A 139,448-nucleotide genomic window follows, 5' to 3' on the forward strand; every position below is an offset into this window, starting at 1 on the left:
CAGCCACATTACAGACTGCACAGCAGCTAAAGATTATGGAAGCAAAAACCAATGCACACAACTTGTCTCGCTTTCTGCCACACACAGACTGTGCCTTTGCCTGTCTGTGCTGCACTGGAGATGTCTTCTGCCTCACTCACCCTCCTCCCCTTGTTCTGCTCATCAAGTAAGCATAGGAGTCTCTGAAGTTAGCCACTTCCTGGTGTTCCAGTCAGGAAGCAAAACTTGAAAATGGCTTTTTTTAGGCAGAGTATCAAAAGTAAAATTGAAGACTTTCAAGTGTTATTTGCTCATGGTAGCAATCCCATTTTAAAGAGCAAACCAAGTAACACCTGAGTTTTAAACAGCATTATTTCATGCTGAATTTATCCATGAAAGGAACCACTTTGCATTGAAGAGTCACAGAACTAAATAAAACAAAAAGCAAAACAAAAAACATGATTACACACACACTTTCTTTTTCAATTTTAACTAAATTTACAGAGATTTCGTACACCAATGTAACCAACCCTTTATTTCCTCCTAGCTTGAAAATTACTAATGTGACATGCTGTGTATTTTAAACTCTGAAGAACCAGAACTGAATATTTACACATTTATTCCATGCTTGACACTTTACTTTTCATTTCAAATTCCCTGATGGAAGCCAAATGATTTATATCCCTGCTAGTTTCAAACAGTAAAATTTCTAAAAAAATAAAACCACCTTAAACACATGGTATAAAGGAGTGAGTCAGCTTTAAAAATATTTATGCAGTGCTCCTTAAAAAAATAGCATTAACAACAGTAATGCCTGTGAAAGATCCACCCATTTTAGTCATTATAATTATTAGTAAAATTACATCTCCCCGTTACTTTACCATTCTGAAAATTGTTTGGCTTCCAATCCAAATCTGTCCATGTTATTTTAAATAAGGTTAAATCCTTTATGAACTGTTATTGTCCCCTGTAGGTGCACCCAATCAATTCATGGATGTTTTCCACTTTCACAGGTTATTCAATCACCTCCCAAGCAGTGGGACAGTCTCAAGAGTCTCCACGCAGAAAAAATACAGCTAATAGGGGCCTTTTGAGTATCAAATGAAAAATCTATTTAATTTAGTCAGGCTACTACAAAGGTAAAATAATTTCAATTTAGTGTATTACCACACTTTAGGAACACTTAAAATAGGGTGTTAAAGTTCATGAGTCTAGACAGACACGCTCTCCAAAGTCAAAATCATGTAAAACAAGAACTGGGCTGTATTTAAGTAGAGTAAGACCTCTCTATTGCACTTCTGTATTGTCAATAGATCATGTGTAAGTGTAAATCAAACTAAGTCTGACAGTGGAGCTCATTTGCAAAGACTGCATGTGTCCTTTAGGCTACCACACCCCACCCTGTCCAAAAATGCAATGCCTACTGAAAATCTGTTAATACTATGAAACCCATGGAGTCCAAAGGAATACAAACACATAAAACCTTATTTCACTGAATTAATATGAAAATAAATTCAGAATTTAATCAAGTAGTGACACTTCTTTATGAATTCCTACTCCTCTAAGTTTTTCTTTTTGCACTGCATCTCAGTATAAGTGCAAGAACAAAATTCCAACTCTTTATACATCACTACCTCACTACATGGTTGTTCAGTTATACACCTGTGTCTCTGCCCTCCCCTCAACCACGTCAGACAGAGGAGGGGCAGGGAACAAATTAACTCCAGGTATTCTAAAGGTATGAGTATCTTGATTTTTAACAGAAAGTATAAGCTGCTTTCCAATGAAATAACTCCTGTGCTCCTAATGCATAAGCTGGAGTTGCAAGATACGTGACGGAATGTTGACTTATTCTCCCTGAAGTTAGTGACAGATTTTATTCAACTTTTAACTGGTGTGGTACTTAGAAGTTTCTAATCTCATTACCCAAGTACAACAAAACCTACATCAATTACATTTACATTTGTATACTTTAACATTCTTCTATCAGCGGCTACTTCACCTGCCGGCAGATATACCTCATTCATTAATAACCCAGACTGGCTAACAGAAAAACAAAGGAATAAAAAGGGCTAATGGCTCTAAACCTGAGAGAAAAAAACAAAATTGCCTTACATACACATTTTTTAATTTTCTTGCAGCAATAAGTCACACACAAAACACTTGCACCTTTCTTATGGCACAATGAATATTTAAGAAGTCCTTCAAGTCTTAACTCAAAGAGGTGCTTTACTGAATATTGTCTATTGAAATCCACAAAAAAAAAGAAACATTCTTTCAAAAGGAACAAAAAAATTTACAATTGTACACAAAAAGTCTTGAATTTTATTGAAATTTCAAGTCTTGTATCAAACAAAAGCTTTTTCTTCAGACAAAAATATTCTCTTGGTGTCCTCCAGATACCAGAAACTCTGAATTGGTCCATTAGTGACGCTGCTTTCTTTGTCATCTTCACAGAAGTCCACAAGGTTGAGCTCTTCCACCATTAGGTCTTATTTTATCGTGTGAAGGAACGTACATGACGACCTCTTCCACTGCCTCCACTAACAAATTTCCCTCTTGAGCCACCACTGCTACTACTATTAGCACTTGTCCAAGACGGTCCAATTCCTCCACGGCCTCTGGAAGCACGATCGCGAGGACTCGGTCGGTAGCCTTAAAGCAAAGAAAAGTATACTCAGTTGGAAAAAAAAAAAAAAAAAAAAAGCCCTAGGCGGAGTAGCTGCTGCCAAAGCGTAAGAAACAAAACCAGGATGAGATACAAACAGCGTCTGTTTCCTCCTTTTAATTTTCACTTTTCTTTTACGCAAGCATTGCTGCTTTAATTGCGCTATGATTACCATGGAGGTACGAAGACAATCGAATGACAAAAGTCTGAGTGCAAAATTAAGATTCTGCGATCAAGTGTTCAATTCAGCAAGTTTTATGGGTTACAGGGCAGTTCGTACGAAAGCACGTGTTTGACACAGTCTCAGTGACAACTGTTCATATATGCTTAAAACATTTGCTGAATTTCAAGGTGTCTGCAGCATCCTTGCATGGTTTCATTTGTAAAGCAAAAATGAAATTCAAGGAATTCTCTATAGTTCGATGCCCATATGAATACCATGTACCTGCTGAACTTAATGGTCTCAGTGGTGGCAGCGGACCCCTGTTAAAATTGCTTTGACCACCTCTACTGTCATTGTAGGTTCCCCTGGGCGTACTCTGTGCACTCCAACTTGAGCCGCGAGCACCTTCGCGACGACTGTAATTTCCTAGACAGGGAGAGAAAAACCAACACACTGTTGAGCAAACATCACTGCATTTGGGTTTCTTCCCATTTTGATCTTCACAATAGTCAAAGCGGTAACATAATATTTACACAATTCAAATAGATAAAGACACTCTGTATCAACATACCTGCAGTATTCCAACTTGACGTCTACAAATTATTCTGCACAGAATCAGGGGAACAGAGCTCTTTATCAGGCAAGGACTCAAGTTTAAAAGAATTCACATTATCTAAAGTATTAAGACAGACTCTTATACTATCTATATATATATAGATTATACTATAGATTTTGTGGTGAAATAAATTCTAGTATTTTTAACTTTATAAATAGAAGTATTTTCTGTTTCTACTTTGGAAGGACTTGCTGTAATTATGGGATGGAAGGAAAATGAATGCAATCTTGTCTATGTATTAAAGAAATTTAACACTTTGTAGGCTATAATCTCCAGGTTCGCTGAAAACTGCATCTTATTCTTGTCATGATCTTCCATTCTTTTATTCCAAAGCCTCTTTTAAACCCAGAGATGTACTGTGGTGCTTGATTTCAGGAACTACAATGTCACAAAGGGCATGGAAGCACTCCAAGCTGCTAAAACAGCTGACTCCTTTTGTAAAAGAAAGGCAGAAAGGCAGCATGAGAAGTCAGAGCCTTGTTTCAATTGTACAGCTTTGGAGGTTCTCACCTTCAAGAGAATCTTTCCTGCTGCTAAACAACTCATTGCAACAACACTGCTTCAGGAAGATCTCACACTGGGATGATGAACTGCTAGGAAATTGGGTTAGTATTACTGAAGCAATTTTAGCATGCCTTTACTCCAGTTCTAATACAGGAACCAACATACCTTTTGAAGCAGGTGGTGTAAAAAACCTGTTCTGACTGTGAAAAGCTCCTCGTCCTCCACGATTCCCTGAGAACCCACCACGCGAAGAAATCTTCTGTGACACTTTTGGTGGCCTTTTGGCTGGTGGTATCCCATCTGGAGCAACCACTTCTTTGCTCTCTGCAGCAACAAAATCGTCCACATGCATGGAGGGTGGCCTGCTTGTGTTCTGCTTCCTCTGACGGAAGATATCATGCGGTCGAATTCCTTGTCCAAATCCTCCCCTTCCTCTTCCTCTGGGTGGTGGCACAACATGAGCTCTCTTTGCAGGCTCTATGTACTCAGATTTCCCACTGTCACAACAAACCATGATTTAGTTAGCTAATGTAACACTGTACTTCTGATGGTCAGGCATTCTCCATATTTGAGACAGAATTTGAAAGGTATTTGACAATTTGACAACATACAAAACAATGCTGAAGATAGCCTTAACTCATTAAACACATTTTACCTTGAAGTTATGAAGGTCTCATGCTTGTGCTTGCCAAGCTTGAAGCCCTTTGTGGTTTTTGTGCGTCCAGGAGATGATGGTTCTGACAAAAATGACCTCTCCAATTCAGCTTGCAAGTCAAAGTCACTGCAGCCCTTCTCTGACAGTTCAATTAAGTCAACTTTTACCTTCAAAGAGAGTTTAATCAAAATGGTCATTACTAGCACTTCCAAAAAAAAAAAAAAAAAAAAAGAAAAAAAAAAGAGCAGTAACAAAGTAAAAAATACAGCAGAGCTGCAGCAAAATTATCTTGCTAGATCTGAACACAAAAGCAGTGAGGGGCATAGCTCTCCAATATGAACATCTGTCTTGTCACTCAATGACCTACAATGGGACAATTCTCTTGCTTAAGCTATAGCCCTATTAATTTATTAATGGCACTTTTATACAGTTTTGGTTTTACTTGAGAAAAAAATCTACATTTTTTTTAAACTATAGTAAAAACAAAACTATATTTGCATGTAAATTAAAGTAAAACTAAAAAAGAATTAAAGCAATGAAGTAAACAGAAACTGATTACTTCTCACACAAGAAATTAAAACACTGACAATTCCTTAGTTCTAAAAATCTAGGAATGCTATTGTGTTTTTCACTATTAGATTTAAAGTGTAGATTATAATAAAGTTTCAACAAGTATGAAAAGCTTTTGTGCACATAGTTTCATTTCCTACTGCCATGTTTCCCAGTTTTGTCAGATCAGAGCAAATATTTAAATAAAAAAAGCAAAGCTATCAGGATTGTGGATCTTACTGCAATGACAGAGGACAAGCAAGGAGAAGAAACGAAATCACATTCTTTCCTACATTTAATACAAACAGATGAAAAGCCTCAGCAGCAGTGCAAAAGCAGTTTGGGACCGACACAGCAACTGTTCTCCTAGGGTACTGCAAAAGATCCCAGTTTTGTAGCGGCTTCCAAGTCAATCCAAAGGCATTTGATAACCCATTTAACAAATTCCAACCTCTCTATCTGGGTCAAGTTAGAAAGGTGAACTCAGGAAAACAACCATTTGGCCATATGAATTTCTGATGCTACTAGTTCAGATTAACCCTCATTTTTAAATCCACTTCAGATACGTTAATGAAGCCTTTTACCATATCCAGGTCAGTGTCTATTTCTTCAGACTGAAAGGGTGAGAACCACATGGACTTCAGCTGGTCATCCATCACATCTGCCAACACGTATGTAGTCCTACAACAGAACAATGCCAAAGGCCTGTTTGGTTATGAACCACAGCCAACTGCAAGTGTACACAGCACCACAGAACCTGGGGTGAACACCACTGCCTTATTTGTGATACTCACAATGATGTTAAATACATTGGACTAGTGGGTAGTAGTGACAACAGTGCTCTTTACATTCTGTTTTTAATATACTTAATTTATATATGCATAAATTACTCCATTTTCTCAAATAAATCACAGGCAGACTGCTGACACACTCAACCATTTTACCTGTTGTTAAACAAATTCTGAAGAGAGTCTGGTGCAGAAAGAGTAGGCTCAATATCTTGGTCACTCAGTGGACAAGAATCACCTGCTGACTCCAACATCTGTCTTACTCCAACAATGTTGTCCAGCAAGGATTCAAGGCCATCATCTTCCTTAGAACGATCCTATGACAACACAGAACAAGTCAGATGTTTTTCCCCTCCTCAGAGAAGGAGTAATGTTTTGCTTATTTCTTAAAAAAGGGGGAGGTACTATACAACATTCTATCTAGCCACAAATAGTGAAGCTAAAACACCTGAGTACACAAACAACAGCAGAAGGCTCCTCAGTGTGGCATTAAACAAACCATGTCACCACATGCACGTTCTAAGTTTCATTCCCAGCTGATGCAGTAGCCTTTGTAACATCCCAAGGAAGACACTGCCCCAGGTTTTATTTAAGGAGCTCTCTGTTAAAGCATTCCAATGTCCTGTGTCTGCCATTCCTTATTCAGAACAACTGTGGCTTTTCATCCCTTAACTAATAGATGTAGGCAGCCAGAGAAGGGACAGGAGGGAATATAGCACTTGAAAGTGTGAAAATTAAGTCAAAGTGAAATGAAGTGTGATCAACAGGCTGTGGAGAAGCTGTTTCATGGGCTCTCTTACATTAGTCATCTACTGCATGGCTGCCATCAGTTACACAAAATCAGATTTGAATATCAGAGTTAAGTTCGCAATTATATTATAATTGCAAATAATATTAATAATAATATAATTAATCATAGAAAAGTTGGATGCACTGAATTCTGCATGGCCTCTAGTCCAGTCCCCACCATCACTGCTTGAAGCAGCTATCAAACAAAGGCAGATCAGGTCAGCCATTACTTCATCCAGTCATGTCTAAAAAAAGTTCCAGTGACAGAGAGCCCACAGCCCAACTGACCTGTTCAGTTCTTCACTTTTCTCTCAGTGATTTTTCCCACCACCCCCCCCCCCCACTAACGTCAACCTGAACCTCTGAAGCCACAATTTGGGGCATTACCCTTTATCATCTGGAATTATCAAAAGAAGTTTGATTCCACCATCTTTGTTACTATCTCCACAAACAGCTGTGGCAAACTCTGAAATAGCTCCTGAGCCCTCTACACCAGAGGGCTGAACAAGCCCAGCTTCTTCCTCCTCTCTCTCTAGCACACGTGCTGTAGGTGCCTGACCACCTCGGTAGAACCCTCTTCAGCTTCCCCAGGTGTCTCTAGAACTGGTAAGAGGGCAAAGCTGGTCAAAGGTGAACACAACACCCGACGTGAGAGCTCAGCAGCATCCCGTGGAGGGAGACAAGGCCCCTGGATGTGCTGACCATGCTCCTTCCAGGATGGATCAGAACACACCCTCACCTGTTTCTAGTGACCGTGCACTGTCAGCCCACATTTAACCTATCAACCAACATAACCACCTGGCCCTTTTCAGCCCAGCCTGCAACAAGGCATGGGATTATCCTGCTTTCACTACAGACCTTTGCATTTTTCCTAATGAACTACAGAAACTTTCTGCTAAATCAATCCTAAAGCATTTATTGACGTCTCTCTGGATTGAGGCTTTGCTATGTGTCAGATTAGTCACTCTCCCTCCTACTGGCATCCACAGATTCACTGAAAATGTATCCACTGTTCAGGCCTCTGATGAAAACATCCAACAATATCCAGCCCCCAGAATTAATTCCACTTGTTACCAGTCATCAGTAACATTAAGCCACTGCTAAGATGGGGTTGTTCTTCCTGTTGTTTATTACATTAATAATCTGCTTCACCACTACCCTACACCCTCTGCTTGTAGGCATGTGCTGCCTTCCGTGACAGCTTTAAATGCCTGGGCTCTCAGGATGTGCTAATAGAAAACTGCAACATCAACGTGATTATTTGAATTCTTTTACCATAACATGTTTCTCCAGATCAAGAAGCAGGTTTTCTGGGGTCTCTTCTTTGTTCTGCAGTAGATGTTTTAACTCTGCAGTGGTAAGACCCAGTGTTCTGCCTGAATGGGATCCATCTGTTTCCATAAGGCTTCCATCATCTCCACAACATCCCTGAAATATTTAACAGGGAATAAGTTGGGGGATAAGTACTCATAAATGTTCAGTATTTCTGGACTCCCAACCCCTTTGAATTCAAGCACACATGAGAGCAACTCTAGCAAAATTAGTTATCTCTTGATGTAAAAACAGTACACATCAATACAGCAGCTTTCTAACAGTATACTGTCAAGCTAAAACTGGGACACCACGCCATACTATTCACTTAGGAAATCAGTATGAACCAATATGCCTTTCTTCCTACTGAAAAACCCTCTTACTGACCATACATCCTGCCTAGCTTTCACAGATTTCATTAAAAACTAAAGACAGCACTAACACACTACTGATGGAAAAGCCTTACCCAGCAATCTGCAGAACCAACTGCTTTCTGAAATAATTGTTCCTGAACAAGCCACACACTGCAGATTTCAGAGAAATGCAGCTGAGTTTAAGCATTCAATACATATTCACTTACCAGCGTATCAGAGTTTAGAATCTGTCGCATAAAATCCAAAAATGAAGAAGCCAGTTCACCTGTGTCTTTGCTGAAACTAGTTATTACTCTCTTTAATACAGTGTATAGAGCATTGTTGTGTTTTCTTAGAGAGCTATTTTAAAAATAAAAAGAGAAATAATTTATTAGTACACACATTGTGACTGTTCCACCATAACTGATTATGAGAAAATGACATATATGCAAAATAAACTTGGCAAATTTTACAATTATCAAGTTCAGCCATGATTACAAAGCCAGAGCTTCATTATTTTCTCTGTACTAGACTCCTGTTTTCACCAGCACTGTCTGCAGATATTTCAGACTGCACATATACAGCTATATATACTACCTCCAAAACATTCAAGAAATTACAATTTCATCTTTGGCAGAAAAGAGACTGAAGTACAGAAATATGTGTTTGCACAAGGACCTTATGTATGAAGCAGGGTCATGCTTGCAGCTACAATTTCACTCCATCCCATGATGTCCAACTGGAGAAAACAAACTGTAAAGGCTACACAAACTGAAATAGCAAGGCTGTGCACTGAAGCTGACAGCTGGACACATGGGATCACAGAAAGAACAGCATCTGTAAGTTGCTCATTTTTCACTGGTGATTGTAGGGCTTCTTGCATCCAACAGCATGACTTTGAAGTGTTTTGAACAACCTTGTATTGATACTGCTCCTTTTTCTCTCTGCAAATATCACTTTTTTGCCTCTGCACTTCAACTTCAGCGAACAAAACAAGGCCAAATATAGGACAAAGAATCAAGTCAAAACAACACAATATTGTCCAATACATGTATATATTTTGTTCACAGTGAGTGGAGTTAACAAAAATAGTTTGTAAAAAAAAAAAACTCTTTTCTAAAGCCGGAATTGCCGGGAGGTCGAAACACTCAGGGAAGTGTAAACTGAATCCCCTAAAAATAGAGGAATTAGAAACAGTTCTCCAATGTTCCAGATGAGAGCTCTTTGAGTGTCTCAAAAGAGAAAGAACAAGAGCACTATAACTCATTCTAATCCTCCCACCTTGGAGTGGGGAAACAGAGTGTACAAACCCGTTTTCAATGTTTTGTCTCTTTCTTGAAACTAAAGTGCTTCTGTATGCATACTGCAAAAGTTATTCAGAAGGTGAAGAAAGACCAAAATACTGAATAAAACACTGAAGCCCCAAAGAGAAACAAAAGTTTAGTTTTGTTTTTACACAAAAGTTTTAGTTTTGCCTTATCCTCAACATTTTCTACTAAGCATGTTTTTAAAGAATTTTACAATTGTTTTAAAACATGCTTAGTAGAAAATTAAAATTTAATTACAATTAAAATTTCACTATTTTCAGCTGTCAGTGATATCATAAAAAAACCATACCTCTTCAAGTGGTAGAAGCCATAATCATGCTCTGTAAGGAACATCATTGTTCGGATGCATGTCAGCAGACAACTGTAACTGCTCTCAGAATTTGTTAATGTTTCCATCAGACAGTCACAAATTAAGGGCATCAGCTCTTTGCTTGGTAAGGAGTTGGAAAGCTGCTCTAATTCAGACACAGAGCCTTCTGTTGAACTTGGTAAAATAAGTGCAATATCCTAAAAGAATGATCATTATACATATAGTAAAAATGCATTCTGTATGCCTGCAGTAAATATAAATCTTACATGAAGTCAGAAGCGCTGGGCTCTTTCACTATCATAATTTTATTCCAGTATTTCAGTTATTACTGACCAGCAAAATACTAATCTAGAGTATTCTTTTTGTTCAGTTCTGTTAAGTGTTACAGACCATTATTTATTTCTAAAACATGAAAGCTTCAAATTCTGAAATATTGCAGCAGAGCTGAAATTAAAGCCAAATAGTCACTGGGTAACATACACAGTTTCCTACCTAGATACAGCCAATGTGTCTCTCAATATCAAAACACTGGCCAAAGAGGCTGAAGTTCCTTGGCTGGTTCAGCCTGGAGAAGAGAAGGCTGAGGGGTGACCTCACAGCAATCTACAAGTGCCTTAAGGGGAGCAGCAGAGGGGCAGGTGCTCTCCTCCCTCTAGTGACCAGCGACATGACACAAGGAAATGGAATGAAGCTGCATCAAGGGACATTCAGGTTGGACATTAGGAAAAGGTTTTTCACTGATAGATTGGTCACTGGAACAGGGTCCTCAGGGAAGTGATTAGGCATCAAGCCTGTCAGAGTTTGGAGAGCATCTAGATGACACTATTAGTCATGGTTTAGTTTTAGGTATTCCTGTGAAGGGCAGGGAGTTGGACTTGACGATCCTTATGGGTCCCTTCCAATTTGCAGTAGTCTTTGATTCCATGGTTCTGTGAAAATTAAGTGGCTGCAGACACTACCAAAGAAGTTTAGGACTTTCTGTCACTTGCATATTTTACATAAAATAAAACAAGATTAATTTTCCCAACAAGTTTGTATGGAGAGATCGTGTTTATATGCATATGGATGATTACCTCTACTGACCAACAACAACCAAATGTCTTTTGTGTAACTGGGTAAGCACTAGATCAAATGAATATATGCACTAGTAAGACAAATAATGACATGCAAATCTGTGCACACATTACTGAGAAACTACAAGGCCAGTCTATGAATCAATTTTCAACTAACATTTCTTACCTTGCTCTAGTAACTTCTGATTTTTTTTAATGGAGGAGTTTTACAGTACCAGCACAGCATACATACATTTGGAATATATTTTCAAGAGGTATCAGTTAGTCTACTTAGAGATACATATTTATTTAACTAGGTAGGAAGTGAACAGTGACAAGTTTTGTCAGTGGCCCACATGGAGAAATGGCATCCCTCTGTCAGCTGATGGGACAGGAAATCTTTGTGCCATTCAGTTTCTGGTCTCTATGAGCTACCAGAACAGTGCACACAATGCAGAAGACATGTCACAAAGTGCAAAGTATTTACATTCAAGAACAAGAAGGCAGCACGTCTGCCAAAGTAGTAAACCATGCTACTTGTAAATGATGTAAATGAGGTAAAAAATGTTGAAAAAAAAGGGGTACTTAAGAAACAACCTCATTTAATTTGCCTCCTACAACAATCAACATACATTAGGCAATATTATATATATATATATATATATATATATATATAAAATGCATTAAATATAGGAAATACCTGATCACAGAGGGACTGCAAAAGGGAAGTTATATATTCAGCACACTGTTGATGAGTGACATTGTCCCCAGCTGATCGCATCAAAGCCAAGAGCTCCTGGAAAACCTCTGCATATTTTTCATCTCCTTTAGTAGTTCCACTGATAAGATGCAAAATAGCCAATTTACATGCTTTATGTGAAGCCAGGGCATCCAGTAAAGCAAGCAGTCGAGTGGTCTGTCCAGTGTACTGCTTCTCTTTATCTTCTGTGTTGCTGAAAGAGTATCAGTGCACTGTTAAAAAGCTGTTTTAAAGTGATCTAAGAAACTATAAAAACAACCATCACAGGAATAAAAATATAAATCTGCATTTTAGAAAAAAAATCACCTAGTTTGCATACTTAAATTTACAGTTCCATTTACTTTTTGAAAACTGCTCAGCTTTCACTAAAGAACTTCTGGTCACATCATTAATTAATCTACTATGTATTTAACATACTGTATTGTATCTAATTGTGTAAGATAAATATGCTGTTACATAAACAGTATCTAAGTGTACAATTATGCTTTAAAGAAAAAGTACTCATAGTTTCAAAACCCTTTGAACCTGTATCATTAAACTTCCTCCAGTTTACAAACAACTACACACATATGTAATCCCAGTACAGCAACCTTTACTGGCCTACTCTTCTTATTTATGTCATACAGGTCCTTAAAAGCACTTTCAGGTGAGATGAGGCTTTGCAAGGACAGCCTCAAGAAAATCTTCCTAAAACACTTACCATAAAAATGCAACATGAAACTGTCTACATCAAAACTTAGAGGTATGAGCTGGTTCTCTGGCAACATTAAGCATTATCAGGACACAGCATATAGCATTGGAATAAGAATTCATTGATCCCATGATGAATAAGATTTCCAAAATTATTTTCGTCCTGCTAAATCTACTGCCCAGAAGCAAGGTGAATTTAACAGTTCATTAATGGAATCTTAGCAAGATAAACAAAAATACCTTTGGAGGTCCTCTACAATTAGATCCAATACTGTCCTCATGATGAGAAGAGCAGTAGGTGAAGCCAAGTCACACAGCTGAACACAAATCCGCCTCAACATATGCTGAATGGGCTGGCAAGACGAACCGGAGAAAGATCGAACGATCTCTTGTATCAGCTTGGCCTGCACGTGGAGGTGCATACTCCACAGCTTCCTGGTGTTGAGTGCCACTGCAATATCATGGGCTTCAATTACCTGCAGGAACCAAAGGGCAGGAGGGTTTTTCCTGTCAATTTTTATGGTAAGACCTGAATTCTATCACAATGTATAAACAAAGATGAAGTACAAGTACTGCCCTCATTAAAAATAGGGAATGCCATTTTCATTGTCACCAAATGACAGGGCATGAGCCAGCAAATTAGGTATTCCTTCAGAAGCATGGATTATCACACATCTTTTATGCTTACTTATTAAAGATCACAAATTCTAGATCCACGACAAAAGAAAAAACAACCTTAATATACCAGCATTCAGAGTTAAATAAAAAGCTTCAGAATCAGTCATTTAAGTAACAGAACAGGAGTCTAGATAATCTCACAAGGCACAAAAGAACAACATATGAATGCTAACTTAAGAAAAATGCTCCAAATAACACCAATTTTGTTTCTGCTGAAAAAGACTTATCTATAAAGAATCTGTATGAGCACAAATGTTTTACAACAACTTTAATTCATCCTGCATCATCATACATGTATCTGGTTTTTTCCACCACTACAAAAATGGTCAAAGGGTTATATATAAATAGTAAAAATTCTTTAAATACATCCAAGTTATACCTGAGTAGTCTGCATGGGCAGTGGAAGAGGCAACAATTCGGAAAGCAATATAAGTCCAGAGAAAAAGCCTTCAGGAATTCTCAAAATTGATGAGAGAACCTCCTTCAGCATTAAAGACCAAGTATTGTTCGCCAAAGTTTCCTCAGAAATGGTAAGTTTTTCATTAACACCTTGTGTAAAAGTCAGTAAGATGTCAACAATGTCATTCTGGATTTTTTGTTCATCGCTATCTAAGCGGCCTGAGAGAGGAATAGAGCAGAGGAGCATGTGTAAGGAAACGAGTGCTGCAGGAACACGCATGTCCTTGAATTCAAAGGATCCACCCCGCAGCAGTTCTGTTAGCATTGTCTTAAGGAGAGTGAGTGTACAGCGGGCCATGGAAATGGTAGTAACTCTGTGCAGCGTGGTGCCCATGTTGACGTGGAGTCGCCAAGGCTGAATAAGGATGCTGTTCAGCTTCTGTAACACCCGGATGAAAGTGTCCATTCCCTCAGAAGAGAAGAGCTGAATAACTGCAAGATTCCATTTAAGGTCCTTCTGTTGGCCTGTACAGAAAAGAAGTAACATTTCTGTATTTCTAATTTCTCCTGGGCAATCACACTTACACTTTAGCCAGGTTTAAGTAGAAGACTGAGAAAACTAAGATTTGTACTTCAACCTGATGTACAAATACATCAGCCATACCTTCTACCAGAGGTGGTGGGCATGCAATATGACAAAGAACACGAAGTGCAGTGGGAAGACCAACTCCATCTGGGGTCATCAAACTGTCAATATTCTTTTAGAGGAAAAGAAAAAGAAAAAAGGAATGAGTCTGTATTACAAGGAAGGCTTTAATGAGTATATTGCTTGCTTAGTATCCAAATTCTGTATTTCTGTAAGTACGTCACAAAATTTAAGTTCAGCTATTTCACCTTTTGGTTAGCAGTCAAATAAGGCAGAAACAAAAAAAAAAAGAGCATTAACATTTGCATTGTGATTTACAAGAAGATAAGAGATTTAAATAACTAGATCTTTGCATCATATATTTACTTTAGATTTTGTTTCAATAAATATAACAACACAAGACCCAGCCTAGCTCAACAGCTTTAACAGAAGCATATATTTTGGATAACAGTATCTATTTTTAAATATCATATATTAGTACATATCTAAGACAAAACATCAGACTACAAAAGGTCTGAGCTTTTGAACATAAATAAAAGATAGCATCTACCTATATTTTACTGACCTGCTTGATATATTCAATAAGATTTGGAATACAATTTATTTCAAATCTAAGATTTTTCAAAGGTTCAAGCCACTTGCTGAGCTCTGGGAAAAAAAAACAAACCTTAAGTCAGTGAATCTATGATCATAAAACCTTTGTCAATCAAAATGTCCTTAATTTACAAAATAGGTACTAAAGCCAAGTGTGAAATTTGTGGAGCGCATAGTGCAGCTGTACCCAGCTAAAAAGCACCAACAAAAATGAAACTTCAGGACAACAATGTGTTATGCACACTCACAATATTTGGCTCAAGTCAATCGGAAGACAATTAATTTTCATCTCATTTATCTGCATTATCTGTAATTAAACATTTTTTACAAAAGACACTAAGGGGCACTGTCAGCTAAAGTAAAGAACATAAACACATTCCCCTTAATGTACAGAATAGGTTATTACAAACTGAGTACAAAACTTTTATTAAGTTCCTAAACAGAGCCAATCTCTGCCCTGCACTCTACTCATGCTAGAAGTCCTTACAGATTATCAATCCCTCCTAGTCTAGAATAACCTGAAAGTCCCTGGTTCCTGGGATAAGAGATTTAAAGATTTAAAGCTGTTGTTCCTGAAAATATTTATAAGAACATGAAGATCAAGTGGATATGAACTGATGACTCAGACTGATTTCATGATTTAATAAACTAGCCCTGCTTCTCATGAAGCGGTCTGATGATCAAGTAAGGAGTAAAAATAAGAGCATAACAATAACATGACATAACATTTTGAAACAAAAACTTTGAAGAATTCTGTCTTCTTTCACTGCATTTAAGTTATGGAAGAAATTATTGGCATGTCTACATGAAATGATTAATCAGTGCAGAGCACAACTTTGGACATGAGAGTTTCAATGTTCAGGTGTCAGAATAGTCCCCAGCAGGGTTTTTCTGAGTGTCCCAGGCCTGATCTGTAACTCAACACGAGCTGGGAACATACCAAGACACAGTTTGGACATCAAAAGATGTAGTAACAGGGTAACATGGACTATTCCATGCCAACTGGCCTAGATGCCTTAAAGCAGTCCCAGGATTATTTATTAGTAAAGATCCTGTCAGAGTAAATCACTGTCCTGGTTCCAGCTGGGATAAATAGAGCTTATTTCCCTCCTAGTAGCTGGTACAGTGCTGTGGTTTGGATTTAGCATGAGAACAATGTTGATAACACAGTGATATTTTGGTTGTTGCTAAGCAGTGCTTTACCCTAAGTCAAGGACTTTCCAGTCTCATGCTCTGTGAATGAGGAGCTGCAGAAGAAGCTGGGAGGGAGCACAGCCAGGAGAGCAGACCCAAACTGTCCAAAGGGATATTCCATACCATAAGATGTCATGTTCAGTATGAAAACTGGGAGAGTTGCCTGGAAAGGGCTGATCACTTCTTGGGGAGGGGCTGGGCATTGATCAGCAGGTGGGCAACTGCACAATGCATCACTTGTTTTCTGGGGTTTTATCTCTTCTCTCCTTTTTATTACAATTATTATTGTTGTTATCATTAGCATTAGGTATTATTATATGTTACTTTTTCTCAATTATTTATTTTCTTATCTCAATCCACGAGCTTCACTTGTTTTTCCCTGATTCTCCTCCTCATCTCACTGAGGGGTGGATGGCAGAGTGAGTAACAGTGGTGTAGTGTTTAATGTCCAGTGGGGGCTAAACCAGAACAATTGCAATAGCAAACAAAAGCAAGATTCAGCTCTGACAAGTTAGTCCACCTTTACAGAAATTTGCTCTTCTGTTATCAACACAGTTTCAAACTTCCTGTAATTATCCAAAATTCACGGTAGCTATTTTACTTGAAAAATAATTTAACTATAAATAATTTCCTATTTAAGTCTCATTAACAGAAAAAAATTGCATATTATCTCAGTGACTCAACTAATCAGATCCAATTGGAAAAGTAATTTCATTATCCAAGCCAGACAACTATGAAGCACCGACTATTCACATAAAAAAAGATTTCTTCTATACATTCAAACAATTCAGTTGATAATTACACATACTGTACCTTGCAACTTGGTGTTATTTTCATCTGCTTTACAAAGCTTCAGCAAAGGTGCTGAATGCTGTTCCAGCATTTGGACATCACTGGAAGATTGCACCACCAGCAAAACAAGGATGCAGGCATAGTTATAAGCAACTGACTTCTTAGACTTTGAATCTCTGAAACAACAAGGATTTTCTTTAGATCTCAGCTAATACAACTGGGTATCTGTTAGATTTTCATTATCTCACCCCTAAAAATCTACCTAGAGAACTTTTACATTCACCAAGGATTGCCCCATATAATTATCAATGAAAGAAACCCATTTTCCTCCTATGCTTTTTGAACACACTCTGCTGCATTATACACATTATACACATTCATATTTGCTTCAGCATCAACAAACTATGAGATCCAGTCAAGTGGTATGCAAATATTTCTATGTAAATTCATCTGTTTCACAAATCATTTTAAAATCACTGCTACCTAAAGTAGTACAACTGCCTGTCCAGAAAAAACAATGACAGTATTTAACATCTCCAAGAACTTGAAGAATTGAGAGATTCCCACCCCAGAGTAGTGTGCAGTACTCTCTCTGTACCCAGTCAAACCTTTTGCTTGTTTCACAGGCAACATTTTATGCTTGAATGAAAACTGCCTACTTACTGATTTCTTGCCACATAACCAAAAGTTTGCCCTACATATATTACAAGAACTTTGTTGATGACCTACACAGATTTGGGGTATTAAGTACCTGACTACAAAAGACAGGCCTGATTTTGTATTACATGCTTCTACTTAAAAGTTCTCTTGGTTTTAAATAAAAACATCAGGATTTAAAAGAAAAATATTTTAGATTTACTGAATAAGAGATAGATACTTTTAAAATGAAAAAAACTAAAGGAAATAAATAAATGCATACATTACCCTAAAGCTTCTTTGGAATAGTACTCCATTAAAGTAATAAGACTTTGGAGATTTTTTTCCAGACTGAATACATGAGCCACAGCAGATCTTCCCACAGGGTTAAAGGTGATCAAGTAAAGGTTGTGAAGTGTTCCCAGCAGATCTGAGTGGTCAGTCTCCTCGCTGGCTGTGCACCGCTGGAAGTGGCAGAACAATTCTGAAATGCACTGTAATGTCTGTGTTGAATGGAGGAGCCACAGGGCAAAAGTGTCCTCGTTGGCACCGTCTGACTGCAGACCTTCCTCTTGTTCTGGATCAGAAAACTGACAAAGTGCTCTAACCAACAAGTTTGTTGCTTCGTGCTCAGAAATAAAGAAAAGAAGACCCTTCTGTGACTGTGCCAGGAAACGCAATATATCTCGGATAGCCTGAAGCACACCTGGATGTGCACCTGTCACTGGAAGAGACAGTAGCAGAGTAATGCATTCCAAGAAATGGTGACTATGAAGATATCTGAAAAAAAAAAAAATAAATCCAAAACCAGGAAAACAATCAGCAATGCTACAAATATTTGTCAACACTGCACAATAACATTATATAAAACTACGTATCTCCTAACTTCAGTACTTACTGCTCTGTGGACTACAAGAAATAATAACTAATTATGAAGTACTACAAAATTTAAGCCTTGCAAAATGTAACTGCTATGCTATTTACAAGAAAAATGTCCTAAAATTCTGATCTCCATTAAAAACCACCCCCCCAAAAAGAAAACCCTTAACCATATCTACACACAGAACAGGACACTGTATTTTATTAAATTGGCTGCATCTGAAAAACCATCAATGCCAGATTCAATGTTTAAAATGTGCTAGGAAATCAATCATTATAGCACATCTAGCAGGCAATTTTTGAATACTCTTTGCATGTAGATGTTTATATTCAGCCATGAGATACACCACTGCTAATCAGTCAGCATTTAGAGAAACACTTCCTAGACAGAAACTTGCTAAGAGAGTAAGAACCCATGGGACGTTTTAACTGGCTGAAGGCAGGAAAGTCTCAGCTGCTCTGCCTGTGCTGTGAAAGTGAGCTACAGTGATAAACTGCATGACCTTTACATGAATCTGAGGCTGGTTTGCATCTTGCCACATGCAGACTGAAGAATTACAGATCTATTTTATCCATACACAAAGACATGTTCCAAGATGTCAAACGAAATAGTCTAGATTTACAACCATAACCATTTTAAAACAGGACAGCACCTAGCATAACCTGTCAGCATCTACAAATGCAACTGAAGGACAAGCACATTACCAGTAATAAGGAGATGTTAACTTCTGGCTAAGTGCATTCTAGGTCGATTGAAAGCCAAGAAAATAACAGGTACATAAACTTACCAAACTCTCTCAGACCTTATATGAACAATCTAGAATCTTCCAATAAAGAATTAAGTGAAATACCTAGCAAAGTGATATTCAAAAAAGTCACCCTTGAAATATACCTCTATCAACTGGAGGAAATAGACTCTAGAAACTGAATTTGCAACTACCATACCTAAACAGGACAGGGTAAGGATCATCCCTTTCTGGAGGGCCTGTAATGCGTGCCATGGTTGGGAAAGATTTCACAGGTGGCTGAATCATTGTATGAGGAGCAGTTTCCATCAAATGGAAGATCTCTTCAAGAAGACTAACAAGTTTTTCCATGTCTCCTTCGCTTATATTAGAAGATTCCAAAAGATGATCCATGTCCATAGGAGCTTCCACATCATTTTCATATTCTTGGTTGGTTCTTTCAAGTCCTGACAAGTCCTGGTCCTGCTCTGGCTCTGTGTGATTAGGAAGAGGAGGAGTGTTCTCTGCTAACTGATCTACCACCTTTTTAATGTCTGACAGAATCTCATAGAAGTGACATTTCTGGAGAATTGCAGAACCAGCTGTAACAACTCGCACAGTCTGATCCAACAGTATGAGTTCCAGGAGTTTCTGATAACCACTTTTTTCATGTGCATCTGTGCCACCTCTCAGAAACATTTCCATTCCCTCAGTCATACTAATGACACTATCCAAAGCTTTAAAAGCATTAAGTTTAAGGGAGGATGATACATGATCTGCAAACAACAGTTCAAACAACACATTAATAACTCCTGCCTGCAAGAGTGCTGTTATTCCTTGAGTCCCACATTCTGCTAAAGAAGATACCAACTTTGTCCCAGCTTTCAGCTGCCGAACGTTCAAAGCAATGGGCTGTTTGAGAGCCACCTGAAGGTTTAAAGCTTGCAGGGTCCAGTCTACTAGCTGGGTAATATAGTCTTGCTTTGTGTCTTTCACCAGCAGGTAGCTCAACTCTTTTACTATTAAACTTGGAATTTCTTCTAATGCAGTGACCCACTTTGCACCCCTTTCCTCCTGATATAATTCCAACAGTTCAGTTAATTTAAATGAGCCTTCCACTGCCCCTGAACCTTCTTTTTCTTGATCTTGGTCCTTAATTTTAGCAACTTCATTTTCAAATACAGTCTTGTAAGGGCAGCTGAAGTGTAAAAGAGGTCCAAGCTCCTTTTCAAAAGGTTCATATGTCACAGGAGGCACAGATGCCAGATCCTCAGGAGTATATTCAATATCAAAGCTTGGATACTTAAATGTTTCACGTTCCAGATCAGCAATTACATCTTCATCACTTGAAATCTGCTCATAGCCATCATCTCCTATAAACAGAAAGATTAAGTTACCAAATCAGTTATGAGTAAACCAGTTCATAACTGCAGAAAATATCATCCTAATACAAAGTAGTGACTCATTTTACACAAATATTACTAGCTAGAGAACAATCACACACTGACACATACAAAAAGCCTTCTCTTTCAAGACACAAGTAGAAAGTCACATCCAACTGGTTTTTTTTATGTAATAATGGAGTCATTTAAAAGAATATATAAAGCAGAAAGTTTAACTAGAGTACACATTACTACAAGTACACTGTCCAATTTTCTTCCAATGATTGCATCTATCATATAACTTATAGCCTGAAATTTTTGCAAAGACACGGGTGTGATCTTTAAGTAATACAAGATGACAACTAACTTTATTACATGAACAACTTCATTTGGTTTTTACTTCATCTTCCACCACTTTCCTACATTTTTACATAAAACACAAGATTGAATGTTCATTCTCACCTATAAAACTGTATCTATTTTTCTCTATTTATAGAAAATTTAGCTATAAAGGAATAAATATTCCACAGGAAAATATTGTTCTTGAGAGATGTCACAGCCACAAATAAGAACGATGCAATAACCAGGGGGAAAATATTCAGTTCCCTTTGCACATACTCTTCATGAAGGAGCTGCCATCAAAATTTCATAAACCTCAATTTTTTTTCTAAACTCTTTACGACTTACCATCACCTTCTTCCTCCTCTTCACCCTCTTCTTCATCTTCATCATCTTCTTCCTCCTCTTCTTCCTCCTCATCGGCAATGCTCTCTACTGTACGACCATCATCATCATCATCATCGTCATCGTCCTCATCCTCATCCTCCTCAACATCCACATCATCATCATCTTCCCCTTCTTCTGGTTGATCTTCCTCTACTTCTCCATCATCAGAATACTGGCTTTCTTGATGAATGGATGTTCGATCAGGAGAAATCGGCTCAAAGTAATCCTCCCTATGGTCCACATCATCTTCTTTTTCCCCAACCACTAAAAACAAATACAAAGTTTCAGAAATAAGAGCATTTTTCTGAAATCCAAAGATATTAAACAGGACTGGCCCTATGAGTGGATCCCATCTGGCCCCATATACCAGGATGAGCATTCCCTCCTTGATTACAGAGGGTTCATTCTGCCCGATGTCTGTCTTCCAGCCCAGAGTACCTGGAAAGTAACTGATGATCGTTTTAAAGACTGAGGCAAAGAAGTCATTAACTACCTCAGCCTTTTCCACATCCTTTGTCACCATGTATCCCCCTGCACCCAGTAAAGGAGATTCTCCTCAGCTCTCCTTTTTTTTTTGCTTATGTATTTATAGAAATATTTGTATTGTCTTTAATGGTAGTATATATGCTTTAGATGTCTACATCACATATAATAGAGATGCAAAAAATAGCATTTTGCAAATCTTCACGTGATTTGATGGAAAACAATCACATAGTTCAGCAAGACTAAGAATATGTAGAGTTCTTGGCACTTCTAACCAATACAGAGACTGGGTAACTTGGCAGATGCTGCAGAATAATGGAAAAGGACAATGGATACCAGAGCAAACAGAAAACTTACATAAAACATGAGCAGCATGTTCAACAGTGTATTGGTTAACAACCAATATTCTCAATCTACTATCTTTAAAAATTATGTAAATGAACAAACCCCAAACTTTTTTTTTTCCCAAATCCATTTCCTAAAACTGAATCTGTCCAGCAGAAGTAACTGCAGACAAGAAATTTCACACTGGGCAGGAACACAGAATTCTGCCTCCTCTAAGCAGTGATGTGCAGCAAATAAAATACAGTCTCTTCTCATTCTACCTGACACTGGCATAGGTTCATCCTCATCATCATCAGGAGGAGGAGGGCCTGGAGGTGTCCTTGGTCCCCTGGGTTGTGGTCTTGGAGGACTGCCATTGAACTGGTCTTCTTTCTCTCCATCAACTGTATTTATTTGAAAAATAAAAACTTTCATTTTATGAAACCACAGGAATAAAAGCAGAAAATTTGGGGGTTTCAGTGCAACTTTTCACTGGGGAACACCATTGCCCAGCTTTTATCTATATTCTGCACTACATGAGGCAAGTTTCTAAAGTCACTTTTGATGAAGTAATTTTTGATGTAAACAAGAAATACATTAATAAACAAGCTTATTAACACTACTCATTATTTTATGTAAAACTTACTTAAAACTTATATAAGTAATTGCCAATTTTGGTTTTGACACTGCTCATATTGTAACTCTATCAATAATATCTGAATTGCTTAAAAAAAGTAAGTTTACATTTTACTCAACTGGTTTTTACGGTTTACAATTGTTTTTTACTGTACATAGTATTTAAATTTAGCAGTCTTTTAGCCATACTTTGAATAATAGTTCTAATTTTAAATCTAAAATCAAAATTGAAGCAAAAACTTGACCATAGATTCTATTAATGGCTGCTCTAAAACCAGTGCCAAGCACTCTTCTGAAATATATTTTACTCATCACATAAGCAAAGTTAACTATGACTGTAAAATTTTCTTGTTATGATTTTAATACTATTCTAATAACCTTTTTTTAATATTCCAATCATCTACATTATAATGAATTCACACAAGTTAAACTGCATTTTGACCATTCAAAGTAACTACCAACATATCAAATAAACCACTCTCATAAAAATACTGGATGAGACCTTAAAACCGTTCAATATAAATCTAGAAGAAAATATGAAACAAAGGATATAATAAAGAAAAAAGAAAGCCACTGTAATCTAAAATGTGGAAGGACTGGGGATTTGTTCTTCCGATGGGACACTGTAACACTGACTTGTAAAAGAAAAAAAATCTCTGTCTTCTCCCAAGACTCACCATGTTTTGGATTCCTTTTCAATCCAGGCTGTTGCTGGGGAGGTGGAGGAGGAGGGGGTGGTGGAGGAGGTGACTCTCTCTCATGAGTTATTACCCTGTCAACTGAGCCATATATTGCCAAAGTCAGACAGTTGTACCACCCTCTGAGAACCAATCCATCTGTGTTGACCTGTAGGTTTTAAAAAAAAAAAAAAAAATTTAAAAAATAGCCCTTAAAGACAACTTCTGAACAGTTATTCTAGTATCACTGTATCAGCATCAGCATAAAATCCAAAAGAAAAATCCAACATTAAAATACCTCTTTATCCCACATTTTGAAAACCGAGAAAATGTTAAACGCATCAATCATTGCCACAAATAATCTTTGTCTAAAAGCATTCAGTTCCCTGCAGTATATACATTGACTAGATAAATTCCTCAGCCTATTAATGAAAAAAAAAACCTGACAAAAAAACAAACCAAAGACAAAACAAAAAAACACAAAACTCTAAAGTAAAAAGTATCTAAACTACAGGCAGGTTTTAGGATAAGGTTTAAAATAATCAACATTTTACACAGTGCTAACACACCACATGAAACCATATTTACACCTAAATGACAGATATGCAGGGAAAGAAGAGGTTTAAATCACATTGCATTACCTTTGCATTTGGCCTAAAAATAATTGAAGTGTTTTCATCATATTCAAGGCTGTAAAGATACAAAGTCATTTTTCATTAATATAAAACAAGTTCACAGAAATAAAACACAGCAGTACTAATCACACAAGCCAACAATAAAACACTGAACAAATACATACAATAGTGAAAAACCACTTCTTTGTACAAAATTCTTTGCATTAATATATATGGGCTCTGTAAACTTGAAAATAACAGAAACTTTTCTTACTTTAAGCATAAACCTCTGTCCTTCCACACAGATCAGAGGAAAAGAATAAGAACATCACTGGCAAAATCCAAACCAAACACGAAGATCATGGAAGATTCAGGATTTTCTATTGTGCATTCTCTGCACTATAAAAATTTTCAGGAAGAAAATATTAGTAATGAAGTCACACACTAATCTTGAAAGAACTTACCTTCCCAGCCGGTCAAAAACAGGGGCACTTGGTTTGCTAACATTGTTGAAAAACAAGTCCAGTTGAAATGAATGGGGCGATGTCTCCCTAGGAACAGAATAAAAGTAAAATTAAATTGGATGAGTCCCTTATCAGAGTATGCAGGACTACCAATGGAAAAAACCCTACAAAATGATACTGTTTAAGTAATGCCCCAAAATAATTACAAGTTCACAAACACATGAATGCGTTTTACATTTTTACATAGGAAGGTCTATTGAGATACGAAAGTTCAACAAAAAAATAAGAGGAAAGTTTTCCTGAATCTGATACCTGGTATCTTTCACTTACCCATAAGCTCTGTTGTCAGGCAAACTTGTATGAGCTCTCACTCCTGGAGGAATGACTCGGACTTCGTTTATGTAAACCACACATGGAAAACGGACCACATCAATATTGGTACTTTGCTACAAAACAAAGAACAACAAAGTCTAGGAAACATAAAATGCAAACAAAAATAATGTACTCGTATTCTCTACTAAAGGAACATGTTGCAAGTTCAGTAATAAAATTCAATTCTGTAAAAGGCTAAACACTGATAAATGGTGTTACAGAGAAAAATAGCGTTTTTAATATAATCTTGGCACTTTTCATATCTTTAACACTATTTTTTCATAGAAAGTGTTACTGGTTTAATTACTTAATTTATTACCTTTATTTGCAATAATCTCTTAAACAGTAACAGGTTGTTGTTTTCCAGACAGAAGATATGTGTGGTTTAATTCTAAACATTAGCAAATTTCATATTTCAAGTATAATATTAAAAATTATAACAATACTTTGTCAGTTTTGCTAGATCTGTATAAGAAGTCCACAGGATATTTATTTTTTTCAGTTTTGCAACACCTGAAAACCTTTAGCAAATATCATTCCTGTTTACCACACAGAAACAGCAAGTATAAAGAACTCTTACACCCTCCAAAAAGATGTTTGAGCAAACTAGGAAGTTATCAAACTTACAGTGATTTTCCATGTAGCAGCTACTAAATAATTAATGCTGGACATCTTCTCTCACTAAATTCACTGCATTAGATCCTATTACATTTAACCATTTTTAGCATATATATGCTCATAAAACAGTACACACATATAACTTTATGTTCAATTGTAAAAATATAAAGACTTTCTTAACAGCTCAGAATCATGTTTCCAATTAGCAAGCTGAATTAGCATAGATAGGGAAAAAAAACCCAAACCACTGATCTGTCTGTTAACACAACTAAATAATGAATATTGATCTGTAGTCAAAATGTATCTCTCTCACCGCAATCAGAAAGCAAATGAAACCAGCAAAAAGCAACTACTACAATTTTTAGAAAGCTAGTAAGCAATGAAACAGACAAAACAGAGTTTTAAAAACAGCTTTTACGATACGGTTTGGGGCATGTGTCTTCTAAAAAAATCTACACAGACGTTTTTTAACACACAATACAACACCTTGGCCTGTGGGCTGACATGTTAGAAGCTGGATGGTGGAACCAAGGGAATCCTGCTAGGACAGAGAGCCCAGATGCACAAAGAGGAACAGGGCGAGTGCAGCCTGCACTGGAGTGAGGGCTGAGGGAGCTCATCTGTGCCTCTAAAAAAGATCTGAGTCATGCAGGAGACAGATTTCTGGAGGAAGGGCTGCTCTGGGGAGCTTCATCCGCAGCAGCACCACCCAAATAAAGACAAATTCCTCTTTAAATGATACAGGATTATGCACTGCAAGTCATGCATCAACATCACCAACACACCAAGTGAATTCAACCCACTTTTGCTACCAAGCATTAAAAAAGACCCTACATCAGAACTGCTCAACAGCAGTTAAACTGCACAGCTAAGCCAAGTAAGTAATATTATTCAAAAACATAGCAGTACTTTTCAAGAACTCTAAGTTCCAGTGCAACACTCATAATCCACAAAGTGGAAGAATTGGTGTAACATAAAGAAGGCTTTCAAGAAACACATAAAATACATAAGGTTCAAGTTTGGACAATGACTGATAAAAATGAAAGTGACAGAAAATTATTTTAAAAGAACACAATGAAAAATGTTCAACAAGAGAATATGGGGTCCTGGAGAGGAATAGGAGTGGCTACTGTTTCTACCCAGGGAAACAGCACTGGGCAGCATTCCCCACCTAACATTGTCTTAAATAGTGGAATTAAAAATACATTTGGGCCAAGCTGATCCAGACAGCCAGAAGACTCCTGAATAATTTTCCAATTGCATTTGAGTTCAACATACTCCATTTTCTTTCCCTAATGCCTATCCATGAACATAGTCTAGTTACTCTATGACTCTGAAACGTCTTTCTCAAGTTATAGTACACAATCACTTTTCCTCCCCTATTCTTCCTCCCTGAACAGCACATCGAGCTCAGCCCCGAACAAACCTGCTGCAAGACCAGCAGTTTCAAAGATGCTCATGATCCCAACAGCCTCAAAGTGGAAGATTTACACGACTGCCAAAAAAGCTTGAAATACCCATATTGTGCAAAGTAAATAAGTGTAACGGAGTATCTCACAAACACACAAATATTCCTCCTCATCATCAGCTACACAAGAGCATCAGTAATCTCACAAGCGGCAGGGCATGGCCTTCTAGTCGACTTCTTCCATTATCGCCTTCTCGAAGCACGTTTATCTTCTTTGTTCTCCGTTCGCCTCCACTCCCCGACACCTCCAAATCTCCACTCCTTTCCCACCACCCTCCGCCCTTTGCCAGCAGCACCTGGGGCTGCCAGGACAGCGTCTCGAGCAAGGTTTTGTGTCAGGCGAGGCGGAAAGGAGACGGCAGCCCGCCCTTGACAGCACCTGCCTCGGTGCTGCTCCTGCCCGACCGCCGCCAGGGCCCGCCTCAGCGGGGCTTCCGCACGCCCGGGAGGCCCCGGAGCGAGCAAGGAGGCGCCGGCAGTAGCCCAGGAGAAGGGAGAGGAGGAGAAGGGAGGTGAGAGGAGACGCAGACCAGAACCCCGTTTTACCTCCGCGCTCTGGTGCTTGAACGTGTCCAGGAACAGCAGCTCGGTGGCGGCATCCGCCGCCATCTTGGCCGGGCCGCGGGGGATGCGCTTCCGGCGCGCGCGCGAGCGCTTCCGGGACGCGCGGGGCGGGTCCCGGCCGCCCTCAGTGCCGTGAGGAGAGACAGAGCCAGCGTCAGCTCAGCACTCACGGAGTCACAGAATGAATTCAGAGGTTGGAAAAACCTCTGAGCTCGTCGGCTCCGACCTTTCACCTACTAAAACTCGCGCAGCAGTCGCGGTTGTGAGCAGCGGGGCGGTGTCCGCAGACCCAGCCCCCGCAGTCCGCGCCGAGCCTTTGGCTCCGCTCTCTTTCCCAAGCTCGCTGCTTGTTAATTTCAGCCCCGCCTGAAAAATTTCCTTTGCAGGTTTTGCCGTGCTTAAAACAAACTCTTTTCAGGCGAAGAACTTGTTACTTCCCTCAAGTTCCTGTAGCACAATTCCTATCAACATTTCCGCAGTGCCAGATGTACCTGTTTAGCATCCGTTGTCCTGCAACAGCAATCAAGGAATAAAGAAGGAAGGAGAAAGAAGGAAGCTTCAGGAAAATGGAGGAAATAAGTAAGAGGGCACATGAGTCTCTTGAAGTGTTGGGGGCGGAGGGCTGTGAGCTCCTTGGCAAGAAGAGTGGTGTGAGTTGTTTCAGAACTGCTTTGTTACAGTAAATGAAACAAAAGGACACGTGGTGGGAAATCACCAGAACTAATACAAAAATGACAGAAAAGCAGTTACATTGAGATTAGCAAAAGGGCTGGGCAGATAGACAGCAAGAGGAAACAAAATGATTGCCAGAGAGGAGATGAGTACAGCGGCTGTGTGCTGGGAGGAGCCTTGAGAGGTCGCTTTGCTCCAAAGCACGCCAGTACCTTCCTAGAGATAACAGCACCGATGTCATCTGGAACGTGACACTTCGTGAAAAGACTATGCTTAACCAGTCCCAGGACAACGGAATGGCCAGGGACAAGTAACTGGAATGGGAGTACACAAATGCCAAGAGCCTGGGCAACAACACAGGAACCTGACCAACTGGTGCATGTTGCCAAACCAGATGCTGCAAGTAGGCAGGAGAAAGGGTGGAATGGGAACTGTGACTGGAAAACAGGTGGTTTAGGGAATGTATTAGCCAAGAAAGAGAAAAATAAAAGGTAATGGCTCTACAGTAGTAATTAGTGACAAACAACCTCATAAATAAATGAATAAATAAAACAAGAGTTAGCCAGTAACCCAAAAGATATAATGGGAATTAAAAATACTTCCAGGGTATAGTTTCACCTTTGAAAGGGATTACTATACATAATGGAGCCGCTGTAGCAATAATTTGGGGAGTCTCATGCTCCTAGATAGGCAGAGACATAAGATGAGACAATAAAGTGGAAGAGAGAGGAAAAAAATGCATAAGCCAGAACACAATAAATCACAAGTGAAGGAACAGGTGCCCATCCAAAAATCATTCTCACCAAGATAAGGGCTGCGTCTCAAAAGCCAAGCTGGCACTCAGAAAGAAACTGCCTAGGACAGATGATTAAGCTTCACTGAAAGACGAGCAGCTAGCCAAGCCAGAACTCTCTCTCTGGTGTGCTCCACTGTGAAGTTATTTCAGAAACATTCTGGATTTTTGTACTAAAGTATAATGTTTTTCTAAGAAGTTGCAGTAAACTAAGACCTGAAAAGGAAACTTGCACAAAGAAATCCTATGCCATTGAATCCTTCTGCTCCAGACTAAGCAGAGTTTACAAAGCAAACATCTTGTGTTAGGACCAACCTCACTCCTCAGATGCTGAGTACAGATCACCTGCAGCCACTACTGAGGACAAACACCCCAGACCTCTACTTCACAAATGTTTTACTCAATGCATCAAAAGTCGGAAGAGAAACGCACAAAGAAAATCAGGTATTATGGATGCTAACTCTGAAGCAGGGAGCACAGTGCCTGTGGAATAGCAGGCCACATAACTTTCTCAGTCTCGCCTCAGAAAGTGGCCTGGGAAATCATAAGGAAGAATTAAAACAATCCTCAGAGATAGAAAACAGCCTTGCAGGTGCTGTTTGTCAGTTCCTTGTTTTCTTGCAAGAGAAGGTCGAGGGGTGGTGATCCCCACTGACCAATGATGGTGATGTGTTAGTGTACTAACCAATAAGAGTTTTACTTTTCTGTACTTTCATGTATCAGTCTATAAAAGAAGATCTGTGGTAATAAACCTCAAGGGAGATAGAGCTCTCCTGTTCAACTCATGAGAGAGTCTGTGTCGTTCTTCTTGCCGTTCCCAGTACAGTGACAAGGTACTCTAAAAATCTCTGACAAATAGGGCACAATTATCTTAGTTTTTTGCTGATACCAGATTCACATGGCAAATTTCAGCTACTGCTGTGAAAGACTGGAAGGATTAATTTGACATTTTAAACCCTTAAATTGAAGTCTCTGCTACCAGTGAATGTTAATTTTGAAATCTAGGACCAGAGAGAGTGAAAATTACTCCAGCCATCGTGTATCATGCTGGAATTTGGTGGCAGTCCCCACAAGAAGAACCAGGCTGTATCAAACCACAGTAGGGCAGGAAGAAGATGCCAGGCATCCTCTTCCTATGGGGACAAGTCAGTGGCTGACAGGGTCCCCAGCAGTGGTGAGACACACTTCTTGCCTTCCTGCCAAACAAATGTGTATGTGTTAATAAAAGGTGGTGCAAGCTGTGAACCTGCACCAGCATAAGGAATGGTGATGAAGAAACAAGGCGCACCTTCATGGAAATGTTCAGCACACAGCTGAAGAACCAGGTGACATGATGGGTGAGCAGCTGGCTCACAGGTCAGGTGTAAAGACTTACAGTGAATGGGGTGACATCAGGGTGGCACCCGTGTGTCACTAGTGGGGTTCCACAAGGCTCCATCCTTGGCCCAATTTTTTTCAATGTCTTCATTAAAGACTTGGACTCAAAGACATACTAAGTAAATTTACTGGTAACACCTTGTACTTGCTCCTTGTGAGGATGTTGAGGACAGTCATGAGGTCTCATCTCAGTCTCCTCCTTTCTTCTCAGCTGCTCCTAATAAAGTTTCCCCTCAAGGTCTTTCACCATTCACATGGCACTCCTTTGGACATTCTCTAAGAAGTTTCTATCTTTTTTGTATTGCGGTGACTAAAATATCAGACAGTACTTGAGGTGAGGCCACCCCAGTGCAGAGCAGAGCAGGACGATCCCTTCCCTTGCCCGGCTGGCAACGCGGTGCCCCCCAGGCCACGGCTGGCCCTCCTGGCTGCCAGGACGGAGCTGCCCGGAGCAGGGCAGAGCTGCCCTCTGCGACATGTCCCAGCAGGACCGGGCGATCCCGCCCCGTCGCTGAGGAGTTGCACCATCCCGGTGCACCGCACCTCGCCGGCGGAAGCCGCAGCCCGGCGGAGTCCGGGCCGCCGTCGGTGCACGCTAAGGCTCCTCAGGGGCCCGGGGCTGCTCCTCCACCGCCGTGCCCCCGCAACCCGTCCGCAACCCTGGCCCCGCGCTCGGCGTCCCGCCCGCAATCCCGGCCCCGCGCTCCGGCTGCCGCCCCCGCCGCGCTGCCACGTCCCCGCCCGGCGGGGCCAATGGGCGGCGGCGCCAGGTGTGTGTTACCTGCACCACGTGGGCCGGGGGTGGGCAGGTGGTGCCGCGGCCCCGCACAGAAAAGCTCGCAGCCATTGCGCCTTTCCCAGGGGTGCAGTTGATGTGGGAGCGGCTACCACCCACCTCGGGGAAAAGGGGGTGGGGAAGGCGGGGGAGCTGTGCGCCTCTCCCACGCCAGGTCCTTGGGCAGCGAGGGGGTTCTGCCGCTTGGGTCTTGCTTGGAAGCGCCTGGGGCAAGGAAAGTTTCCGGCTTCTTCTCTTTCCCCCCTTCTTCCTTTCCTCCTTTTTATCCTGTCTGCTGGCCCGGTGGCACCATGACGGCGTCTCCCGACTACCTGGTGATTCTCTTCGTGACCACGGCGGGCACCAACGGGGCAAGGTTGGGCTCAGACGAGCGAGAGCTGCTCCAGCTCCTGTGGAAAGTGGTCGACCTGAGGAGTAAGGAGGTATTTTCACCCGACGGGGGAGCACCCCGACCTGCTGCTCCCCTTGGCGCCTGCCATGCTGGACGTGGGCAGGGCGGTCTTGGTGCTGGGCTGGTAACGGGTGTCCCAGGCTGGAGCAAGCTCTGGTGGAGGGTAGGGGCTGGTGCTGCAGATAGGGACCTCCAGCCCGGAGAGCTGACTCACCCCCTCCTCTGCTTTCTCTGGAGCTGGGGCACCTGCATGACGTGCTGGTCCGGCCTGACCGCACAGAACTGACGGCTGAGTGCCAGGAGATCACCCAAGTGGATGTGGAGAGCCTGGCACTGGCTCCACCGCTGGAGCAGGCATTGAGACAGGTGACATCCCATAACTGGCTGCTAAGTGCTGGTCTCCTTTGGGAGCTCCCCTGTGGGGTAGAGGTGGTATCATCATCTGTTAATCCCCACTATCAGAGCAGTGGAGACTGCTACGGGAGCACCACAGGCATATGTGGGCCAGGAAGCTTTTATGTGTAGGGTTTTGTGGGCCTGCCTTTATTTGGCTTGGGAGACACTGAACCCCAAGAGAGGAAGTTTAGGGTCAACTATTTCCCTGCCCTGTGCTCCTGCAGTGCTGGACCCTGAGTGAATCTCAGCTGAGCGTGAGCCCTAATCAGTGTTGGAAGAGGCCAGCTTTAGGTGTCCCCTATTAAGGCTTGTGCTCATCAGTCCTGGGAAGGTGATGGTACTACTGGAAGCTCTAGGTTAACAAGGAAGTGTGTGTGATTCCAGTACTGCCTCAGCTGTCTGCAACCAGCTTTCTCATTGCAATGCTCTTGCCAGTATTGAAAAGGATTTTCTTCTGTCATATGGGCTGTCTGTGTAGCCATATCTCATTAGAAGGGGGGTAAAATGGATGGTTTCCTTGTGAAGAGATTTATTATGGAAGTTAGCATGTGCTTAGCTAGTAAGAAACAAATTTACAGAAGTGAAGGAGTAGGCTTATATGAAAAGGAATTCCAGCTCCATGTTCCTGCTGCCCAGGAATAACGTGTTGCCAGCTGATGACACTGCCTAGTGGAGTCACTCTGATCTCTGTAACGTGTATGTCTTTTCTTGTTCCTGCCAACAGTTTAATCAGTCCGTGAGCAATGAGCTGAACATTGGTGTAGGTACTTCTTTCTGTTTCTGTACTGATGGACAGTTGCACATTAGGCAGGTTCTACACCCTGAAGCTTCCAAAAAGGTATGTAGCTTAAATTTGACTCTTAATGTGCTTTTTGTGATTTCTTGTAAAACAAATAAACTTCCCTCTAGTATGAGGGTTCCACACAACCATAGCACAAACATTGCTCCTGTGTAATATGCGTACTAGGCTAAAGAGCCTGTCTGTGTGGAAGTAAAGTAAAAATGGAAATATACAGTGCCTTGTCCTTATGTGGTCTTGAGATGCCTTTTTAAATCAGAAGGAAGATACTCTTAAACATTTGAGAAAGGAGCAATGTATTGACACTACTTGTAGCTTCTACAGGGTTAACAGGTGAGATTTGGGATTGTTGCTAAATAGTTAACTGTCTTAACCATAAACTGCTTTTTAAAATTTTACAGTCATGCCTAGTTATAGCAACTTTCAATCTTTGGATATTCAGTTGACATTCCAAGGGCAATGTTTGTATTTGTAAGGAGTGGAACAGTAGTTTGAGGCAGGCTGTGAGTTATGATTAGTCCCATGGTCTGGAGTTTTCCATAACTTCAGAGTTGCCAAATCGCTAACAGTGCTATGAAGCCCTGCCTGCTTTTCGTTAGTGATAGGGTTGCAGCAATATGTGAGTCTCTCTGGTTCTGAAATAACTGCCTCAATATTAATAACACCTCATTTTGTGGTTTGGTATGAGTGTGTATTGCTCTGTAACTGAGCTGTTTTGCTCCTGTCATTGTACCTGACTTCTGTGCCCTTCAATTTTCTGCCCCATCTTTGAAGGGACACTGCTGCAAGTCTGTGCTGTTACAAAAGTGATACTGAATGAGCTTGGTTGTAATACTTGTTTGTGCTTTAAGTAGTAATAGCTTTAAAGGCTTAGAAGAGAAACAGTGAGCATTATTCATAGTGAAGGGACAGTTCTTATACATGTACCTTGTCATCTATGACATAACATAAGAAAATGTGGAAACAGGTTTTTAAAAGACTTTCTTCTTGGCTAATAAAGTAAAACTTGTCATCCATTTAAATTATGTGGATAAAAGAAGGGACACATCCTACAATTATTTAAGTTGGTCTGATGTCAGGGATCCTTTTTCTGTATCATCACAGGGTTACAGACAGGAATCAAAGATTTCATCAAAATCTTCTGTTGCTGTTTTGTTAAGAATTGTTCATTTGAAATTTGCTCTGTGCTGCCTGTAGATTAAGTAAACCAGATGCTTATGAGACTTGTAGAAGTTTTTTTGATGAATATCCTAATACAGGGATTGGAGTGTGACAGCACTAAAATCCAGATGGGCAGAAATCTGTAGGCTCTTGAGAAGATATTTGTTTCTAAGATACCCATTCTGAAGCTGTCTAGCAACTCCTGGTATTCAGAGAATGAATTGGCATCAGCCACTCCAAAAGAACATAAATGAAGTACGGAATTTCATTTCACATCAAGGAAGAAAATAATGCTAAAACTAGAGCAGGAAATGTTGGCAAGCCCATCTATATTTTCATAAGTCTTTAAAGAGTATCGTTTGCCTAATACACCTGTCCCTATGCTAAGATAAGCTCTAATGTTCTCAAAGCAGAATTTGTTTTAGAGCTTAAACTGCTTTCTTTGGGCTCCCTAAATGTGCTTTAACATAGGCTGTTATCTGTTATAATGCCAACATGCTAACTAGTTGTTATATCCCAGAAAGCCTTTATGTGTAGTCTGGAAAGGCCTTGCAGGCAACAAACAACCAAAAGGAATATGCAGTATCCTGTCTGGGGTGGAGAGCTAACTGAAGGAGTAAGGGTTTGCACTGGTTTCAACAGCTGCCCCCAAGACTTCTCCATGTCTTTTTTTCCACTCCCAAAACAATTCAAAGCATGTGGTAGATGTACTGGTGGGGCAAAAAGGGTTTAAGTGACTTCTAGTGGGCTACATAACTCGCTTCTGGCTTTGGATAAGCTGCAGTTAAAACCATGCATAAGCTGACAACCACTGCACTGTGTCAAACCCTCTTCTGCACAGTCAGATTTTTTATTTGTTGGAAATAAATCTTTGAAGTGTGACTATTCTCTGAAAACAGCCTTTTCTATAAACTAAAATTCTACAGACTGAATTGACTACCCTCTGGCTTTATACAGTTAAAATTGCAATCAAGAATTGATGATAAATGCAGCAGTAGGAGGCATTTGCTCTCCTACATATATATATTGGATTTGAAGCTCTAGTAATAATGGTAAATGTTTCTCTGGCAGTGCAAAAGCACATGTCTCTTATTAAACAATAGAAAGAGAAAGCTGTTTAAGTGAAAAAGTTTGACTGTACTTACCTGGCTAAGCGTGTTTCTCTTTAGCAAAGACTGTTTGTGTTTCCTACCTATTCTAAAGATACTGTTAGGAAGTTGGGTATCTAGACACAAAGTACGTTAAACTCGCCCTAACTGACTTTGTTCCTTTTACAGAATATTTTATTGCCTGAATGCTTCTACTCCTTTTTTGACTTGCGGAAAGAGTTCAAGAAGTGTTGCCCTGGTTCACCTGAAGTTAGCAAACTTGATGTTGTAGCCATGACAGAATGTATCCTTTTAACAATGATAGTGACTCTGCTGCTGTTACAGTCTTGGCAGATTTTAGGACAGAGGTACATGAGTAATGCTTGCAACACATGTTTAAGGGTGGTATAACTTTAATGAGTGACTCGGAGCTGTACTGTTTTCTCACAAAGATAAAGATAAAAGAATGCTTTCATGGAGAAAATCCTGTATTTCTTCTTGACTTCTGCATGTTTTCTTTACCATCTTTATAGCTGTCTTGCTTTAAACTTCACAGTTTAGTGTAACAAGCACATTTATTTTTAAATTACTCTTGTGAATTGTAATATTAAAGTTTGGGGGTTGAGTTTCATAGCATCAGTTAGATTTTTATTTAATTTTAGGCAAGAGCAGGTACTGGGAGACCACTTTAATTTTCAGGAGAGGAGATGGTTGTTCTTGATGTGACCTTGTAGTGAATCTCTAACACAGGAATGATCCTAAGGCAGGGATGCTGTTGGAACATGTGGTATTCAGTCTTCTAGAAGGTGCACATGCTACACCTCACAAGGTGAGGCTTGGCTGGCACCAAGATGTTGCTCTGTTGGGAATGGCAAGAAGAACGACACAGACTCTCTTGTGAGTTGAACAGGAGAGTTTTTTCTCTCTTTTTCCCTTGAGGTTTATTACCTCAGATCTTCTTTTTATAGACTGATACATGAAAGTACAGAAAAGTAAAACTCTTATTGGTTAGTACACTAACACATCACCATCATTGGTCAGTGGTGTATACCACCCCTCGACCTTCTCTTGCAAGAAAACAAGAAACTGACAAACAGCACTTGCAAGGCTGTTTTCTATCTCTGAGGATTGTTTTAATTCTTCCTTATGATTTCCCAGGCCACTTTCTGAGGCGAGACTGAGAAAGTTATGTGGCCTGCTATTCCACAGGCACTGTGCTCCCTGCTTCAGAGTTAGCATCCATAGCAAGATGCAGTCAGTAGTATGTTTCCAATTTCAGTGATAGATAGGGATGTCTAAAATTACTTTCTGAATGGTCTGAAGTGGTCTGTAACCCCATCCTTTCTGAGTCTTTCCTAGTTTGAGCTTCACAGCTGTGAATTTCACTGTGCCTTCTTCCCTTGCTTCCCTGGAAGTCTCCCCTCTTGCTGCAAGTCTCAATCTTCATCCCAAAAATATTCTTGGACACAGAGCTACTGAGCTATTGAAATAGTGGTCACAAAAGTTGGGTATCAAGGAGGAATAAAGGAATTTGAGATGTTTATTATTGGTGGTTGATGTTGCTGCTAGTGTTCTTAATAATTTTTCCTCTGACTTGTTTTGGTGTCCATTGAGTGGTTGCCATTAAAAGGTGATGTCTGTGGCTTAAGAATTTTTTGAGCTTTCACTGCAGGACTACAATTGCCTGGGCTTTGTACTTGTTTGGGGCATAAAATACATATATGGGGTGGGTTTTTGTGTTTAACCATTCTGCTCTGCTTTATCTGCTTATTAAGATTAATCTCTGCTAGTGAAGGGGCAAAAATTATTTATCCCCATATTCTGACGGAAAGCAGCACAGTTAGAGTAGGATACTGAATCTTTATGTAGAAAAGTGAAATAAATGCTGTGGTGCATAGAAACTGGATGATGGAGATTTCTGAAAGTTTTGGTCAAAAACTTAATACATTGTTTAGGGACTGCTTTGACATGATCTGGAGAAATTAAAGACAATGAGCTTGTTTAGCTGTTTCAGAGAGTTGGCATTGGTTTCTCCCTATGTGAATGTGTGGGGTATGCCTTTCCACTGTTGAAGGAGTTGTATGACTGCAGCTACCTGGAGTGTCACTGGTCTGCTATGGCATGGTGATGGACTGTGTATTCCCTGTCTGCTGGGAGAAGGGTGCAGATGGCCCTGTGTTACCTGACTGTCAGGAAGTCCCTAAAGAGTCAGTGCCACCTGAGAGTAATTTTGGCAGTTGCCAATAATATTTTTCCAAGTTCCTAGAAGCTTCATCAGTCTGTCCACATATACTCAGCTTGAGTCTAAGTTCTTGATAAGATATGCTTCTTAAGGTATATAAACCTAACTTCATTCTGGTTTTACATTTATTTTTGTGGCTTATCTCGTTTTCTAACTGCTGAGGCTCTTAATTGTAAACTTGAGATTTATGCAACATGGCTGAAATTAACTGTCTCTTCCCTATTACTGTGTGAAAGTGTGGGAGCAGAGGATGCAGTGACCAAAAAGGGTAAAACAATTTTTGTTTTTTTTATTGACAAATATGATAATTTTCTTTCTCCTCACCTTGCTGAAACATATCAACTTCATCTCCTCCGTGTTAGAAGCTGTATAGGTTAATTGCATTTGTAGACCATGGACATGTATGTGATGTTTAGGATAAAAGGGTTGTTTAAGCAGGTGCTGAGTCTGAAGACTAGTTCTGTAAGTTGTGTGCAAAGTTGTTTAGTTTTTCTTCCTTTATATATGGCTATGCTGGAGTATGGGACAAAAAAAAACCAAAACAGAAATAAATGCAGCATGTTGGAATGAAGTGCAGATTAGCACATAGAAACTGGTCAAGCTCTTTTTATTCTTGTAGAAAGCACAGCTTCTGGGCCTCACAGCTAAAGAGGGTGTATGAATCTTCCATGATTTCTGCCACAGAAACTACAGTGTGACAGATAGACTAGAATTTGGTGAGGATAGAAGGTTTTAGTATGGAGCTAAGGTACAGACTAGGTATTCAAGAGACTTTCATTTACAGACTGGTAAATGCAGGAGTGGAATGATTTTTGAGCACATCCCTTCATGTATTTACATCTCCATTTATCTGTGTGTAACCTGGTTGTGATCAGTAAGAGTAAACTTTTAAGATACAGTTAGGAGAAATAGTAGGCTATATATCCTACTATAAATATAGGAGAATAGTTAGGAGAAAGCTGGGTGTTTAAACTACACCAAAGTTATTAAAACTTCAGAAGCTTTTGTTTTGATGGGTCACTTCTGATTAAACAACAAATTACAGGCAAATGGGGAATGTGCACAACTGTTCCCAGCTGTCAGGGGAGATAACTTCCTACTGCACCATCAATTCCAGATAGATATTTCGGTATGTAGCACACTGGATTGCAGGTGCTTGGGTATGTATTTCTTGCGGACAAGGCAAGCACCATCTTGTGAAAGAGCATAGAGATAATAGACTAAATAACTGGTTGGGTTATTCCTCCTTTAGAAAGTACTTTGTGGACTCACTTTCTCAGGAGGCTACTTGAAATTTGTGTGCAGCAATGAAACCATTCCAAACTCAAGAGCTCAAGTGAAAGCTTTGTAAATCTTTACTTCCAACCCCTGTAAGAAGTTATACATTTCACAACAGACACTCATTTCTTTCAGATAAAGGTAAAGCAATGTTTAAAATGCTATGAAATTCAAGTGACCAGTGCAGAACTGAAACTAGTTGTAATTGTCTGAGTGCTACTGCTGCCTAACTCATGGTGTCAAAACAGTTCTTGTGTATGAGACAGTTTTCTGGCAGACTTTGTCAGAATTGTGTAAGTGTAATGACAGCAGGACAATTATGAGAAATTTTGAGTAACGAAACTTGAGAGAAGTGATCATGTTCCAGCAGGGAAAATAACTTGGGTCTGTCAACATTTTTTTTTCTTGAAATGTGTAAGCATAAAAAAGGAGTAGGGCTGTTCTTGCACCCTCTGTACCTCCCATACTTGCTACACTTCTTGATTTGCAAAGCTTGCTGAGCCAGTTTTCACCCTGTGAGTGCCTTCAGGGTGGAGTGAATAAAGCTTGCATGACTATTCCTATTAGTTTTGCAGAAGACTCATCCTTTGCCTCGAGATTGGGTGTGCAGAAGCCATTAAATGTCAAATAGCTCTTGCTTCCTCCAGTGCTTGGTTTGCTCCACTCACTTCTAAACTGGATGTGTGAGGATAACTTCTTCCTAGGAGTATCTGCCAGTGTTGTCAGTAGAAACTCAGGGGCACTCCAGAACAGCTTGTTTAATGTGCTGGATATTGTAGTACTACAACTTGGTTTGTTGGGGTTTTATTGTTTGGTTTGTTTTTGTGTTTTTTGCCTGAGTGTCTTGGAAACAATAATGTGGAGCACAATTATAACCAATAGTGCTTATCTCTGGCAATGAAAGCCCGTAACTGGGTATTAGCTGAGAATCTTGGATATTGTTATTTGTATTTCCTGTGATAGTACTCAGGAAGTGGGTCATATTGTATTACCTTTATGCAAAGCATTATTTAGAAAGATGTAATCTTCTGTCTAAAGAGACTTAAATAAGAAACAGAGCAAAGGGGAAAGGATCAGTGCAGAGCACAATTGCAATGCTGTTTCATGTCATCTCAGGTTAAGTTAATTGTTCAATGAGAAAGGAGTTGAGAGAAATGGAAGAGACAGTGGGAAGAAGTCTTGGAGGAGGACACTGGCAGTGAGTGAAGCTGTAGTGATGCATCTGAGGAAATGGTTTAGAAATTTCTTCCATGTTAAAGGCCACCCTAATACAGAATATGCCTTTCCTTCCTGCTCACTTCAACTTGTTCAGTGTTGCAGGAGGTGATACTGCAGCTGCACACCAAGATAAAGTAGTTCCTTGTTTCCCATCCTGCCTTATTTGGGGCTCTCTTTTGCTTGTTGCTTCATTAAGAATATGCATGTGGATGCTACTGCATATATTAGCTTTGGACAGCCATGTCTGGTTTCTAACGCTTCTTTTAAATGTGAACTTGGATTATCCCCTGTAATTGTCTTTCTCCAGTTTCCCAGGAGAGGCGTACTTTAAATATAAACGTACAGAGACATGTGTGGTCTCCTATCCTTTCACAGAGCAAGGGATGGGGTTTATAGACTATTTCATTTATATTTTTTCCCCAAGTACAGTAATTTTTAGTGCTTCTGTCCATAGGTGTCTACCTCTGTGTAGTCAATCTTGTTCATTAGAACACAAATTTTCACTTAACATGCTCTTTAAATATGCAGAAAGCTATCAATTCTCTTCCAATCTTGCCTAAAAGCTGTGCTTCTAACTAATCAGAGGTGAAGGTGTGAGGTTATGCCTGCAATGATGTTGATGACTTTCTTCCTTCCCTCCACTGTGTTTATATTTCTCTAGAGTTTGGCACAACTGACTCCCTGTGTCTGACAACTGGTACTAGCTTCTGTTGACACTAGAGCATTTTCAGGAACTAATTCTCCCATAGATCAGTGTCCTCAGAAAACAGTTTCACAAAGAAAATTGTGGGGTGGGGTCCTGTTTGTTTTTCTTGTGTGATGGCCTCCTTTCAAATTCCTGCCCATTCCACACTGCTGCATTCCCCTCTCTGAATGCTGATCACTTCTAGGGATCTTTGGCTCAGCACAAAGGAAATATTGAAATGTCTTTTCTGTTCTGACAGCACAGTCTAACAGCCAAGCACATGTGTATGCATGTCCCCTGCTGGAATAGCTATTGCAACTCCTGCCCAGTTTCTCTTGACTTTTGACAGAGGAAACACATTTCCAAAATCTTCATAATACTTGGTCCAGCAAGACCAAGGTTCTAACACATGCACCATCAGCAGCTTCTGGTTCCCTGTATGGACAGCAGAAGCTCTGCACAAGCCCCATGTGGAGCTGTTAGGTGCTACAGGGGGATCAGTGGTGAGAAAGGGAGGAGAAGCACTACTCTGCTCTGATACACAAAGTGCCCAGAAATATCTGTGTGGTGCTGCTTCGACACACTTTCTGTCAGAGTCTGTGAGTTATTTTACTTTCCAACCCCCACTTCTGGGGGGGCAGTGGGAGAGGTGAGCTTGAGTTTATTTAAAGCTTAGAAAGAGAGACCGCAATGAAGAAATTTTTTGTTGTTATTGTCGTAATCTCTTAAACCATGCTTTGGGGTTGCTCAGGATTTTTGGCTTGTTTAAGAAAACTATTTAATATTTGCAGTACCTTACCCCAAAGAAGGTACTAGGAGGGTGTAGGGTAAAGGCAATGACTAGTAAGCTATTCCTAGTCAAGCAGTTGGAGGGGAGGAGTCGCTGGTTTAAGTATTCTGGTTTTTAAACTAAGATAATTCACTTAAGCTTCAAATGTTCTTCTAACACCAAGCATCATCCTCTCACATTCCAGTGCACACTTAAAACCAACAAAGCTTCAAAATCAAATTAGCCTGAAGTGTATTTTGTTGGCACAGCAGCTTTCCTTTCCTTGCTGTGGAAGAGGAATGCATTCATTCAGTTCAAGTTATTTTTCATCTTGCAACAAGACAACTGTTAAACAATTTTTTAAAAATCTGTTTTGTAGAACTGACTTGCAGTCATCCTATGAATAATAGGGAAGACTATCTCACAAAGAAATTTTTCCTGGCTCATCTCTTGATGAGATGATACAACAAAGCTGGTATGAGCTGTTTGTTTCTAACAGAAACTGTTCTGTTCCCTGCACTTTATGTGGGCACCTGACAACTCAATTGTTCCTTAGCTCTAGGTGGAGAAAGCTTCCTTTTTCAAGAGGAAAACTGCTATCTTGGACTGGAACATCATAATGCAGGCTCTGGAGCATTTGAAATGTGTTCAATGTAGTCTGGGGGGCATGTAGGCAAATAATTGGTGCACTTGGCTGTTTTCAATGTGTTGCATTACTGTATCTCCATGTCAGAATGGGTCTTGTTTAAGAAACTCTCATTTTTGCTCTGAAGTCTTCATGCAAACTGATACAGCAAGTCAAATGTGCAACACTTATTTCCAGATTTCCTTATTTCTTTTTTCTGTTCTTGATTGTATTTTTTTACCCTTCGGTCCTCAAAGAAACTGAGTGGAAAAAACCTGTTTAAAAATTTGCTTCATAGATAATGCAGTAGAATTGCAAGTAATCTTACAGTCCTGTCAGCCTGTTGGAGAGGGGCAAATATGATGGAAAGCAGGAGATACCATAGTAAATAAACTCTTTACAGTTGTCTGAAAAAAGAAGGTATATGCACCTTAAATCAGACTCACTTGATGAATGTGGGGGTGTTTTTTGGTCTTTCTATGGCCTTCCTATGACAGGATGCTTCCTGTTTATTACAGTCACTTCCAAAATCCTTCAGACTAAAGCTGTGGATTATGGGGTTCTATTTTGCCTCTTGACAAAACATATGACTGGTGGATTCTAATCAGGTTCTCAAAATGCTTCTGTGCAACAGCCCAAAACCTGGGCTATGACTTCTAATAGGCAAGGTTTAGACAAGATGTCATTTATTAATTTTATTGAAGTGGTAAGATACTTACTCTGTTTTGGAATTTACTTAGTCAAAAAGTATATCACTCCATTTCTGAAGCTTTTAGCTGATTGTATCCTTCTTCTGCCCCAAATCTTTTCCTGAAGATTAAAGAGGATGTTAATTAAAGAGGACAGGGCTCCAGTCTCTCCACCTCTGCATACAGAGGTGTATCTGTCAAACATACATATTCCATAGACATACTAAATACATGCCCCTATGATGGGGTCTCGTGTCCCCAGACACTCTGGAGTGACCTTACACTCCTGGAGGTGGCAGTAACTAGAGGCCAAGGCAGAGCAGCTAATGTATCCCAGCAGGAAGATGGATTAAACCTTTACCTGAGAAGCAACATACAAGGACAACATGAAAGTGTGTTGCTCTAGCAGGAAACCAATTAGAAATATGTTTGGTGATAATTGACTTAACTCCAGCATAAAGATTTAAATCTTGACAAGAGCAGTTCAGCATTTCCCTATGGAGCCTCTCAAGTTGAAGATATGGGGCATATTATTTTAACATTAATATCTGAACCATACAGTAAGTGATTGTGATGAGTTTTCTTTGTTCCTTCTTTGGTTTTACTGCTTGTCCTGTATGATGACAAAATAGGAAATAACTTGTGCTGTATTTCATAGATCACCGATTTTCAGATCCAGAAAGGGTGAACTACAAATTTGAAAGTGGGCCTTGGTAAGTACTTCTTCCCTCTTCTTATGTTTCAACCCCACCACTTTTTGTTTAAAGTTGTTGTTTAGATCAGTTGTAGTCCTCTCTTTCTAATTTGCCAGTAGCTGTTACCATTATATTTATTTACCTTCCCACTGCTGTGGGAATTGATTAGATCCTTCAGGTGGGAAAGGGAGCAGACAATCTATGATCAGATGCAAGCCTGTTTTCTTGTTAGGCTTCAGTGTTGCCTGTTAGCTGCTGAGAATTCTGTCTTCTGCTTATAAGTGCTTATAATGGATGCTAAGTGTGTTGTGCTATTAACAAAGAATGTAAGCAGTGTTTCAGAAATAACCCCTTATAGTTACTAACTCTTACACTCTTTCTGCAATTTACTACACAGGTACTGCATATACATAATTTTTTTTTTTTTTAATGGGGAAGCAACACTTCCATAAAGATATTGTGCCAGAAATACTATGCTACCACTCAATTCTTTAAAGTACAGTGATTCTTATTCCCAAATTTGTTTTAAACATAAAGCTTTATCCACTTTTAATGCCTGCTTTGTTGCTTGGGTGGTTGTTTTTTGTTTTTTTTTAACGTAACTGCATTTTTTCTGTCTGTAAATACAGACTTTTCTCAGTGGTTTTCTCTGATTTCTCTGCAATATCACAAGATACTGGTGTTAAACTGACCTTATTTATATTCCCCTCTTGCACAAACACTTCCCTCTTTCAGATTAAGGATCTGTCATAATGGCAGATGATGCTTATACTTTTGAGTTAAAAAAAGTAAGAAAAATGCAACACTAGCAGAAAGTATCCAGAGAAATTAGCTCAGGGGCTATGTTCAGCCTTGTTCTAAGTTTTTTCCTTTTTGCTAACGAAATTCTGGGATGAAGTGTGAGATTCACATTTTATTTGAGATAATGAGAAAGTACAGAACTAGGAGGCAAGGGGGAACAGTTTGAGACAGACAGCTACAGAAAGGCCACCTGAGAAATTAAAATGTGAGTGAGAAACATGACCCTCCAGGCATACCACAGCCCTTTTGTATGAGGGAGTCCTCTGCTACTGAACAACACTTCATCTACTTAATCACTTAAGCTCTTCCCTGCAAAAAAGCTGTTCCTGTGATAGCCAGAAAGGCAGGCTTAGGTAGCTGTGATCGTTTTGTTGTACTTGACACTTTCAAGAAGGAAGAGAACAAAAGAGACTGCAGTAATGACCAATTAAACCTGGCTTTCTGTGGCTAAGCTATTCCCATGCTAAGCAGCCTTTAGCTATATTAATCTTTAGTAGTACAGTGATGGCCTGAACCAGCAATATGAAGGCTGAACTCTTCAGGCCAGAGTCCTGTGTGTGCTGAGTACAGCCCTGAACAGATTTGTCTTGGCTTGTGACAGGTTCTTATACACAGTAGAAATAATATGCGCTAATCTCGGTTACATGTAATTGTTCTGCTTCAATTTCTACACAGCTAGATTAGAACAGCAAGTACTTGATTTTTATACCAGTAACCCTCTTCAGATAACAGAAGCACAAATGATATCAGGAGAGGGAAGTAGATTGGAAATATGATTAAAGAGATGACAGCTCAAAGAGCAAATGTGGTAAAGCCAGAAAGGGGAACTTGGAAAGGGGCAACTTAATAAAGCAGACTTTCCTTTGGAGAGATTTGTACAGTGGCGTTTGTGGTACTTGGGCCTCACTGCCTTGGCACTGCCATCCAGTAGACACAGAGCAGGGACAGAAGCCTGTTCCCAGAGTACAAACAACAAGTGGACAGGTTGGTGTGTGGCAGGTACCAGAGGCAGATGTCTCTGCATTACTACTTCTTTCTGTGCCTGCAGCAGCAAGATGGAACTTGTGGATGACAATGCTGTTATCCGAGCAAGAGGATTGCCATGGCAGTCATCTGACCAGGACATAGCAAGATTCTTCAAAGGTCTAAATATTGCCAAGTTAGTAGCTAAGAATTTACTTGCACATTTGTAGCTTTTCAGCCGCGTAGGTCATGGTGTTTCATCTCTTGATTTAAATCTTGCAGAGGAGGTGCTGCACTCTGTCTCAATGCCCAAGGTAGGAGGAATGGGGAGGCTCTTGTGAGGTTCGTAAGTGAAGAGCATAGAGATCTAGCACTACAAAGGCACAAGCATCACATGGGGAACCGATACATAGAGGTGGGTGACATGATGGCCTTTGAAATCCTCTTCTCAAAAGGAATGCATATTACATGCCTATCACATGTTCCTTTTTTTTTTTCCTTTAGGTATACAAGGCAACAGGTGAAGACTTCCTTAAAATTGCAGGAGGTAATTTTTAGGGGATGAAAAGGGATGGTTTGTTCCATCAGCATCTCCAACTTTTGGCTGCAAACTGCTCCTGTTGAACGTGGCCCTTTTTTCTGTCTTTGAACAAGTAGTTGGCTGGTGTATTGATTACTATGTATTCTGCTAGCAGCAGTCCAAGATGATCCATGATTTATCTGTCTGCCTCTCTTCCACAATCTTGCCATTTTCAAGTGGCCTGTCAATCAGGATTTGATTGGGCAAAGTGATCTTTTATATGAACTTAATTTGTTAGGTCATCTTCATGATAGTGGGAATCTAAATGTTATTTAAATAAAATGAAACCAGAGTAGTTATTTGAAACAATGTAACTGCTGTTGCTGTGGAGGCTTGCATAAAAACAAACAGGTATCACAGTGTAAATACAAGGGATATATGGAACTGATCTTCAAACCTTTGCCTCAAACTTAATGGGGAGCATTTAGGGGAAATGCTTATTTAAGGGGAATCTTGAAATATTTGCTGATAATTGAAAGGCTGCACAATTTGCTCTTCAAACTATTTTTTGGTCTCTCTTCCTCCCCTTTTTGTCTGCAAGCATACAAAATTTGAATTAAGAACCAATAAGCTGTTTTATCTGCAATACTATCTAGGTCCTCATATCTTCCTAACAGAGATTTGGGCTGAGGTTTGTAAGTCACTAACTGGATATCTGAGGTTGAGGCTTCAGAGTGGGAGAGGCTGTTAAGCTGTTAACTACATAGCTAAGTGATAGGTTTGGTGTAGTAGTTATCCATTCAAAGTAAAGACATTGCACAGTGACATTTGTGAGGAATGGTGCATGTCTGGTAGAACATAAGAGAGCTGCAAGTGAAAGGACTGTGTTAAGATACTAGTTTGATTAGCAGGTACCTTTGAATAAGGTAGTGTTGTTAGCATCACTGGTCTTCTAAGGGTACTGAAAGTAGAATTGGCAGACTTTGACAGTTGTTAGGATAGGATGAAATCCCTGACCTGTTTTCAGCATGCTCTTCCAACTTTCTTTTTCCAGCACAATGACCTGGGTACTTGGTTGCCCTATATTATGGCTTCAGAACATGCCAGACATATTCTAAAGTTAGGCTAGGGGCACAGTAGCACAGGTCCTGCTCACACAAGAGATTGACAGACTGTGCTTTCCTTGGGCTTTGAATGTTTCAAGTATTTCCTATTTTTCCTTTGAATAAAGATTAATTTCCTCTAAATGATGGACTAAATTATTATACTTTAATGGGAGGAGTCCTATACAATATATCTAGTTTATCAGAGGGTCATCTTTCCTGACTTTAGAGGTAAAAACTGTTCCACCTGCTCAAAAACTGCCTGTTGAGAGGATGTGGCTATGCTCATGATTCTACATGGTTGCCTCTAGACTGAGGTGCTTCTGTACTTTTTCTTGTTAAAGGTACTTCCAATGAGGTTGCCCAGTTTTTGTCGAAAGAAAACCAAGTGATTGTCAGGATGCGAGGTCTTCCTTTCAATGTAACAACAGAAGAAGTGCTGACTTTCTTTGGCCAGCACTGCCCTGTAACAGGAGGAAAGGAGGGAGTCCTGTTTGTTACTTACCCTGACAGCAGGCCAACAGGGGATGCCTTTGTCTTGTTTGCTTGTGAGGAATACGCACAAAATGCACTGAAAAAGCACAAGGATTTGCTGGGGAAAAGGTACATTGAACTCTTCCGTAGCACTGCAGCAGAAGTTCAGCAGGTAGGTGGAAACCTTGCAGACTTTGGCTTTTTGTAGTCCAAACTTCTGTGCTGGCAGTAGAGGAAGCGAATAATGGTTGGTGTCAACTTGAAAGCTTCTTTTACCTTTTCTCACTCTTGACTCTTGTTGGAATGAGTATTGTCTGAATTTCTGCAAGACTGCTCTCTTGAAATGTTAAACCTTGTGGTATAGGGATGTTCTCAATCATACACAAACCTTTGGGGTTTTGGCTTTCAGTAGCTTTGTAAAATGTGGATGTGGGTCTAGTGCTTTATACTACATAGTCAAATTCAGAATAAGTCCAATGACAATCTATTAAGGAGTGTTTAGCAACAAATCTTGAGCTAAAAGATTTATCTTGAGTCATTGACACAAAAAAGCAAAGCTTTTTTTTTAGTTGTCCTCTCCAGTGTAATGTATCTGAAGAATTCTACAAATTGTCTTTAAGGGCAGATCTCTGGCATCTTCTGCAAGCATAGGCTACCAAGCAGAGAGTGGCAGGACTTTGAACCTGAGGAGTCTGGCTTAACTGGGCTCAGTGGACCATTAATTGCAGCTAAGCTGTCAGAGAAAGGAAGGAGAGCTGAGTGGACTGTTTTATGTCTCCAAAAAAAGATTTTCAGAGCTTTAGTTGGCATAAGTAACTTCTGGACATTATTCAAAAAGGTATCATCTATGATGCAGATTGTAGCCATGTCATTATACCCAAGAAATTATGCCAATTTGTGTTCTCTCCAATACATAGAGATTGAAGTGCCTTGTTTAAAAGGTGACATTAGTGATGAGAAGGCAGAGCCACAGTGCTCACTCGTCATTGCATTTTTCTCAAGTACTCTCATATGTTTCTTTGTTTAGTAAAACCTTCTGATAGCTGTATAAATGTAAAGAAATCTTATTCTTGCTCAGAGAGAGTTCAGGAGTAGCAATTGAATATTCAGGGAACATTTCACCAGATAGATTTTGCTGTTAAAATTATTAACAAATCTCCAAGTGTAAGTGTTGCAGGTACTGTGACTCGGTAATGCTCCTAATGTTTCTTGAATGGACTATGGCAGGCACAGTTAGGGATGTGTGATAGTGAAAAGTGCTTCTAGTTCCCAAACTCTTCTAAAGTTTTGCAGAGGAGATATTTTTGGATAGAAGTGTCATCATGACTTTGTAGATGGTAAAATGTTTTAGGATGGTTTCACAGTAAAAATAATGTAGATACACAGATTTCATTACAGGTTCTGAGATCTCTATTGAGACTTGCATTAGCTGTTCAAGTAAATTTCCCAAAACACAACCGTTTTTCATGAAGAAAACGACCCAAATTTTTGTAAAACAATAGCATGACTATTTATTGTAGAATGACTACAGAAGTGTGCTAGATTCTGAGCTTAAACCACAACACAGTGCTTGGAATTCAAATGCTTTACAGCTAATATTTGTATCTAGCTCACTTGTTTCTTAAAATACTGCCTAGAGTGAAAACAGCTGTCATTTGGGTTACGTTGACTCCTAAACTGAAGAAGGAATAAGGAGGCTTCTGTTATCTGTTTTTGTTTTGCACAGGTGCTGAACAGGTACTCTTCCACACCTCTCATTCCTCTCCCAACACCTCCAATTCTTCCAGTATTACCTCAACAATTTGTGCCTCCCACTAACATCAGAGACTGCATACGTTTGCGTGGTCTTCCCTATGCTGCTACTATAGAGGACATTCTGGAGTTCCTGGGAGAGTTTTCTACAGATATTCGGACCCATGGAGTTCACATGGTACTAAATCACCAGGTTGGTAGGCAATACGTTTCTAGCCACTCTGCTAAATGTTTGTATATATGAATACAGTCCTAATGGTGATAATCATAGGGAAGCACCTTTGGGGTTAGCAGTAACGGTGTTAATGGGCCTCCAGCTCTCTTCTAAAAGTGTACTGCCAGTAGATGACCTGAACCCTGTTGTGCCAGTGGATTTATCTGTAGCAAATGTACATTTGCTGTAGAGTGGTATCTTTCACTGAGATCCACGTGCTGAAAGCTGAGCCATAGTCTTGGAGGGAATAGTGCTCCCAGAAGAGCAGCCATGATCCAGACCTGTAGGAGGCTTGAACTGGAGTCTTACTCAACAGCATGCATGATTCCTCTTGTACCTGGTGAGGAGTGCCATCAAAACACAAGTGTGGGCAGTGTTAGCTCTCAGAGGAGTGGTTTGTCCCTGCCTTGCTGAACAATGTGCTGTGAGTATATTTGAGGATAAATGTGACTGCAGCCTTCTAGAGACAGGAATTCCTATGTCAAAAGTCAGAAACTGAAGCTTTGGGTTTCTTGTGTTGTTGCTTTCTTTAAACAGTCACAGCTAAGCACCAAGATTAACAGCTCATTGATTGTGTATAACCTGTCACATTTTTGCCATTGTTTTCTGGAAGCAGTTTCTACCAAAATCTTTTAGACAAAGGATTGTGCATTCTTGTGATCTTTATCTTTCTATTCTTGTGACTTCAGGGGGGAGGAGTCCTTAAACTCTATGGAGGTGTTCTGAGTGGTTCAACGGAACAAACTGATTATTGCTGTATAAAAATGATGGTTCTAAAACTGTTTAACTTAGGCTTAATGTCAACCAAAACTAAAAAATACTTCCTGGTCCCAAAGTAGGACTTCTATGTTTCAGGAATGTGAGGATGGAGAAGGGACTGTAGTTATTTCAGTACTTGTCTATCTAAAGACATGCCTGTGTCTGTGGAGACTTGACCTAGACAAAGCTAAAAAACTGTAGTTAATGTGCAGTGCTGGGAGAGACTAAGAAAAGTGCAGATATTAAAGCACATATAATGATTTACAGTAGTGTCAGCCTTTGACAGCACTAAAGAAGGAGCCTGGATGAAGAAGTTGGTGTGTGCATATAACCCTAAGGGCTGTCTGCCACCCTTGCCCTGCATAAAACTATCAGGGTTTTTTTTTCTCCCCAAACACTGCTTTTGCCTGACTACTAGATTTTTCTTTCTCCATGTTCCCAGGTTTCAACCCTCTAATCATGAACAACTGTGTAAAGGATGCTGATAAAGTTGTCTCCTCCAAAATGAGAAGAGCTGGCCCAGAACTTGAGTTAGAGCTGATGTCAGATCTCTCTCTAGTTTTGGTTACTTCAAATCAGCAGCTGCATGTGGCTAAAATAACTCCTCCCAGTGATGTATCCCACTCATTTACAGATATAAAGATGTCAGTGGTGGTTTTTTTTCTTCAAGCTCATACCAAATGAGCTTGTTAGTTCTCTACTAAAACATCACAGCCCATGTTGGTCTTCAGAAAATGAAATTTAAAACAAACTGTTTAGCAATAAGCACTTGACTGGATTTATCCTTGAATTTTAAAAATCACAGGTAATAAATGGGGCCTAGATCTTCTAATTCTGCATTTGTAATAAATTTGTAAGAGCAGGTCTCAAAGCACCAAGGTACTCCTGAATTACAGTCTCTCCCATAGCTGTCACTTTTTTTTTAGATATGTAAGTAATGAGTTACAATGCAGCTTAATCAAAACAGGTGAATAAATACAATCAAGTTATCACAAGTAAGAAGAACATTGGAGAGGAGAGCTTAAACATGCTGATGAGTGCTCAGGATGACTGACTGCACTTGACTTTGGAGATGAATGTATTTATGACTGAAGAGACTGCTTATCACAGCACAAATTATTGCTATGCTGCTTCTTTATGGAATCTACAGAAACTTTTTTCTGTCTGCCTTGTTTGTAGGGGCGTCCATCGGGAGATGCTTTCATTCAGATGAAATCTGCAGATCGAGCTTTCCTGGCTGCGCAGAAATGTCATAAGAAGACCATGAAGGACAGATATGTTGAAGTTTTTCAATGTTCTGCTGAAGAGATGAACTTTGTATTAATGGGGGGCACTTTAAATCGAAATGGCTTGTCCCCGCCACCATGTAAGTTACCATGTAAGTTTTGCTTGGGTCTTGCCACTACGGTCTACAGTGTGTGTGGGTAGGTATTGGAGCTGCTTTGCTGACTCTGATCCTGGTTCTTGGAAAGCATTGTCAGATGGAGGTGTTAAAATAAGGTCTTCAGTCTTCAATCATCACCAGCTTGCAATCATTTTTTTCCCTTTGGTTGTGAATTACTTATTTTGAAGAACTGCTTTTGCTTTTCTAGTGGCAAATTTCCCTTCCCTCCCTGAAACTTTAATTGGTTGGCGTGAGTGATGATTCTGAAAAGTAATTTCTAAGCCCTGCCTAGACCTTAAAGAACTGTTGCATTTAAACTGTTCTGTACTTATATTTTTTCATCATGGTGAACATGTCAAGCAAAAGATCTTCCCTTTTCACTTCCAAAACTTAATTTGAGAAGCCATAAGTAACGCTCCCCTTTGAGACTTAATCGCATGTTCTGCCTTTTGAACCGCGACTGACTGAATTCTTCCTTTACTTTTTGTTCTTCATATGGAATGGAGGTTGGCTTTGTGGGAGTGAAACACACATGGCTTCTGCCTCAGAGAATTGCAGAATCTGTATTTCCTTTTAAATTTTGATTCTCAGAGCTACTAGGATGGACACTGATTTCTGCACACACTTTTGGAGGAAATGCTTTAAGAGCTTGAGGGCTAACTTACTAAGCATCTGTGCCACATAAATCTGAGCCTATGGGAAAAATAATACTTTGCTTCCAAAATCATAGATGGCAAGGTAGTTAAGTAGTAGCTTTTTCTGTGTGTCTCTATGCAAGTGTATTTTTTTTTTTTTTTGGTGGTGGACTTTTTAAGAAATATCTTCTACATGATATTTGGAGCTGCCAGTACAACAGCATACCACCTGGGAGTGGTTTCTTTTGAGTGCAAGTAGACCCTCAGCTAATCCTTGGGAGAGTTTTTCAATGAAAGTGTCTTGAGCAGGGGTCAGCAGTAGATAATCCTACGTGTGATTGCTATTTCAGATGGGTTGGAACCTTCTGAGAGTTCCTAGGATAGGTTCTTGGGCAGAGTCACAAACTTTGGAAACATGCAGGTGTCAATGTTCCCGTTTCCAATTACAAATGGCCTCTTATGTATTCCTCAAATAGGGCCTTTTAGCACTTACAGTCATGCTGGCTGTAGCTCTGAATAGCAAAATTAAAGGCTTACTTTAGATAAAGCTTTATGTTCACTTCTTTGGCAGTGGGGAGGAGATGAGGAAAGTAAAGGAAGAGAATGGCAAAGGAGGAGGGTGAACTCCCATGAGTGAAAATTCATTTAGGGCCTAACATCAAGATAGCACAAAGGGCACTTTTGGTTTGTTCTTTTTATAAATTCAGTGTTAACACTTCAGGCTGCAAAGCCATGACTTTCCTCACTCTGCTGTTGTTTAATTAAGGGATAAGCAATACCAGGATGAAAGTCTTCTCTCTCTTGTTGAATGTTAAATAGATCTTTATCAAGGAAGTTTTCTTCTTACCATGGAGAAGTCTCATAGTTCTTGAATGCAGACTTCATTAAAATCTGAGCCTAGACAAGCAAAGCTGACCTATATATCAGAAAGAGACCCTATTCCCAGAGCAAGAGGTGGCTTTTTGTGTATTTTTGACTTTACTGTTGACTGGAGGCGGGACGCAACACTTTGTAGTCATGCTCACATTGGTGGCTTCTGTTTATTTTCTGTGGTGAACAAGGATAGGAAGATTGTGAAGGGTCTTGATGTATACTGTGGAGTTGTGTATGTATGGTCTTCATTAGCTCTGGAATTTCAGAGGTCCTAACCTATTTTCCATTTGCTCCCTGTAGGCCTTTCACCCCCTACCTACTCGTTCCCAGCTCCTGCTGCAGTTGTGCCAACAGAAGCTGCTCTGTATCAGCCATCCATGCTTCTGAACCCACGAACGCTCCAGCCCTCCACAGCCTACTACCCTGCTGGGGCTCAGCTCTTCATGAACTACACAGCATATTACCCCAGGTAAAGCAGAGGAGAACCCAAGCAGCAACGAAGAAGTCTTTTTCTTTTTTAATTGTCTCCAGCAAATGCACAAAGCTCACAAAAGAACATTGTCTGCTCTGCTAAGGACTTGTGATACCAAGAACAGCTTGTTCAGTATCTTGTTCAGGGAAAGAAAAATTCAGGATAACTAGGAATTTTCCAAGTTTTAGAGTATTGCAGGTAGCAGTGTTTGGGGGGCAGGGGGGTTGGTTAGTGTGTTTTGGTTTTTGTTTTGTTTTTTTTTTTAACCTAGGACACACATTTAAGTGGGTTATTTTTTATTATTTTTGTTTCACCTAACACTCCTCTTAAACTTATTAGTTTGCTTTATTATGCCCTCAGTGGGAATTGTTGTGTGCAGTACTCCTTCCCATGTCCATGAAGAAGCCCTTGGCCCCTCCTTAGAATGTATGGCCTTAACTTTTGAAATACTGCCACTTTGTTTTTGTAACAAAGTAACTTTTCACTGTTATGATGAAAACTGTTTACTTCTATGTATAGGTATTGTAATGAATGCATATGTAAATCATATAGAGGCATATTCTCCTCCTGTCCTCATAAACACCTCTCACAAAGGGCTTTTGCTTCTTCTGGATATATTAGCTATCTGCTAGAGAACAAAATCCCTGGATACCTGTTGCCCTCTGCAGTCATGAGGCCCTGGAAGGAACCATGTTCCCTTTAAGCCATAAACCATTTCTCATCTGTTAGGAAATCTGCTAAACAATTCAAGTTTTTTATCTCTGCAGCAGGGACCAAATAGCTACTTAGGAAGTTGTTAAGCAATATGAGCTTTTCAATACCTGTAAGATAACAAAGGTTTTCTTATTACTTTACCTATATGTCTGTGAAATGACTGTTGTGGTTTTTTATTAAAGTGTTTCCTTCACTCATGAGTTATTTTCTATAATGGCTTCAATATCTGTTTTATGATTATGATAATATTACCAAACTCAGCCTTGTTAATGTAAGATTAAGAAAAATAAAATTCCAAACTTGCACTGGCAATATAAAACAAGGTTCTCGATAACAGTCCTATATTTCATGAAAACATAGTAGCAGTAATAATCTGTGGTTACTGACATGTTTTACTTCTTAAGCTAAGTATAGACTGGCCACTGCAGGCTAAATGTCAGGCCCTAGTGATTTCTCTCTGAATGAGAGAGATGGGACATGAGTCCCATCACTGGCTGCTTGGGCTGTGGGCATGTATGTTGGTCACAGACTGATCCATCTCAAGTCCCAAAATATTCTTTTTACATTCCTGTCTAACTGGCAGTTGCTCACTGTTAGGAAAACATTACTGCACAGCTTCTCTGCCAATTAGAAATACTGCCCTTTTAAAGAAAATAAGGAAAAAATCTGGAGTCAAGTTGGCTTTTTACTTTGTTGTGAGATTTGGTGTTTAGGTATTGCTTTTCCATCCAGAGTAAATCTTTGGTCTACAGACAATTTGTATATACTCCAGACAATGTAGTGATTTTTTTTTGGGCTTGTTTGTTTTTTGTGTTCTGTTTTTGTTTTTTTAATTCTTACTGCTTTTGAGGCAAGTTTCTGTGCTTTGTCTGAGAATCCAAAAAATAATTGGATCCATTTGAGGTAGCAATCATAACTCTCTTAAATATAGCTTTCTGGTTCTGTAGTTTAATTCAAAAATTAAGTATGTACAGCAGGAAAGAATGGGGTGTCCTCTGTACTAAGTGTTCCATTTAAAAGCATGTCCAGGAAAAGCAATATAGAGCTGGTACGTAATGATCAGACAGTGGTTCACAAATCTAACTGCTGACTATTTATAGAAATAAGGCAAATTTCTGTGAGCTGTTGCCAAAGCTTCTAGAACTTGTGTTTTGCAAGGTCAGGTTGCTTTATTATAGTCCAACTCCCTTTTCCACACAGAGATCAATTTAAAGGGTGGGTAGGAGGGAGATACTGGTTTGGTCTTTAGTACCTATCAGAAATCCTGAAACTCTCAGACTTGTCTTAATGCTCTTAAGACTTTGGTGATGAAATCAGTGGTGAAAAGAAATGGATGCCTTCTAAGCTATTAAAATAGCTTTAGTGAACTCCCAATGAAAAGGAGGGCGAGCAAGTTATTCGGGATCTGTCAGTCTTTGATATCACTGTTCAGCTTGTAATTATATCTGGCAACATGTTCTGACAGCAAATCAGTGGTCTTGCTCTGTGTCTAGTCCCAAGGTTTTAAGAAAGAACAATAGGATTTGTGGGAGGGAGGAGTTTTCCTTTATCTAATCCTAGGTGTACTAGGGGCTGTACGTACGTTGGAAGTGATAACTGCACTACTTGGCAATTACTAACACATCCTATAAAAACTTTTACCATAAACAAACTTAAAAGCTATTGCTACAGGGTAAACAGTTTTTAAAAAAATTGAATCTTATTGTATTTATTGAGTTCTCATGCCATTTTTATCACTTTTAAGCAGTGCCTTTAAAGCTTCAAAAGTATCTGTCAAAATGCGTACATTTACACTTTTAACTTTTTTTTAAAAAAAATTTAAATAGCATGGTGGAAAGAGAAGCTTCTTAATTGTAGGACTCATAGCCAAAACATGATATGGAAACTGAAACCTGGTGTGGGTTCAAACAAACTGGATAAATTCCATGGCAGGAAATTCATTGTGAGTTAGTGAATACACAGAAACCACACCTGGCTCAGGAAGTCCTTGAACTCAAAATAACTGGAAGAGTGTTCTTGTGTTCTGTGTCCTACAGTAATTTCTTATGCTGTTGAACCAAGGTGGGTAGGTAAACTTGTGTGTTTGCACTTCTGTGGGACTCATCTCGAAAGATACAGGTACTGCTTGAGAGCGTGGGTCTGACAGTGTGTCTGTCTAATAGTGGATAAGTTGGGGTTATCTCACTGTTGTGCCAGTGTGTGCATTTCTCTCCACTGGAGTGGTTTGAGTTAAAAGGCCTTTTTGTGTGATAAAGGTATGATTCTGACACTTGCTGCACAAGGAAATACAGGGTAATGTCTTGGTGTTCTCATCTGCTTATGTCTCTTCCTGCTCTGGATAAGGTATGGGTTTTCTCATTATACACTAATAACCTTGTAGAAGTATACATATAGCATTAATATTTATGTATGCATACATGCAGAAGTATGTATGTATAAAAGTAAAATGACCAGTCTGAGCAATAATCAATGTTAGAAAAAAGTCTCGTTCTGTGATGAATCAGATTCCCCATAATTATCATGAGAAACATGTGAGTCTTTTCTAACCTTGATTATTGCTCAGATTCTTATTGAAGCACAATTAAGTTACAGAGAGTTTAAAACTGGCAAACCTAGGAACAAGTGGGCGATACCATTCAGAGCTGCTGCCAACAGCTTTGTTTACATATCTCTGTCTGGCTAACCAGCATCACTTGACAGAACTGGGTTAGGAAACAACCATATGTGTATTTAGCCTGGGAGCTCTGTCACAGATGGAGAACAGCAGCAGCCAGAAACAAAACCTCTTTTAGTTGTACTCACAGCATCACATCAACACTCTGGACCACAGCTCTTAAACTCATGTGATTTTGTTTTTATTATTATTTTTATGCTAAGTATGTTGGCTTGGATTACATGAAATCACATCTGCAGTGATAGGCTCACTGGATATAAAGGTTTATTGGTGGCTTTTAGTTGCTGTCCAGCAAATGGAGTTCAAATATTTTAAATTGTGTCTGAACCTGGGACTCTTCTCTACTTATCCTTGTTTTGTTGAGCTGCTCTCCATCATGAATTTTTTCAATATAACCTTAACTCTTTAGCTAATGTCACAGATTTGTCACCAGAATGATTGTTTGGGGGGACACTTCATGATTCACTTTGAAAATAAATGTAGCTTGACAAGGATAAGAACAGCAGGGATGCCTTTAACTACTGCTGTATTTCATTGGAGGGAGGAGTGCATTAGCAGGGAAGACTAATTGTTGCATGCTTCCATAGGCTGTCATTATCCCTTCATTTGTAGGTTTTAATTAGTAAAACTGCCATGGTGTGTGGAAACAGCAGAACAGTAATGCTCTGATCAACAGCTATCTGGATATCAGGATAGTAAAATTATTTAAATTAAAAAAACAAACTAAGCAAACCCCAGCTTTCTTCAAAGCTGGTAAGCCTGTTAAAGTCTTGTTGCTGGTAGCGGTGTCCAAGTTTTTAATCAGCCCACCATACAAAATGCTGCCATGGAGACTGGTGGGGATGTCTTCCTTTTGTTTCCTTAATAGACTGACTTGATTTTCAGGTAGCAGCTCTTACTGTCATCTTCTGACTGTTTCTCTGCTAACTAATAAAACATTTGGAATTGTATGAGGGATTAATTGTTACAGCAACATTGCGCAAGCTTGCTGCAGAGATCAGTTTGAATATAGTTTTTCCTTTTGCCTATTTACAACACAGTTCAGTGGTGGGAGAGAAGATCTGCCCATTGTGCCTGAGGGCATGTGTGTCATCCATTCGGGTGTCTTTTTAAAACATTTGCAATGACCTCAGGTTGTTCATGGCACCAAGGTACACTGCTGGATGCTTCGCTTTACTCAGAAGCAGCCTTCTACAGGTGTGTGTTGGAAGTTCCAGGGCAGATTATTGCAGTCCTCTGTGGCAGAGCTTCTGGATCCATTCCCCCTGCTTATTGTTGTCATGCTACCATGAATTTACCCAGCTGGGAAGTTGATTTCAGTAGGCAGAGTGGGCAGCAGATTATCTGGTTAAATGTGGGGAAGGCATCTGTATTGAAGGAGCTTTGGGTGTTTCCAGGAATAGAGCTAGGTTGATCTTGGAATAAGACTTCTTAGAGCTGAAAGCTTTTCTTTTTTTGCTTTTTTTTTTTTTTAATAATAAAAAAGTCTTCCTTGTTGAGAATACCAGCTGTGATATTCCTCCATGATTATATAGTCATAGGGATCCAAATGTTTCTCTTGGATTAACAGATGACCTGATGGTTTAGTGCTCCTACTTCTGCTATTTGTCAAGTTATACAGCCTTTCTTTCTTTAAATGTGGATAAACATTGCAATCTTGGAACAGGAAAATTATTCTGGCTGTGTAAAGAACATGTCTTGTTAGTTTTTGTGAGCAAAGTACCATGTTAAAACTTTCAACTTTGGTGATTGTACCACAAAATTTACTATTAACTTTTGCACAAACCACTTCTAAAAAAGCTTTATATTGAAGCTGCGTTTCCTCATGGGCTGCTTTCCAGTAGTGAACATTATAGCCATTATGCTGTAAGCTTGTGTATACATGTGTATTATAGTCATATTATAGTCCCTTACCAGCCCAGGAGTAATTTGAAAATTCCTACCAGCTTCTGAAAAGATTTGCTGTTCTCTGAAGTCTGGCATAATCTGTCAAATTTTGAGTTTTTCTGAGGGCTACTTGGTAATGTGCACCCTTTATTTTTCTGTTCTTCCTGCTGGCTTTAGTCAGGGCATCTCACTTTGGGGTGCTGCAGAGATGCTCTGGGTCTGCTGAGCTTCTTAGACCTAGAAAAGAGAGGCAATAACTTAATCTTGAAATACTAATGGATGAGTCTGACAAGTTCTTTCACTGTGACTGCTCCTCTGAGTATTAGAGTAAGGCATATGAAGTAAGACTAACATGCAGTCTTAGTCCTGAAATTAATAGAAGCTGCTATATATACTATATATATACATTATATAATAGTAGCTTGATTAAAATCTGTTGTTAGTATTTGTCACAAATCAGAAAATAGTTAATATACTTCACAAACAAAAAACTTTCAGGACTACCGATTAAAAAAAAGTCAAAGGAAAAGTAGGAATAGAAAAATCTACAGGGAGATAACTGAAACCTCTAGATGGTGTCTATGCACATATTTGTTCCTACATGCAAAAAGTGCTGGGTATGTTTGTGGTTCTCTTGATGGACCAGCAGGATACTTGGCAGAGATCTGAAAACCTGCTTGGTTATGTATGCTGACTGCTCCCAACTCACACCCACTTGTAATATAAGCCACAGCTTCCTTCTGGATATTGGTATCTGTTAAGCAAATGTATAATGAAAAAATTTGTTAGGAAATCAGGAGAGACACTGAACCTTAATGTTGCCACATAATATTTTAGTGATGAATATTTGGGATCCCTTGAGGTGTATAAATGCTGCTTGAATGCCAACATCAACCTTTAGAACATGTGAAAACTTGTTCTTGCATTCAAAACTGATTTCTGAAACTTAATTGTGTTTTATTTTGAGATTCTTGGGAGAATACAACAATCTCAGAATATATGGATTGGAAGAGAATCCAATCCACATGTTGATGAGATCCAAGAAGGATCAGTTAATAAGGAAAAAAGGTTTGTATTGGGAAATGCTTCATATCATATTTGATTTCAAGAACTAGATGGATATAGTTAAAGCTCTTGCACTGCATCATTATATAGTGGTATATACCCACTAAGAACAACTGTAGAAATTCTGTCTGGCCTGATGTAAAACATGCAAGTATTTGTTCCTGAGGTTTGTTTGATTAGAGAATATAGGCTGGAGTACTTGTCTTGTATGCCTGCCTGGACACTTTCCACTACATTTTCGTGTGTCTTCTATTGACTGCTTTTCCATCTGGAGACATGACCACTCTAAGTCACTTGCTGCTGTTCCTCTGGGGGGGTTGTCACCCCTCAGACTGGGAAAACAAAGAATTGGCTGGGAACAGGCTATATGTTATCTGCTCTTAGGGAGTTGGAGCAGGTAGCACCCTTAGCCTTTAAGAAAAGCTATGAAAGACATGAAAAAGATGATCAAAGTTTCTAGCATGTACAGATTAAATATTTTGGGTGTAAGAAAATATTTTTTTTCTTCATTACTCCTGAATAAATTATATTATTGTGGCATTAATACTGCTTTAAAACATGACAAGCTTGTCCCTCTGTGGTGCTAACCTTTAATATCTGGTGGTTGCCATTGACCACAAAAGATGCTGTGTCTAAACAGTCCATGAAACAGAAGTAAATGGAAGCATATACTGCCTAGATGACAGATGTGGGGAGTTCCATCCCCAGATGTATTTGGCAGACACGGGCCTGGAGTTTGCATCCAAACTGTGGATGGGCATATCTGCCTTGGATTCATATCCTTATTCTGTGGCTACATTAAGGAAGTGGATGGAGACAGCATGTGATGGGTGTAAGTTCCTAAGCTGAATGGTGCACTGGTGGCAGAAGACTTCTTTTCAACTTCATTATTGTCATAAGCTGACCCCTGGATCTTATGTTTGAGAATCTGAGTAGTACACAGGTGTATTGACTGTGGTAGTAGTTTTTTAGGGATTAGTATGACTGCTAATGTAACAGAAAAGGCATTTAGGAAATGATTAGTGGGAAGTGTTGTGATAAGTTTGTATGAAGATGCTACTTGGCAGCATAAATTCTTACCTTCCTTCAGCTGTTTTTTTTTTTGACAATAGGCTTAAAATTGATAAAAATTGTTACGAGTGTTGTCCTTGGCACCAGACTATCTCTGCTGTCTAATGGAACCACCAGTGAAGATGTTGTCACAAAGGTACCTAGGAGCACAGTTGTGGGGATAAACAAGCTTTATAAGCAGTTACTATGGAAAAAGGAAAAGCAGCTCTTTTTAGACACGGGCAGCTATTCCCTGTAGAAGCAGCAGTGTTAAGCCTCAGTCAATTTCATTTACTTCCTAAAACACCTTGAAAAGGTTCCTGTGAAGGGAGGCTATAAACATCCATATATTGTGTCCAGGAATGGCCTGTCTGCTAGATTTACTTGTTACCTGCTGTGATGAAACTACTCCCTTCCATACTCCGTTGCATAAAGATGACTCAGGGCTTTGTGAATAATGGGAACTCAGTCTGGGCAGGACTGAAAACTGGTGAGAACATATGCTTGGGGGCAAATGCGCCCACTGGACTTGGAACCTACAGAGGCACTCAAGAAGATGAGCTTTAATTTAGAGAGATGGAATATAGGCTAACTGTAGGACTCATGTGGAGGGAGGACTCCTCCACAAGGCATCTTGGGACAGTAGCCTGTGGGCTGAATTTAGTCTTCATGAATACCAGCTTAGCTAAGGATTGGAACACCAATATAAGGACACAAAGGGAAGATTGAGAGCCCAGTAGACATTTTCTCATGGTATTTTTGTAGCATTGAGCTGGGAGAACAGAAGTGGTGTTTGTCTGTGAGCTACCTCTCTAGTGTGGTTTGGAGAGGTTATCCCAGGTCTAAGGAAGAGCATTGAAATAGTGATGGATATGGGTAGGTGCTTGAGGCCATGTTCAGGAGATAAAGCAAAATTATTGAGGTAGCTTTGAGCAAGAAGTATGAGTTCTTGGAGGACTGAGTTTTTAATTTTTTTATTTTTTTACTTTGATAAAATTAGAGAGTAAGTAGGAGAAGCCAGTGACATCCTTCAGTATTAGAACAACTTTAGGGGTAAGTGGTCTATGCAAATCTATTTAGTAGTGATCTTGTTAACTTTTCCTTTAGAGCCTTTGGGCATGTGTGGCTGTGCAGGAGGTGTTTGTCTCCAGGGACACTCTGTTGAGATCAGTCAGTTTGGCCTGCCAGAGTCTAGAGACAGTGATCTTCAACAAGATCCTGTGTATACCCACATGTTGTGCTGTTGGGGAAAGCTGATTACCCCAGTGTTCTTGCTGTTGCTGAACTGCTCTTAATGCTGGTGGTGGGAGCATTATGAGTGTCTAATTCTGAGCCTGAACTTTGATATCTGCCCAGCACTTTAAGAAGGGTTAAGGTTGGAAAGCCATCTTCTGGCTCTCTTCTGCACTAGCTTGGCTTCTGATTGCTTCTGTCTTAACTTGTGTTTGTAGTATGCAGCAGAGGATGGACTTGTACGCACAAATGATGCGGCCAGGACAATGTCCAAAGCATGGATTTGCATTTAAAGGCCCCAGCAGTTAGACTTCCTTAGTGAAGGTAAGGATAACAAACTGCAGGAGCTAGGGCTTGCGGGTATCATAGTATTTTATTCAGATAACCACCATACTTAACATAAATTGTCATTTGCTGCCTTGAGAAGGTGGTTGCACTTTACTGTGTCCAGAATGTCACACTGCAATATGTAAAACTCCATGAAAGCTAGAATTTAAAGTTATCTTAAGGGCTGCTGCCTTGCATGTTTTCCAGGGCTTCAAATGCATGCTACTTCAAGCTTTAATATCAGTACTGAGAGCCTGCAGAAAGCTTCTAGAGTCAGTTTTCTCTGTGAAGCCAAGTGTGGAGATGATGTTACTCTCCTAGCAATGCACTAGGACGAGGTATTGGTTAGACAGAATGAGCCACTTAGGTAACTACAGAATCCAATGTCTAAGCTTCACACTGACATAAAATTGCAGCAATGAAGTAGTTTGTATAATGGTAGCTATGCTTTTTCTTTTGTGAGCTTTCTGATGAGGCCACTTCAGCCTTTCAAGTTTTGTTTACAAGATCTTCTATATAGGAACAGTCAAAGGGTGAAGTCACCCAAAAAGCATTTGTGTAGAAAAACGCAAGTTGAACTGCAGAGCAGTGTATTGATGGATCATGTGACTTACCATGTTGTAGTATCAGAGGAAGCTATAGAAATGTATTTGCAAAAAATGCTTCTGTAAGCTCTAGTCTTTGAAAAAATACATAGTCAAAGAAGTGATTAGATTTCTTTTATGTCCCTTTCTTTCCTCTATTCCTTTTTTCAGCTTCCCCCCTGAAAGATAGCAACAAAACTGTCCAGTTTTCTAATCGTTCTGCTTTTGACACAGACAACTTAGCCAGGATGTAAACTGCTTCTCATCAAAATCTTTACCTGCAGCATCACCTCACTGTCATCTGCTCCAAGTGTGCTGCTTGTTCTTCACTTCAGTAGAAAATGTCATTTAAACTGTGTGTGTTTAAGGTGAAAACTAAAGCTTTTGGTCCATCTGTAAAGATTTTAAATATAGGAAATCAAGAGATTAATATTTGCTTTTATCATGGTGTTCAGTGACCTGCACAACTCTTTAATGCAGATTCCTCTACCCTTTTTGATGTTTTGAACAAACACAGTGAACCTAGATGGAGATTTGGATTGTTTCCAGCTTTAGCACTTCTCAAGCCAATTGTGCTCAAGAGGAAAAACCACCAGAACTCTTGGAGTGACCAGATGGATCTGCTACTGTTTTAAAGTTCATGCAAAGTTTTCACACATGCTCACACAGACCACTGAGCCCTTCACTGAGAGCACAGGTGCTGAAATCATGCAAGTCTTTGAGGGTTTCTGCTTGATAAAGAAGGTATTAAGCTGCTCTTAGTACAAAAATAGTTCAGCCTGAACCTACACAGTCTGATCTTTCATTCTTTTGAAACAGCAAAAAAGTATTTTTTACATAATTTTGCACATAGTTTAAAATTGTTATTTTTAATTAAAGTGTTTTACAACCTCTAATTTTGCATTTGACATTATAATAAAAAGATCTTTTGGCTTGTATATATTTGTCTAATCTCTGCAAAAGAAGCCACTGTAAACTTTATATGCAGGCATATTTTACACAGTGCAGAAATAATTAGGAATGTAAAATGGATTATCTAAGGGAAAAATGCTGTAACTTTGTAACAATGTGTGGGATGTTAAATGCTTTGTCTCTGATTCTTATCTTGTATGCTTTTCCTATGCACTCAGGTATTTAAATTTTAAAAGGCTTACAGGAGTAGGCATTTTCAAACTTTGGTCACACTGTGTACTCAGAAAATGAGAAATGCAGTTAACATCTGTCCTGTGGTCCTACTTTTATATTTCCACTCCATGCTTTCCCCACCCTTCTTGCTGCTTGAGTGTCTTCTGTGCAAGAAAAGCAATGTGACTTGTAGTTAAGAGCCAGTGCCTTGTCTGCTTTAAGAGAGGGTCAGTCAGAGCTGGTATTTGAGCTTGGTCTCTCTGGACTATAGCAAGTATCCCAGCACCACAATTGTCTCTCCAGCCAGAGAAATCAGATGCTGTATGTGCTCTTAAATAGCTGCTGTCTTTAACCAGCCCTGGGTCTCCCTGCCTGCCCTGGGACTGGGCTTCAGGCACAGGACTAGATGGCTACACTTTTCCATGGCAATTATAATCCTTGTTTATGCTGAAGAAAAGGGGGAAGGAAACCCTGAAATAAGGATATGTGTGAGGCTAAAAGTGGCAAATTGGGTAGGTTCTTTGGCACATTCAAAATAAATATTGCAGAACTGAGGAATACAAGCACTTTAGGTAGGTGGTGCTGTAGGAGTTTTTAGTTACCATGAACCCAAATCCACAGCAGTGCCTTTGCTATCTCTGAAAGTAAGTACGAGGAAAGATAGAACAAAAAAGGGTGGTAGGGTGACAAAGTCAAAAAAGTCTTCTAGACCAGGCAAGTGATAATCTCATTTCTAGTATCTAATTTAAAAAACCTCAATCTTCCCCCTCCTTTAATTCTTCCTTAGTTTTTTGCCCTTATCTTTCCTTGGTGGGACCCTCCCCTGCTCACCAGAGTCATAGTAATCTAGATTTACATTTTATCCTGGAAAACTCCATACTGTTACAGTCTAAAGTATTTGACAGGGCCTTTTTTTAAAATCATTGTTCTGTTAACATGAGTACATTGAAGTGATTAATTGATGCAAAATACTTCTAACTTTTAGCTTTTCCTTTTCCAAGAAAATGGTTCTGCCTTTAATTACGTAGCACAATTACAAATTAGTAGTTATGCATAAGGAAAATTAGCCTATATAAGCCACTAGGGAAGTGATGAGGGAGTAGAATTTTTGCCTATTAACTGTGCAGGGATGTCTCAGGTGTGCAAATAGACAGACACTGAGAGGAAGGGAAAGCAGTAGGCCAGCAAAGGTCTGGAAATATAAATCACAAACTAAATGCAAAAATAATTAAATGCTTTTGCAGAAACAAACTTCATGTTGGGTTGCACAAATGGGCTTCTTGTTTGTGATGCCTTTGTATTTTTCCAAGTATTTTCTATAGCATAGCTGTAAAACTTTAGCAAAAAACTTATAACCAACAATTTGCTCAAACACTGCAGAGTGAAGAGAGGCAATGTGAAAACAACTCCCCCAGGCTTGCTGAAGGCATTAATATTGCTTAGTTTGGTGAAAGGAGGCTGGGGAGAAGTATAAGAACAGTATATTAAAAAATGTGGCCTCGAAGAGAAAAGGAATAAATTCTTCCCATTGTGCACAGGACCAGGAGCAAGGGATGGAGTTATAGGCAGGGATTAAGGGCTCAGAACAAACCTTCTCCTACCAGCAGTAGTTAAATACTGATCTGAACTGCCTGGGGAGGCTGTACAATCTCCACCCTGGTAATCTTTTGGGACTGGTTGGCCGAGCACTTATCAGAAATGGCACTGGTATAACTGGTCCCACTGTCAGGCACACATGAGGACAAGATGTCCTCTTCAGATGTTCATCTTCACGATGATACTGCTTTTTTCTTAAGACCCTAACCTCAGATACTATAAAGTTAGCTGTACATTTTGCCCCCCCAGTCAGATCATATATATTTTATTTTTCACAAGCTCTCTCATGTTTGGGAATTTTTGGATTCCATGTTTTCAGAACTGAATCCTTTATATTCTTTTTCAATATGTCTCTTTAAATTCTTTACATTAAATATCATTTAACCTAAAGCTGAAAATATTATTTCACCATTATAATGTGTGTATGGTTTAGAAAACAAACTAGTAATGTTTCCTACAAAAGGGAGAGATATGTGTTTTCTGTTTTCTTTTTGTAAAATTAGTTGGTGAATCTCACAGCTTTGCTATCCTTTAATGTCTCCATTATCTCTGTTAGGCAGGTTCTCAGCAAGAGGCAATTTTATTTATTTAAGCACAAAAGCCTGAGACTCCATCAGTAAAGATTAAAGTCCAATTCCACAATGTAACTTTCTTGAGGTTAAGAGTATTGATTGAACTTGAGATGTCAATCTATTTCTCACATGTTTGAATGTGTAAAGAACTTACAATATGAAGGTAACTGGAATTAATCTGAAAAAAAGTGAAAAAATATATACTTACTTATATACTTTCATAAAGACTATATTTAAATTTATGTTCCATGGAGAAAGTTTTTCTTTCTTGCCTTTTTCTATGCTCCCTCCTCTGCCCTGTTCTGCTTTTCCCAATCACCTCCTTGGTGACTCCTTACTGGAGCTGGCAAGAGGGTAGAGTTGGGCTCTGTCCCTCACTGGGAGGGAAGGGGATGAAAGGAGACCCAAAGTCCACAGCCATACTGTGTGAATGTCAGAGTGCTGCCCCAGGAGGGAGGATGACAGGCATGGTCCACTCCCCAGCATCTCCCATCCACACCATGTCCCTTTCTAGTGCTGTACTCGGGGAAGGAGCCTGTGTTTGCTGGGCTTGCCACCCCCTCAAAACAACTGGTTATTTCAGCATGTGCTCAGACAGGCACAGTCAGCTTGTGGAGCCACACAAATGCCTTGTTTTGTTGTTGTTTAATCATTACTCACTTGAATGGAGATGTAAACAACTGTGCTGTCCTGTATCCTCACCCAGAAAGGAGCCAAGTGACCCTTTTACACACCATAGGTCACAGATGGGCTACTTGGCAAACGGGTTGGGGCAGTCAGAGCGAGTGTAAGCAAGATGAGTTTGCTTTCACCTACCATTGCCACCTCTGCCCTGCTTGTTTTGTGAACCTGATGGAAGGTCATCCTGTACTAAAGGAAACAAAGGAAAAAATTTGTTTTCATGGTGTAAATGGAGAATGCTGATAAAAGCTGTTCTCCTGCAGCTCTTGCATTTAGTGTGGCAGTTCCTTGGTTGTACTACCTGCATCTCTCCAGGGAATGTAGTTCTGGTCTGCTCTGGGAGCTCCTGCAATGAGACACTGAGGTAAGAGTTGCAGCACACCATGCCGAAAGGACATACAGCCAAAGCACTGCTTACAGAACCAAGCTGGAAAACAGCTGTAAAAGCTGTCTGCGACTGCACTAAGGAAGGTTATTAAATACCAATCTCACTTCTTCATTTACTCTTGTGAGAAATATGGCAGCACACATCAGCCTGGCTGGGCTGGAGGGAGATGACTGATTGAGTGGCCATAGCAGAGCAAGGAGCCCATGTGAATTCCAGTAAGCTCTACCCTCACTGGCTCTCATTGCCTATGGCAAGCTGTCTGAAACATGGAAATATACCATCTCACATCCAAACTTTGGAGGTTTTTCAACTTTATCTCTTCAGTTAATGAAAGATATCACTTCTGTCTACAAGCCTGGACCCGTGATTTCATAGTATGAGAGCAACCCCCTTTGAAAATCCCTTCTTCCTCACCAGCTGTGCTTGCACCCAGCCCTGTGCCACCACACACCACCTTGGGTCCTGGGCATAGCTCTGAGGGTCCGTAGCATTCCTGAGCATAGAGAAGTAACAGAGATCTTTAACTACTCTGTAGTTGGGTATTACTGGACACAGTTTGGAGCTGGATCAACAGTGGTGGCTGCACACACAAGGGAGCCCCAGGGCCGAGCCAGGAATGAGCAGTGCAGAATTGAGGAGCACCATCAATAACACAGGTCTGTCACTAGAGCAGCACAGGATCACAGGCAATGAAACAGCCTGAGAAGACCCAGGGGACTTTAGGGCAGGCCAGCTGGAGGCTCTTACCCTGATGATAACACTAGCACATCAAATCATCCCACACTTAGTCAAGACTTCCCATGATGGGCAAATGGGAAGCTTATCCCATCCAGTCTTGTTGCACAACAGAAGAGAAATCAAACGCAGGAATAGTGTGGATGTCAAAAGCTACAAGCCTTGTCTGCCCATGCAATTAATGACTAATCTCATGCTGATTTGTGAGCCTGACTGGTAATGGAAGAATGGACCTGGGCTCACCACACTCAGGGAGCTTGGGGGAGGAGTGCTGAGGCCCTGGTGTGAATTGCTGCTGGTGTTTGGGAGGTTTGGGCAGGAGCTGAGGCTGTATGAACTCAGCTGCAGTGAGATCCTTGATGGGGAGGGACAGAGGAGAATCCTCTCACACATGGCCGCAGTCACATTTAAGTGCACTTAGCAGTGAGAGCCCACCATAATAGCACAGGAATTAAATGAGAATGTACAGAAATGAGTGTAGAGAAAATTAAAGATGGCCTACATTAATCAGCAAGCCTGGTTTGCTTTTTAGAGAACTGCTGTACATTGGTGTCTGCAGACAGAACCTGTCCATCATTGTGTAAAGAAGCAGCAGCAGCAGAATGGGATTTTGTGAGTGCTTGCTCTGAGATCTCTAACACCAAATCCCATGTCTGATGTCCTTCCATGCACAGGGGCAGCTGCATAGGCTTCTGCAGTCCAGAGGCTGCTGGCTCTGTCTGTGCTGTGTGTCCCTCCAGCTGCACCTCTGGCTTCCAGGAAACAAAGGATCACCCGTGGCTTTGCTTAGCTTCCAGTCTCAGCCCCTACATCAAAGCTAGCATCAGGTTACAGAGGAAGGTGTCTGTAGCTCCACAGCAGTCCTGGCTTTCCACAGGCAGCAGCAGCATCTGGCACATGCTCACCACATGAAAAGGCCCAGAGCAGCACTTCACCTGCGTTTTTTAGGAGGCTGATGTGTAACTTGGAGTGCAAGATTCAGGCCAAATACAGAACAAAGCAGCCCATGTATTAAAAAGTTTCAGCCCATGCAAGTCTGCCTTCAGGTGAAGTGGGAAAGGATTACGTGGAAAAATGTCACTTATAAGCTATCACAAAGTAAGCACGAAGTGACAGAGTGACATTACTAGAGCACCCCACTGCTTGTGAGCCATCCCTGGAATACAGCTACAACCAGATGGGAAAAACTAGCAAGGTAGAGCTTTAACACTTGATTCTTTTTCTGACAGCGACTGCAAAAATAGTACGGAATGACATGACATGTTCATTATTTCTTTCTGACTTCAGGTTAAATAGCAGCTATGTTCAAGGAGACTGTACCCAAAGTTTCAAACCCAACCTGAACTTGAAGCCTCAAGCAGGCTGGGTCTCCTTTCCATGCATGGTCACCAATTGCAGCTGCTCTGCAGGTTCAGTAACACCCTCACTGGTGCCTGGTGAAGGCTTCTGACTGTGCAGGTACCCTGGGTTACAATCAGCTGGGGAGCTCACAGGCTCTGGGGGCCCTTGAGCATCACACAACATCACTGTGCACGTTCTTCCCCCCACTGCTCTCCAAGCAGGATCAAAAAGGTATAATGAGGTAAAAATAAATAAATAGTGACAATGTAAAACTGGGTGCTGTGCTTAGCTGTACACCTCAGGACACTAACAGTCTATTTGAGATCATAACTCAGATCTTCATCTTTTGTCAGGAAAAAAGAGGAAAATAACGTTTGGGAAAAGCTGGGCGCCTCTGGCACAGCCATCCCATCTTCATGGGCAGCACCCTGCTGGGCAGAATCAAACCACACACCCAGCACTGTGTGGCAAGTGGGGAAAACCTGCTTGAGACCAAGCACTTGCTACAAAGGGTTTGAGAATAAACTCTCCTTCTGGCCTATTGTGCAGGTGATTTTCTTCCCCTCCCAACTCACTATAAAACCTATGAGCTGTGACCAGCTTTTTTGTTGCTACAAGCAGGTAATTCTGCTGTTGACATGTCTGTCTGTGGCACAGTGAGACGTGGCATTGCCTCCATCAGCTGAGGCTGTGGCCACAGAGAGCACTTCCCAGCAAGAGAAGATGGAGTCTAGTAGGTGGAAATACAAAAAGGCAGTGTCTTCCAAATCTCTCTCTGTATGTGCTCTGGGATAAATATCCAGCAGCTGAACCAACTGGAAGGAAGGACACTTCTGGTTTAATTAAATGAGCAAACTGATGAACCAGATGCAAGAATAAAGAATAAAGAATAAAGAATAAAGAATAAAGAATAAAGAATAAAGAATAAAGAATAAAGAATAAAGGATAGCTGCCACTTCTCCAGGAGACAGCTTCAGAGCTGGGGGGCTGATTTGTGGATGCACCACTTTCTCCTGCTCTCATCTGTGAGAATACCGCTGTATTGTCTCTTGGCAGGTAGGTGACTTGAACTGACATCAGTGGTGATCATACACTTGCACTGGAGGGAAAACTGAACTTCCCTTGATGGCAGATGCTGGCTCTCCCCGCAGTGCACACCAGGATCACCTGACAAATCCCACCGGGGTGATGCACAACACACTTTGGGTACTGACAGATTTACAGAAAGCTGCTTAAGGTAGAAGGCAGCTGCAGAGCAGCTGTAAAAGGTGCCTGCACATTCTTATTTTGTTGTGTTCAACTCAACTGAACTAAAAAGACGAAAGGCAATTTCAAAGCACCTTGCAGATTACCTTGTCCAAGAGCTTCTTAAAAGCTCACGCAATTGAAGTGCATTTGATCTAAAAATATGGCATCAGTCGTGACAGTGTGTAATAGCTACAATGTTTTAACCCAGGAGAATCAGCTCTGTTAAGTGTATCATGTTACAACTACTGGCACCTGGGAATAGCGTCTGTGTTTCTGGGTCAGTCTTTCAGATCCCAGTTTGTCAGACTAAAAGGGACCAAACCTCTTCTACCTAAAATGTAACAGCTCTCTCTGTACTGTGCACTCCAGTAAATCTAATGGTCAGCAACAGTGCAACAAAAGTCACGCATGCAGCTGGTGAGAGTGCTGGTGTCTGTGATTTAGACCATCCTGAAATCAGCACCCCATTTCACTGCTATTTGTGTGCTATGGAAGTGTTCCTGCTGCTGAGTGATTTCTGTGGCTTCAAACCTGACAGTGCTCACTCTGTACCTCCTGCCCATCCTGTGGAGTTTACCCTGGTCCCACTCTCTGGAGACTCCATGACAGCAGTCTGAGCAACCCCTGGTCTCAGGGAACCTGAATTTCACTTTTCTCTTTGCTAGCCTAGTGGTCTGACTTCTCTTGGGTTTAGCACAAGATGGCTAATGAGCATTATCTGTAAGCGAGCGAAAGTGCAAACAGCTTTTATCTCCACAAAGCCAGGCAGTGTGTCCCCTCACCCGCTTGGGGTCAACAGTGTCTATCTGAGAGGGTAAAAACCAACAGCCTCTTATCTACAAAACCTCTTGCAATACAGAGACCTGAGATATCTTGTTTTCTGGCTCTCGAGACAAAGACCGAGGCTTAGGTTGACACGTTAAAGTTTCATTTTGCCAGCTGGGAATTTGCAGGGCCTCGTGTGTACCATCCCTGGCCAAACAGTCACATCACAGGGCTGCTGTTATCACAAAAGTGAAACCTATTTAAACTGTCATCCTGCTATCGAGTATCCCAGCTCTGCTATGTCCAAGGAGAAGCAGGTAGTCAGTTCAAGGGCTACAGCTGTTTACTTGATAAATATTGATGGTGTGGAGCAAGGAGTATTGCAACACTGCAGAAGGTCCTAAGAAATGTTCGGAGGATGAAAATTGCGGGCACTGTTGTGATTTTGAAGCTCAAATAATAAATGATTCAACAACTGTACAGTTACCATGGGGATGAATTCTCATTGAGCCTAAAATTACCAAGCTGCTGACAAGGAGCTATTTTTAGTATCAGCAGATGTGTATCTTTAAGAACATCAGCACAGACCTACTACTGTGTGTTTGTGTATGCATGCCTGCTCGCCTGTAATTGAGTTTTCTCATGTTAATAGTAAAAGCAAAAATAAGCAAATGCCTGACCGCTGCAACAGACAATGCAGTGATTTAGTCTGGGGGTGATAAGTGGAAATGGCAATTAATACCCGATAAATAAAAGCATGCAAGAGGCCAGATTGCCAGCATGCAACTGAACTAGTAAGCAGAGCCCTATCATTACTGTCAGCTAGCACGCTGCAGTAACGGAGCGTCTATTTTTGGTGTCTGTGAGTATCTAATGGGAAGCACTCATCTGCCCTGTCAGAGCCCCACGACACAGGAAAACGGAGGCTCAAAGCTGACACGAGCTGCTGGCACAGATCCTGAATCCCCACACTCAAAGACGGAGTTTGTGAGCGCTCGAGGGAGGTGCAGGGATACCCGCGCAAGGAGCGCGCAGCTCGGGCGAGCGGTGAATCCCTGGCGAGCGGAGACAGCGCAGCCCGAGCGCTCCCCGTGCTGACTCACCACAGCCCGGCCCGGCTGCCGCCAGCTCAGCTTCCAAAAGGGCCCTGCACCGCTGACTTGCACCGAGTTTTCCTCATTAACTCTAATAGGACGGGCTGGAGACCTGCCTCTTTTTTTTTTTTTTTTTATGGCCTTATTTTCCTGAGGGAGAGGCCAGAGGGTGGCTATAATGACGTCTCGTTCGGTGATAAAAGGATTGGTTTGTTTTTGCCAAACACGTAGCAGGATAAACATATCTCTGCTCGCCCCTTGGCACGCCAGTGCAGTACATATACATGCAAAAGGGGTTTGCTAGCAAACCAGCCAAGCAAAAATCAAAAGCAGTACATTATCCGGATAGGATAATGGGGTACTACAGGAGACAGTTCAGCAGTTTTGTTAAAAAAAAACCAAACAAGCTCTTCTAGTTTCTGAAAGGCAGGGATGGAGACAAGGGAGAGGACCCTGTGGTTTAGAGCAGGCAGCAGTGCTTCTGCCTGCACTGCCATGTGAGGCTCTGGTCACGCCTCCCACAGAGAGCCACAGAGAATAATGGCATTTCAGATAAGAGAGAGGAAAAGAATTAAGGATCGAGAAAAGCCCTTGTGCCGAGACACACTTGGAAAAAAACGTGAACGGCCTACCCCAGAGTAAATTATGCAATGAGTCTGATTTAACCATCCATCATTCCCTATTTTTGATATTTAATTGGGAAAGAATGGTTAGTTCCTCAGAGCTGGCTCTTGGAGATGTGTTGGCCATATACACTCTGCTCTGGGAGTGTACATGCGTCTGTTACAAATGCATTTTCTGCTAAGAAATACCACAGTGTTCTGCCACTATAGAAAACTACACACACACCCCTGCTTTTTTCCTTAATATTTGACCTTATATAACTGAAACCTTGGGGGAGTTTGGCTTGACTTTGAAGAAGCCATTCCTGTGGAAGCCAGCCAACCAATATTCCAGGTGAGATTTAGAGATGCTGTCATTCAGAAAAGCTGAACAACTTGCCTATGCTGTTGAAGATTAAAGTGAGAGCTTCAGGAGATCTGGACCGATGAACTGCCTGGGCTGGCCATGCCCTGTTAAGAGCATACATGTGGGCTTTCTTCTGAATTTCCTAATGCCCTTGCCAAAAGAAGAATAGGAGGTATATGCTGGGTAGCAGAGATGTACAGGGCACACAAAGGTGGTTCCAACTGAAAGGTGATCTCAGGCTCATGGCTTATCTGAAGCAAAAGATGTGAATTTAATTATGTACCAAACAGAAACTTGACCTTACATTCCCTTTTCATCTTGAACAACTAAAAGTGGAGTCATTTTGTTGTCCAGGCACAGTGATCAGAAACACCCACACAGGCACCATCCTAGAACAATTTCTGAGAAATCATTGGTACACAGGAAACTGCTTCCTGATACAGAAGGTGGTGTCAGCTCTCGTCAAGTCACAAGACACTGGGTTTTCTGAGACAAGAGCTGCCACTATGAACACAATTCTAAGAACACAGGGGACTGGGGTCCTTCAAATCCAGGAAAAGGCTTTTTTTCTTGGCCTTTTAGGAATAACCCTTGCCTTTGGGCACACACAAACATTGCACTGGTTTGTTTCCTCTTGAGTCCAAAGGTATGATCCCAGTATTCTAGATGTGAGCCATGGAGGAAAGAATGCCCAAACCACAATGATGACATCTGCCATCCTTTGTCCTTTTTGACTGTCTTTTCTACTGCTGGAGAAGAAAGTGCATGTATCTGCCTGAGCAGTATCAGCTGAACAGTGGACGTCCTCCTTGTCGTAGATGAGCAATTGGTGCCTGGGGAAAGGATGCTATTGCTTTTGAAGCCTCACAGATTTCAGTGAGAAATACCAGGATCTAGACATAGAAGAAATTGAGGAGAATGTTCTTTTCAATTATAGGACCCTAAATGAGAGTAGTAGTCAGGGTGAATGAACCTACAGCAGGAAAAAGCCTTGAAATGACATGTTTGCTGAGGACTACATTCACATAGCCTGGATTCCTTATTCCTAGTTGAGATTTAGGGAAATGCTGGGTGAATTCCATGTACTGCAATAAAAAGGAATATTCTGCTGCAAGCAAATGTGGCAACTTGGTGCTATCATAGGATAATTTAGGTCAGAAGCATCTCTCAAGAGATCTCAAGTCCAGAAACCTGTCCAAAGCAGGGACAGGTCTGAAGTCAGACCATGTTACTCTGTGTTTTCTCCAGTCTAATCAAACCCACCAAGGAGAGAGTCTACAACCTCTGGGCAACCTGTTCCAATATCTGGCTGTCTTCATGGGAAAGAGGTTTATCCTTATACCCAGGATAAGGATGTGGTAAATTATATAATGAGCTTCGCTATGCCCCAGAGACATCACCAAATACAGTGTGAGTGTTAAACAACTGAGCAACAGCAGTTATTCAAGAGAAGCTGTTGATGCCAGGAACACCCAGAGGCATGAATTTCAGCTGTCAGCTATAAATGACAACATAAGTGCTGAAGTCTTTGGTACCAACAAAATTCTGTCATCATTGCTGAATGTACAGTCAAAAGAGCAGCAAGCCAATAGACATTACTTATATTTAATTTCATTCATTGTGATATGGGTCGAAGTGCAGTAGCAACTAACTTAAAGAAAAAAAGAAAAAGACAACTTGAAGAGGAAGGTGCAGCTGCTACATCTCCAGTGCTTTCAAAATCATTTTGCAACAACCAAGGAGTCAATAACCACACAGGTTGTTTTAGAGCCACAGCTATAGAAATCAGACCAGGCAGTGCTGTACTTGTCCCACTTCCCCACAGAGGCCAAGACTTCTAAATGGAGCATTAGACAAAAGGTTCAGATCTCAAGTGCTGGGGTGTTGAGGAGTACTGATACAGAGCAAGCCCCCAAACTGTGTCTGTCCTGCCATCTGTCCTGCAAACCCACGATCCCAGAGTTAATCAGTGACAGGAAAAGGGTAAAACCCCAGCAAGACCCAGGCCAACAGCACACCAGAACAGAAGGAACAGTCACTGTTGCCCATAGTCCTTGTCCACATATCCACACTCTTTTGTATGCAGTCAGGGATAGCTATTCAAGCCTCTCTTAATTTTCTCTGCTATGCCACTGGTTTTCCCATCAGGAAGTTTGTTTCTACCTGCAGTTCTCCAGATGGGTCTCTCACAATCTTTCCTCTCATGATGGGGATACATAATCTGCTGTCAAAGTTTCAGTAACATCTTCCTCCAGGACTTAGTAAGGGGAATTGAAGCTTATATACCCTTTTGGGTTTCTTTGATCTGGAGTGCCTAAAACCGTTTTTCCCATCTTGGTGTTGTTTCAAATCTCACCTCTGTGCAGTGTTTTCCCATCTTCTCTTTCTCTTCCTGATCAGCTCCAATGTGTCCCGAGGAGTCTTTCATGTAGAGCCTGACTTGCCAGTCCCACATCCCTCTCTGGAGGCAGCTTCCACGGGAAACATCCACTCCTACTCTTTGATTGTCAGCCCTCAGCATTAAATGCAGAAGTCAAGGCAGTCAGGTTTGTTGGGCTAGCCAGCCCCTCTGCTTCTCACAGGGAGAACCTTGCTGCCCAACCATGTTGATCACCCTCCCACCGCCATCCCCAGAAGGCAGCTTTGAATCTGAGCAGACACAGGCTGTACAGCAGGGCAGCTCTCCTGGCTCAGAAAACACTGCAACACCCATAATGTCACACAGAGCTATCAGGAAAATCAACTGTAGCCATGGCTAAAGCTCCAAAATCCAACAGCATGGAAGTGACTCTAACCAAGATGGAGCCAAACTGCCAGACATCAGGACAAGAGCTGCTGGGGGCTATTCCACCACACAACAGGTGATATGAAACAGCTGACTGGCATCCAAGATACTGAGCTACCCAGTAAGGTAAAGGTTTACTTATGTAGGAGGTGATTCTTCCCCTCTGCTCTGCTCTCCTGCGACCTGGAGTACTAAAGGGACCCTACAAGAAGGCTGGAGAGGGACTTTTGACCAGGGTATGTAATGACAGGACAAGGGGGAGGAAATGGCTTTCTCTTTGCTGTGAGGGTGGTGAGGCACTGAAACAGGTTCCCCAGGAAGCCGTGGATGCCCCATCCCCAACAGTGTTCAACTCCAGGTTTGATGGGGCTTTGAGCAGTCTGGTCTAGTGTCCCTGCCCATGGCAGGGGAGTTGGAACTGGTTGATCTTAAAGGCCCCTTCCAATTCAAACCATTCTGTGATTCTATGACTATCACTTACAAAAGATCACATTTGGTGTCAATCTATTAATCTCCTCTGCTGATTCACAAGGGTGCAAATAAACTGAATGACTTGTGAAGTTGAAATCACGCATGGAAAATCAGTACTCTAGTTTTACCATTCAAGTTAACTTCCACTCTCCAATTTAAAACTTCCTAGAGTTTATGAACTTAAAAGTAGTGCCTCCTGGATAACACAATTTCAACTTCTATGCATCTGCAACCATATTTAAAATTACTGAAGCCAAAATAATTGAGACCTTTAATAACAGATAAATTAAAGTGATTGCAATAATAAGGCAGCTCTGTATTATGCTGACTGCACACTTAAGTCATTCCTACATGAAGACATTCTTCAAAGAGTAATTCAGCATCGATATATAACTTACAATAAGGATTTCTGTTTTGTTCAGGAAGAAGCAGGTAAACCAAAATCCATTTGAAACTCTATTTCTTACAGTAATTTTGTAGGTCTGATAGGGTTTAATCTGCTTTTTCCAAAATAAGGCCTGTTCAGGAGCAGCTATCAAGGCAAGACACACAGGACATAAGGCAGCATTACACTAAAACACACTTCCTTAACTTTTAAAACAAGATGAAAAGCACAACAATATTCTTCCATAGATTTTACTATATTTTTTTCCTGAAAATTTAGTTTTAAATCTAATTAATAGCACATGTCCTTTGTATAAGCCCGTATCTATTCTCAGTGTCAATAAAACATCTGCACATTTGACACTGAACGTAAGTACTGTTTCAGCAAATCACATCTGATCCATGCTTGTGTGTGCACATGCACAGCACCCAGGCTGAGCATGTTTGCTCTTTAGCCCCAAAGCATCTTTGTTTCACTGCAGATTGGAGAACAGGATCAGCACAAACCAAACTTGCTCTGAAAAGCTCTCCAGGAAAAGAAGGGGAAAAGTGAACACAGGGGCCATGAATCATTTCTAAACCCCTACTGAGGTAGGTAGTTTGATTTCCAGAGATTCTTGACATCTGTGGCCTCTCTTAAAAAAGGGGGGTGGGGGGTGGAAGGTGAGAGAAGAACAGAAGCACATATCTATACAAATGCAGACGTGGAAGTTTATGTTTCTTATTTTCATCCTGCTACCAGTCTGGGCATGCTCCAGGCTGACTTACTTATTTTTTATGGGAATAAGTTTTCAATGTCCTGTGATCCAGAATCCAGCCACAGTTCAGGTCAGAGCTGACAGCAGCTGAGGAAGTTTGCAACGGAGTCACTGGAAGAGAGCAGCTGTCAAAGCAGCCTGGTGAAAACTAACAACAGAGCAGAACAGCAAGATGGAAAACATAAGTGTCTGGTTTTTTACCTTTCAAAACCATGTCGGGATATCACACCAGTGAGGCATTGCCAGAATAGCAACTGCCAGTGCTGCCTGCTGACAACAGGAGAGGATTAGGTATCCCCCCATCTTCCATTTCACAGGAAAGCTGGGGATGTACATACATGCATTCAGACACCTGCTTCAGCCCTGTGTGCTTTCCTCTGGAACACTAAGTTAGTCTTGTAAACAAGAAAAGGCTTTGCAATGTGGATTTAAGAACACTAATAACCCAAATTTGCACTTCAACTGCGAGCCCATGCTTCTGTAGATTTAAGCCTTGAAACTAGGACAATTGTTGTGATGCGGGTAGAATAAGCCCCAATCTCTTATGGTAAAATGCTTAGAGCAGTAAATATTTACTATTAAGCCAGCCAGGATCCATTTCCTCTAATTAAAACATTTTTATCCTGGTGCTGTTTCATCCCTTACCACTAAACGAAAAATGTATTTAAGTTAGCACTGCTCCTGAAAGTGATCCCACTGAGCTGTAAAATCAATCAGAGATCATCTCCTGAGGGGCAGCTGATGATACAAGCCCCATAGTGTGCCAGGGAGGAGTGAAGTTCCTTGGATAAAGACTGAAGTACCTGTATGGGAGAAAAACAAAAGCAGGTCCATTTATTCTCAAATTTACCACTTGGCTTCCAAGCTCAAAGTTCCAGCAGGATTTTTTTCACCCTAGCTTTAAAATTTTTGCTGCTATAAAATTTGTACTTGGGGATCGAATTGAACATATTAAACTTCTTCATATAGCTCAGGACCTTACAGCCTATCCTTAGCACCTTTTCATGAATGAAGTCCTGCCAAATCAGTAATTACAAGGAGGACACAGAGACAAGGTGGTTTTTACAATTTCTTTTGATTGCTCATGTCCTACCTAATGCCTGCAGTGATGAACAGCACTCTTAGCTGGCTTTATTACTCCACCAGACACCACCATATTATATAATGGGAAGCAAAAATAATACAATTTAAATACAGGATATTGCATAAGGAACAGCTAATGCTGCACGTCTCTGAATTTATGGTGCCTGATTTCCTGTAGCTTCCTCTGCTGTGGAGTTTACAGTGTTCACTAATGCAGCTCGGGCACACTGCAGCCTTCCTCTCTCTATGGGCACCAACTCTTCCAGCAGCTGCCTTTTGCCAAGGAAATTGTATAATGGCAGTTCTGCAGCTTTGACAAATGTGACTGAGGTTAGTCACACAGCTAAAACATAATTTTTGGAAGAGAAAAAGTGAACCAAATTCATTGACTCAGGAAATAAGTTTGCTGATGCCATTTTTTTGTCACCCCAATGGCATTTATGTAGTCATTGTACCACTTTACGTGGTATTTCCCAATTCTAAAAAAAAATAAAAATCAAAACCAAGAAAACAAACCAAACAACAAAAACAAACCAAACCATATCAGGAGGAAATTCCCATGGAAGCTGAAAAGAATTCTTCTGCTAACTTCATCTGTTCATTTCATTGAAGGATTTCTCCTCTGATTTCTGCCCTATGCTGCACAAGCTGAAGGACACTTGTAACTTGCCTCCAACTCACATGGCAAGATTTGTAAGGAGTTAACCAGATCATGGCCACCAAGTGACTGAGTGACAATATTTTATTGAAAATCAAATAAACGAGCACATCAAAAGCACCCACCAAAAAGCAACTTAAAAGAACAAAGCTACTTAGTATTTGGGAAGAGTAATATGACATGGGCAAAAGAGATGTAAAAGTGAAATACTTCAACCACAAGCTGAAATAATGGCCTGGCTAAGGCAGGGAATGCTAGGTGAAAAGATGAAAATCTTGGGGCTAGGGACTAGGAGGGAATGAGAAATCTTTTTTATACAGAGATGGAAGAGAAGTCACTAACACTGGGACTGGCCCCAGCTGACCAGAACTTAAATTGTGCATTAACCAGCACACATCCTTCTCCCTTACGCCTTCTGTGTGATGCACTTGCTATTTGCTTGAAAGGCTTCTTCTAAACCTCATTTTAAGGACTTAGGGTGGAGTCCCTGCTTTCCCACCATGTTTATCATGCCAAATACCACACCAACATAATTTCTACAGTAGATTCAAAGTTCTGGTACAATACACAATAGTGAGCTAAAAGTGAGATGGGTCACACGAGGGAAATAGCAGACAAAAATCATTCTACCTGCCAGACTTCTGGCTAAATTGAGTTACTTTTAAGAGCTCAGGGAACATGGGAATACAAAGAACAAGATATAACTAGGATGCAAAGCTGAGTTTTGGGCAGTCAGGAAAACAGTTGTCCAGATATAGAGAGAACTCAGGAGGAGTTAAGCAGCAATGTAGACTACAAATGAAAAATCTGTGACAGCCCAGTGCCGTGCTAGTGCAACACCACTGAGAGGCACATTGAAAGATGGGGTTGTGAGCCTTCAGTTCATTTGTTTACAACATTATTTAAAATCAAGTTTACCCTCCAAACATATAGCCTCCTGTAGATAAAATGAAATTAATTTTCTTCCCCAAGGCATTGGAATATTACTTGTTACAAAAATCTAAATTATTTACTTTAGTTCTATAGCTCGTCACCCACTGCAAAATCTGTGTGTTTTGAACAATTTTTCTTCACAGTACAGAAAAAAAAGAGCCAAAACCTAGCTAAATGTCTATCATGAAAAGACAACTTTATTCCAAATTTAAACCTGTAAGTAAACTTATATTTTCACTTACAAATGAAGAAAGTTTAAGCATACTGTGAAGGCCAAATGTATTTCCACTTTGCTTCTCTAGAAACCAACAACAGGTATTTGAGGACTGGCACAGACTTAATATACTAAAGAAACTCCACCTCTAAAACATAGATATATAAACTTGGAAAAATTATTATTTCCCAGGTCAACACTTTCTATCTTGTTTGGGAAACAAAGCAGATGATGATTTTTATATCAGTTTGTATGCTTGCATAGTGTAGCACAAGGCAAAGGAAAGGAGAATTTGCAACAAGTCAACAGAAACCTTCTGGCAATAATTCAGCTGGTCCAACATCTTTTAAAATATGTCTTCCAAAACCAAAATGAGCCATGTTTTATCCATTCCCTTATGAAGGAGTGACATGTTCTATATTTTGAAGAAGACAAATACCTATATGGCAAGATATAAGTGACAAAGATGTGTCGGTGAATTATTCAAGTTATCTGAAACAAGGGCCAAAATTCCTTTTACTGAATCATCACACACTCTGCGTAACACTTAACTTACTATAACCTTGTTCATATATACATCTCCCAGCCTTGCACAAAGGAGAAAATAAAAGCTATTTTTGAAGTAATTTAGGAAGCTTAAAAACCAGCCAGTCACAGTGAAATTTATTAGCATCTTTTCTACGCCTCACTTCAACTGCCACTTTATTGAAAAGTGTTATTCTAGTAAAATCCTTAAAAGGAATGTCTCGAGGCTTTCAATGACTACAAAGGACACTTGTAAAGTTAGCTGTTCTCATTAGTATACAGGGGCTAGGGTTTGGGGAGGAGGAAGGGGGGGAGGGAAAGGAGATGCAAAATCGATGCATAATTATCAGTGGCAAAAAGTTCAAGTCAAACTCGCCAGCTTTCAGAATTACAGCTGACCCCCACCCATATGTTTTTAACCATAGTTAACTATTCAGGCTCCACCAACTATGCCCAGCTTTTAGCTTGTTTCCTCCAGCTTTTTTAGTAATTGAACTACTCATCCCTGGGTTCAAATTCAACATCTGCACAGCAAATACCTACCTCCCTGAGCATCTAAAGGACAAATACAAGAATAACTAGTTCTTCAGTTGTGGCTAGTGGTTATATTCTTTGTACCTGCTATTGAACTTTTTCCTGGAGAAAGAAAGAAAAAAGTAAATTGCAAATGAAAATTCATTTGAAGGATAACTGACACAGTATATCATTGTATTAAACAGTAAGAATTAATGGCAGATCCGAATCTTTTCCAAGTGCAAAATGCCACAAAAGCAGCCCAGGTTATGAGAAAGGACTTCAGATGTTAGTAATTAAGAAGATTCAAAAATGCACAGAACTTCTTTTTTTTTTTTTTGCATTTTACATGCTTTGATATGGAAAAACTACATTCAACTTACAAATTAGTCAAGATAAAGCTAATAATATCACATACTGGTCCTAATGCAGGGGGAATCCAGTGAGACATCACAAAAACCTTCAGCATCAGGTTCTAGTAGCAGCTGTGGCCAAGAGAGAAATCTAAAATATTTTGTGGATTTAATGTATTCACGAAAGAACTAATCACACAAGTAAATGTAGTTGCTCAAATTGCTCTCTTGGACAAAGGCAAACATCTTCCATTTTCTTTCATGTGGGATTGCTACCTTCTTCAAAGGAGAAGCTTTTACCTCAAATTGAGTGGGGGTTGGGAGATTGTTAAGCTCCAGTCTGTCTGATGTGTTCAGTTCTGATCTTGAAGCTCAATGGCTCCTAAAAACCCAACATAGGATTTTTACAAAGGAAGCTATTCAAAATAGGTATTGGAACTTTATGACCAGCATTGAATTATCAAATTCTGGTTTATAGATTTTAATCTTTTTTTGATTGCTGCCTAGACCTCTTCTCCTTCCTAGAGTCTTTTTTCTATCCTCAGAGAACCGAAAAAAAAAAAAAAAAAAAATCAAAACAACCCGAACAAGTGACCAACACAAGCCATGTTCCTTCCCCAGCACCAAATACCTAGTTTTTGTTTCAGTATGATTTCACTTAAAAATTCCAACAGCCACATTCTCGGGTGCTCGAAGGGGCGTCTCACGGCTTACAAATGAACGCTGCTGGCAAACAAAGGGGCTCAGTTGCATCTCCGTGCATTAATAACCGGTGTCCCACTGCATCAGACTATGCGGATTGTTGTGGGGATTTTTTTTTTTTTTTTGCTTGCAAAATGGAGATCTTACAACTGAAAGAAGATCAAGGGGGAACGTGCCTACACAGTTTTGTTCTCATGAATCAGAATTCATTTCTCCTTAACAATGAGACACAGACCCAAAAATAAAAACAAGACCACGTTTATTCAATACAGACAGGTTAATTAAGACAGTAAGTCCTGTAAATCAGGAACACATTTCAAACGCTCCGGTACGAAGTGCATATATTTAAAATCAACAGCTGCATCTTGTACTTGAGCCATTGAGTTTGTCGGGAAAGGGTGGATTCAGGGTTTTTCTTTTTGGTAGAAAAAACTTGTGTCGGCTACCTTATGTGAACAATGCATCTCAGGCTCCATTCACTCATTTGTTCTAAGTCCAGCTGCCTTCCAGCTTTGATATTCACATTTTTAAAAACTGCTTCATACAGTCACAACGAGAAATAATAACAATAAACGTTAAAATAACAACAAATAAACCCCCAACAAAAAACCAAACCAGCCCGGGAGGGGAAAGGAAACACCTCCCGCCGGGGTCAGCGAGGATTATTGCAAATGGCTCCTGGGAGACGGAGGAGCTCCGCGGCAGCGGGGGACCGGCGGCGGGGGGGTCCGCGGCCTCGGCCAGGCTGCCCCGGCGGGGGGAGGAGAAGGAGGAGCTCCCGGGGAAGGCAGAGGAGAAGGGGGGCACAACAACGGCTCGGGGCGGGCGGCGTGCGCGGCCTCGCCGGCTGGGGCTCCGCGGGGTCCGCGCCGCGGGTGACCTTGGGGCGGGGGGGTTCGGGCACCCTCCCCGCCCCAACCGGCCCCGGCCCGGGGGGCCCAGCCGCCGGGACACACTTACATCCTGGCGGAGCCCGCACCGCGCTCCCGCGGCCCGCCCGGCGGGGGCTCCGCCGCCGCCGCCAGCGGCCGCGCTCCTTCGCCCCGGTCACCGCCGCCGCCGCTCGTCCCCGCCGGCTACTGCAGGGGCTGCACCGCCGCCGCCGCCGCCTCGCCGTCCGCGCCGCCGCTCCCCGCCGAGGCGCTGCCGCTGGAGGCCGCGGATGCCGCTGCCGCCGCCGCTGCCGCCGCCAGCTGCAGCCGCCGGACGGCTTCTTTGATGAGGTTGCCGGAAAGGATGAGCTGCTGCAGGAGCCGGTGCGGGTCCTCCTCCTCCGCCGGCCCGTCGCCCGGCCCCGGCGGAGGCTGCTTCCTCCGGCGGGCGGCGCTCCGCAGCCAGCCCCGTCCGCACAGCTGCTTGGTCACCCGCTGCTGGCCGCTCCGGTCCGGCCGCGGAGCCTCAACGTGTTGCGAGTGGGCTTGCGGCGGGGCCGGTCCCCGCGGCGCCAGCAGCCCGGCCCCGGCCCCGCCGCCGCTGCAGCACCGTGGCGAGTAGGGGGCGGCGCGGTCGCGGGCGCTGCCCGGCCCCAGGTGCTTGGGGGCGCGGGGCGGCGGCGGCGCCCGCTGGGCGCTTAGCTGCAGCACCTCGCCCAGCTTGGCCACCAGCGCGTCCACCTCCTTGGAGCCCGCCTGTCCCACGGCGACCGGGCGCTCCAGCAGCAGGAAGCGCTCGCCCGGGCGGCACGGCATCTCTGCCGGGTCCCCGCTCCCGCGGCCCGCCCGGCGGGGGCTCCGCCGCCGCCGCCAGCGGCCGCGCTCCTTCGCCCCGGTCACCGCCGCCGCCGCTCGTCCCCGCCGGCTACTGCAGGGGCTGCACCCGGGCGCCTCCCACTGCGCCGGCCGGGGGGGGGGAGGGGGGCGGCCCTCCGGACCAACCTCTCGCCGGCCGCTCCCGGGACCGGGACCCCGACCGGGGAAGGCTCGGCCGACAGTCCGGGCGCCGCTTCCGCCAGCGGGCACCGCCGGCCGGGCGAGGCCGCCCCGCGACCACCGAGTGCGATGCTCCCTATTCCGTTCCCTTCTCCCCCCCGTCTACGCGCCGCGTAGACCGGCCCGCTTTCAAACCCCGCACCTCGGGTCTCGGGGGTGGAGCATCGGTGATTGGCAGGAGGGGGCGGGGCGGGCGGCGCGGCGGAGGGTCCCGCACCGCCCCGTCGCCTCGGGACGGTCGCTTAGATGGGGGCACGGGGGGCAGCGGGCAGGGCGAGCGGCACCCGGTGACCGCCCCGTGGCCGCCCGGTGACCGCTCGGCCGGTATCGCTCCCGCCCCGCCGTTAACGGCCCGCGGGGCGCCGGTGCGGGCGCGCGCCGTTGCCCCCGTAAGCGCCCGGCGGTTGCGCGCGTGCGGCTCTCCCGCAGCACCGCGCGCCTGCAGCGGGAGCTGGCGCTTCCCAGCGGAGCGCGACCGGCCCGCAGCGGCCTCTCCGGGAGCGACCGCTGCGATCCCCGGTACCCAGCGCAGTCTCCCGCAAGGTTCCGTGCTGGGATCGCCGCGCGTTCGTACCGCAGCGCCCGGCTCTGACCGCTCGGTTCGCGCTCGCCGGCCGTCTGTGCCCTGACTGCTGTGCCCGCTCTGTGCCCACACCAGCAGCGCACTGGTTTGAGATTTAATTCCTTGACATAGAAATGCATTAGGAACCTTATTTTGCATCACCAGAATTAGCAGACGTGAAGTAACTCCGTGCAGGTGTTCTGTCGGGATTTCTGTCAGCCTGCGGTTTACTTCACCACCTGCATCAAGGCTCTGCCCTGTCTCTTCGTGTCCCAGTCCCATTCCTTCCCTTTTTCCTGTCACTGCATCATTCAAGTAGGCGCTGAACCTTAAATAAGGTTTTCTGGGTGTTGGAGCTCTGGGGACATAGGCCAGAACACGCTTATATTCACGTGATGGGGCATGTGGTCGGCTCCGCTGGGAACAGCTTGTAAGGTGTAAGTTGCACATACACGTAAGTGCTCTCACCATTGCACCTTTGATTAATCAGTAAGCGGCTGGCAAAGGACAGGGCATGTCCTTTGGTCCGTTTGTCCTCACGTTCTCCTGAGCTACTTCCACTTGCTGTACAGAGCAAGAGACCTTGTGCATAAATGCCCATGTTTGTGAACATGACTGCTATCTGCACTTGGTCACTCCAGCCTAGGTGTCCAAGCCTATTGCTGCATCCTCTGCCTGGATTTATATGAGCTGGGTGTAAATCATGCTACCTAATTGCATATTATTTATTAATGTGCATACTTAAAGTACCGATACCTTCTTATTTTCGGCACCTTTGTGGTAACTGTCAATTAAAAATCAGATCACATTTTTCTACAGATGATCAAAAAGTGAGATTTTCTTGACCCCTACCCGCCCCCCAATATTTTCAACACTTTTGCCTTTATTCCTTATTTATACAGTATCTATTCAAAATCAATAGAAGCAGGCCTGCATAAATGCAGTGGATGGATCTACTTCAACTCCAAGGGAGATCTATATTCAGATCACTTCTGAGTAGGTAATCTGGTATTCTATACAAGCAAGACTGCAATAAACCAGTACAGCTTATTCCAGCCTTTTCTTCTCCCACAAAAGCAAAATAAGCTATACCAGCAAAAGCTCAATGCTGCTTGTGATTACATCTACACCTGGGGCTTTCATGAGCCCGGGAATGATAATCGCAAATCGTGCTTCATTGCATCCCTAACCAACGGCAGTGCTGGGAAGAGCTTGCAGGATCGTGCAGATCATTGCCACAGATAGGGAGCTCAGAGTGCACTCATTAGCAGAATCCTGATGTCCTCAGATCTTTTTAAACGCAAAATTTTCATGATTACTGGTTGATAGTGGACTGAGTATCTGCTGAGGGTTTTAGGACTAAACACACTGTAAATGTTTACTCTGAATACTACTGATCAGGATTAATAGATTTACCAGCTGAACAAAATGAGATTTGTGGACCTTCAGGAGAAGGGTGTTTCAGATTATTATAATACCTGCTAGAGGAATTGGGAATCTCAGCCATTACTTTGCTACTATCTGCTCTTTTCACTGGATGATGAGAGAAAAGCTAAAATGCTGGAGAAGACATTATATCCTGTATCTGTGGTTCTCCCTCAAAGATTTGTTTATGTGGGAAAACTGTACCAAAGAGGGCTCAATATGAATTTACGTCATAATCATATCTGTGGAATGGATCTCAGTCTGTCAGCACCCAGAGACCTTTCTGGGATTAAACCCCAATCCATGCTAGGGGCAGATCTAAACTGTCCACAGCCATTATTGGATGTTCCTGGTAGAATACTACAGCAGTTCATGAACAGGTAGCTGTTTGCTAGTGCCCCTCCTTAGAAATGAGAACAACTTCAACAGTGTGTTTTGTAATAAGAGGCTGTCATAGGTGTCCTGATGCAGTTTGTGAGCGTAAGTGACAGGGTTGGCTGCCAGGTCAGCCCCAAAGAACCCAAGGCCTCATCTGTTGTATCTGGTCATTTGACCAAGTCCTGAGTAAGCTATAGCTTACTCACTGTATTCTCTTTTAAATTAGGAGGATCACAGCCTGGTTATCATATTTGGTCTTCTACCGCTGGAGATGAGCTCTGCAGCTCTGCTTTTACTTTAGCAGTTTACCACAGTAATTGCAATTTAAAAAATCTTCAAAACCCCAAAGCATAGAACACAGAGGATAGGGGGAGGTTCTTCCTAAAGTAAAAGCATAAAAGGAGTTGCAAAACTGTTGAGAAAATTTTTCTGACCTCTGACAGTATTTTTCTGAGCAGAAATTTAATAATAACCATTGATGCTATTCTTTTTTATTTTCCAGATGTATTTCTGTGTATGGTTTGCTTCTCTACTGGGATTGCCAAAATTCTCATGGCAACCTGTCATCTAAGTAATTCTATTAATGAGACATTACAGTTGAGAACAGTGGTTGATCCCTTTTATGATTATTGTTCACTTGCACTCTCACTTTATCTGTTCAAATGTTTAAAAAAGTCTTTAAGATACTTTTAGTAATACTTGTCTTTCAGGTATTCTTAGCAGAGGACAAAATCTGAGTTGCATAAACAAGTACTAATTATATTAATTATGTGTCCATCTAAAAAAAAGGACATAATTTTATTGTGTTTCCTGTGGATATATTTTAATTTCAGAATATAAAGGTTAACTTATATATTTTACCTTTTGTATTGATCCTGACAACATGGACAACTGGATGTGAATTCTGAGCTTTAAACCTATTAAAGACAAAGAAAACCCTTAAATCCTTTGAAGTCTGCAATCCAGTGTAATCTCAGTCCTTTGACTACATGTCTGTGTTCAGGATCATGCACGTGTTCTAATCTGTTATGGAGACCCTGTAACCACGTCAATGTGAAAATTATAAATATTACTTCATTTATGCAGGCCTTTACATTTCAAACCCTTTTGTTGGAGCTGCATGATCTGTGATCTCAGACTTTGGCATGTGTAGAAGTGAATCAGGTTGATAAATTCATGATAGAGACTATGTAGTGTTGCATCACAGTGTTAAAGTATTTATAGTGTTGTTTACAAAACAGTAAGACAGCTTTGAACTGGGTGAACCCAGTGACTAGGAGCTCCTTTCCAGTCCTTTCTCCAGGCGTTTCTCACATCCTTTATTTTCAACAGAAACTTCTGTCATATTTGTTAAATATGCAGAGCTTCTCTTCATAACACTAGTGTCAATGAAGGATGTTTGTGCAAAGTAAATTAATTTCCTGTGCACACTTCAAATGCAGAATGGGGAGAGGCCAGAACACCATCCAAATAAGACAAGTTTAGATTCCCCAATGATTGTTTTGTAATCTGCATTTATAATATATTTCCAAGAACAAAAGACATTCCTTTAAAAACAACTGAGGTTGCTAAGTGACACAAATGTATTTACTGTGTCATAACTTGCAAAAGCCAAGCACATTAAAACAAGAGCTTTAATAAGCAACAGTGTCATGAATCTCACCTTGACTCCCAGGGTAAATATAAACCTGTTGGCCAACAACTTTACATGGTTTGAGATGCCCAGTCTGAGACATTAATGGAAACAGGAAACATTAGTTGTTCTAGAAAATACAGACTTTGACTCTTAAGGAATTGAAATATGCATACTTTGTCCCAATGGATGTTTGGGATTTGTTTCTTTCATGTATTGTTTCTGTTTATCCTCATCCAATTACCTAAGAATTTGCATGTAGGGCTACTGCTTCCTAGCAAGGCTGGAAACTACTCTGTCAGTTGTGAGGCTGAGTTGCTTCTTTTTGCTGAAGTTTTCACTGTTTCTTTTATCTTTTAGACACAAAAACCCCTCTCCAATCTTTTTGGGGAAGGCAAAAAGCTGGCACCTTCTTCTGTCTTCTCACCTCCTTCTAGTATCTGACACACCGATCTGCTGTATTTCAGCTTGTCCAAGCAACCAGAACACAGGGCCCCTTTGGGGGGACCACAGTAACATTCCTTTGGCCTAGTAAGCTGATCCTTCTCTTTTCCCAAGCTGCAAAACCTCTTCTTCCTCCTCTGATACACACAGGATGCAGTTGATGCCCTGTCCCTGCAGCGAATGTACAGAAGTGGACTGTGTGCAGGAATTGCTTCTGAGGAGTGCATTGAGCTACCTCTTCATTAGGAGCTGCCAGGTTGCCTTGCACAACAGCCTCTGCTAGTTTAGGAGTGAGACAGGAGGCGTGGGAAAGGAGCCTACAGACGTCTCAGGGATGCACTAAACTGTGGGGCAACCAAGTGTTTGTTTATTCAAATCATTGACTCACTTCCAGCTTTCCTAATAACTGGAATACATTTTAATGGTAACCTATATTATAAGTAATGAGCCATTGTGTGGGCTCTCATAGGTTTTCCATATATGCAGTTCCTGAGAATAATTTCCATTTGTTCAATCTTTTCAAATATTGAAATATAGGAAGCTGAGATGAAAAGAATATATTGAATGACTCCTAAAATGTCATTAAATGGACTTTAGGAACATCCCTTAAAAAATACCAGATTCAAGAGAAAAGCCCTTTCACCTTTTGTCAAAATACCCTGCACATTTCTGGATGTCCTGACAAAATCCCTGTGCTTGTTTCTATACCTTCAATTGGTAATTGTTTGTTAACCAGATGTGTCTCTTGAGAGTTCTGTTAAAACAAGCCTATCTACAGTGAATACTGAAAAGCCACGATCAATAAACTAGTATATAATGATTACAAGTAATGTGTCTCTCTCAGCACGTAGGGCAAAAAAGAGAAAAAAAAGCCTCCTGTCTAATTATGTTTGAAGTAGACTTGTCTAAAATTAAGGGAGCACTTGTCCCACAAGGACTACAGCCAGTTCCACTGAATCAATGGAACCTGGGCAGGGCTGCCAACTTTCCACGTAGAAATACCTCCTTCAAGCATACTTTTGACATTAAGCCATTAGAAAAAGATGACTGTTACTTAAAAAGAAAAATGAAGACCAGAAACCACCTGAGATCTGATAGCTCCTTCTTGTTTTGAGTCGGAACTGTGCTGTTAGTGCAACTTAGGCCCTGAATTTGCTCCTCACAGAAGCATGATCAGCTTACAGGTAAGAAACCTCTCAGGGCAGCTACAGTCGTTACAGATGTGGTCACATTTTCTTCTTTTGATCCCTGACCACAGCTCACTTTTTTATGTTGTTGTTGTATTATCTCATTCTGAATTCCTCGGTTTTCTTTCTTAATCTAATCCTGCAGACTACTATGATGTTCACTTGTGGTAGGTACTCAGTATGATATTTAATCTTGGCCCTTTTTCTCTGTGAGAGGGATTAGTAAAAGATTTAAAAACCAACAATCTTCATATCCATTTTTCTTAAGACTTGTTAGCCCTTTAGAGCAAGACAGATAGATATAGCTTCTTGAAACACCTTTTCTTCTTCTCTTTAAAAATAATAGTTCATGACTGATTCCACTGCACATTCTCCTTTCTGTTTTACCTAAAGTAGTCCTTTTGATCAGCTTATGGTCCTTTTTTTCTTCTTTTTTTTTTTTTTTTTTTTTCTCTCCAGTAACTTCTAAATATCCAAACACATTTCACAGAATAATGTAATGGTTTGGGTTGGAATGGACATTAAAGATCATGTAGTGCCAACCCCCTACTGTGGGCAGGAGCACCTTCCACTAGACCTGGTTGCTCAGAGTTCCATGCAATCTGGCCTTGAATGCTTTCAGGGATGGGACATCCACAACTTCTCTGGGTAACCTGTGCCAGTGCCTCACTACACTCACAGTAAAGAATTTCTTCCAAGTATCCAATCTAAACCTACATTCTTTCAATTTAAAGCCATTCCCCCTTGTCCTGTCACTGCACACACTGGTCAAAAGTCCATCTCCAGCCTTCTTTTAGGTCCCCTTGAAGTACTGGAATGCAACTCTCTCAGCCTGTCCTCACAGGAGAGGTACTCCAGCCCTCCAGTCATGTTTATGACCCGCCTCTGGACTTGCTTCAACAGGTCTAAATCTTTCTTGTTTTGGGGGGACCTAGAGCTGTACTCTAGGCGGGATTTCACAAGAGTTGAGTAAAGGGGCAGAATCGTCTTCCTCAACCTGCTGGTCAGAGTGTGAAGAAGTGGCTTACTTTGAGGGGTTTGGGGGTTTTTGTTCCTCTGTCTGCATATTATATCTTCCAACCATCTGTTAGGTTAGCCTGATTTTCCCTTTTTAAAAACAAGCCTATATATGTAGATAGTGAATTTCCCAATAACAAACAACACCCATTTATTATTACACTGTAATAATTCCCATCACGTTAACAACTGTGTTTTCCTGTATATTTTGTTTAGGGCTAAATTCACCTTCAATGGATAATGAAAACTAGCCCTTTATGTTGCAAACCTTTCAGCATATGTTTGTCATAATAGATTTCATGATATCCTTGGGTGCTGTTATATATGCATAATTTAGAGTAAGTATCACAGGTCATGCCACTTCACCTCCTTCTGGTGTAGGGTTCTCAAGACTTTTGTATAAAAAAAGTGTTTGGCTCACAATAAGAGACGTGGAGAATGTTCCTGCATCATTCAATTTTCCTCTCTTCAAAGTCCTGCTGAACCACCACAGTTCACAGCCAAGAGCACGCACGTAAACTGGCCATGCTTTTAAACTGTAGAATCATAGGATACAGGTTGGAAAGAACTGACCTCAAGGAACATTTCATCCAACCTTTCTTGGTAAAAGCACAATCTAGGCAAGATGGCCCAGCATACTGGCAGCCAAATCTCAGGAGTGTACAGTATTGGAGAATCCACCCCTTCCCTGGGGAGATTATTCCAATGGCTGATTGTTCTCATTGTGAAAAGTTTTCCTTGTGTAAGTAGTTGTAACTTCCTCAGGAGTTACTTTTACCCAATACCCCCTGTCTTTTTTGTGTGACTCCTTGTAAAAAGAGGGTATCCATCTTGTCTGTAGCCACCCATCAAATAGTGGAACATGGTGAGGAGGCCTCCCCTAAGCCTTCTTTTCTCAAGGCTGAACAAACCCACTTCTCTCAGCCTTTGCCCCTCTCAGGCTTCCCAGTCATTTGAACATCTTTGTGGCTCTTCTCTGGACCTTCTCCAGCCTCTTCACATGTTTTTTGCTCAGCAGGGACCAAAACTGAGCACAGAATTCCAGTGTGTGCTGATAAGCACTGAGCAGAGTGGGATAATGACTTCTTGATCTCTACTGGTGATGCCCTTGTGGATGCATCAGCATGGATTATTTTACCCCATGGCAGGGGGCCCAGCACTGCTGGTACAGACAGAGGTGAAGGAAGTGTTGAGAACCTTTGCCTTTTCAGCATTGTCAGTGACAAAATCACCTCTCTTATCAGTGGGACAGTATTTTCTTTCTCTTTCTGCTTGTTGTTGATGTATCTGAAGAAGCATTTCTTATAGTTTTGAGTGGACTCAGAAGCACACAGTTAACCTGAATTTTAATTTTCCTTTATAGCAAGACTTGGATTTGCAGCAGTTTTGTAGCTGCAGAGGAGCAGACTGAGTTGCCCCTGAAGCAGGAAAACTGAGCAGTGTGGAAGTAAGAAGGAGAAGCCATCTTAGTGAGAGCTTTGCCTTCGTCCTTGGGGTTGGCGAGCTGTGCTCAGATTGAGTGGAGACCTCTTGAATGAAGATTTACAGGTAAATCCTTAGGGGACCCGCTGCTTTTTTGCATGGTATGAATTGTTCTTCTTGGACTTCCACTGTTGTTTTAGATAAATGGGCTCTTCTACCTTTGAAAACATTTAACATTTTGGAATAATTCCCCCTCTTTCTTCTGTATAGCATCTCTTAAACTAAGAGCAGCAAACCAAAATTCCTGCCAATTATGAAGAAAGTTTTTCTACACTTTACAGCCAAATAGCAATAACTTTCCTGCCTCACTCTGTGTTTCCTCTTCCCTACACTGCCTGCTACAAGACAACTATGATTGCCACTGGACATTCTGATTCCTGCATTACATCCTTTTTGCTGAGAGATGTGACTGTATTTCAAAGGAGTGAGTCATGGGGATTCAAGTGAGGATTTTTGTCAGGAAAATTACCATTAGCCCTCCCCAATAACTCCCTGATTTCTGGCTGCATTTTGGGGGGATTTAGAAGCGTTCTGTGTGCTCTTGCAGTAGCTGCCTCAGGTCTCTTGCTAGTTTATGAAGGGACATTTGGAGCCTCTGCCCCTGCAGCATGTCATTATACCTTCACTTGTGTCTCCTGCAGTTGTCACAGCTTCACAATGCCACCTGCTTTGTAAAAATGTTGTTTTATGACTGTGCATGCCAACTGCATGCCCATGTTGCAGCCCTCATCGTTGTGCTGGAGAGGTGTGCTGTGCCACACTAGGACTCACTGAGCTGTTCTTTGGAAATGTGTCTTTTCAGGACTCTCAAAAATACTGCATCAGCAGAAATGAGCAATGCAGGGACAGAGGAGGGCAGGACTGAGGAACGATGCTGAAATGGGAACACTGAAAGTCGGTTCTATTCTTAAGAACACTTCACACCATAAAACCATGCCCCAGGATTGCTGCCAGCCTTAAAGGTTCTTAGCAGTACCACAAGCTGGTGGTGCTCTTCATTCTGTTGCAGGCATGAGCGGGAGGCCTCTGGCAATAAGGAAGGAGGAATGAAAAGGCATTGGAAGAATAATATCATTCAAGTGATGGAAAAATGTCCTCATAGTACAGAGTGGCTGACAAGACACACACTATAGTATCAGCCTTTATCCTCCTGTTAAGCTGGCTGCCTCAAATCAAAAGCAACTGCAGGCTGGGGTTTCATATTTTTTGTGTAGAAAAGATTGCAGTTATACCTGGAATAACTTACAACTCAGGTTAACTTTTCAGTGAAACTGAGTTCAAAGAGCTTATAAACAGAATTCTTGATTGCAAAATTGATTTTAAATGGTATAAAGTAGTTCTATTGGCACTATGCTATTTTAGCAAGGACAACAGGACCCCTAAGGCCAACATTTCTAAGGCAATTTGTCCAAGAAAGAAACCTCTTGTAATGAACCACTTTATAAAGTTAATATTGTTAGCTTTCACTGTAATTTTAACTTTCCTATATAAAATACATCTTCAGCTAGGAAGTCATCACTTAGATTGTGTACCATTGGCCTCATGACTTCATATATTTTAGAAGTTCCCTCCTATAGTGTTTTCACAAATTTAGCTTCATGATCCTTTTCCAAATGGTCCCTTCTTAAAATTTGTGTTTCTTGCTGAATGTCGAGCTGCAATAAGAAAACACTCCACCGCATTTACCAAAATTCGTTGGTATTGCAGCCTGGTGGTTTTTATTACTTTCCTTTAACGTTCATTTGAATAAGATAGTAAATTGGGAAAAACAGTACTAAAACCAGAAGTTGCAACATGGTTTGTGAGGACACAAACCTATAAATGAGCATCAAAGCCAGGAACCAGGGAAACTAGATATCATCTGTCTGCATGCTTGAGTCTATCTTTCTTCTCCTTCAGAATCATATCTGACTTGAAAGACACTCATACAGCAAAATAAAATAATTTTAAAAATCAAAACAGTAAACAACCATGGCAGTTCCAGCTTAGTGATTACTTTCTTCCTCATGGCTTTCCTACTCTTCATATTTATCAGCACTGGGCATTGCAGTCTGCTACAGCAAATTGTGGTACATCAGAGTAGGAATTGCACTGCAGAAAATAAAACGTTAATGATGATGATTAAAGTTTTCCTGGGATTCCCATATGTACTCATTATCACTGCTGCCATCATTCACTCTCTGTGCTGTGTTCATTGAAGGCTCTGCAACTGTAGTAGGTAGGATATATTGAAACTGAAATAATTTCTTGAAAATAATGTGAATCTAAATTCATCTTCCTTCACAAACTAATTCTGAAATAACAGTGCAGCCCCAAAATCCCAAAAGAAAGCTTATTCAGAGGTACCAAAAGAGGAAGCTGGTTGCATTGCTCAATAAGAAGCCCCTTGAACATGACAAGCAGAAGGGAGTGACCACATGAATATTTCCTGTGCTGAGGTATCCCAGCTTTCGCAGGGGTGTTGTAAGGTGACTTGTGTAATTTGTGGGTAGTCTGGATGGCACCTCATCGAGGAGATAGGATTCAATAATGGCCAAACCTGACTAAGCCAACATAATGCCAAGCTGCCTTTGAAAGCCCTTCCCCACCTGCTTCTCTTTCTGTGTTTCTAACACATCCCTTGTGCTGTCTCGGTGCTCTTTGGAGCCACAGGCGGTCAGATCAGAGGGTCCAGACAGCAGAAAACATTGAGTTATAGATCACTTTAGCTTTCTGCTCTGGATTATTTGTGGTTTGATGTACACCCCTAGCTAAGAACTTGCAGAAAGCATGACTGATAGGTAGGAGAGGGAGTGGAGTGGGACTTCTTTCAGCTGTTAAGTCTGGTTTAACTGAATCATGAACCTGCAGGAGAAGTCTCCCCAATACACTGACTTTGGTAGTGAAGCTCTTTGAAACAGTGCCTGCCATGCTCCAGGCCTGGCTGACTGCTTCTGCCTTTGTGCTGAAATTCATCACCTCTTGAGGTGGGTCTGTGAAATTAATCTCTGTAGAGCTGGACTATAAACTGGGCTGTGTCTCGAGGTACATAACTTCTGACTCAACAGCAGAGGTGATGAGCTGTGGTGTAACACCAGGAGTGAGTAGCTGGAGGTCACAGGGCAGGAACGTCTACCCACGTGGTTGCTGGAGCCAGTCTCTCATGCAACTACATTTGGAGTGTTCTCAAAGGCTCACATTCCTTGAACTTATCAGCACCTGCAATTCCTCTGTGCTTTGTAATTAAAGAGGATGCTCTGTGTGGCAGCTACACTAGTGGATTCAGTGTATTTTTCCAGAAAACAATCAGCTGAGGGAACAAATCAACACATAGCAATTGTAGCATGGCATTGTGGGCTTGTATGGACAACATGATGGTTGTCCATAATTCAGTCTTGCAGCATATACGGGCATGGCAGAGAGGACACGACTACAACAGCAGTGAAGTTACTAGGGCTTACTGGTGCCACAGATCTCCTTTGTTGAATGGAGTCATGCAGATCTGCCCAATATAGACCCATCAGCTGACATTACACACCTTCAAAATCCATTTGTTTTTACCATGATTTAGGAATAAAAAGAAATCCAATTTCTTCAATGCTGGCAACCAACCATAGGTTATGTTTGGGATAAAAAACACCTTAAGAGTGCCTGTATTTAGACTTGGACCAAAGTGCCTGAAGGCATTGTCTTCATGGGTAGTCTCAGCGTTCCACTGAGAGTCTGCATGCAGTCAAGTCTCCAAAAAAAGTGTGATTCTATATGCAACCATATAACTTGCAGAGGTGGTGTCAGAGGCAAGGACCAGTCACCATAAAGATCTACCTCTGTTCTGGCTGGTGTAAGGGATGAGTAAATTTTCTGGACTTCTCTGAGAAAACATTGTAAAAATATTTTACTTATAATACATTTTCTGCTTGGAAAGTGTGTCAAAGTTTGAACTGATTGTCCACTAGGAGTGAATTCTTTCTTTTGTCCTTGGCTCTTTGAATTGCCCAGCGCCCAATGAACGCCTTCTCTTATTACAGCCAAGACAAAATGTGTAATGGATTGTAGCAGATCCCTTCCCCCCCCGCCAATATGTAAAGAAGGCTAATACTACTTGTAAAAAAACCTTGATGCACATAGTTTCTCATTCTGATCACAAGGCAAAGCCAAGTATGATGGAAAGCATTTTCCCTCTGAACTGATTTGTTGTATATATATTATTATTTGCAGCAACAAAGATGCCACTGTAACGTAAAAATGTCAGTCCTCAGGTTGAATTTGTAGTTGCAGTTATCTGATTACATAAAAAGAAATGCTGAAGAACTGTAAAACTCTCAAATATTTATTCAGCACAAAAGCTGAATCCTGTAGGCTCTTCCTTCACCGTGCACATGTGCATGTTTCTTGTATACTATTTAGTGTGTGATGCTTTTTATAGCATAGTTTGTGTAATTTGTTACTTTGATTTACTGTATTATTTCCTGAGTATGGAACAATCGTGAAGTAAGTGCCGTTTTGTGGGTAGCAAAGTATTTGAGTGCAGCTCACCACCTCCAATGTGTCAGCTAGATCTATTGCACAACTATTAATGGCATGTTCAGAAGAACTTTTACACTAATATTGAAATTCTTTTAAGACCATATTTAGCTTTGGCAAATGCTTCCCACATGTCTTTGAGTGGCAGTCCATCTCTTGATGTTTATATTTGCCATCTGGATATGTCAGCTTTGTGCAACAGAAGTATGAAATGGTGTAAGTAAATCTCAAGAAGTGGAAAGAACATTTTAAAAGGTTTACAAACAAATGTACCCATAAATAGTATAGAAAAATGAATACGTAATGGTGTGGACATATTTTTTTGGCAAGTCACTCTACAGTCTGATTTTTTTTTTAGATCTTACTGCTACAGATATCCCAAAAGGAATTTTAAGGAAGTTATATAAGAGAAAAAAATATACATTGTAGTTTTTAGTTTGTTAATTTTTTTGCTTGTGATCATATGTTCAGTATGCTCAAACTCACATTTCTCCCAGTACTTCATATAAAGAGGCAGATTTCCTGATTTTCACGTATTTTCCCACACAGCTTTTGTGGAAAATACTTGAACAAAGGATAAATTACATGTAAAACAAAAAAAATCCTTAGTTCCTTGGACAGGCAGATGCAAGAATTATGATTTATGCTTATGGCTGCTGCCATTACTCTTTGTACTTACAAGAATTTGAATGAGAATCTGTTTTTCCTTGTACTTGGGTACAACTCAGATAAGCATCAGGAGAGATTAAACATAACCGTGTAAAGGACATAACCTCCTGTTACGCTGCAGTAGGTTTGTTTTGCCACCAGCTACTGCAGGATAACATAAAATTCAGATATTGGCAGTAAAACACTTGCAGTTGAACTTCATAATTTCTGTAATGTGGAATATTTGAAGCCATAGCTTAAATACAATTAGGTGCAACCAATGGTTGTGTACCACAGAACAATTAGAACTCAATCCCTAGAAATGTGTTAAAGTTCTTTCCAGTTATTTATGCTGTTGAGATAGGCAGAGCCATATACAGTACTCAGAAGTGATATGCATTCATCTGTGTTTATATCACCAGGAAAGGCACTGCCATCTGCCCTTAGCAATTCTCTCTTTACTCTTTGCTCTTTGTAAGATGAGCCCAGCTTCAATGTCATGTTACAATTTATTGCTAGTGATCTGCTTCGAGTTGTTTTCTGGTCACCAGTAGTTTGTTTCGAGTCCCTTTTTTCTTGTCTGTTGTCTAGTGTCACTGTAGGACTTGGGACTTGTCAGGCTTATTTTATACATTATTAGCTCAGCAGTGCAGGGCATGATTACTTTCTCATTAAAAAGTAAATTCTTTCTCGGAAGACATGTGTAAATCTTGGCTGTTGAGACAGTGTTTTTTGCAAATTTCCTTGAAAGCTGAATACTCAGGATTTTATTCTTCATTGCCTCACACCTCTTGCTGTCATTTAAACTCCTGCCAAAGAACATCACTGAAACAGCGGCTCTGCACTCTGCGTCTTCCAACCTTTGAGGCTGCTGCTTTGTAATCTTTATGTCCTTGTACACAAGTTGTATTTACTTTTTTTTATGTCATCCCAAGTTCATTTCCTTTAATGATCAAAAGTCGATGGCACGGTTTAGCCCTGGAAAGGACTGATACTACAGCCCTTGCTGAGTTACTGAGTGTAACTAGGGCAGAGGCCAGCTGGGCAGCAGCCAGTGCCTGGCTCCAGCATTTGAGAGCTAGGAAGCTCTAAGGTGAAACATTATTGGACACACTTGAGAACTGGAGGCTGTAAATAGAATAAAGCAAATAAAAACATTCAGAAAAATGAGGGCTGCAAGAGCTGGGCACTTTCCAAACACTCTTCCTATTTTTTTTTTTTTTGCAAGGTCTTCATTTGTAGGGTAATACAAGTTCTGGATCTTGGCACTGCCCTTTCTGCAGCACAACATGTGTTAAACTCTCTGTCCTATTTCTTGTGATGTAGTTTGCTGAAAGGCTCTGGTATGTATTTGTTAAAGTTCATGACAAAGTGACTGGTGGGGTCAGGACACAGCAATTTTTCAAGTGTATTCGGTGTGCCTCAGTGGTCATTTACTATTTGTGCACCAGGGGATTCATTTTCATTATCTGAGAGTTGCTCTGTCATTGAAACTTGCAAGAACATTCACAACTGCTCCATGTTTCTCCAAAGAGAAACAACCAAAGTTTATTGTAGAATAATTTATCCAAAATCCTGTTCTGTTCCATTTTTCTGGTGTTCTAATACTACAGCAGTGTTTGCTGTTAATAGGGAACCCAGGCTCACAGGGAAACAGGTAAATTGTGGCAGCAGCAAAGTTGTCAACCATCACTCCACAATCCAAACTCTTTGACACCCAGCTGGGCCCACATATGTGATAATATTTGTTAGCAGATAACTTTATTAAGCAAGCTGACAGCCTGATTGGAAGCCTTTTCCATTCAATTTTTATGTCCTCTGAATTTCCCAACTTAATTTTTCCAACAATGAGCTCTGCCCTCGTTATCAAGAGCAGAGCTTTCTGGAGTAATCTGGAAGAAACTTTGTGATGCCTTTGCCTTCCATTTATAACCTTTCATTTTAATTAACACTTGATTTTTTTTTTTTTCAATCTCCCTGTACTTTAGCAAGGATATCATTGAAGGAATCTACTGTGTTCTACTCAGGTAAGGGAGAATTGTTCCTCCTGTCATTTCTTTGTGACATTCCAATAGTGTTTGCTTTATTTAATGGTTGCACAAATTACCTCCCAGGGGAAGCTGCAGATTTAATAATACTTACGTCCCTTGGCCTAATTCTCTTCTATCTTGGTTTTTTGTTAGCCATCCACCCTTGTGCACGGTATATATCCACTATTAGGAGGAGTACATTTTGGGGATTCAGTTGCATTTTTCCTTCATCCACAAAAAACATACAGTGACCCAAAGGTCATGTCAGCGATATTGTACTTCTGGACGAAGCTGTCTATTGGTGTGTCCCACTTACTTGCAGGGGTGACTGGCATACCTTCCGTGTAGAACTACACAACCCTTCCAGATGTACACCAGCCCTGCAGGAACAGACAAGTCATGATGAAGAATCCAAAATCTTACTGGTAGAGACCACACTGGTAAAACCTAGAGCAGCACTTCCACAGGCACATCAGACTTAGGTCCCCATAAAGGACTTTTGTGTTTGAGATTTTGTAGGGGACAGAGAGTCCCTTGGTGGAATTGTGTGGGAGTGAGCATACATCATAGCCAGTGGGTTCCTACTGTGATCTTTCTGTACTGGAAACAGGCCTCAGACCACAACTCCACTAAAGAAATCATCAAGGCACTGATAACTGCAGGTATTTGCTTCTCTGACATTTGTCTCTGCCCCTGTCAGTGCCCTGGCCTTTTGGTCTATCAGCTTAAAAAAATAACTCTGTGGGTAAATAATTTGCTGACTTTCCAAAGGTGGACCAGTTTTTCAATCACTCCCACAAAGATCTGGGTTGGCTTCCCCAGTGGAGTGTAGCGTTGTGATTTGGGGACTGGAGACTTGTGATCAAGGTGGATAGAGGATAGAGAGGGGCTCTGTGGTTTTGCAACCCAGCTTCTTGTTGGTTATGTTCCAGATATGGGAACATATTCTGACTGAAGCAGATTTACTGGGATGCTCAAGAGAGAATGACTGTTTTGCAGTCAGTGTGTTACCATATAACATGCCCAGGAACTACAAAATGAAATATCCAAATGTATGACTGCCTCTATTACTTCATGAAAGGCTGAAAGAAAGAAGCCAGAGCAAAAGGAAAAACTGGAATAATTCACAACAGGCAGTTAGAAAGTGATACAGTATGTCAAAAAAGTAGAGACTTTATGAAAGCCAACTACGCACTGCAGTCATTTTTGCTTAGTAAAGCTTGTAACTATTGCTATAGTAGAAGGATAGAAAATAATTAACATAAAACTGGTTAGTTATTACTTGGGCGTGGAGCCAAACCGTGTTATGGCTGATTTACTGTAAAGGCTTATCTGCACTCGAGCTGTTCCCACCCTTGCTCTGGTACCAGCATGGCTTCCCTTGTAGTAATTGTAGTAACAATTGCAGGAGCTCTTGTTGGACCAGGCAGGGGCACTTTTACTGCCATGTGGCCTAATCTGGTTGTGCAGTCATGTGTGCAGAGAGCAGCATACGGGTGTATGTTTTACAGCGTTTCCTTAGAAATGGTTTTAATATGCACACCGACAGTCAGCACATAAAAATAATTTCCATTGAGTGATTTGGGGATATAGGAAAGACAGATTTCAAGGCTTGTTATTATGCTACTGTGATGGGCTTTAAAAAGGAAACATTTTTCCTAGCATGTTATAAATATCTCATCATGCCATTATGATCACAGGCTAAGAAACCATCATGGCTATACACAAGAAAGGCAACACTGCAGTAACATAAAATCTCTCACTCTCTTTTGTTTTCTTTGTGGATTGTTGCAAGAAATTGTTCAGACATTTTCTTGCCCTTTTTTAAAAATCAGAATTTTTTCTTGTTTACCTTAGAAATTGAGGCTTTGTTTATGGTGAGGTCTGTGCTGTGCTGCACATGGAAATAAATACAGGCAGTCCCTGCTTGAGAAGGCTCCTTACTCACTGATCTACTCCTAGGCTATGTACTCACAGGGAAACCTGGGCGTGGGTTTGGTGATTAGCCCAACACATGTACGTGTCTCAGAGGACTCAGGCATTTGAGAACATAAGCTTAAGTTTCTAAATGTAAGCAAGGAGTTAAACAATAAACCGTATCAGGTAGCCTGTTTGTTACCACATGGCCATTTCCACTGCTGTTCTCCATAAAGTTGTGCCAGCACTTTCATTTTAAACATTGTTTTTCATTAGTTTATATAATACAGCTGTAAATTTTTTTTCAGGCTCAAACTTGGAATTTAAAGGGAAAGACTAGTTAAAAAACACACTTCTGATTACTCTGCTTTTGAATGATATAAAAGTGAAACTGCTGGGCATATTGCATGTGACGGATATGTCCATCTCAATAAAAGCTTTGGATTAACAAGTAGAGGATGTACAAAGCCACCTCTGCAGATGTCCTGCGTGAGGCAGGTGTCCTGGAAAAGGCCAGGGAATGAGCCTGTGTGCTGAATCTTGAGCTAGAATGGAAGAGCTCAATAAACAAAATACCAGTATAGTAATGCTGAAGGAATATAATTAGTCACCACATTCTTGACTTGTGCTCTCTGGTATTTCCATTGTAAACATGGAATGTTTTCATCAAACATAAGGATAACCATGGATACAACTGTGTCCTTGTGTGACAAGCATCAAGGATCTATCTGATCACTGAGGTTGACATCATACAAGGCAACTAAACCATCTAACAGCCTGGTGGAAAACTAGCCTCTTTTTTACCCAGCCTACCTAGCTTCTGCCAGGCTACTGAGCTCAGTTACTCTGGTGAGGCCTCCAAATGCTAGAGCCAGCACAAGTGAAATGGCTCAAGCAAAGACCCTCTTGACAGCACCTGCTGATGTAGCTCAGTCCCTTTACATCACCAACCCGGGAGCATCTTCCAAGGGGACATTTTGTAGCAGTGTTGAGCAGCTGTTTCTCCTTCCTTGTCCTGGACCCCGTGCCACCTGTCTGTGGGGCTGGCACAGCTGTTTGTGCAGCCAGGCAGTGAGCTGTGCCGGGGAACATCCCTGTGCTGGGTGATTTCCTAAGGCAGTTTGCTGCATGGTTACACAAACAGTTGGGCTGGTGCAACTCAGGAGGCTGCAGGGAGGCACGACTGCTCAGCTGATGGGGACAGGCTAAACAGCAACTGCTACAGCCAGTTCCAAAGCAGTAGTGAGACCAGAAGCCAAACCACAGGCTCAAGTTATTTACACTCCTTTCCACTGGCTTCAGTGAACAACAGGTAGTCCCCCTATTGCAACCCCAAATCCTGGTAAGATTGAAATCAGCGAGCAAGTATTTTTGTCATGATTTCAAATTATTTGTATTTAGACTAAAAAACTTACCCAAGTTTTGATGTTATCTCAACAGGTCCCATCTGAGGGCATTTGGTGTGGGCACTAAAAGACCATTTGGGTAACAACCCACAGATTTTTATCCCACTTCCTGGCTCATTCACCCTGGTCTCTGTTGTGACTAGGGATGATGTAAAATAATATGAAAGCAAGTTACTTCAACTTTAGTGATGGGGAAAATAAAAAACCATGGCTGACAGAGGCTCCTATGCATCCAGCTCAGCTGAGAACATAGGCTGGGAAAAAAAGCATCTGATGCCTGGGACATGTCCACTGAAAGAGACCATCCAGTATTCTTCCTCATGCTAGGACACATACTCTGTGATTGTGGTGTTTTAGCAGTTGTGCAGGGAAAGTCCCATGCTGGGTCCCTAAAAGCCATCATGGACTTGACCATCTGGATAGGTCAGTACATCCATAAAAAGCCTCTTGTGTTAAACCAAAATGAAGAATAACTCTCCAAATCCATCAAAGGAAGTCCAACATGTGGGTGTTAATACAATGGGCTCTTTAGGTGTGTAGCTCTTGTCTACAGCTGGATTACTAAAACCTCATTTATTTTTGACTTGTTTTGAATCTAGGTGCCCACTATCCAGTGCAAGTATCAAAGTTTTGGCCAGGAACGCCCTAGGTGTGGAGATAGTAAATGATAATTCCTGCATGAACCTGTGAGGGCCTGGTTCTTTGGAAGGAGGTTTCAAGCACCCCTAGGAAAAAAATCAGAGAAAACAGCTTGATGTCTCCAGCAGAAAGATTTGTTTTGCAGTCCCTTTATCTGAAATGTGCCTACAATTACACCTAGCCTAACAGAAAAGCTCTGAGGCTTGATTAGTGTGTGCAAAGCCCATCAGTGTGTACATGGTGAAGTCTATAGCACTGAGAAAGGGAGGAATGAGGTGGCCCAATAACTCTGCGGTGAGTCACTAGTGTTACTTAATCTATAGTACAGCTGTGGCACACAGAATGCTCACTATAAACACAGTGCCTTATCACCTGTTTGTTGGGAAGGATGAACTGGTTCAGCTAAAATAAGAACAGGAATAAACCTGTGTCCAATAGCACTTCCATCTTACCTCCAGTTATACTCCAGCACTCCCTGTCCTGAGTGAAACAAACTCCCAGAGGAGCTTTTTTCCTTGAAGTATGAATTACTTCATTGAACAAAAAGATGGAGGATGAAAATAACCCAGAGAAATGGGGTTTTGTGCAGTGTTTCAGCCAAGGTTTCCAAGCTGATATACAGCAGTAAATATCAGGGACCAGCTACTTCCTTTCTTACATGAGTCCATGTGGAGATGGTGATTCCCCCCAGATCTCCCCTGGGAAACACTGGACCAGAGCATTATTTAAAAAAGAAATAAAGGATGTCAGCAAACAGAGGTGGATTTTGCATTATTCCCATCTCATTTTCCCCTTTACAGTTCACCAGGTTCCATGGCTGCGTTCATGGGGTCTCATGGAACCATCTGGCCGATGGAGGCTTTGCTTCCACTGGAGTTACATCCTGCTTCCCACCACCGTGCAGGAGGAAGGGGAGCTAACAACGAAGCATAGCACAAGGGTTCAGCAGATGTTGGTTCTCATGTCTGTAAGGACATGTTATGTGTCCTGTGTCACATCATTGTTACTCACGTGAGATGTGAGGGTATGAGCACCTTGTCTCTCTGGAGGATCCTCCAAGTTCCTTAGAGCTAGGTAGGTGGACGATCACAGGGAGATGCTTAGGAAGTACACAGACATCCTAAGACTGCAGGCAATGAGTCCTTTATGTATTATTTTGATGATTATACAGCATTTATATTGCAGGAGTGATCAGATGTGCTAGAAATTGTACAAACTGATAGGGTAATATAGTTTCTGTCACTAGGGAACATTTTTAAAAGATAAAAGAGATGAGTCTGGGGGGAAGGTAATTCTCTGTCTGAGAAATATGTACCAAGGTGATGATGAGAGTTCTTGTACATGCTCATAGCTCTTACCCAGAAAAATGCACTTGTAGCAGAATTGTTAATCTTGGGCTTTCCTGCTTGGTTGTGTTTTGTTTAGAAATCCTTGAAGTTTAGAAATCCTTTAGTTCTTGAATCAGAAAAATCTCATCAGAATAGAAATGAGAAGGAGGGGAAGGGCTAATCAGTAAGGGCATAAGAAAATAAGGAGATGGGAATAAGGAAGGAACAGAAAGAAAGAAGATGAGTACAAGAGGAACAGAAGAGCTTATCATTTGAGATCATTAGCATGGGGAGATTACAGAGTACAGAATTAGGACAAGTGCAGTGTAAAGCAGGGACAATTGTCATTGGTAGTTTAGGAAAAGAATGAAAAATAGCCAGAACTTTAAACATGTGTAAATGTTGGCTTCATGAGCTCTAGAGGCATCAGAAAGAAACTGGTGACCACTGGGACTAAGACAGGGGCACTACCTGAGCAAGGACAGAAGAGGATGCTGCTGCACCCTCCCACACTGCTTCCCATCAGCAGCATCCTTTTGTTAAGTCTAATCTTAGAGCAGTTCCTCCTAAGACCACCTGTCTTGATCCAAGCAGTTCTGCACCCCAGTGCTGAGAAATGTGCAAATATAGAGTAAATCCATTTGCAGTTGTCCTTCATTTCAGTGAAGTCCCAAACCAAATCTGGGTCTATGTTTGAGTCTTAAGAGGAACTGATGCCAGGGACAGGCATTGCTTAGGTGCAGTTTTCCTCACTTACTAAATAGGTCTCCAAAGTAATTTCTCCCTGAGCAATGAAAAAAACCCAGGCCTGTCCTTCCATAAATCTTATTTTCTTCTTTACTTCCACAAGAAATGACACACCATCCCTTCTCTGATTTTTCTCCTTTCTTTCCATTTCCTTTGCATGTGCACCCTTTGGTCTGTAATCAATCCTAAGAAAGCTCTTTGGTACTCAGTGATGCCTCCTGCTTCGATCACTCTGCATCCCCTACCCCTTCAGATGTGTCATCACTTCTGCAGTGTCAGCCATCAAGCAGGAATAGGAAGCTGATCCAGGTGTAAAGTAATCCTCTGAAACTGGGTGAGTGGGAGGGAGAAGCATGGTCATTTTTAACCTGGATTGATTCTCTTGCCCACTTCATGCTGCAGCCTCACAGACACACAAGTGGAGCAGACAATGGCAATGAACTGGTGGGTGGGGGATCTGTGCTGCTGAGCATTCCTTGCCAAAAAGACAAGGGTGGCATGTGCATGTGCTCTGGCCCGCTCAGCCCATGTCGTGCTGGCCGGTGGCTTCTGTTGCACTTCTCCAAAATTAACCCTTCCTTCCTCCTTCCACTTGGGGAGTTCATGGCAGCTGGAGTGGAAAGTTTTTATTCCTACAGAAAACTGGCGGTGTATAAGCTCAAGGTGACACTGTTTTAGCTGAGTTGTGTTGGCCCATCACACAGATGAGGGTGTGTTTGACTGTGCTGACTGCTCTAACAGCATTATCTTGAGTTTTGTGAGATCAGGTGATGTTGGTAGGGGCCAGCAGTTGGAATCAGATGATCATATGTTAATCCCAGCTCTCCTTTTCCTTTCTTAAAGCAAGCTTGTGGCAGGAAAGTGAGGGGAGCCTGACAGCATGGCACAAAGCCTGAAACATTTAAAGGCCCATAAAACACACTTCAAATGAACACATTTTGTAAAATCTCATTAGTTTTTGAGGCTTGACTCGTGACAGCTGAATCCTCAGGACTGGCAATATTCATATAATGTAAAAAAGCTATAAACATTAAAGAAGTAAAAATGCACAAAGCTTCTACATCAGTCACCAGCTGCAGCCAAGCTATGGCTCATTGGAATTTATTGCAGCGTCTTCAAGCGGAGCAAGTGGTGAAGTGGTGCTATTACTTCTGATTACAAATGGACTGGGTGAGAGCATTGGTGCTATAAACACCCCATTATAGAATGGGCTGCACAGTACAACACCTACTATATTAATAACATTCAATTCTTCAGATTTAAAAATAGTGCTCTTAGGAAGAAAAGCAATTGCATTCTAGTCTGACACCTGAAAGGAAATGTGGGAAGGAAATAACTGTAACTGGCACAGCTAATAATGGATTATGATGTTACCCTCCTGGGAACTGAAGGGAATTGTCCTGCACTTTAGATTGGAACTAGCCTGCTTTCTCAAACATAAATCTGTGTTAATCCTTCTAAAAGCTAAAAAAAAAACCCACAACCAAATGAAAAAAAAAAAAAAAACAAAACAAACCAGGTGAGCTTTTGCTTCCCATGGAGCTCCTCTGTGCCATTTTGATGAAAGAAAAGGATCAGAAAGCTGCCTCTATGGTTCATCTGAAAGCACCCCTCTGAAAAGGGAACCAGAGACATCCCTGCTACCTACCCCACACACAGTGTCTCCACACCTGCTGATGACAAGAAGAGACTGGAGAAACCTGCCCTTTGGTAGGCATTACTGAACATAATGATCCCTCAAGGCCTTTGGCAATTCAAAGATTAGAGGGCTCAGCTGAACACAGAAGCTGCAGCAATTTAACTTATATCATGGCTTTGATTTGCATTCCCAGAGCCAGTTCAAGGTGTGGTTTCACAGGTTCCTAGGTCTCTGTTCCTATCCCCTTGCCAGAGGTCTGTCTCTCTCAGCAGAGCTGGTGGCCCTTGCCCTGGGTGCTCATCTCAGCTGGTTTTGTGAAAAAAAACCTGCACACCTTCCCACACACCTTCCTTCATCAGCCACTTGTGGGAGGACACTGGACTTTTGCCCTGGAGGAGCCGGGGCACAGGGAGGCTTGTTTCTGCCAGCTCACAGCAGGATGATGATGACAGCAAAAGCGCTGAGTAAACACCTGAGGAGGGGACTCCTCCAACATAGCAGGAAGGGTTGTCAGACTTTGTCAGTCAGCACAGCTGCTTTACTGCCCCAGGGAGTTCAAACCCTTCCTCTCCCACACCCCAGCATTATGCCCAAGCCACATGACTGTGGGATAGCTGGAGAGGAGGAAACGCTGTCTCATCCCATGATTTTTTTTAACTACTGAAAAGAAAGAACTCAAGATTCAGGCAGGAGGAGCAAAGTGGGGCTTTAGGTATCACTCCCCTCTGGTGGATCTTAAAGAGGTTTTGCAGGTAGACAGCTTTAAACCCACTGCATAGACGTTGCACCAACATCATTGAGCAGGTGGTTGATTTGAGGAAGGTCATCTAGCAAGCAAATGGCAGAACTGGGAAAAAATGTTACCTTAGACCCTTTCACAGTGCCTCCAACTACGAACTCCTCTGGCAGAGACAGACCATAGTAAAATGCTTGCATCTTCCTCCTATCCCCTATCCGGGCATCAGATTTTAACCAAACCTGTCCTATCCCTGCCTAGGCCCCCTTCCACCACCCAGATCATGCACAAAGGACCTTACATGACTGCACTCACCCTCATACACCCTGAAGGAGGAGGAAGGGACAAATTCATGCTTCAAGACACACCAGTTTATTCATCTCAGTCCACCCTTGCATCTTTGGTTAAATTGATGAGACATTACACATGGGCTGCAACAAAAACCCCCATGGCCTCTAGGAAATAAAATGGCTGAAGAGGGGCCTAAAGGTTTGTTTAAACCTTTGTAATTTTGTCAGACTAAGTAGTGCATGAGCACAGATGAAGATCCAGCCTACTTTGTAGCAAGTGTAGATTTAATAAATCTGTCTCAACTCCAGTTGTACAATGAGAAGCTGTTATAATGGGAGGAAGTCAGCTGAGCTCATATTCTTCCCTGAGACAAAAGTTCTGGGCACAGCTAGATGAGAAAATAGCTACAGCTTTTTCTAAAGAGCCAGTGAAATAAAATCACCGGAGGAAGTACTCCAAAACCCTTCAATACCACAAACTATGTAGGCAAGCAGTACAAGCAAAGATTACATCATTGCCAGAAACAAGCAAATAGTCCCATCAAGGTAATTACCAAGTATGAGGCAAACAACTGGATCAGGGTACAGGTAAATACTGCTAAACCAGAATACTGAGCCTGTTATCCTGGAGAACAGAATGGAAGTATTTCAAGGCATATGTTAATTCATCAGCTCTCACCATTATTCTTGATCAGAAGTGCTTGTGTTTCAATACTGTCTTGGGAAGCTGTGTACATCAAAGCCCAGGCATACACACACACATATCCAGGTCCACCAGCTCTACCAGGCAGGTATAAATCTCCAGCAAGCAGATGATAACAAATAGCAGAAAGCCCATGAAAATACATCTTAAGCCAGCTCTGGGAACAGGAATCAAAGCCACAGTTTAAGTGACTTTGATTCAGCCCCTGTGTAGAGACTAGAAACTGAAAATCAAAGTGGCGCTTGGTACCTTTTTAAGGGAGCCAATTCACCATAGCCTAAATGAAAAGAGTTAGTAGCTCCCACAGAAGTGCAGGTACAATTCTCAGCTGAGATGTGAGAAACTCTTTTCTCTTTTCAGAGCTGGTTACACAAAGAAGTTGACTTTGAAATGTGTGGTGCTGCAATGTAATTGCTTCATATAAACTAGTATTCAGGAGCAGTCTCCAGGTGAACACAGGGCTTCTTCCTGAGTCATTGTTTCTGCTTGGAGAAAAAGAGCGAGGATGCTTCAGCTGAACACCAGGGTACCTGGTGGAATTGCTAGGCTGTGGGATAGCTCCAGTGGCACCCAGGGGGGCAGGTGACAGAGCATAGCCAGAAGTCACAAATTTCCACACTGATGTTCACGCCATCAAATCTCTGTGATTCACCTTTTGGGTGTTATCATTGTTCAAGTTACCAACACTATGAAGAAACCAGCTCTCCCCAAAGTAACTGGGCATAGGTGGCCATCAGTGTGGGGATACTTGGCATACCAGTGTCAGACAGCAGCAAGTTTTCCAGACAGGCACAACTCTTCCACGTAATTTTGGCTGCCATTTTCCCAGCTTTGTCTTCCTCCCCCACTGGCAGTGCCACAAGTACAAGGATGCAGAGGAGAAGGAGTTCAATACGGTGTTCTTCTGGTAGAACTTCATTTCATATGTCTTCCCTCCTTGTCATGAGCTTGGGAGAGTGGAGAGGAGTATGCTGAGGGCCACCACTGGCCCACAGGACATGCTTCAAAAGGCACTTTTCCACCTGAGAGATATTGCATCAGACTACCTACTCAAAAGGACACAGTCATTACAATCCAGAAAAATGTTGCCAGGACAGCATGTGGAAATCCCCAGGTCTTGGAGTGTTGTTAGTGTCACCTATGAGGGTCTCTAATTTAATTGGCTTGGCACAGCCCTTGCTGTTGTTATCCCTGAGCCAAGGCTTGCACTTAACGATTATAACCAGGTATGGGCAACTGCGTGCAGCCCTGGCCTTGAGGGGGCAGACCACCCAAGAACAGGATCACTCCTGCTTACCTGGACCACTCCCACCTTGGGCTATGCCACTGAAGGTACCTTGAGCCCCACAGTTTTCCAAAAAAACTTCATCTAGGAGTTGGCTGCTCTACTTCAGGCCTTCTGAAAACCTCACAGAGGTCTTAGCTTTACAGTGTGTGCAGTTCACCAGATAGTCACCTGACTCCATTACTGAAAAAAAGAGGACTGCCATCCCACTTAAGAGTGTTGCTAGCACTGCCAGGGTTTCTTCTTTAGTTTCTAGAAGGTTCTGTGAGCACTCTCTATGTGTGGCTCAGTAAGATAAAATCCATTTAATGACTGCAGGAACCGTGGCAGGCCAGCAGCGCAGTGCTGCTCCCCATCACGACAAGCTGTGTGGAGACACCAGCCAGGCTCCATGAGCTAAGGGCAATCGGTCCCCTCCTGCACCAGAGAGAGAGAGGGACTAGCCTCAGCTGGAGACCAGGCTTTAGATGTTATAAGGCTGGCTTAGCAGCCTGTGTTGTTTGTCCATCAGAGTGGCAATTTCCAGAGCATGTGTCAGAGCCCTCCTACACTGATGCTGAGAGCAACACCTTGGATACAGGCCTGACATAATACTGGGAATATTTGTCATGATTTAAGGTATGCAGTATCACTGATACAGTGACATGATCTGATGAGCTGTGTGAGACATCTCCTTTGCTATGATGTGCAAGTTCTGCATGCTTGGCAAGCTTTTATTAATTTGAAATAAAATGGGGGATGTCAATTAACTGTGGGAAATATGTCAGCCTTTGTTAAGGCACTTTGTACTCCTTTATTAATTTTTCATACTGCCATGGATGCAAGTCAGCTTGGGGGAAATACCAGTCGTACACAGTGCACTTCCCTGCAGGGTCCTGTGTTGGGGGGCAGGGAATGGAGAGAAGGGGAGGCTCTCTGTTATCGCTTAGTAAGATTTTCAAAGTGCCTGAGTACACTCACGAGTGTATAAAACTGTGCAACTTGTGCATAATCAATTCGAGTGCCTGAGTGCTGGCCTGCGGGGCCTCTCTCCCTGCCTGCAGCATCATTCCAAAAGTTTAAGTTCTTTTCTAGGTCATGATCAATTTTATATATTATTAAATGTTGGATAATGCTGGTACATTAAAAAAAAAAGTAAAATTCAGCTTTAAAATTACAAATATTAGACAGAAGTCTTTCTCCCTGGAAAGTGCAGTGCATTAATGCTGTGCAAACAGAGCAAAGGCAAGTGGCTTAATAAAGAACAAGCGAGATCCTGGTATACAGAGCTGAGGGCTCTTGGCATGCTGTGGAGAGTCTTCCAGTGTGTATGACCAGCTTTCCTTTCCAGGAATCTTGGGAACTGGTGTGATATGGCTCTGTAATCTGCTCACAACATCAAAGGTGGATCCACCTCCGTGAACGATTTTTGCACTGGTTCTTTGATAAGGGAGAGATCTGTCTTGCATTCCCTGGACTCTGCTCCTCCCAGAGCATCACGCCCCCATCCTGCACATTTCCGCATTTCTCAGGGCTAAGATAAGGTCACCAAACGTTTCTTTCTTTGTTTTTCCCTTTCTTCACTCTCAGGCCCTCTCAGGCCCAGATCTTGAGATCTGTGATCTCAAGGAGTGTGAGTCTGGAAAGGAGCAAAGTCAAACCCCTGAATTTTGCAAGAGCAAACTTCCAGCTCTTTAAGGAGTTGGTAAGTAAGATTCACTGGGAAACTGTCCTTAAGGACAGAGGTGATGACCAGCACTGGCAGCTCTTTAAGGCCCCTTTTCTTAGAGTGCAAGAGTGCTCTTCCAGTATGTAGGAAATCAAACAAGACAGGCCAGAAACTAATATGGATTTTCTCCTCAGACTGAGGATTAAGAAAGAAATGCACTGCCAGTGGAAGCAGAGACAGGTGACCTGGGGAGAGCACAGGGACACATTTCATATGTCTAGGAATGGGGTCAGGAAAGCCAAGGCAAAGCTGGAACAGGACTTGGCAAGAGAAGTAAGGAATTACAAGAAGGGATTCCATAAGGACATAGGTTAGAAAATAAAAGGTCAAGGAGAGTGTAGCCCCTGTTATAAGCAAGAAGGGTGACACCGATATGGAGAAGGCTGAAGTAGTCAATGAGTTTTTTGTTTCAATTTTCACTGACAGTCAGGCTTCCCACTTCTCTCAATCTGAGGATCAACCCTGATCCTCTGGGTAGGTGTGGGGGGAGTGGAGCCCCTCCCTCTATAAGTGAAGAGCAGGATCAGGATCACTTGATGAAGCTGAATAGCCACAGGTCTATGGGATCTGAGGAGATGCATCCCAGAATCCTGAGGGAACTTGTCAATGTTGTTGCTAGGCCATTCTCCATCGTATTTGAAAAGTCATGGTGGTCAGGTGAAGTCCTTGGGGACTGGAAAACTGGAGATGTCACTCCCATTTTTAAAAAGTTGGTAAAAGGAAGTTCCAGGGAACTACAGACCTGGAATGAACATGGGAACATGGGAATACCATGGTGCAGAACCTCCCAGAAGATCTGCTAAAGCACATAAAAGACAAGGAGGTGTCAGCCAGCACATCTCTACTGAGAACAAATCATGCCTGGCCAATCTGGTGGCCTGTGTTGGAGTGATGGCAAGAGTTGGTAAGAAAAGACCAAAAGACATCAGTTATCTAGTCTTCTGTTAGGTGTTCAGTCTGGTCCAACATGATTTCCTTATCTCCAAATTGAAGACATGGATTTAATGGGTGGACCATTCAGTGGATAAGGAATTGGCAGAATGAATGCAGTCAGAGAGTTGTGACCAATGGCTTTATGTCTTTATGTCTAGGTGGAGGCCAGCAATGCATTGTGTCCCTCATGACCCTGTCTTGGGACCAGTACTCTTGAACATCTTCATTAGTGACACAGACAGTGCGATCAAGTGCACCTTCATCATGTTTGCAGATGACCTGCAGCTGAGCGGTACAGCTGACTCAAAAGGACGGCATCACTTCAGCAGAGACCTGGACAGATTCAAGAAGTGGCCCATAAAAACTTCCTGAAATTCAACAAATCCAAGTTTAAAGTGCTGCACCTGGTTGAGAGCAATCCCAGATATAAGCACAGACTGGGAGAAGTCACTGAGATCCGTCCTGCAAATGACTTGGGTATTCTCAGGGATGAAAACCTGGCATGAGCCAAGAGTGTGTGCTTACAGCCCAGAAAGCATCCTGGGCTACATCAAAAGAGGTGTGGCTAGCACATCAAGGGGGGTGGTTCTCCTGCTCTACCCTGCCCCACGAGGTCACCACCTGAAGTCCTGTGTCCAGCTCTGGGTGCTTCAGTACAAGAAAGATATGGATGTGTTAGAGTTGGTCTAGAGAATGGCCATGAATATGGTCAGAGGAATGGAGTACCTCTACTCCTCTACTACAAAGACAGGCTGATGTTCTGCCTCAGCTGGTAGGAGATAGTCATAGATTTGGGGTCCCAGAGGAGGCAGTATGCTTTGGTCACCTGAAATGCTGCCTCCCTCCCTTGCAGCCCTGCTCTGAGTCCCAAACGGCCTTTAATGCTGCTTTTTGATAAATCTGAAGGCTCATGGAAGTAACCTTACCAAAGCCTTACTAACAGGACTCTGCAATGTATGTCCTACTTGGAATCCCTAAGTTCTTCTGGGAGAGAAATGCCACTTAAAAATTGTTAGTAATAGGAAATTCTTGTGTGAGTATTATAGGGTTTTGCACTGGCCAAGGTGTGCTGGATGACAGGAAAATGGACTGTATGAGGATTGTGCATGGTGATGAAGTGATGGGAGAGAGGCAGGGAAGAGGATGAAGGGCTGGCTCTGAGGGATGCAGGCTCCCTCTTGCATTCCATGTTTGTAGGGAGGGAGACTGTAGTGTGGGGCTGTTCCTCAGTGCCATAAACCAGTCTCAGATGGAGCTGCCATGGGGTGCATCCTCCTCTCCAGCCAGAGCTGTACTGGCCTTGCACACGCAGGGCTGGCAGGGAGCTGAACTGGCTGAAAGCTAACACTATGTGTCTTCAGAAAAACAAGCTCTGCTACCCAGTCATTGTATCATTGCACTGGTGCCAGTGTTAGTGCTGGGGTGGGAGACAGCGAGGGTGGCTGGAGCCACAAATTCTACCAGCAGGGTTGTGTCCCAACTCCTTGAAAGACATCTGGCTCCTGGCTGACTTCTTCCTTCCTTGTCAATCCAATGTGCAGTGCAGTGCCAAAGGGGTGCTCAGTTCTCAAAGGCTGCGGGCATGTTAGTAAATCAAATGGCTGAGGACTTCTTCCTTGGCCCCGAGGGCAGATGGCACAGCTAAACTCTTCTCATCCATCCTTCCTCTTGGGGAATGGTCACTGGATTTTTCATATCCCCCAAACTTGACTTGTAGTATGGAACCAAAATCATGCTGGAGAGTGCACTGGTAGGAATTAAATGGCATGAGAGATCAATGATGGCTCAGGAGGGTGGATGCCAGTGCGCAGGATTCAGCTGCAACACGCCATGGAGGTATGGGAGGAGGACCACAGGGAACCACTAGTTGCCACAGGGCAACTTATCCTGGAGGGTTATTCAGAGTTCTCTGAGAGGCAGTGCACTCTATAAGTATAGATACCCTTGTGGCCCCAAAATAAATATGGATCTGTAAAAATACCGTGCATTTCATAGGTGACAGTGCTGTAAGGAACCGTGCCTTTCAGTGTTGTGCAGTGTTTGGATAGCCCAGAGACGTGAGAGATGCTGCACAGCCTGCTCTGTGAGGGCCTTTGTGGCAAGATCTTCAAATGTCCTGGCCTCTCCACGCTGATATTTAAAGGTCAGATGTATTCTGAAAAGTTACCTTGATAGGCAGAGTGAAAATTTGTCTTTCTAATCAACAAATCTGCCCAGCTAACAACCGAAAATGTTAATTTCCAGATATGCCAGTTCAGGGTAAGTTCAGCAGAGAAAGGCAGAGCAGCTTTTTCTGTGTCCCACCATGAGTAGTAAGAGCTGTGTAAAAAAGGCTTCCAATTCTGCAAATGTGACTGGAGTTGGAGTAGAAATGTGCTATCTTGGGTAAGGAAGTTCTGCAGCCTTAGCTGGCATAAAACGTAGCAAGTCCTTATTTTAGTGAGTGAATTCCCCAGATGTGCCTGGGAATAAGTCAACTGACTACAAAAGATCTATTTTTCCACAATCACTATTTAGAGTAAAACTGCACTTTGAAGTTTGGAAGGCACTTTCGCAATAGAGGGGTTTGCCCTGATGTCCTTGGCCAAAAATAGTGGCTTATTTTTGTCCTGCTAACACATGCCAGCTGGCTGCCACCCTGATTCCTGATGCAGCTGCATTTCAGTTCTGCTGTTTATGTAAAGTTTGTGCAGTGTGATTTAGGGTCCTTTGGGATGATTTGTACTATGTAAATATAAACTCTTATTTCTTTATTTCTGTAGCCATTAATTCAACCCACCTCACAGAGATTTATACCAAAAGTTGCCCAAACAGATGCAGATCCCAGCATCATCTGAACCTAGTGGGTTCAGTCTCTGGAGGGAGCTTCCATGAGCAGCTTCTGGAAACACCACAGTACTGCTCAGTGTCCCAGCACTCAGCCCCAGCTTGGCCCAGGACTTGGAATATCTGAGTGGAAGACTGTTTTGAAGACAGGGGTTTAGTTTGACATTTTACTACATAAATTTGTTGTTTGCTAACAGATTGGAATCTGGATTTGGAGTTTTGCGTATTCCTTCACACGAGGCTGTAGGATAGTTTGGATCCATCTGGTTAATTTACTAATAGAGCTGAGCAAGTGATAAGGAATAGGGTGTGCTACAACCATCTAAGTGCTTCTCTTGCAAGGTCAGCTATCCCCATAGCTGGGAATAATGTGCAAATATATTGCTTTCACAAAGAAATAAGTCCTGCTGAGGAATTGGGAGAACTGTGAACCTGGTCCAGTTTGATTATATCTTGCCAGACCAGTATGGGTCTATCCCAGACTATATGCAACACATATCCATAATTCACACTACACAATACTAAATGCAACATTTGCAAGATAGCAAAGCAGATGATCTGCAAGATATAGCTGTCTATTTAAATAGTGTCCTGAATATTTATCCATAAGAATTTCCATGACGCTTCAGCTGTAGAAAGAGTGGAAAAATGTGGGCAAAAAAAACAAAGATAAAGGCAAAGTTTGAAAATCCAGGATGGAAAACTCAAGGGTCTAGGATTACATGCCTACAATAGACTCCCAGCAGTTTAGTCAGGGATGTTCAGCCTCCCCTGACAGCAGAAAATACATTGAACAATAAGAGATAGCCCTCAGAATTTAGAAGCTACAAAATATGGAGCAGACTTTGTGTGCCTTAACAGCAGGTGAAGTTGAAATTTCACCTGTGCCCAGCCAGCACAAACTTCTGCCAGCACAGGCAGAGCATGTGACATGAAATCATATCCCCAGAGTTGTGAGCTGATAAGCAGAATAGTTTGCAAACTTCCAGCTACACCTCCTGCAAATGATTCAACTCAGGTGAATGTCTCTGCCTCCAAGGGCAGAAGTGTGGGGCAAACCTGAAGGTGGGTCTCTTTCCCCATAAGTCTCTCTCCTTTGCAATTAATTCAGTTTTCACATGTGCAATAGCAGCAGCACATATTCTCAGGCTAAGCTTTTCATGCACACTTTGAATCGGCACTGTGGCCACACTGATGCCTTAAGTTTTAGCATATAACCCTTTAGTTTTATTTTCTAGATTCCAAACTGCATTAGTATATAACTCTGAAATTCATATAAAGTGTTAGCAAGTTCTCCTCATGGTTTAGTTAGACAAAACAATCCTTTTCCAGCCCAAGAACCAAGGACATCATTGTAGCTCCAGGCCCAAAAAGTACAAACAACAGTGAATTGGGGAGCAATCTGGGAGGATAGGACTTCATTACCTGAAGATGTAATTGGACAATTAACCCAAATATGTAGATAGACCAAAACTTTCAAAAGTGTGTAAACTTGTGACCCATTGTCCGTCTTGAATGTAGCCATGGCCGAGCTCTTGTACTGCCCAAGGTGTATCCTTTGAAGGCTTTTTAAATAAATGCCTACTTTATTCCTTTAACACTGTCTACCCTCTGTTCTAGGTAGCCTCTCAAGGCATCAACATAAGCCACAAGAAATGGGAGCTGCCTCAGACAAAGGCTGCTGAGGATGTCATTGTCAAAACTCAGACACAAAAGGACACTTGTGGACTTCTGTCCCAGGCAAGAAAAACTATGATCATACACACATACATACATACATACATAGAAAAACTATGATCAGAAGGAACTTGCTAAGCGTGGTACAAAATGCTGATGGTTGCTCATTAGAGCAGGGAGGTCTGCTCTGACAGTCCTCCTTGCATCTGAGAACACCTTGGTTACCAACAGAGCTCCTTGTAAGGATTGGGACACCATTTTGAAGATGATCAGATGCTTTTCTCAGATAGACTACTGGGACTTCACAAAGCAGGTGGGAATACTGCACCAAGAATTAAAACCTGGAGCTGCTGAATTTCCAACAAACAGCAAGACTAACATGGACATTGAAAAGACAAAGTAAATATAAAAACTATAATATAAAAGTAAATATAATCCAGATCTCCACACCAGAGATGTCATCCTGCTGCATTCATGAGATGATGCAGCCCACTCCAACAGAACCTGTCCCCCTCCTGGAGAATGGACTCACTTGTCTGAAGGCAGAGGAGACCATGCTCATCAAACCTGGATCAACCGCATCCCCAACTCCACCTGCTGTCAAGTCTCACCAAAACCCATATAATCACCTTTTGCAGTGTCCTTGAGCCTAACTGGATTGCCACTGGGCTCCTGCAGTACGTGCTGGAAGATGAGATCTGCTCCCTGTGCTGTTCTCAACCAGCAGCACACAGTGCCTCTTGTTTTGCCCTTGCAAATTCAGAGAAAGTAGGAAATTTTTTGATTTCTTCAAAGGTGCCCAGGACTGTTTGAGGCTACCTGATCCCAGGGAAGAAGATGGAAATGTTCTGTACCCTTTCCCATTTTCCTCTGTGTCTCTGTGCCCATTACTGCTGCACCAAACTTAGAGTGTATTAGCTAAAAAGGAATTGCAGAGGAATTTGCAGAGGAGATTAAGAGGCTATTTTTGGTCCAAATGAGCCAAATGAGTGAGGAGCAAAGACTGGCTGCAATGGTGATGTTCATGTACCTCCAGGACTGGGGTGACTATGATCCCCATGCTGGTCCTATGGCTCTAATCTGGCACTGTGAAATAACAACCTGTCCTTAGACAAAACAAAACAGAAAAATTAAGTATTGCCTCTGTCATATACAGAGAGAGATGAAAGACTGTAGTGCATATTACCTGTGGCTTACTGCTACAGAGAGTGGTGCTTCACTCATGGCGAGCACATCACCATCAATGAAATATAGGACTGGTGCCAACATTTTTACCAGAAGTGCACAAAAGGGAATTATCTCTTAAAAAAAAATCCCTCTTCCTCTCCCAGGAGCAATCCTAGCTCTTTTCCTCTCTCCAGGATTCCCTCTCATTCTTACACTCACAATATTTTTACCTTTTTTTCCCCATTTGGCAAAGAAAAGATGTGAATCCTCATGGGAGGTACAGGGCAGCAGAAGGTATACCAGAGGCTGCCAAAGGGGCAGTGGTGTGTAGTTTGCCTGTCTTTGGTGTCAGCTGGGTTTGGGATGAGTCAGAAAGATAAGTTAGGTAACAAACAAGTGGGAGAGCTAATAGACCAGTTGGTAGCGTGGCAAGGGGTGCGTCCACTGCTGACTCAGAGACCTAATCAATGTCTTATCATTTCTCACGCCTTCCAGCTCCAGCATCAAACCTCCAAGGGTTCTCATCAAGGGATTAATTCCTCCTTCTCATCTTCATCAGGAGCATCCACTTGAGCCTTCTGCGTGGGAAATAGACACATCTTCTCCATGTGGCAGAAACTTCCAGCCAATAATTACACCCGTCAGCTAATGGATGGGCACATATCCCAGCCAGTTGTATCTAGGTACAGAATGCAGCTATATTATCCCCAGTTGCAAGCACTATCAGGAGCCCAAGGAATTATTAGATATATTTTATAACGGAATAAAGAGATTGTAAGGGAAATGGAAACTCAGAGGAAGAAGTTCAGACATCCTGAAGACAACAAGCAGAGATACTTAGGAAGATGCATATTATGCTTAAACACAAGTCCATCAGAGGCAGCTGAGTCCCATGTGACAGAACAAGATCATCTCTTGGTGTCATTCTATGAGAGCTATGAAGATTCACCTGAAGATCCATTGTGAAGCCTGGAAGTCATGTTGTCAAAGGACTTGTCCTGAGAAGAAAGACAAAGGATGAATGCTAGCCCAGTGCTGCACACATGAACCTTGCCATCTGGAAGGGAGCCATACTGCATACAAGACTCTCCAGCACCAGGCTCAGGTAGGGCCTTCTTTGGCTCCCTGGTGGCACACATGGGCACCTCCTAAGGCTCTTTGTCTTGTCCTTGTCTTTTTCCTCACTTGCCCTCTATAGTCCTTCACTCTGGGCAGGGTTATGATGGTTGCTGATTGCTGGTGATCATTTCAGACAGACTTTTTAGCTCCCTCAATGTTTCTGGCCCTGCCCCATCCTGGACACAGCTATAAATGATGTTCCTTCTTCATGTTTTGCCCCAGCTTTTGTTCTATTTTGTCTCCCTCTCCCTCAGTCTCCAAAGTGTTGGCATATGTCTTTCATCTACCTGGCATGGGCTCCATGGGTATGCAATGGGCACAGAAGGTAATTAGTGACTGATGCAACAAGGTTTTAAATTTAACCTCATGGTGCAGCCATTCCTTGAATGTAAATACGGCATGTTCTTTTGGGTGAACGTGTGGGGTCCTTTGAGAGCACTTCAGAGTAAACCAACCTGCTGCTCAGGACAGGTGTGACCTCTGCAAAAACCCCTGGAATACTTAGAAAAATGACTGTGTTCTACTTTCACACTGCTTTGAAAGCTTCCCTTGGTGCTCAACTACTTGCAGCAGCAGAAGTGCATGAAAATGTGAAAAGTGAAAAATTCACTATGAATCTTTAGAAAGGGATCTATAGGAAAATTTGGAGGTCAAGCTTTTAGATGGTATCCATTTCTGACCTCCCTCTGGCCCTATTTACTAAAAGAAATCAAGTCCAAACAAAGGGAGTAAAATCAAGAAAAAGATGCTTCTAAAGTGATGTTATGAACAATAAATAAAATGAGAAAACAAATCAATAAAATAAGCACATCAAGATGATCTCAATAATCTCAAGACAAACCAGTTAATCCTTATAAGCGTTAAGAGAGGCTCTTCAGGAAGCAGCTGTCCCTTTGGTTACAAACACACTGAGTCAATTTAGCATAGAAACTGGAGCTGTTTAAATAGTTTACTTTTGAGACATTACTATCTAATGCTCACATCACAGAGCCAGTTATAAAGCTCCCGTCTTAGATTTCCATTCTCACATAGTAGGTAACCCTTTCCTCCCCTCTGCCGGCAGATTCCAACAGATGACTCACATTTCAACAGAACAACTCTAATAAACCAGATTTTGACATGTCTTATTAGCTAGAAACTCTCTGGGGCAATGGCAAGGGCTCTTTTAGCACAAAATAATTTTTCCTTATGAGCCAACATTTAAATCTAAAATATTTTCTTTAGAGTACAGATTTTAGGGATGGGCACATGCGTGCATGCACACAGCAATGCTTTCATGGCATAGAGTGAATTCTAAGAAAGTCCAGACATTTCCTGGACATCAAACACAAACAGCAAACATTGATAAAGAAGCCACTTCCCAGAGGACTGGGCCTGGAGCTGCAGTTGTGGACGCAGCAGATGTCCTCTTGGCTCAATGCTTCTCCTGCACAGATCTTGTTTGGGTGCTGGCTGGGAAGCAGAAGTCAGGGATAACATAATCGGCAGAGTTTTGACAATATCTCTTTAAAACAATTTTACTTGGGGACACTGGAGAGCCAGTCTTCTCTCAAGAGGCTCATTGACCTTAAAGGTGAGATATCCCAGACTGGTTCTTAGGGTTTGTGAACTTTGCTTATTTGGCCTGGTGACATCTCCCTCCTCAGGCTGTGAGCAAATCTGCTGCAAGGACTGATTTGGACCTACACCAGATTTGAATTTAGCAAGTGGCAGGTTTGGGAAAAGTCCCGTTTGCATCCACAGAATAAAAAGTATTTGGTGCCTTATAGAGCAGATACTGTACGTCTGCAAATGTTTCCCTAAGCCTTCGTTTCCCTCCCTCTCCCCTCTTTTGTAAGTAAAAAAAGTTAACATGCAAGATGTTTCCTGAAGATTTTGGCATAGGCTTATCTGGATAAAAGGTCTCATGATGACTCTCTTGCCAACTTATAGAAATTTCAACACAAAACTATTCTATAAAAATAGCTGCTTGCCAGGGTTGGTTTGTTTTCTTCCGAACCACTGCTTGACATTCCCTCATCTGCAAACTCAGAAATAAATGTGTACAATTTATTACTTCTGTCATCATTCTTCTCCTAAAGAAGGCAACTTACAGTCAGCGTTCTATTTTGGAAATAAGCTAGAAGTCAAGCAGTTTGTCTCTCATACACTTTTAGCATAGCAAAACTTGCTAGTTATTTCTTTGCTGACTTAGCCTCTGAGCAGTGCTGGGCCTGCTGCCTGAAGCTTCCACAGCTGATTCCAAATCCTCCTGTACCCCACCAAGAACAGTACTTGCAGTAGCCCTTTGCAGAAGGAGGGTCCTTGGCGTTTCCAAGGGGCTGGGATCTTACTACCATCCCCTGAGGAGACTGCCCTGGCTGAAGGGTGAGGGACAGGGAGCAGGGGCTGAGCCCTGAGAGCTTTGCCCGAGGGTGATGCTTCCTATTCCTGTGCACAAACAACCCTGCTGATGGACACTGAGCAGCAGTGAGGCAGTGTCACCCTGTGCCCCATTTTGAGGGAAGAGCTGTCATGTTTCCCCCTCCACAGCTGGCTGCCCTTCTTTCCCACATTTTGGAGAAGCAGTGATGATAGTACCACTCTGATACTGTCATCATACTACATAGTAATAAAAATGTGCTCTGGAATCCTACGTTCTTGGCCTTGCCTGGCAGGGTAGAATCCTTGTCTCTCATCCAGGCAGTTTCGAATCTGAGGGTGAACAACTTAGTGGGTGTGGGAAGACTCACTTTTCTATCCTCCATCACAGACTCATTTTGTGACAAGGAAAAGATGTCCAGAGCTACAGAGAAGTGCCCAGTTGGCTCACCCTTTGAAAAACAGACCCTAAACCTTCTGTGCCCAAGCTCTCCATCTCCAGTTAGTGAAAGAAGCACTTCCCTGTGTCCTGCTGAGAAATGTAGTCAAACCTGAGAAGCACTGAGTGATGGGGATGCTCCTTGTAACCTGGGGATTACTGTCTTGCACGTCTGATTGCTCTTGGTGGGTCAGGACCAGCCACGCAGGTTTAAACTGAGCCCCTGCTGCCACACTGGCTTTGTGGGGGCATGGGGAGCCAGGGGCTTTGGCTGGGTGAAGCAAGAGGGCTGGAGGTGAGCTTCACCCAGGGCTCATGGCAAGGGCAGCCCCAGCAAGAGGAGGCAGGTCCATGGCTTCCTCACTCCAAAGAGGAAGGTAAGAGAAGATCTGGACCCAGGCACCTGGTGGTTTAAATTAAAGGGATTTTGCATGCTTATATTTTTTTTCCTCAGAGAAAAATTATGCTGCTTTGGGTTGCCATGGTTCCTGGTTTCCCTGGTTACCTCTCACTCTGGAGTAGGGGATGAGAGACGAGGGGAGGGAAGGAGGAGCCAAAAAAAGACAGGGGCCAATTACAAATATCCTGAGCAAGGCAGATGATGTCAGCAGGCCTTTTTTCCCAGGAAAAAGAACAAAAAGACAGAATGGATGTTTCTCGACAAGGACAGTGGCCGTGTTTTGTGCTCTTTGATGTTTTATAATTCAGGAAGAGGAGATTATACAACAAAATTAATCACCAGTGAAAACCTACAGCCCAGTGTTAAACTTAGAAGCAAGAGGATCATTGATGAGAGAACCATGACGCAAAATGAGAAGTCACAGCAATGGGAGTAACTGGGACTATGTGCAGACTGGCAGGCAAGGCCAGGCTGCTGGTAATGGCTTTTGCAATGGACCATTGCAGCCAGGAAGGAGAAAAGTGTTGGTGCAACTCCAGTTCCAGCAAGCTCCAGATTCTGGCCAGCCCCATCCTGCAGAGTCTCATGCAAATCATCCCCTTCCAAAAATCAACAGGACAATATACTCAAGAAAAGCTTCCTTACGTAGCCAAGTCCCCAGTCCTTAGTGTAAGTCCCATGCTGTTTTCAAGTGGTCAAACTTTGAGTAAGGACTAAACCAAGCCTGTGTAAACCCTCTTTATACAACCACATGTTTCAGTGGTTGGACAAGAAATCCAACCTGATCCCAGTGGCAGGGTGCCAATAATCCTCTCACCTTTCTCTTAATATCCTGTGACTCAGTGATATATGTCAGGCCATTTAAACCCCGGCAGTAGAGTTCAGGTGCTGTGCCAATTATATTGAGTGGATGGGGAGATATGCCAGTTGAACAAGAAATAGGTCAGAGGAATGATTTAGCTAATAAATTATATTAATGAAAAGTTCTTTCGGGAGCTGTTGGGTTTGTAGTTCTGCAGAGGAGAAGAGGGTCAGCAGGACCTCAGAGAAAAATGGGAAGACCTGGCAGCAGACCTCAGTAGAGCAATGAACAGGCAGCTGAGAAGATGGGAAATAGGATGAGCTGAGCACGTCTGGTCTGTGTGGCACAGACCCTGCTATAATGGCACTGAACTCTCTCCACATGGCACAGAGGTGCTTGGGCTAGCTTGTGCTGGGGGAAAAACTGCTGCCCTAACTGAGCTTCCCTGCCCAGGTCAAAATAGACAGTTTCTCATCAAGGGTTAGCTGGGATATGGTCTCTAACCAGGACAGCAATATCGGCCTCCAGCCCTGGCAGTGGCTCACATAGCACTGGGCATCTTTGTACAGCATTTCATTCACCCCATAGAAATATCTACCTCCCTGTCCAAAATCTGCTGATGTCAAGTCTTTCCAGTGCTGGGCTTTGAATCAAGTCCAAGTCTAGTGTTTAGATATAGAGTTAGCAAAACTGAAATAGTTGCCAGGAACACACAGAATCCTTAGGTTGCTTTCATTACCAGCTCACTTTGCAGCGATTCCTAAGGACTACTCCGTTGTGTTCTGATTGATGGAGTTTGGAAGGGCAGGGGGGAGTTTCTCTGCAGAGTCCTGTAGCTGCATGTGTTCTACCTGTAGATAAACCAAGACAAAACACACCTTCCAAAGTACTAATGGCAATCTATTGAATGTCCTACAGGGAGAGCAGGACATAACAGCATGTTGGGCAAAAATTACAAAGATGGGTAAACAAGGTATCTTTGGAGTATTATTTCTGTCTGTAGTAAGAGAGATAAGTTATGTTGTCATCACTGGAAATGAAGGCATAGAGATTAGTGGCATCTAATTTTAGGTGATTTGAAGTTAGATGACAACATCTAACTATGCTAGCCAGAGGCATAGAGAGGAGGGCAGCAATGACTGCACATCTTGGAGCTGTCTCTACTGGGCACCTCTTGTAGGATGGGAACAAGCCTCTCCTAGTGGTGCCTCCACTTCTCCACTTTCCCTCCACCATTTTCAGACAAAGCAAAACTGATCATCAGCAAACTGATTTTAGTTATCTGACTGCTGAGTGCACCATGTCAAGTGTACAAAGTCCACCTGTACTTTCTGTGATGGCTGTTGACAAAGTAGTGTCCCCTGTCCCCAGAGCTCCTGCTGGTTGTGCTCAGGCCTGAAACTCCTCCTGGCAGCTAAGGACAAAACTGATGCTGGCAGGAGATGGGCAGGGGAAGCAACACCTCCCTGTAGAGAAGACATTTGGGATTTCTGTTTTCTCATTTCTCTCTGCCATACAGAATCCAGTCCAGAAAGTTTATTGCATATTGTTGGTGAATTTAATTTAGGGCTGATGCTGAGTGAACCACAGAAACTGGGCCTTCATCAGAGCACTTAGTTTTGTAGTGAGATTTGAAGAAGTAGTTTGAAAAATAATCTCCAGCATTCATGAGAACCATAAATTGGTCCTTTTATGTATTAGAGACAGGGCAATAAATGCCAAAGGGGATTTATTGGTTATTGCTGCTCTGATAAAAGGGTCATTAAGAGTTGTAAAAGTCTAAATGATAATGGGTAGATGTTGTAAATGCTGTAAGTGAATAGAACGAAAGAACATGATATACCCGTCAGCTGAGGTCACTTCCTAATAGTTTATAACCCTCTTCTAAATACTGAAGAGAAATCTGGGTTTGTCCAGCCAGGCAACTGAAAATTCCCATCAGTCACTCCAAGTTGACTGGAGCTCCTGGTCAATCAAGTTGACCTCAAGCTCCTGGAGCTTCCTAAGCAGCATCTGACTGACAAGCATCCTGAAAAAGCCCAAGCCTGCAGAGTAAGTCTCTATACCATGTGGGCACTGGTCTCTGAAAGGGCAAGTATGGGGCTCAAGGGTGTCTCGTATGGTGCTGTGGTACAGCACCAGGGGCTGTTCTGAGAAAGGCACTAAAACAGTCATGCGGTACCTACATGCCCCAAATCTGTACCTCTGATGCAGACAAGCCTCATTCTCCTCTCAAATGCAAAGGAGTTTTTTTAAAATACCCCAGCAGGACTGCCAGCCATTTGCTTTATCTGCCCTGCACACAGCATCTAACCAATAAGTGCCATCAAAATTTAAATGTGAAAATCATTTTAAAACGAACACCATCAATTCCCACAGCTTATTATTAGCAGAGCTGCTGAAAGCGACTGTTATTAAGGTCTTCAGTATGTCCCTTAGGAGCCTTGTTTTCTGTTGTTTATGATTTTGTCAAACTTGAACTGAAATTTTTCATTCTATCTCTGTCTCCTGCTGAATTACTGTGGAACATTTCAGGCAGAACAGTATAGCTATGAGGCTAGAGGAAAAGACATAATTTTGTCTGTGTTAAAGTAAGACACTGGTGAATTTTTCTTTGAGGAAGGCTAATTTCTCTGTACTCAGAAGTCTGTCATGACAGTGTGATTTCTTTTCAGTGATCTGGTTTTTTTGCAATTTCACAGGTAAATTAGGGAAATCTGGTAAACTATGTTCTTTGGCAGTTAAAAAAATCAACATAACCAGTCAAGATGCAGGACATGACAACTGATTTTCTGGCTGTGCTCCAGCCCAAGGTGGCCATAACCTTACCTGCAGTTACAGGAGAGAATGTCAGTCCAGCAAGTGCTAATCAGATCTAAGGGGGAATTATAATTTTAGGTCCCTAACAGGAGCTGTGAATGTAGCCATAAAGAAGAAGTTTCCCAGTATGAAAGCAGAGCTGTGAGAGATGTAGAGTCTGATTCACAAAATATAATGAGGGTAAGTTCTGGAAAGAGGGAGAGGAGGTTTACACCAGGGCAAGAAATTGTGGATGGAGATGGAGTGTCTGTGCAAGAGGCTTTGAATTTGCTGGTGAGTGGGGTGGGCTTCTCTGCAGTAGCACCTGAGGGAACTGCCCTTGGTTTGTCCTCCCCACTCCCTTGTGTGGGTAAAACACACCCTCTCCTACCCCTTGGGAGTGTTATTGCAATTGTCAGGACAAACATCTGCAGATGGGAAATATTGAGGACTCTGCACATCTTCTATTTTGCTGAGCTACTCCAGTGGTACAATAATATGAAAAATCCTGAGCAAGAATAAGTAGCTGTCTCCCAAGCAGGGTTTGAAGAGTGTACAGTAACCAAGGGCTGGGCACACTCAGCACAGAGTAAACAAACTGCTCATCCTGAGCACCACGGCGGGAGAAAACACCAGTGGGTGATCATGTGGCTAGAGATAAATGTACCATAAATCATTTGCCACCAGGAAACAAATGTCAGTTGAGTAAGCAACATAATTCTGGCATTTCTTAAATTTTCAGTGTTTGCTTTTGCAACCTAGTCATGCTTTTGGCTTCTGTGATAGATCTGATATCATGGCACACTGCATAGTGAGACACTGCAGGCTGTCTCTGACCTAGTAAGTGAGGCACGTCGGATTTATTCCTGTAACAAGGCTTGATCAGGCACACTGCAGACCTGTTCTCTGCAGCAGATGAGCTAAGGAGCTTGGCATTTCACCTGGCCTTAATTCCCCCAGACCAGGCACACACCAGCTGAGACTCCTTGTAACACCTGATGGAATGCAGAAACTCCATGGAGCCCAGCTTGGTTAGTAACTTATGTGTGCTCTGGGAGGTACTGTAAGTACCTTGAAATATCAATTTCACACACGTAAACTAATCTGAAGAGGATTAAAAGATTGCTCGGCATTTGAGCAAACAAGAAGGATCGTTTTTTTCCTAGGGGGATCTATGAGTCATCTTTTATTTGATAAGTCAGACAACTTTCAGATATTAAAATACATCTTGAAAATACTTCTAAACCCTTGACTTATTTTAATCCAAAGAGAACTGTTGTTGACTATACCTGGTTTTAAAAGCTTTCCATATTTTGGTCAGGAGCAAGTACAATGATGCATTTTACAGCTTCACTATAAAATATAAGGAATGAATAGTTTCTGAATGTCACATGAAATGAGAAGTTATTCTTTGAATTATTTACAGCATGCTCACAAATAAGGAATTTGTGTAGAGAAAATAGGGACAACTATGCATACACAAAAGGGAAAAGGTTTGTCAATAAAATAGTATGAACAACTACAAATTATAAACAACTGTAAACAACATTTTAAAAACAAGTAACTGTATCAGAGGTTTCTCAGACAAATATTTTCAAGCAATTGACTAATTATGACATTAGTCAGAAAAAATCAGACCAGTCCCAGCCCAGCAAATTATCAGCATCCTGAGAGAGGATAACCTCATTTCCAGGGCACCATTGAGAACAGACAAACAAGTCGGTTCTGTTTTACATTTAATTTTTGTTTTCTTGTTGTTATAAATTGTATGTTGTTGTTTTGGTTTTTAGTGCTTATGGTTAAGTTATTTACAAGCAGCATGACTGTAACTTCATTCAAGAAAATGATTGTAGATTTATTTACAAGATATTCATTTACACTTGTGTAACTGAGTAGAGAATTCTCCTCCAACCTGTATGTTCTCACCTGGCATTCTTCCTGTTTGCTTGCTTTTAATTACTTCTAATATGCATACTAATGCTCTTAATAACTTGGCTTATGAAATCTACATCTGCAGTGGGCTTTTAATTTACAGCTTGAATGGTATTGTTCTAATTTCCTTCTTTCCAGTAACAAAGCAACTACTGATGCTTCAGATGTGATCAGAGGATTTAAACATTCCTTTGGTGTGCAATGGGATGCTTGTTGTTATTCCAGTGCCTGTCCTGGAGTGAGGCTGGAACACACACAGGACAGCCCTGCACTTGTACTGGTCAGTACTTCATCCACTGACAAGCCCTGAGCATCCTTCTGCACAAAGGAACCTTGTTCCAACCCCTGTTCTCTTCATCACTTCTGCATCTTGACTGCTGTATAACTTTCCTTTTCCAATCTGTAACCATCTCACAACCTTCATAGAAAGCAACCTGTCACCTCTACCCCAAACCCTAACTGTGATTGCTGTTTCATTGTTTGCTCACGTGCACTCTGGCTTTCACAGCTTGCAGCACAGCAGGGGCCTCCCATGCACTAACAAACCTCACACCCAGGGACTGGTTTAGAAGTCAGGAGTGTAAAATAATGGGGATACATTTGCTTTCGTGGTTTCTAGTCTTTCCAAGTTTCTATATAATCATGAAGGTTGGGAATTTGCTTGCATAATTATTTTTTTTTTTTAAACGAAAGACAAATCAGAAATATAACTGAGATTATTCACGAGACATGTGACTTCTGGAATGTGAGTTAAAAGCAAAACATAAAATTAATATAATGCTTTAGAAGTCAAGAGAAGCAGAACCACTGCAAAGAATAATTTGTGTATTACTGTTACTGTGTTACACAAAAAATAATTAATAAAAGTAAATGAATTTTGAGGTCACGTAACAAATAATGATTGTGACAGATAATCTACACTGTAAAAAGTTCTAGGTTTGCTCCAGATTTTTAAACATAAACTAGTTTTCTGAGAAACAGTGTTTTATATACATGCACTTTAAAAGCTCTTTAACTCTGCTGTACCATGTGGAGTAAATAAAAATCAAACTCTGTATTTACATACATTGAATGTGCACAGTAATGTGTTCTGAGAGTTAATAATGCATGAAGGGTGCTCAGGGTAGAGGTGGTAGCTTGGCCTCTGGTTGCTGAAAAACTGAGATACAAAGGGGGTCATGCAGATTTAACTGTTTCCTAAGAGCTTTTCCTGGGGTTTGTTGTTTGAAAATAAAAAAAAAAAAAATTCAAAAGTTTTATAGAAAGCTAAATGAGAGAAAGGTTTCAAGTGAAACAAATACCAGCTTAAAGAAAAATTATATTAAAATTTTACACATTTATATTTATTTACGTTCTATATTAAGTAAAATATATTGTAATAAAATAACATAAATCTCTTAAAAATAAACTACTGAGAAGAAGTTCATAGAAGCTTTGTGAACTTCTTCATCAATAACATGCTAGACAACCCATGCTGGACAATCTCCTCTCTCCCCTATGTTTGCCCTATGTATCCTTGACCATCAACCTGTGCTTCCTGGTGTTAAGTCTTTTTCTCTCTTTCTAAGCCCTGCATTTGTGCTCCTCAGGCACAGTTCATGTGGTTCCTCACACCTTTCCCAGCCAGCTGTCTCAGAAGGGGGTGAATGGCCCCCAGGAAAAGCCTCTCTCTCTCTCTCCATTTGCTCAGCTGGAGCCGGGATGATGAGCTGGAGCAGCAGGCACTCAAGATAGGCGAGAGGAATCCTACCCCTCTTCCCAGTAACTCTTATTTCCTGGTTTTCCAGGATTAAACAGTGCTGAACTGAACTGTTTGGCCCCAGAGGAAAAAGGAGGAAACAGAACAACAAAGGATAAATCTGATTCCAATGGAAGCTGTTGATGAAAAGCATTTAGGCAGAGCTTTGAAAGGGAGGCAGGGATACTCACTTCTGTCTCACTTCGGGTGACACACATCAATAAAACAGTGTAAAAGCGAAGGGATCTGCTGATCTTCAGAGCAGAGCTTCCATGGGAAACACATTTTGTGATTTGGCTCAAGTATGTCAGGAGTCATTAAATCGGGAAATTACAAAACTGAAGGCTGGTGCTATTGGGAATCAGAAGGGAGCACAAAAATGGATGAATTCTGTACTGATCAATTTAATAAAAAATAGTGGCAGTTTGAGAACTGACAAGCAATCAAACAAGATCAAAGTTCTCCCACAATGGTTGGCATCAGATGGGGCATGGTGTTTGCTAGGTGGGGAAGCCTGCCCTGCCCTTCTCCACCATGAACCTGTTTGTGGACAAATACATTAATTCAAGGTCCCAAATGACTTCAGTATTTCAGGCTACTAGCCTGATTCTCAACTCCTATTGAAGCTTTGTTTATCTGTGCTAACAACCTATTTCGCAAGGCAAGCCTTTATTTTGGCTGACAAACTGTATTCCCAAAGGCTGATGTAACATGGGTCACAAATGTCTGGTGACAAATCTCTTCCATCCTCTCTAATTTCCATGTGAAATCAGCTTGCATGTATCCCAGATTATATACAGCCAAGCAAGGAGACGGTGTCTTGGCACAAGCACGTTTAAATCCCCCAGGTGCAAGGAAGGAAAAACAAAGATTCATTACAGTAATAAAGTTTCAGCCTTCTAGGGATGAGGTCAAATGAGAGCAGCAGAGCTCTGGCTAACAGGGGAGCAGATCTTGTGTACATGGGAGCTATCAATAAGCCTTCTGACGTGTCTGTTAAGTAGGGTCCATTGAGGGAAAATACCTACTTTGTCACTGAACATTTCACAGGGCAAGAAATGTTCATTGGGCAGTGTTGCACAAGTAGGATTTTTTTCTATCTAAATTTGCTTTCTTAGCTTATATACCTTTGAATCTGGTCAGCAAGTAATGAGTTCTGTCAATATGTTTGTTTAGTCCAACAGAAAAATGCTGTATTATTTTAGCACTTAGCAATTTTGTATTTACTGAGAATCCTTTCTTTGTAATGATGGAAATTCAGTGTTTAGTGTAGGAACTGTTCACTGGAATCAAGTCTGGAAATTGCAAGGGTGCATGCCAGAATGCTGCCCACCTCTTTAGAGTCCATGAAAATGTGCATTCTCCTTAATACACTACCACATATTAGTATGGTTTTACAGAGTAAAAGCTGAAAATGACAAAGCAAACTGAAAAGTACAACTAATACCTAGGTTGCAACATCTTGCCAGATCATTCCTGAGAAACAGGAGCCTCCTGGGAGCAGTGTAGGTGGCATTCACTCACTTTGGAGCCCAAATGTTTATACCAAATTGCATTTCCTTGCCACTGCGCATGCCAGAGCCTGCCTTAATTTAGACTCTGCCCTCATTAGACCCTGAACTCCCTCCACTGCTCCCTATTGCAGGCACAAGTGGCAGCCAGAGTCTCCCAGCACTGATCTCAAAAACCTCTTGCTCCTCCACTCAGTTCAGCAGAATTTCATTATATATACATTAACTTGGATTTAATTTGGTACTTCTCCAAATGCCAACTGAAAACAACGGGGTTGAGGAGGACAAGGGAAGAAAACTCCACAAGCATGATACCTGCAGGCTGATAGTTCCATTAACCTTTCCAGAGAAAGGCAGGTGCTCTTGTTCTCTAGCAGTCTATCAGTTTTCTCCCTATTTATAAATGTACTCTTTGCCTAGGTCATAAAGTGTCTAAACAAAAATTTATTGCAGGGACTAGCTATTGATTTGCAGTCCTGCACATCTGGAAGACATGATCCTAAAAGAATGTCCATTCCTTGAACTAATGAAAATTTAAGCTCTAGCATAAAATAAATTGTTTCAGGATAAAATTAACTGACATTTTGAATAAACACCATCGATGCTTGGGTCTATTTTATAGGTAAATCCTGTTTACAAAATACACCACAGAAGTTTCAGTGATATTTGTGGGGTTGATTGAATTCAGTGAAGCCACACTGAAGACTTACAGCAATTAATTACACCCTCCTAAGTACATTGCAGAGATTGGTTACATAATAGCTGCTTCTCAGGGCCCCTGATGTCAATGGGATGGGTACTGTAGTAGTCTCTCTTAAGATTCAGATTTTTTTCTGTGAATGAAACAAGCTAGTCCATGACCAAGCAATTCAAGTAAACTCCCTCTCTGGGAGGAAATCCAGGTTTCTCCCTCTGTCACTCTGTGTTTCATTCAGTCATATCTCTGCCAAAACCACAGAGTTCAAGGACTAAGCGTAAATTTCCTGTCAATTCCTGTCCAAGTCGTTGCTGCTGATATCCTGACTCACTGAAGAGGAAGATATTATCTACCTCTGTCAACAAACATCATTCTTCTTGCAATTCCTAGGGCAGCACCAACTCTTCACCTGTAAGGTCAGAGTTACGTAAAGTTGGGAAGGATATTAAATTACTCTAACATAATGTACACGGGAAAAAACAGTGAAGCCAGCTAAGGCCAACCACGAAGCCTAGTTTCCTCAGATTCTCTCATCACAAAAAACCATATAAACATTTGGCACTTTCACTAGCACTGTGCACCAACATATTGACTCTGTTCACCAGAACTGTGCATAAATTAATTTCTCTGTAAGTTTCTTATTGATAGATCTTGTATCTACCTACCATCCAGGTTGTCTGTTTTATATGTGCAGACTCCGCTTGTATTAACTCAAAAAACCCACAGATTTACAAGGAAGCAAAGATTCTGCTTTTGTTTTGAGAGTCATAGAATACTCTAAGGTGGAGTGGACTTAAGAGTCCAATTTCTGAGCAGGGTAGAACCCACAATCTTGGTGTTACTGTACCATGCTCTAACCAACTAATGTCAGAAAGATGACTGTATTTCTATCAAATGTCAAATTTAGCCACCTTTTGCTTAAGCAAAGCCAACACTTTCCTTCCCTACCTCCGTCTGCCAATGCATATTTCTTCTTGTGTAAGTATTGCAATAAGGTATTACAGTAACAGTCACTGAAACAGTGGTAATGATATCACTGATAATAATTATCTTGAACTATTATAGTGCCTTTCTCTGGGAATCACACTGTGCTTTAAAGTCATCAATGCAGACATCTCTGGAGCTTCCATTTGAGTGGAAGAAGCTCAGATCACTGCCTAGCCAGCTCCTCTCTCAGGGCATTGCTCTCTTTGTGGATTGCTCTCCATCTAAGCAATAAGGTTCCATCCAGAGCTGAATGAGCTAACAAGCTAGAGGGGGAACCAGAAGTGGTACAAGGACACCTGCCAAGAGCTGAGCACAAAGTTGCTGCTTTCTGCACCCAAGGTTTGACCAATTTGATGCATACCAGATGGTGGGACAGCTCAAGAAGCAATATGCAACTGCAAAAAATGAGCCCAAGGTAAGTGGCATAAAGGAAAGGAGGGGGATACTTCACATGGAGGAGGAACAAAAGAGTCAAATCATGGTTTGTATGCTTAGAATTGTTACCCCAACTGATAAAAAGGCAGCTGTCAAGAAGAGGAAGAATCAGTCTGCAAACAAGCTAGTGATATTCTAGTAACACTATCAGATTTGACAAGTGGAGTAAATTATTCTACTTCTTCAGACAACCTGGTTTTATCACTGGATCTATCTCTCATCTTCATTAAATACTATTGAAATTGCAGGCAGTAATCCATTTACCATAGAACAAGCAGGAAACAGTATTCAAAGTATGATGAGTCAGTGCTTTACCTAGCCCAAACATGACAGGCAAAGCTTGCTGCCGTCACTGGTGATTCCCCAAGAAAAGCATTTATGTAACTGTACAGTTATACATAATTACACAGTGATAGGCATCCTGCTTACACACTAGGTATTTTTGTTCTCTGCATTTCTCATAGTGCCCCATGTCTCATAAAAGCAGTTATACAGACTGATGCAGGTACCAGTAAATTGAATAATTTCAAATGGTGCCATTCAACTCAGACAACTCCAGGCTTGGAGAGCATCAGTTCTGGAAATGAAGTCAAAGCCTGGCAATGCTAGCTGGGATTGAAAAAAAGCTCAGGAGACAGAACTGCCCTTCCTAGAGGAATCACACTTCTCTGTAATAAACTGCCTGTCTTATGTTTCCTTCTTGGAAAATTACAGCTGGGATTATCAGAGCTGCTTCAGAGTCAAGAATCTGCATCCCAGATGGAAGTTGTACCCTACTGCCAAGTATAGTCCCATTCACTTCTTTTCCTGCTGTCTAGGAAATCCTAGCAGACAAGCAGTAGCTTGGTAGCTTGTAATATCTAATCTGCCTGGTTGGAGTGTGTTTTGCCTGTGCAAAAGTTGCACAGTCGCACAGCGACTGTGTATGTCTGTTCCTACTCCGGTGAAAAGCAGCACCAGCTGCAGAGGGCTGCTTCAGCCCAAGATGTTTTAATAACACTAGATGCAGTTTTTGAGAAGGGATCTCGTGTCTGCTTAGTGTTTGGGCTATGACTTGTATTACTGATTTATAATCTTTGAGTATCTGGCCAAGTTGCTTCCTGCTTAAAGTTGGAAACCCATCAAAAGCAGTGATATCGCCCTTTCTTCTGCCAACTGTAACATGGTCAGACAAGAATGTGGAGCTAAGGCTGCTGGTTGCTATGTTGGGATGGGAGATGTGCCTGAGTAGTGTATTTAGTAAGACATTAAGACACATTAAAGATCACATTGCTCCACTTCTCTGAAAAATGCTTATATAAAAAAGGCCAGCACAATATTACGAGAGCAACTTCCTAAATGTAATCAGTCATTCCTGCTAATGTCAGTGCCAGGGATGGGGTTTCAGTGACTCCAGTCATGCTAGGCCTGCCCTTCATGGACAACAGACTGACTGAAAAGACACCTGAATTCTGGTGCTTGTTTTGCACCAGCTGAAGTGTTTGCTAAGCCCTCATCACCAGCACCCATGTGATGACACCAACTTTCTGTCACCACTATAGGTGTGTTATTGGGGATGCCACGGGAAGCTGGGCAATGAGCTGCTCCTGGTCAAGCAGCTGATGAATAGAGAGGATGCTGCGTGGGGAGGCAAGGGATGAGGCTGCCTTTCCATGTTGGCAGGGCAGGCTGTGTGGGGACCAGCACCTTCACCCTCAGAAATGCAGCCCAAACAGCTGGGCACCAGAGACAAAAAGACCTCCAGACTCTGAAATCTTCAGGGGATGTTTAAAAAATCAAACGGTATCAAACCCAGGAAGAGGGAGAAAGGGAAATACAACTTTGATCAATTGTGGAGAAAACAAGCATAGCTCTGACCCAGCAGAAATGACTGAAATCAAAGATGTGGGCTGTAAGGGTTGTCGTCATTAGCAATAAAAAAACTCAAATTGCAGCTTAGTAAGAGCTGACCAATATACTAAGTGGCAAAGTGTGAGTCAAAGCAAGTGCAGAGCTGTGAGTCATCCACCTCAAAGGGCTTTATCTTGGATAAAAGTCAAGGAGACAGCTCAGGGAGAAAAAAGGAGTGTAGGAAAGGACAGAGACAATAGCAGAGCAGTGGGTCTCCTCACAGAGCAGAGGCCACGTGGAGGGCAAGGCAGCTATCGGCCAGTTATGCTCCCTTACTGTTATTTCTGGCCAGGGACACAATACTCTGCATGTTTCACAAATGCAAGGGTCAGCCTTCTGCTCTGAGGAACTTCACCTGCAGCACAAACAAGAATTAGAGCAAGAGCAGAAAGAGGGAAGTGGTACAGAAAGCAAGTCAGATCACTGAGGGTGTGTGTTTGTGTGTGTGTGTTTGATAAATGAACAAACATTTATCAAGATTTTTCTCCTGTAGTCCATTTACCATGACTAACTAAATATATATATATATATATATATAATCCTGATACAGTGCTCTTCGGTCACCTGGGCTGAAGGAGCAATACGGCAATTAGTCAGCTGACTTGGCTTGGTCTTATGAGGTAAGATGAAAAGCAAGAAACTAACAGGGAAAATTACAGGTCAGATAAAGGCAATTGTGATAAGGATCAATGCCATTTAAGAGGCTGAAAACAAAGAAGGAATTCTTTCAGGTGGGATGGAGAGAGAAAAAAAAGGGATGGAGAAGATGGAGATGGTTAGAAGGATGTAGAAGAGAAAGTGTACAGGATGAGAGGCTGTCAAGCATCACATATCTAAACACAGGGTGACATGAGTTAGTTCTAGATTACAGGGAAGCACAAGGAGTGACAGGAAGAAGCAAAGAAAATGAATATGCAGGATCTCTCAAGCTGCTTCAAGGACAGTAAATATAAGAGGCAGGGTAGAAAGAACAGGAAGATGGTCATGGCAATCCTATCTGTAGTGTCTTCCATCTGGAGGATGCTGTCTTCTAGGAGGAGCGCTGTTTGAAGAAATTCCAAAGGCCACAGGAGAAATCAAAACATAGATTTACCACCAGAGGATTGAAACTAAGAGGGAACAGAGCCAAAGCATGTTTCTATGTCCCCATCTCAGTTTCAGAGTGCAAATCTAAATCAGCTCCCTTGATTTAATGTATATTTTCCATGTTTTACAATACAGCAGATGACAATATAACCTGGCTCACTTATATCCTAGCCAAGGAAGGCAGGAGCTGAAGCAATCAAAACCACTGGAAGCTGTGCTGAAATAAGACAGGAAAAGAATTAAAAAGGTGTGGAAAAATCCCAAAGGTTCTATATATTTTGGGGAACTTAATTTTCTTAGGACTTCTTAGTTCCAATTTTAAGTAATGCTTCCATATTATCATTATCCCTCAATATCTCCCCACTTATTTCCTCGCAGTCTCAGTATCAGGTAGGAGAGCACACCTTTCCAACTTTAAGCAAAATTTTGGTTTCACAAACAGGCACTACTGCCTGTTTTTGTAGGCACTACTTTTTTACACTTTGATACAAGATATACAGCTTTGGGGAGGGAAGAATCTGAAATAATTAAAATAAGGGAAACCCCTGGATACTGACAATCCAGAACTGTAAGTTAGCAGCTTGAAAATTAGCCCTACAAAAGGCTGGAATTAGGAGAACTGGTGAAATATCCACTGTCGTTACCTGATTATTGAAACATGAAAGATAATTTTTAGGCATGGGATCTTTTAACATAAAAAAATGTAACTTGGTTTGTTTACAAAATAAACAACTACATTTTTAAAAAAAAATTTGTGTAATGACAAACATGCCCAGTATTAATGCATTATACTAAGGTCTGTGTCTGTCTCCTGACAACAATCTCTAAAGGAGAGAAAGAATGATTGTTAAACTGGAATGCATCAGTATCATGAACTTGTAAATAAAAAGGAAAGTTATGTCTGCAGGGCTTAGAAATAATATGTAAACAGAGAACAAATGACACCATGCAGATACATGATGCATGTTTGTACAGAGAAAGCTTGGAAAAAGAACACAACATCCTTGTATTTATTCATTGTAATGTATTACAGCACAATGTTTAGGGCACATAATAAGCTTTCACATGAAATAACTTTCATATAATATTAGTTACAGAAAGCATTTTGGAAGATTGAAGAGCAACAGTAATAACATTTTCAACATTACCTTAACAATCATTTCAGCATATTCATTCTGGGAGAAAGAAACTTGCATGAAAAATGGTTTTTGGTTCTCCCACCTTCAAATGTGCAATTTTTTTCCTTAGGAAAAAATGGAAATCGAGTGAGCAGGCTGGGTTTTTCATTTCTTTGCTAACTATACAGTTATGCATGTGAATAACTTGATGTGCATTTATAATTTTACTGAAACCAAGGTGTGGGATGATCCATATTGGAGCATCAGTAGAAAACTGAAGTTGCACAATAAATGCAACAAGGTACACTATAAAAGAGCAGGTACAAAGAAGGCTTAATAAAAAAGAACATCTAGAGCACAACTGAGCAATTGTTTATGTCTGTCCATGTACCAAAGGTCTGAGCAAATATTTAAAACAATTACTGTTCTTTTCATTGCAATGATTATTGTTGCTTATTCCAGTAACTTAAAAAAACCACTAAACTAACAAAAACACCAAAAAACCCCAGATCAAACAGGATACATTAGAAATGCAATGGATAATATGTGGCTCATTAAAAACATAAGCAACTCCTTTCCCTAGTCAATAAATCAACAACTGCAGAAGTATTTTAGATTTTATTAAAAAATCCAGGAAACTTATAAATCTCATTTTACACTCCAACAGGACACACATATTGATTTAGTTTTTCCTTGCAGCTGCCAGACAAGCAATCAGTTTTCCAGAGCTGATGGGCCACTGGCCTTACTGCAGGTCAGGAGACAGCCAGCCTCCAAGGGGCAATTCCCATAAACCTCTTCCATAGAAGAGTTACCAGTTCCGTAATCACAGAATCAATTAGGTTTGAAAAGGCCTCTGAGATCATCGAGACCGATGTCTGACCGAACACCAACATGTCAACTAGACCCTGGCACAACGTGCCACGTCCAGCCTTTCCTTAAACACCTCCAGGGACGCCGACTCCACCACTTCCCTGGGCAACCCGTTCTAATGTCTGATCAGCCTTTCTGTAAAAAAATTCCTCCTGATGTCCAGCCTAAACCTTCCCTGGCACAGCTTGAGGCCAGGTCCTCTCGTCCTAACTCTGGTTGTCTGGGAAAAGAGACCGACGCTCCCCTGGCTACAACCTCCTTTCAAGTAATCGTAGAGAGCGATAAGGTCCCCCCGCCGCTCCTCCCGTCCAAGCTAATCTGGGGCCCCGCGGCCTCTCTGAAGGCGCCCGGTCCCTCGGGAGCGGGGCGGGCAGGCGGCAGCGGCACGGAGCGGCCCGGGGGGCTGCGCGGCGGGACAGGCAGCGCGGATCTCCCGCAGGGGAGCGCTGGCACCGCCCGGCAGCGCTCCGCTGTGCCCCGCTATATTCGCTGTGCCCCGCCACGGTGGCTGTGCCCGTGGTGCCCCGGTACTGCCGCCGCGCCCGCTGTGCCCCGGTACATTCGCAGTGCCCCCGTACGATCGCTG

The 139,448-nt window shown here is 41.8% G+C and overlaps 3 protein-coding genes and 1 long non-coding RNA gene across 7 annotated transcripts; 1 reads left to right on the plus strand and 3 right to left on the minus strand.

Moving 5' to 3' along the window:
- Window positions 1-581: 581 nt before the first annotated feature.
- VIRMA (vir like m6A methyltransferase associated) lies at window positions 582-27,451 on the minus strand. Its single transcript, XM_015618330.2, has 24 exons — window positions 27,369-27,451; window positions 24,695-24,810; window positions 24,365-24,451; window positions 23,928-23,976; window positions 23,287-23,455; window positions 22,255-22,377; window positions 21,128-21,430; window positions 19,279-20,431; window positions 17,743-18,234; window positions 16,840-16,994; window positions 14,804-14,886; window positions 14,257-14,350; window positions 13,573-14,117; window positions 12,756-12,991; window positions 11,766-12,018; window positions 9,993-10,210; window positions 8,603-8,735; window positions 7,987-8,139; window positions 6,079-6,239; window positions 5,719-5,815; window positions 4,586-4,752; window positions 4,096-4,427; window positions 3,093-3,236; window positions 582-2,634 (listed from the first exon to the last, which is right to left on the minus strand). The coding sequence occupies exons 1-24, from the start codon at window positions 27,429-27,431 to the stop codon at window positions 2,477-2,479; spliced, it is 5,484 nt and encodes a 1,827-aa protein (XP_015473816.1). The 5' UTR covers window positions 27,432-27,451; the 3' UTR covers window positions 582-2,476.
- A 3,630-nt stretch (window positions 27,452-31,081) lies between these two features.
- ESRP1 (epithelial splicing regulatory protein 1) lies at window positions 31,082-64,758 on the plus strand. 3 transcript variants are annotated; one of them, XM_033512345.1, is made up of 15 exons: window positions 31,082-31,446; window positions 31,653-31,781; window positions 32,536-32,649; window positions 35,049-35,163; window positions 42,827-42,925; window positions 43,024-43,078; window positions 44,910-45,020; window positions 45,107-45,239; window positions 45,329-45,371; window positions 46,792-47,093; window positions 48,648-48,866; window positions 50,826-51,024; window positions 52,839-53,007; window positions 61,852-61,957; window positions 62,716-64,758. In XM_033512345.1, exons 1-14 carry the CDS (start codon window positions 31,315-31,317, stop codon window positions 61,940-61,942), a joined length of 1,911 nt encoding a protein of 636 aa, XP_033368236.1. In that variant the 5' UTR covers window positions 31,082-31,314; the 3' UTR covers window positions 61,943-61,957; window positions 62,716-64,758. The 3 variants fall into 3 exon arrangements, with proteins under 3 accessions (XP_033368236.1, XP_015473819.1, XP_015473817.1); XM_015618333.3 differs by lacking the exons at window positions 61,852-61,957; window positions 62,716-64,758 and having other exon boundaries at window positions 31,084-31,446; window positions 50,826-51,012; window positions 52,839-54,046; XM_015618331.3 differs by lacking the exons at window positions 61,852-61,957; window positions 62,716-64,758 and having other exon boundaries at window positions 31,085-31,446; window positions 52,839-54,046.
- LOC117243968 lies at window positions 57,837-72,200 on the minus strand. 2 transcript variants are annotated; one of them, XR_004496181.1, is made up of 5 exons: window positions 72,099-72,200; window positions 66,820-66,864; window positions 66,654-66,707; window positions 58,342-58,522; window positions 57,837-58,078 (listed from the first exon to the last, which is right to left on the minus strand). It is a non-coding gene; the product is annotated as an uncharacterized LOC117243968 (long non-coding RNA). The 2 variants fall into 2 exon arrangements; XR_004496180.1 differs by having other exon boundaries at window positions 57,837-58,522.
- A 10,479-nt stretch (window positions 72,201-82,679) lies between these two features.
- LOC107216152 (GSK-3-binding protein-like) lies at window positions 82,680-84,189 on the minus strand. Its single transcript, XM_015652801.2, has one exon. The coding sequence runs from the start codon at window positions 84,123-84,125 to the stop codon at window positions 83,514-83,516; it is 612 nt and encodes a 203-aa protein (XP_015508287.1). The 5' UTR covers window positions 84,126-84,189; the 3' UTR covers window positions 82,680-83,513.
- Between the last annotated feature and the right edge of the window lie 55,259 nt (window positions 84,190-139,448).

This window comes from Parus major, chromosome 2 (genome assembly GCF_001522545.3).
Source record: "Parus major isolate Abel chromosome 2, Parus_major1.1, whole genome shotgun sequence".
In the NCBI taxonomy this organism is placed as follows: Eukaryota; Metazoa; Chordata; class Aves; order Passeriformes; family Paridae; genus Parus; species Parus major.

Coding starts and splice junctions, on each gene's coding strand:
- VIRMA (XM_015618330.2), bottom strand. CDS start 27,431: ATGGCGGCGGATGCCGCCACCGAGCTGCTGTTCCTGGACACGTTCAAG. Junction 10,211..11,765: donor TGCAGTCCCTCTGTGATCAG/GTATTTCCTATA, acceptor TCATTCTTTTAG/GATATTGCACTTATTTTACC. Junction 5,816..6,078: donor CAGAATTTGTTTAACAACAG/GTAAAATGGTTG, acceptor GTTCTGTTGTAG/GACTACATACGTGTTGGCAG.
- ESRP1 (XM_033512345.1), top strand. CDS start 31,315: ATGACGGCGTCTCCCGACTACCTGGTGATTCTCTTCGTGACCACGGCG. Junction 45,240..45,328: donor TGGGGAACCGATACATAGAG/GTGGGTGACATG, acceptor TTTTTCCTTTAG/GTATACAAGGCAACAGGTGA. Junction 51,025..52,838: donor GCCACCATGTAAGTTACCAT/GTAAGTTTTGCT, acceptor TGCTCCCTGTAG/GCCTTTCACCCCCTACCTAC.
- LOC107216152 (XM_015652801.2), bottom strand. CDS start 84,125: ATGCCGTGCCGCCCGGGCGAGCGCTTCCTGCTGCTGGAGCGCCCGGTC.